Source organism: Ammospiza caudacuta, chromosome Z, assembly GCF_027887145.1.
Source record: "Ammospiza caudacuta isolate bAmmCau1 chromosome Z, bAmmCau1.pri, whole genome shotgun sequence".
Lineage (NCBI taxonomy): Eukaryota > Metazoa > Chordata > Aves > Passeriformes > Passerellidae > Ammospiza > Ammospiza caudacuta.
This window is the reverse complement of record NC_080632.1, coordinates 61,536,053-61,680,231: the sequence shown is the minus strand read 5'-3', so window position 1 is coordinate 61,680,231 and position 144,179 is coordinate 61,536,053.

Below are 144,179 nucleotides of genomic sequence, written 5' to 3'. Positions count from 1 at the left end.
TTCCTTCTGACACTACCTTACTTTCTTCCGATACTTCCCTCCGACACCTCCGACACTTGCTTACAACACTTCCGACTCTTCCTTCTGACACTTCCTTCCGACACTTCCTTCCTTCCTTCCTTCCTTCCTTCCTTCCTTCCTTCCTTCCTTCCTTCCTTCCTTCCTTCCTTCCTTCCTTCCTTCCTCCTTCCTTCCTTCCTTCCTTCCTTCCTTCCTTCCTTCCTTCCTTCCTTCCTTCCGACACTTCCTTCCGACACTTCCTTCCGACACTTCCTTCCGACACTTCCTTCCGACACTTCCTTCCTTCCTTCCGACTCTTCCTTCCTTCCTTCCTTCCTTCCTTCCTTCCTTCCTTCCTTCCTTCCTTCCTTCCTTCCTTCCTTCCTTCCTTCCGACACTTCCTTCCTTCCTTCCCTCCTTCCGACACTTCCTTCCGACACTTCCTTCCGACACTTCCTTCCGACACTTCCTTCTGACACTTCCTTACTTCCTTCCGACACTTCCTTCCGACACCTCCGACACTTGTTTCCAACATTTCCGACACTTCCTTCCGACACTTCCTTCCTTCCTTCCGACACTTCCTTCCTTCCTTCCTTCCTTCCTTCCTTCCTTCCTTCCTTCCTTCCTTCCTTCCTTCCTTCCTTCCTTCCTTCCTTCCTTCTTTCCTTCCTTCCTTCCGACACTTCCTTCCTTCCTTCCCTCCTTCCGACACTTCCTTCCGACACTTCCTTCCGACACTTCCTTCCGACACTTCCTTCTGACACTTCCTTACTTCCTTCCGACACTTCCTTCCGACACCTCCGACACTTGTTTCCAACATTTCCGACACTTCCTTCTGACACTTCCTTCCGACACCTCCTTCCTTCTTACACTTCCTTCCGACACTTCCTTCCGACACTTCCGACACTTCTTCTGACACTTCGACTCTTCCTTGTGATACTTCTTTCGTTCCTTTCTTCCTTGCGACACTTCCTTCGCACACGTCCTTCAGACAATTTTTCCTTCCTTGCTTCCTTCCTTCCTTCCTTCCTTCCTTCCTTCCTTCCTTCCTTCCTTTCTTCCGACACTTCCGTCAGAGACTTCCTGCCAACACTTCCTTCCGACACTTCCGACACTTCTTCTGACACTTTGACACTTCATTGTGATAATTCTTTCCTTCCTTTCTTTCTTGCGACACTTCCTTCTCACACGTCCTTCAGACAATTTTTCCTTCCTTCCTTCCTTCCTTCCTTCCTTCCTTCCTTCCTTCCTTCCTTCCTTCCTTCCGACACTTCCGACACTTCCCACACTTCCGACACTTCCGACACTTCCTTCCTTCCGACACTTCCTTCCTTCCTTCCTTCCTTCCTTCCTTCCTTCCTTCCTTCCTTCCTTCCTTCCTTCCTTCCTTCCGACACTTCCTTCCGACACTTCCTTCCGACACTTCCTTCCGACACTTCCTTCCGACACTTCCTTCCGACACTTCCTTCCGACACTTCCTTCCTTCTGACACTTCCTTCCTTCCTTCCTTCCTTCCTTCCTTCCTTCCTTCCTTCCTTCCTTCCTTCCTTCCTTCCTTCCTTCCTTCCTTCTTTCCTTCCTTCCTTCCTTCCTTCCATCCTTCCTTCCGAGACTTCCTTCCTCCCTTCCGCTCCTCTGACACATCTGACTCTTCCGACACTTCCTACACTTCCTTACGCCACTTCCTTGCGCCGCTTCCTTCCGCCGCTTCCTTTCTTTTCTTCCTCACCTTCCTTCCTTCCTTCCTTCCTTCCTTCCTTCCTTCCTTCCTTCCTTCCTTCCTTCCTTCCTTCCGACACTTCCTTCCGACACTTCCTTCCTTCCTTCCTTCCTTCCTTCCTTCCTTCCTTCCTTCCTTCCTTCCTTCCTTCCTTCCTTCCGACACTTCCTTCCCACACTTCCTTCCCACACTTCCTTCCCACACTTCCTTCCCACACTTCCTTCCTTCCTTCCCACACTTCCTTCCCACACTTCCTTCCTTCCTTCCTTCCTTCCTTCCTTCCTTCCTTCCTTCCTTCCTTCCTTCCTTCCTTCCTTCCTTCCTTCCTTCCTTCCTTCCTTCCTTCCTTCTGACACTTCCTTCCGACACTTCCTTCTGTCCTTCCTTACGAAATTTCCATCCGACACTTCCTACCGACACTTCCGACACTTGCTTCCCACACTTCCGACAGTTCCTTCTCACACTTCTTTTTTTCCTTCATTCCTTCCTTCTGACACTTCCTTCCGACACTTCCTTCCTTCTTAAACTTCCTTCCTTCCTTCCTTCCTTCCTTCCTTCCTTCCTTCCTTCCTTCCTTCCGACACTTCCTTCCTTCCGACACTTCCTTCCGACACTTCCTTCCGACACTTCCTTCCTTCCTTCCTTCCTTCCTTCCTTCCTTCCTTCCTTCCTTCCTTCCTTCCTTCCTTCCTTCCCTCCTTCCGACACTTCCTTCCGACACTTCCTTCTGACACTTCCTTACTTCCTTCCGACACTTCCTTCCGACACCTCCGACACTTGTTTCCAACATTTCCGACACATCCTTCTGACACTTCCTTCCTTTTTTCCTTCCTTCCTTCCTTCCTTCCTTCCTTCCTTCCTTCCTTCCGACCATTCCGACACTTCAGTCAGACACTTCCTGCCAACACTTCCTTCCGACACTTCCGACCCTTCTTCTGACACTTGCGACACTCCTTGTGATACTTCTTTCCTTCCTTCCTTCCTTGCGACACTTCCTTCGCACACTTCCTTCTGACATTTTTTCCTTCCTTCTTTCTTTTCTTCCTTCCTTCCTTGCTCCCTTCCTTCCTTCCTTCCTTCCTTCCTTCCTTCTGAGACTTCCTTCTGACACTTCCTTCCGACACTTCCTTCTGTCCTTCCTTACGAAATTTCCATCCGACACTTCCTTCCGACACTTCCGACACTTGCTTCCCACACTTCCGACAGTTCCTTCTCACACTTCTTTTTTTCCTTCATTCCTTCCTTCTGACCCTTCTTTCCGACACTTCCTTCCTTCTTAAACTTCCTTCCTTCCTTCCTTCCTTCCTTCCTTCCTTCCTTCCTTCCTTCCTTCCTTCCTTCCTTCCTTCCTTCTTTCTGACACTTCCTTCCGACACTTCCTTCCTTCCTTCCTTCCTTCCTTCCTTCCTTCCGACACTTCCTTCCTTCCTTCCTTCCTTCCTTCCTTCCTTCCTTCCTTCCTTCCTTCCTTCCTTCCTTCCTTCCTTCCTTCCTTCCTTCCTTCCTTCCTTCCTTCCTTTCTTCCTTCCTTCCGACACTTCCTTCCTTCCGACACTTCCTTCCTTCCGACACTTCCTTCCTTCCTTCCTTCCTTCCTTCCTTCCTTCCTTCCTTCCTTCCTTCCTTCCTTCCTTCCTTCCTTCCTTCCTTCCTTCCTTCCTTCCTTCCTTCCTTCCTTCCGACACTTCCTTCCTTCCGACACTTCCTTCCTTCCGACACTTCCTTCCTTCCTTCCTTCCTTCCCTCCTTCCGACACTTCCTTCCGACACTTCCTTCCGACACTTCCTTCCTTCTTACACTTCCTTCCTTCCTTCCTTCCTTCCTTCCTTCCTTCCTTCCTTCCTTCCTTGCGACAATTCCTTCCTTCCGACAATTCCTTCCTTCCGACAATTCCTTCCTTCCGACAATTCCTTCTGTCACTCCCTCCCTTCCTTCTGAGACTTCCTTCCTTCCTTCCTTCCTTCCTTCCTTCCTTCCTTCCTTCCTTCCTTCCTTCCTTCCTTCCTTCCTTCCTTCCGACACTTCCTTCCTTCCGACACTTCCTTCCTTCCGACACTTCCTTCCTTCCGACACTTCCTTCCTTCCGACACTTCCTTCCTTTCTTTCCTTCCTTCCCTCCTTCCGACACTTCCTTCCGACACTTCCTTCCGACACTTCCTTCTGACACTTCCTTACTTCCTTCCGACACTTCCTTCCGACACCTCCGACACTTGTTTCCAACATTTCCGACACTTCCTTCTGACACTTCCTTCCTTTTTTCCTTCCTTCCTTCCTTCCTTCCTTCCTTCCTTCCTTCCTTCCTTCCTTCCTTCCTTCCTTCCTTCCTTCCTTCCTTCCTTCCTTCCTTCTGACCCTTCCGACTCTTCCGACACTTCAGTCAGACACTTCCTGCCAACACTTCCTTCCGACACTTCCGACCCTTCTTCTGACACTTGCGACACTCCTTGTGATACTTCTTTCCTTCCTTCCTTCCTTGCGACACTTCCTTCGCACACTTCCTTCTGACATTTTTTCCTTCCTTCTTTCTTTTCTTCCTTCCTTCCTTCCTTCCTTCCTTCCTTCCTTCCTTCCTTCCTTCCTTCCTTCCTTCCTTCCTTCCTTCCTTCCTTCCTTCCTTCCTTCCTTCCGAGACATCCTTCTGACACTTACTTCCTTCCGACATTTCTTCCGACACTTCCTTCTGACACTACCTTACTTTCTTCCGATACTTCCATCCGACACCTCCGACACTTGCTTACAACACTTCCGACTCTTCCTTCTGACACTTCCTTCCGACACTTCCTTACTTCCTTCCGACACTTCCTTCCTTCCTTCCTTCCTTCCTTCCTTCCTTCCTTCCTTCCTTCCTTCCTTCCTTCTGAGACTTCCTTCTGACACCTCCTTCCGACACTTCCTTCTGTCCTTCCTTACGAAATTTCCATCCGACACTTCCTTCCGACACTTCCGACACTTGCTTCCCACACTTCCGACAGTTCCTTCTCACACTTGTTTTGTTCCTTCCTTCCTTCCTTCTGACACTTCCTTCCTACGCTTCCTTCCTTCCTTCCTTCCTTCCTTCCTTCCTTCCTTCCTTCCTTCCTTCCTTCCTTCCTTCCTTCCTTCCTTCCTTCCGAGACTTCCTTCCATCCTTCCTTCCTTCCGAGACTTCCTTCCTCCCTTCCGCTCTTCTGACACATCTGACTCTTCCGACACTTCCTACACTTCCTTACGCCACTTCCTTGCGCCGCTTCCTTCCGCCGCTTTCTTTCTTTTCTTCCTCACCTTCCTTCCTTCCTTCCTTCCTTCCTTCCTTCCTTCCTTCCTTCCTACACTTCCTTCCTTCCTTCCTTCCTTCCTTCCTTCCTTCCTTCCTTCCTTCCTTCCTTCCTTCCTTCCTTCCTTCCTTCCTTCCTTCCTGCCTTCCTGCCGACACTTCCTTCCGACACTTCCTTCCTTCCGACACTTCCTTCCTTCCTTCCGACACTTCCTTCCTTCCTTCCTTCCTTCCTTCCTTCCTTCCTTCCTTCCTTCCTTCCTTCCTTCCTTCCTTCCTTCCTTCCTTCCTTCCTTCCTTCCTTCCTTCCGACACTTCCTTCCTTCCTTCCTTCCTTCCTTCCTTCCTTCCTTCCTTCCTTCCTTCCTTCCTTCCTTCCTTCCTTCCTTCCTTCCTTCCGACACTTCCTTCTGACACTTCCTTCTGACACTTCCTTCCCACACTTCCTTCTGTCCTTCCTTACGAAATTTCCATCCGACACTTCCTTCCGACACTTCCGACACTTGCTTCCCACACTTCCGACAGTTCCTTCTCACACTTCTTTTGTTCCTTCCTTCCTTCCTTCTGACACTTCCTTTCGACACTTCCTTCCTTCTTAAACTTCCTTCCGACACTTCCTTCCGACGCTTCCTTCCTTCCTTCCTTCCTTCCTTCCTTCCTTCCTTCCTTCCTTCCTTCCTTCCTTCCTTCCTTCCTTCCTTCCTTCCTTCCTTCCTTCCTTCCTTCCTTCCTCCCTTCCGAGACTGCCTTCCTCCCTTCCGCTCTTCTGACACATCTGACTCTTCCGACACTTCCTACACTTCCTTACGCCTCTTCCTTGCGCCGCTTCCTTCCGCCGCTTCCTTTCTTTTCTTCCTCACCTTCCTTCCTTCCTTCCTTCCTTCCTTCCTTCCTTCCTTCCTTCCTTCCTTCCTTCCTTCCTTCCTTCCTTCCTTCCTTCCTTCCTTCCTTCCTTCCAACACTTCCGACACTTCCGACACTTCCGACACTTCCGACACTTCCGACACTTCCTTCCTTCCGACACTTCCTTCCGACACTTCCTTCCGACACTTCCTTCCGACACTTCCTTTCGACACTTCCTTTCGACACTTCCTTCCGACACTTCTTTCCTTCCGACACTTCCTTCCTTCCTTCCGACACTTCCTTCTTTCCGAGACTTCCTTCCTTCCGAGGCTTCCTTCCGACACTTCCTTCCTTCCTTCCGACAGTTCCTTCCGACAATTCCTTCCGACACTTCCTTCTGACACTTTCTTGCTTCTGGCACTTCCTTTACTTCCGACACTCCCTCCCTCCCTCCCTCCCTCCCTCCCTCCCTCCCTCCCTCCCTCCCTCCCTCCCTCCCTCCCTCCCTCCCTCCCTCCCTCCCTCCCTCCCTCCTATTTTCTCCTGTTACCTTTTCAGATTACATTCAATGCACTTTGCAAAATTACTGTTCCAGCCTATCTTCAGCATTTCCATCTGGCGTCATCAGTTTTAACTCCTCCGTTAAACTCTGCACTATTGCAGGGTCATGAAATTCCTGCAAGCATTTGAATCAAGATGGTGTGAGCCTGTCAACTCTCACGAAACACTGGGGCTCTGCTGCATGTTTTCAGACTGTGCCGACCTGGCTAACAGATTCTGCAAATCCTAATTAAGAGACAGAACATATCACACAGTTAGAAATAATTAAGGCTTCATCCTCTGGAATGTCTCCCAGAGAATGCTTTAGTTTTGGTCGTTCTTGGTCATAAAGTACTGCTAACTGTGAGAAGTGTAGTCTAGAAACTTTGGTGTCTTTAGTTTTGAATTTTTCTGCTTGTAACCATCTTATTAAAATAGTTCACCAACTTTTCTAGACACAAACATATACAAGCTGTAATAAAACATTTAAAGAGATGATTAATAAGCAGCTTATTAATACACAATGAATAACTAGGAAAAAAAAAAGATAAAGAAGCTATTTATTCATAAGATAGTGGTATTTACATGAAAAGACAAGCCAAACAAAAATCAGAAATGATAAGCCTGTGCTGTCTCCTCCTTCCCTTTAGGCGACAGTTGTGGCATGTGATGGATTACAGTTTAATGACAACAAAATGTTGAGAGTTTTAAAAAACATTACCAGTTGCTTTCTATCTTCATGCACAATGTTTAGTATGTGAGAGCTCTGATGCTGAATTGTCTTGTGGAAAAAGTGGAGGATGGCAACAAAATTTAATTGGGTGTATTATTGATATGTGCTCTGTGTGCACTAGGGGTGAAACAACAGAAAACATGCAGAGGGGAATGGGGAAAGTTCATAATTTTCAATTTTTAGGTTAGAGGTTTCCATGCTGAAGGTATGTGGGCACCAACAAACATGACATTTTAAGTAACCATTTTTTTCCCTGGCTTTTTAGCCCAAAACCACAGCCAATAGTCTTAACCTCTGATATCTGATATAAATAAGTTGAAAGCTCTATCCATCCAAGAGGTCCTAATTTCGATTTCTTCCACAAGCCTGCCATTCATGTTTCCCCATCAAAGTGTTTTAGTTCTACTATCTTGCTACTGCTTTTGAATTTATCAGTGTTAGTGGTTCCTTGTAGAATGTTTTTTCCTTTTGCTCTTTCTGTATTTTGAAAAATTAAATCACTATTTATACTTTTTCCTGAAAATGGAGGAACATATTCTTCTCATTTCTACCACTCCAGATGTTAGTTCATGCTGCACTGAACTTATATTGCACATTGGTGAAAGTGAAAACTTTTTTATACTAAATATTGAGTAGAAAACAATATCACCAGTCACTTTTCTTAACAGTTATAATATTGACCTCACAAAAGTCAAACAAAATAAAGCCATGAATACACACCCTGGAACAGGTTTTTAGTATTTGAACAGCATCATCATATAGAGAAATATTTTATGACACTCAGGATATTGCCTAGTAAACAGATGAATGAAGAAAAAAAAGGGAAAGAAAGGAAGAAATTATGTATGAAGAGTTAATTGAAATGGGGTTTTATTTTAGGTAGGTAACCCAAATTACTGTAGTTAGTTTCATTCTTTCCTTCAACTTTTTTTTATCTGAAGCCATGTATCTGAATTAAAACAAAACTATGAACTCATATGTACTAAAACCACAACCAGTATACAGCTAAAACTTCTCTCTCCTTAACTATGAAGGTTATTGTAACATTCCAACATTCAATCACAGCTAGAAAGCAAGAATTTTATGTAAGATTGTGAGAAATGCAAATAAAATCTGCAATCTACCTGCTTCACCCTGCAGCAGTTGAAACGGAGTTAGCCAAGGTATGAAATTTAATGGAGCCTCTCCTGTAAGAGAGATATCTTTATTTCTGCCATTTATATGTCCAGTTTAAACTAAAATGTTTACTGTGCATATATTGATTCTATCTGGGTATCTAAGTGTCCAGGGAACTAAAACATTTTTTGCAAGTCCAAAACCTTGCTACTGTCTTTCAGTTGCTTGAGTGCAATATCGTTAATTTTGTAATTGTAAATTTAATTAACCTGTTAATTACTGTAAATGAGGTCATAGGTACTAGCTTTTTTTTTTTTTCCCTGAACCTGCTCTATTTTAATGTGATTGTTGCACTTCCAAGTCTACTATTGAGGCATTAGCATTATTTTAATGTGGAAGGTGACAATGAGGCACAGGCCTCCTCTTGCTTTAATATGAGTTATAGATGAAGAATGTGTCAAAGCTTCTCAGTGTCCATTGGCCTTGATCTGTATTTGAGAGAGAGCACAGCCTGTAAGAGAATGCACAATAACTTCTCCAAGGACTTTGCCATCCTCCTTTATAGCACACGTTTTCAGAAAAAAATCCCAAACCAAAACAAAAAGAAGAAAAATCACCAATTCTGCCTGGAAATAAAGACTGTGGTGACTAATGGGTGGCAACTAGTGGAGGTGTTCACTTTTGCTCTCCTATTAAGACTTACTATTAAGAGCTCTGAATAACAATTCTCCAAGTGTGAACCCACACATCTCATAATTATCAGCTGATTGATATCCTGCCTATATCAAAAAACATTAGCTCAGAACATTTTCAGCCTCTGCACCATATCAGCAACACCTTGCCCAACGGACTTAACAGAAATCTTCCAAAGGCTTTTCTGTTTAAGTTGCTTATTAATTTAGGTCCTGTTAAAAGGTAACTCACATCTATTCCTGTTGCATGCAATGTCCTCTACTTATGATAAATTCCATCTGTATTAATACACCTGTGTGAGAGAAACAGCATGCAGAGGTCCACAGATGTTAGACAAAAATTAATAGGAAATGTTTTCTGTAAGAGAGGTCAGTTTTTGTTATATATACATATATATATATACCCCCACATTCTTTATTTGACCTTTTGGTTGTCATTGTGGAATCTCAAGGAATTTTTTTCAGAAAGAAGTATTTTAATTTTTTTCCTGAGGAAGTTATGTATCTGATTCTGCTTCCTATCTCAGGCAGGGAGCAGAAGAGAGTATTGAACTCCCAGTTTTTTTAGGAAACAAGATCCAGAATTTCTGTAAATCATCTGATCAGCATAAGAAATATTTGGTAAAGACTCTTGGTCCCCATAATCAAACTAAATCCTGATTAGATCAAAGCGAATAGCTCTCAGAGAAGCTAGGCATATAAACATGAAATGTATATGCTATAGTGGAGTAGTTGTCTGTGAAGACCCATATGTAAATCTCACACTCAAGGTATAAGAATTGACAAGGACTTAGTTTAATTTAAGAGGTTTCCAATATAGACCTTAACTTGAATTTTGTGTCAAGACACTGCATTTTAACTCTATAGCAACCTTGTTATTTTACTTTATTTCTTCAGGATCATGTCTGGATAGTCTATCTTCAAGATTTTTTTCAAAAATTAGCAAGGCTGCAAAAGTTTTTCCTTCTAGTAAAGTTCAGGTAGTGAATGCTGTATCTTTCTACTAATGAACAGAATCATAATCAGTTAGCTTAAAAATCTTACAGGTACAGAAGACTGCAGTTCTCCCATGGCCATTGTAAGTCCTTGAGAACGTGAATTTGTCCTATGAATGATACATAATATCCTGAATAAAATTGTATTATGAACCTTGGCAACTTCTCTTTAGATAGTGCACTGTCACTGATGACACAAAAAAATTGTGTTTGAGAAGGTCTGTTCCTGTCTAGGCAAGGAAAAATGTTCATGGAAAAAAGTAAACCTTTGTAAACAGGAAAATAAGAAATAAACAAAAGTCAAGAAACCAAGGGAATTCTTTTCCTGTTTCTGAGTGTAATGTTTAGAAATAACTGCATATTTTTCATGATTTGGCAACCAAAAAAAAAAAAAATTAGTGTAATACCTATTTTGTAGAAATAATTTTTCCTATTTGGCATTAATGAACTATTGTGCATATGCAAGTAAGATCTGGAAAAAGATTTACTGTAGGAAATTCGTTTTGAGTGGACTCGCATAATTTGGGAGTTTGAGTTTTCATAAAATTTTAGTAATTATTGGTCTCAGACTTTAGGTAAAAGTGAATAATTCTAGGAAAATTGATATTCAGCTTTTCTGTGAGGGCCTTGATATTCAGAAATGCAATATTCTCCAGTGAATGTTAAAAAAAAAAATAACTATAAGGTCAAACTTTTAATTTGTCTATTAAACCATGAAATTAGAATTTTGGAGTGGACATATTCTGCTCATATGCAAGTCTTCTCTAAAAAATTTCCTCCAATGTGAGGAAAATCACCAAAAAGAAAATCTGAAGTGGTTCTGAGCAAGAAGAGGCAAAGGTATTATACCACATTAGACAGATGATGTTTCCTCAGAAGGATGGGAAATGGATCTTCATTACTCATCTCCAGTTCCCATGTTTATCATCAATGTGCAGCTTACATGGGAAAGCTAATAATGCAAAGTTTAACCTTGCTTGCTTCTCTAACATGAAGAGTATATCTCTTTTTTCCCTTTTTCCCATCTACCTGTCTTTTTTCCTTTTTTCCCATCTACCTGTGTTCTAAATGTTGAAGTCTATGGGTCGACATAGATGTCAAGTGAATGTTAACAACTATCTTATCATTAACTATCTTATTCTTGACAGTTGTGATTCCTGTTACCAAATAAAGACATTTTAATAATTCTGAATTCCTGTTACCATGTAAAGAATCACCAAACCAGGACTAGGGAGGATTTCCTTCACCACATTTTCATATGGGGAAAATACAGGAAAAAGGTGGGAGGAGAAATTTCCTGAATGCTGTGTGTGAGACCATGATGTGAATGCTTTATGATGATGAAAATAGCTCTTCACCTCCAGTAAAAACATCTGCTTTTTCAGAGTTGATGAATACTCAGATTTTTAAACTAATCTCAGTAGGAGCTGAAACAATCCAGGCCTTTTCAAAGTCAGTACCATAAGGGTACAATACCCTCTAGAGGAATGGAAAGCAACATGCATAAGTACAGTATTCTTGTGTATTTCATGTCTAGCACAAGTTTTGTTCTGAATATATATTTCTTTTATTTTTTTATATTTCTGAACTAAAGTAATAACTAGCAGTGATCCAAATACATTATATTGCACTATATTGCACTAAATACCATACCCATGCCTCTTTTCTACTTCATTTGCTAAAAATGGCAAATATTCTTTTGCACTGGAAATATGAGATGGTGATTTTCTAAACTACTTATGACTCCTTCTTTATTCTTCTAGCATTTAGTTCATTCCTTTTTGATGGGCTTAACTTTTTTGCTGCTACTCAAACTCTATATAATCAGCTTGAACTTCTAAGATTAGTATCCTCCTCTCCTGTGGAAAAAAATAACCAACACTTTCAGAATTGTAGCTTTTTACCTCCAAACTCCAACTGCCTTTTCCACTGATATTTTTCTTAACCTCAAGAGTGATTTCTCTTGAGACATGCACAACTGCACAATCACAGCCAACATAAAGCCAGAGGCACACTTTTCCCACAAAAATACTATCTGATTTCTTCAATCTTCTCCATCTTTCCATGTGGCCTATTTTTCCTGCCTTGTAATTCTTGCACTTTACATGTTTTGCAGAGCACTTAAATATCTTCTACACACCTGAGTCTGAATTCTTCCTGTCCAGAAAGTGTAAGAGAGATTTTCTGACGGCACAGATCTAACAGGAATTTTATTGAGGTTATAAGTCCTGGACGGTTTTCTGCAATACCATTAACTTGTGCTCGACACAGGTTCTGTCCCTGGCAGCAGCAGCCTTACCTGTCTAAGGATTACCTCCTCAAGGATGATTTTGAAGTTACAACACTTATAAAACAGCTGTGAAAATACACGGGGAGTTCAAACTTGACACTCTGGAGATGCAGCTCTTCTGCATCTCCTCTATGCCTCCCTTCACAGGCTTATTATCTCTGCAGACACAGCCTACTATAGTGTCTGAATTTACTGTTTAGTGTATAAAAATAAAATAAAGTCTAATATTCTCTAGTATTGAATTGTCTAAGGAAGAATTTTACTAGCTGTATCCCTGCAATAACTATCACTGCTTTTAACACAAAATGGAGAAAAAGGATTGTGTGAATCCACATTTAATCAGACTAGGCCAGACATTTAAAGAGCATAAAAGAGAAAGTCCAAGGACCTGGTGAGGCAGAACACTAATATTAATAATATTTTGTATAGGGTTGAATATATCTTAAATGAAGAATATTACACTAACTTGACAGCAGTTGCCCACCTTTGTTAAAAAAAAAAGAATGAAGGAGTTCCTTGAAAGACCAATTCAGATTCATAAATAATTTATTTTTCACAGGAAAAAAACCCACCAAAACACATTTTGTGCCTTTATGTTATTTGTCAAAATTCTTTAATTTAAATTGCTAAATTTTGAGGTGTACCAGGAGGACATTTATTTAATTGGTGACTATGAGTACCATTGACACCTTAAAATAGGTCCTTGTAATACATTTACATAAACAGCAGCAAAGGAAGTATGGCAAGCAATGTTTACAAGAGAAAAGAGCTAATGTCAGGCTGATAGGGTACATGCAAAACAGTGTTTATTGGCTTGGGATGCTTTGTCCAATTTGTGATTGGTTGTTGAGGTTAAGGTTGTATATTTGATGATGGCATAACTCTTGAGCTATTCTCAAGATTTCTTGACAGTTCAAAGCAATGGAAACACCAGCAGCATCCTCAGAAGTGAAGAACTGTGTCTTACGAAATTAATAGTGCATGAAAATACTGGTTTTGATGTTTACTCCAAAATCCTGTTTGCCAAAAAATGGCATTAATGACTGAACAATTTCAGTTCATGCAGTTTCTTAAACTTCAGTAGAATTGAACACATAAGAAAAACATCATCCAGCCTTCTTCTCAAACACAAATTAATATTTTTTGGAAATTCACCCTGAAATCTCAAGACTGTAGCAAAAACCTAATCAGTTTTGGGCAAGATTTCATTGCTGCAGCCTGCAAAGCTTCAGCAAGAGTAAATGGCTGACAGTAATAATGTACTGAAGATGTCTTTCCAGATCAGCTGAGGTACAATTAATGTTAGTTCTATTTTCCTTCCTCCTCTTGTCAAGAGAAAGGAAAGCGGGGACAACAGCCTGAATCCTCAGTCTTCCTGCCACTGCTTCCACCAGAGTGTTATAGGTGTGTGGGGAAATTAGTAGTTACAACCACAAAATTTAATAGGTGTTGTAGTTTTTCTGCTTCACATTAGTGGCCCAGCTGGTAAATCTCTGGTAGAACTGGACCATCACTGGCTGCTCTCTGGTAGCCTGATATGTGAATTTTATTTTCTCTTTTTCAGTGTCCAGTAGTGTTTCAGGATTTCAGGATTATGATGGGTTTAATGAATCTGAGTGAATATCTTTATGAAAGATAGCTGACAATCTCAGCCTTTTGCACATATCAAAGGCTCATCTTTGTTACTTCTCCCATCCCAATGTGCCAGAGGAAGGCTGGTCAAGACAGTAATTTCAATCTGGATTTCTTACAATGGCAGGTGTGAAAAAAAGCTGGGATTTCTGATGAGATGAGCTTCCTCTTCTGAAGGAGAAGGGCCATGGTGACCATCGGGAAATGCAAGGGGAGAAAATTTCTAGCTACTTCAATCTGTCTCATGGGTGCATTCAGTAAAGTTTAAATTCAAAATACACTCTCCTTATGGTGCCTGTGTTGCAGATACCTGTATGTTCATCCATTTTAGTTTAAAATAGAAGTCACTGTTTCCTAACAACGATTTGAGTTGTTATTTGATTTGAATAAAATGAAAACAGAAGTTAAATATTGATTAATATTTTATCATGTGATATTTTCCATATGATAGAGATTTGAAGTTTTCAGCTTAAATGCTTATAGGAGTTAAACTTGTTCCCCAAGTTTCAGCTCAGCGCAAAGAGCAAGTAAATGCTGAAAATCACAACTTGCAATGGCTAACCCAAACTACCTACACCTCTATAATGTCCTATACCAGCTATGCAACTGTAGAAATAGACTTAAAGAAGTAATCTGTCCTTTTAGCTAATAACATCAAAATGAGACCTTTTTCTTCACTTTGCCTGGACCTCTAACCTTTAAAGGTGACTTAGACAGCTGCACAAAACCTGATCTCATTTTCTGCCCCTGGCAAGATTTTTTCAAGTTCATCTTCTTTTTTTCCCCCTTCTCTCAAAATCTGATGAAAAATGAAATGTCATGAAAACAGCCTCTGAGGCTAAAAACCCTCTGTCTGTCTCTGCGACAGATGTCAGTTTGAAAGGTTTCAGGTCACCTGTCAGAACTATGTCAGTATGATCCATACAAACATCTACTCAACCTCTAACACTAACATTGAGTTCTGCTTTTTAAAATACCCCTTGAAAAAGAATCAAATGATTTCAAGTCACTGCCTTTTCCCCTTTCTTTTAACTCTGATTAATGAGCCAAACTCTCAGGCAAGAAAAAAAAAAAAAAAAAAAAGGAAAAATGGGTGGGGGGAAAGGAAAAAAAGAGCCCTGTAGAAAGGACAGTTTGACCTTTTTGTGCCCCTGGCAGTGAACCAATCAGCATTCTCATAATCCAAACACAGATGCCTGGAGCTAAACAAATCCTATACTTGTGAACAAGAATTCAGCTTGCTGTCAAAATATAATGATGAGCAACAAAGTGCTACTCTTAAGAAAAATATACCGAAATAAATTAAAATGTTTTTCATTAATAAAATAAGTAGCATGAGTAATGTCATACATCACTAATAGCATCACTTGGGAACAAGTATGCTGGGATATTTATTTATATTTATTCTACCTGTGTACATTTAAATCACAGTCTCTCATCTCTACATGAGACATAATCCCATAATATTTTATGACACCAAAACCACTGCTCATCTAATGCTGCAATTCAGTACTTTATAATGATTAATTAATAAGCTTGCATGTTATTTTGTTCCTTGCTCGGTGTCATAGAGTCTGCATTATTTCTCACAGGCATGATCTGCCCTTTTAAAGTTTAAGCTTCTATTTTGTTAAAAAAAATGCAGTATTAAAGAGAAGATCCCAGCTGCATGACAGTTTTCATCAGCGTGTTGTTTTAATAGCCTATGAAATAGATATGATTAGAGCTCTCTGTCAATTTCTATTTTCAAGTGTCCCACATAGATCTTATCAAGTAGGTTGTTGATGTTAATGGGCATATTTTTGGATGTTTCTTAAAAATCTGTAATGTCAATTTTAGGTTCCAGTATAGCAGCTGGGAAAAAAGATCTGGACATCACACTGATACACCACAGATGTACCAGATACACATTTAAATGTAAGCACAAAGTAATTCAGTACTGTTTTATTTTTTTTTTTTTTTTCATGGCTAAATATGTGATTTAATTAATGAATGGAACTGGTGAGAAAGAATAGGTGGTCATTTTATGCTGTGTTATTGTGGAACTCTCTCCTCACATGTAGAATCTTCTTTCTAACATTTTTTCTAATAGGTATTTGTATGCTGTTGCTCCCTACAGGACCATAATCTTTCCTTTTCTGATATGTACCTATGGGAAACAAGCTTCATCAGATTTCAATTCCTCCTTTTTTTGCTTTTAAATGCTTAATGATGGTACTCTGCTACTCACCAGCAGTTGGTTTCATTAATATTAAAATGGAGTCATTTGACAGGAAAACAGTCAGCTTGATATCAAATGTTACAGCTGTTACAAAACAACTACCATCTTCACTTTTGGGCATCCTAAAGAGACTGGGGAACAATTGGAGACAGAACTATCCGGAGAAAACTATCAGTATTGTACAGATGAAGATAGCCACAACCATCCTGAAATACTTAACTGTATCTAATCTCTTTGTGACTCATATTTATAGTTTTTTTACTTTAATGTAAGTTTCTCTGGTTTTTATTATTTAATCTTCCCGTTGAATATTATTGTTTAATATAATTATAGAATGGAAATAAAGAAATTTACATGTCATATTAGACTGCAAGGTGGACAGTATGATTATTTCAAAGCCCTGACTGGAATGGATAATTCCCCTGAAAACACACCAGCTACACTATTTTTCTGATCACAGTGGCCACGACTGGACCAGGACTGAGTACTTTAAATACTTACTATTGCAGCTCCAAGTCCACCTTGCAAATGAGGGTAAACCTCTTCAAAAAGCATTGTGTCTGCAGAATTGTAATCAATAATTACACATATTTCCTTTCCAATCTCCTCAAAACTTCAAGGTTTGCAAATAAACCTGCAAGACATTATTTTTTCTTGTGCCAAAACCCCTATCAATGCTATGGGTTAAATAGCAGAAATGTTTAACTGATGATAAACAATTTAACATAACTTCCTCCCCTGTAGTTATTTTCAGCATATTTAATTTCTGACATTCTGTTCCTCAAAATAAAACTGCGAACTAAAAGGTATACACAGTCCTTATCCCATAGTAAGGACTTTTATAACCAACAAATTAAGTACATCTGTAAAGAAGTCTTTCACTTGCTTCCCTCCTTTAGCATAGACTTCTGTATCTGGCCAGTCAGCCAGATATTGAGAGGGCATTATTGCAGATAACAATCAGGAACGTCGAAGCACACTGGAATAGCATATTAGCATTGCCACAAACAGTCTTTCCCTTGTAAGAATCGTGCTGTGATGCTCAGACCCCTAGCAAGAGTATTTGGGAACAAGCAAAGCAGCAACAACAAAACAACACAACAAAAAAACCCCAACTAAAATGCAACCAACCAACCAACAAACCAACCAAAAAAAACCAGAAGGGAGGGTAAAAACAGTAATGACTATAAAGTAGATTTCCCAGTTGAAACTAAGATTTCTGAGCAGTGCTAAAATTAATTACTCTGTAGTTGCAAGCAGGCAGCAGATTTATAGTAAATGACAGAATGTTTGCAAATTTTCCTGACTACTTGATTAGAAAATGCACCAAGGACAGGCATCAGTTGAGCCATGCATTATTTAAGTGGTTGGAGTCTGATGAAAGTTTGGAAGCCAGAGTCGCTGTGGTTGCCTCCAGGAAAATTGCACTTTCTGGGAGAAATTCTTTCACCTTTGTATGCCCACAGTACAGATCTCTCCTCATGGCAGCTTAGGATACACTGGAACTTTGTGACCTGGAAAATGTGGGACAGCATACACAAGGTGACCCCCTGAATGCTGGGGTAGGCCCAATTAATTTAAAATTTTGCTTGGCCTTGTCTCTTCCAATTTTCTAAATCCTCTGGAAAAATGATTAATGCGTACACTGCCAAAGCGAAAATATTTTTGACCCTATTAAAGGCGATCAAGGGTAAACCAAGTGTAGGCTGGCATTGTATCAAACTAGCTTTATTAAATTTGATTTGAGGTTTGTATGAGGAAGGGACAGACAAGGACATTATTTTGCACAGCAACTCCCCTTTAAATGAAAATACTGTGAGGAATACAAAGTACTGATGTACTTTGGTACAGATATGTATTTAACCTAACAGAATTTTACCAAAAAAATTTTTTTTTGAGAAAACGTAATATTTCCTCAGTGGGAAAGCATATTGTTGGCAAAGTTGATTTATTATATGATGAGCATTGTTTCCCTTGAAGTGGAGACATTCAGACCTTGCCTTACTTCTTGCCTTTTCAGATCTTTATTCCCCAAATTATTCTTGTCTTGCCAACTCCAGCAGCTGGGAAAAGGGTTTTGAGGATATGATGTACAGCAGATGTAGGCACCTCAGACATAGGAAGTGCTATTTTCAACACTTTTCCCACTTTCTACAGCACTCCTTATTGTTGTTGTTTTTTTTCAGTAAAGTGCTCCAAAGTTCTATATAAACCAAAAATCACTATATTTCTCAGCATTTACTCTGGTGCATGAATGATCTTTAAACACAAGACCCTATCCTCATCTCCCAGGAATCTTTTATGGCTGCAAAAGGAATAAAGCCCAAGTGTGATCACTCACTGCAATTACTTCAGCTAAAAAAAGCCAAACCAAACAAACAAACCAAGAAAAGAAAATGAAAAAAAAACAACAACAAAAATAAAAAGAGCCAGAGGTAGGAGGACACTGCAATTTTTTGAATTGGAGAGAGATAGTTGCTCTGTTTTTCAGACTCCTAAAACCCCACGGAGGACTTCAGATGCCATTCTGTCCTTTATTCTTTTTGGCCTGTTTATGGATCCTGTTGGCAAGTTTGGCTAATTTAACACAATTTCTCACAAATTTGTCAGCTCTCAGTCCACTCTTGCCTAGTTCCAGCTTGGAAACTGGAACTCCATTAATTTAATTTTTTGTGACTTGTTTGGAGGGAGGGCCTGCTTGGTCTGAGGCAGGATCTCTAAGCTGACTCTTGCTTGCCCAGCAACTGGATGGAGATATGTGCAGGAGCCACTGAGCACCTTGGGCTGCTGATTATGGGGTACAGATTTAAGGCTAAGATAACATATTAAACAGTCCATCAGAGGATTTTTCTGCTTTGTGTCAGTTGACAATAAAATGCCTTTGAATATTGTGGTACAGCTAATGCAGAGGAGAAAATTCAAAGCTTTTAGAGCTTTTGAGCAATAAAAGACTCATAATTGCAAACATGACAACATTAAATAGTTCTTCAGCCATTCAAGAAAGAACTAAAATGGAAATTGCACAGCCTCGGCAGCCTTACTTAGAGTAAAACTACAACTACAGCGAAAAAATAACCAAATTACTGTCTTTGAGGAGATGGACAAACTGATGAACATGTATGACAGTCTAATGTTGGTAAAATGTGAGCTCATTGGCGAGGAGCAAGAAGTTGTCACCAGGTAAACATTAAACAGTTTTGATGAAATTACTGACATTTTGCTTTCATTAAGCTTGATACACTAAAATGAAGAGTCCCTGAATGTCCTTATTGAACTTCCTCCAAATGCAAGTTTGGCATCCTCAGAAAGCATTCCATCATATCTAGATGTAGTACAAATGTGTGTGTGTGTACATATATATGTGCATAGAGTTTTAAATTTGGACAAATTTTTTTGTGTACCCTAGTTTTAACCTACTAATATAGAGATTTCTCTTCCTCCAGGCCTGTCAATTCCTCCAGATGTGTCAGTAAAAGATAGATAAAAATCAGGCATGATATGCAAGACTATAAAACGTTATTTTTCTAAAAGTCAGGATTTGTATACATGTATCATCCCTTTATAGCTCAAGAATCATTAATATAAGCAGATCTCTTCATGTCTTAGTGGCATAAATTTGAATTGGTTGGAGCTAAGAACATTGTAAGCTTGATATGAAAGACCTTAGACTTAGGCATGTGAAAGAGAAACTCGATGGTAACTCATCCCAATCAAAAATATGAAATGGTTGCAAGGATTGTTGAAATGAAAAATGCATACATAGAATTGCATCACTGCTATACTTGAATTATTTCATAGTTTTCCTGTGAGTAGACTTGGTAACTTCTCCAGTAAGTTAGTTTTTCTAGAACATAATGGACTACCTAAAGCATTTTTGAGAATGGCATCAGATCCAAGTATTAAAAAACCCTCCTTCATGACTTTTTAATGAGCTAATTTTAATACTGAAACTTCAAAGATAGGTTCATCAAAGGGGTAGAGGAATCATAAAGTGAGCAAGTATGATTTGCTGAACAGATGCAGATAGTTTCCAAAATTACTAAACAAATCACAATTATTTTTTCCAGTTCCATTTCACCTCCATGCTTTATCTATTTATAAGACATATACAATATATAATTTCATACTTAACTATAAAGCATTTTGAATCAAATTCTCATTAAATTTCTCCCTTAGTAAATAAAAAGAGAAACACAGAAATACCTGTAAAGTGGTTCAACAAAACATTTTACTTATCTGTAATATAAACTGATTGAAGGGCAATGTCTGTGGTTGAAGTTTTGCAAATAGTGCCCTGTATATACATCAAAAGGACATTGTGTTAGGTTCTTTGTTTGGATTGCTTCTGAGGCTCCCACACCTGTGGTGTTTGCCACCACCTTGATATTTTACTCTTCCTTTCAGCCTTTTCTGGAGAAGTCAGCTCTTCAGTGACAATTACTCATACAAAAAAGAACTGTGCTTTTCTGCCAGCATGTTTGGGTGTTGTTGAACTACATGCTTCATGATTACCTGTCCACTGTCAAAGACTGTCGGACAAATAAGTAATGGAGGGATCTAATATACTGTAAGGGGAATATGAACAATACCTGCGTAGAGAGCAGGTACATTTGAAAGCTCATATATTTTCATTTGAAAGCTATGTATTGTTGAACATCAGAGAAGGAGACTTTGTGTTTGACTGACAAGACACCATAGGAGCTGCAAACGTAACAAGCCAACTGTTTTCTGGTGTAAATGGAAAATGAAGGATCAGGTTTGAGATTTGTTATATTACTGAACCTACTTGTTTCACTGATTAAATCCTAGTCTGCTGATAATTAGAGACTCCACATTATTATCCTTAGGGAGAAAATGTGGATGTGCTCTGTCAAAGTCATTTTAATGCCCACTTTGTGGGAGGACTGCTTATGATTTGTGTAGATCCAAGGGTCAAAAAGTAAGTATATGTTGAGTTTATTTTAGCTGTCACTGTGAAGATTGACTTCAACAAATGGGAGAGATTGTCAGGCGTGAATAAGATGAATGCATACAAAATGTGCAGCATCATGAGTTCCTTTGCTCCACATTTCTCCACAACTTCACTGGAGCTGGTACTCAAGATGTTTTGGTTTGAAGGCTTCTTTAATCTTTAGATTAGGTATTCTCCATGTTTAGTCTCTTCATAGTTCTCCATTTTCTGCAGTAGGCACCTCTGATTCTTGATTGCATTATTTTTTTTTAACCAAAACCCATGAAATTCCTATTTCCCTTAGGATGAGAGAACCAGGATCCTCTCACTTGTCAAAATAAATGTTAAGACGTAGCCTTGTGGTGACAGTGTTTATCAAAACATCCCTATCAGACTAGATTTGTACCATTAAGAGTTGTCTATATTCCCTCATGGACTGTAACTTCTGAAAGAATTTGAGCTGGCTCCACTTTGCGGTGTGTTAAGTGCAAACACTAGACTGGCAGTTTTTTGAGGAGTACAGACAGTAAGAGGTAGGGAGCAACTGAATATCAGTTTACAGAAAAAACAGAACAATTTTAATGGGAGAAAGTAATGACAGCTCGTTTGAGCACCTGGCTAAATGAAGAGGCATTATTTGCTGGATAAGATATTGGAGATGGGTCTGTGCCTGGATAGCTAACTATATCCATTGCCTAAGTGGGAATGCTTTCACTGTTCATGCTGACAGCTGCTGTGGGGCTAGATGAGATCTACAGGAGAGATAATGAGGAGTAGATTGGTAGTGCCTCTATGTTGAAAGGCCTGACAAAGACTAGTACAATCTTGAGTTCAGTTCAGTCTAGCTATTTTATTAATTTTCAATAAGGACCAGTTTTCCAAGAAAACTGAGTCTTTAGGGTAGATGAGTGGAATAACTGCAAATAATTTTAACTTTCATGACTAAAGACACTTATATTTCTATATTAAATAGAACAGCAATACTGTAGCTAGAATGGTAGATTTTGTATTTTATCCTGTGTAATGTTGAAAAGTTTTCTAGCTAAGAAGAAAAGAAATCTAGCTAAGGATTTTGCAGAAGCAAAACCTGCACAAACTGGTACCCAATTAGTACATAATTCCAATATCTCCAAAATAAGTATAAAAGTTGAAGTGATTAGTAGTTATTTCCTGTACTAGGCACAGTAGAAATTAAGCCTTTCATAACACCACAGTTCCTAAGTGATTCAGGATTACCTTTTACACAACATTTGCTCCCAGGCCTTTGCTATTGAAGTTGCATGGCTCAGTCAAGACAGGAATTAGATTCTCTGCATCCCAGAGATCCAATTGCAAGTACAGCATCATTATAAGCCTCACCACAGTAATGTATATGGTTGGTTCTTGCTCTGTACAAGTTGTTGCGGGAGACATTATCTGGGATAGAAAGTTATTTAGGACAAGTGTCTACATTAACTCTGATGGAAGACAGCTGATAGGAGTTCTTTTCATGTCTATATTTCTCTCTTTCTCTATTTATGTGTCATGACCCTTCCAATTTAGTATTTTGTGTATTGTGTGGTCAAGCAGGTATTCTGATCATTATTAACATGTACATTTTTTTGGTGTTTTCATTTCATAGCAGAAGTGTGACAACTTCAGGGTCAACAGTTTTACCCTCAGTTATTGTTTAAAACCTTTCTCACTAAACTATTATCTACACATGTTAATCATCCATAGACACCTCAAAAGATCAGCAGAGTTTAATATCCTAAAATTTTATATTAATTTTTGAGATACTGCACCACACCAGCACAATTCCATAACATCATATTTTGTTACATAAACTTACTGTGAGAAGAAATTTAACAGGAAGTGACATGGTTTAAGTGATGCACTGACACGTATAATTCAAAGACTGTAATCTTATTGGAAGTAGACACCTGCAATCAATTCAGATGCTGGGAATTCAAAATGAAACATGTTAAAGCCAGAAGGACCTTATGATGCCCATTAAGTTCATGAGCTGGTGTATTTATCTGTTTATCTAGAAGAGCAGCACAATTGGAGCTACAAAATCTCACACTCCTTTGTGGAGTACCATTGTTGTTGCTTTGATGAATCTATAAAACACTTAGAAATTATTGTTTCTTCAGCTCCTACCCTATCCACAAAGGCAGAGCTTGACTTGAAAGCAGTTTTAAAGGGACATGTCTTTGTTTTCCTTTCTCTTAATATTTTCTAATAACTCAAAATCCATATTGGTGACTAAATTAATGAAGGAAATTACACTTATTATGTATGGTGGTGTGTTGGTGAGTGTATTGGATACCAAACAGAGATAGAGTTTCATGGATATGACCACAAGTCATAAATCTGTATGAGCAATTTTGCAAGCATATGATGTTACATCTTATACATACCTCTTCAAAAACAATTTTAATACAGCAAAACATGCAGGCCTTAACATATGCCTACCTATTTTCTAGATTTTTTTTTTCTGTAGTAACATAAATGTAATCTGAAATTCAGTATTTTGATCATCTCTTGCTTTGTTTACGTGTGGCCTATTATGAAAGCCCTAAATAAGCCAGCAGCTTGAGTCCTGCATACTGGTAGTAATGAACACAGTGGTTGTAAGGTTGAAAGAATTTTTATTTTCTGTCTATTCAAATGATTCAACATATGGTGGATATAGATACCTGTTTGCTTCAAAGAAAGTAAGAAAAGCTACTGGAACAGCTTAGAAACATACATACTATGAAAAACCTAAATGAAGGGCAGCAGTAACATAATTCATCCTACTAGAGCACCAATAGTTTCCTCTATAAGTTTATATTAACTAATTTTATGGATAATTTGTAAGTGATTAAATGTTAGCCTTTATTTATAGTTTGTGTATTATTTTCCACTGACAGACAATTAATCAAAAAGGGTCTATTCACAGACAATTTAGGTCTATTGACCTAAATAAGTAAAGCAGAGATTAGGAACTTTATTTAAATCTAATCATCATGTGGATGTTAATGCTTAAGGTTCTGTAAAAATTTTGGCATTTTCCTCTGAGTGTAAACCCTTCTTTTCCCAAGACCATGAATGTTGACAGAAAGAGTAAGAAAAGTAAGACTTGGAGAGTGCTCTGACAATTACTACAGCATCAAGTTACCACATGTATTAAGGAAGCCCAACAATTAAATAATAGTGTACGTATATAAAAGGCTTAGTAAACTCTGATATATCTCAGGTGGACTGAGTGGGTCAAGAACAGAAATTCAGGTAAGCATTGTACTGCAGAGTGGATGTACCATTGCCAAGATCTGCCCTTCTGAGTCTGAGACAGACTCATGTACAAAATTGCTGGAAAATGTCTTTCCCTGAGATTGGAAAGATATATATATATATATCTGTATTTTTAAAACAGCACTTCAGCATAAGCTGTCTGTCTGATTCTCCCCAGACTGAAAATTATTCATTTTTCTTCATCCTCTGATGTCTGGGACTGTTTGATTAGGCAACCTTTTTTTTTTTTTTTTTTCTGGTTAGACTACTTCTATCATCCAATAATGGGGTTTGAATTGTGAGGCTGGCAAACCTACTACAACATACTTGCTTAATTTTCCCTGAAGAGTTTGGCAGTCCTGAAAGACATGCTCAGTGTAAACGAACAACTGAGAATCTAATTAAGAGGCATGTTAAACTATAAAAAAGGGGTAGTAACCACAGTATGCTTTCATCAATTAAAGCACTTTCTAATATCAGCCAATTACATCAACGTCCTCTGGCCCTTATATTTCTTAGGCTTTGTGTAACTGCTCCCTTTATCTCTAATGGGATCCTTATAATGCTGACCATGTGGCTTTAGAAGAACACCAAAATGCTAATCTAATCCCCAGTGTTGCCCAAAGGCATTACATGGGCCCTGACATGGATCCAGGATTGGTGGCACCCTAATTCAAATAAAAGCAAGAATTAGGGTTGATCAGGTGTCTCGATGACAACAGCACAATGAGCGATTGGGGGAAGGTGGGGGCAGGTTGGGGAGAGGGACATGGCAGCAGCAAACGATCAGGCACATTTCAAAAGTAATTGGTCTCCAGGGAGGGTGCGGGTTGCTTCCTAGACTACTTCTACAGAGCCCTTTGCACCTTGCCAGCTGGAGGGAAAGTGCAGCCACTTCCAGAGAATAGCAGTGGGGCTAATGGAACTGCACACAGAAAATGAAGGGCTGGCAGCCTGAAACCAAAGGAGTAAATTCAAATGGGACTTCCTTCCAGATTTTCCTTTTTCCTTTTTATTTTTTTTTTTTTAGATTTAAATTTGGTCTTATCATTATGCTGACTTCACACAGAACTAGGTAAAATGCAAAAACTTAGGATCCCTAAAATAACTAGTTTAAAATCAAAGAGGTACATGTCCATCCCTAACTTGCTGTGCATGTAACATGAAATGAAATAAATTGGAAGGAAATGAAAAATTTTCAGAGTTTTTTGTATGTGTGTTTTCCCCCCCCTAAACACTGACATTTATAAAAAGCTTTTGTACTGTAGATTTTGAGGCATTCTCCAGTTGTAGGACAGCACCATCAACCCTACTTTGCACAAAGGGGAAATATACCAAAAACTGGTGTTTTTTGTTCAAAGACATTGGAAGCAACCTCCAAAAATTACACCTTGCTTGTTCACCCCACTAGAATGCATCTAGATGTTAATAAATAAATTTCATCTTCGCTGCAGTTCTAAACTGAGAAAATAAACATGCAGCGGAATAAGAAACCAAATAACCCAGGAAAGATTTCTGTTTGTTTTGGAACTCCCCAGTAATTCTCTTTATCAGACTTGCCCTGGCTTCTTGCTCTGCCAAATCAGGTGCTGGCAGGTCTCTAGATTTAGCTTGTAACCACTATTAATTAAGCTTTCCAATATGGCTAAAACACAGTGTTTCAGTCTGAAAATACAGGTGTCTGCTAAGGAAGGCAGGAGCCTCCCTTGAAATAGAAAATGTAAACCCTCTCCCTCTGAATTATTATAATTTTGAAATTAAGAGGCTCTTGTGCAAAGACGTGGGAGAAGAAATAATAGTCTTTTATTACCGAAAAAAAAAAATGCAGTAATACAAAACAACACTGACAGAGTCAGAAAATGACCTGACACCCTGTGTGTCAGGGTGTTGGTAGCAGTCTGATTAAATGGTGGCTGCAGTCCTCCTGGAGTGACAGCTGTGGTTCTGTTGGAGCAGTGATGCTGTAGAAGGGTGTAGTTTTCCTCTGAAGGTCCAGTGGTGGTGTAGATGGGCCTGGTCTTCTTCTGGGAATCCAGGAGCAAAAGGCTGCCCTGGGAATCCAGAGGGAAAAGGCTGCCTGCGGTGTTCTAAATCTCAGATTCTATCCGAGTAGGAATGCTTGGCTGATTATATTTTTAGCTGCTTTATGGATCACACAGCAGACTATAACACGTTCTCAAAAAGACAACTAATTTTCATTTTCAATCAGCTTCTCCACAAGATTTTTCACATAGCCAACCTTCACACTACTAATTTCATCGCAGACCTGCAATCATATCACACATCCATTTGCCTGCTGTGCTGACATGCTTTCACATGTTTATCCTTTATTTATTCTGCAAGAGAGGCAAGGCTCCTAACAGCTATCCCTCTTGTGTTTTGCAAAAGGTTTGAGGCAGGACATTGGTTCTACATTAAAAATGGTAGAGAGAAAAAGGGTTTGAGGGAAAAGGAGCAGAAAAGAAAACAAGTGAGAGTAAATAGAAGCTCTATCCTAAGTGCACTAGAGGTGACTTCAGCAGCACTTTGCTAATAAGGAGAGGAAACAGGCACAGGAAATCTTCAAAAGACCCTGTTTAAATAGGTTTTCAAAGAGAGTAAGGTTTTAGCTGATATTCAAGCAACTTCAGTGCAGGCAAGATTCCCTTGTTTGAGTCTGTAAACGTTCTGCATTTCAGCTGTTTTATATTAAAGTATGGAGGCAGCTTTCCACATTCCAGATGCAGCGGATGGTTCTTGCCCTAGCTTGCTGACCACTTTGCCTGTGCAGTGAAAATGACTGGTGAAGGGGAAGGGTTATGCATTGAGGCAGCTTCATTGCACAGATGTAAGATGCAATTATCACCAGTGACAAGGTGAATCTGTATTCCCATTTTTTTCCCAAAAGGGCAAAGCTGAGGTTTTTGTGCTTTATGGGAACTGATAGTGCTGTGGTGATGTCCTAAGGCATCTCCTTTCTCTCAGCAGAGCTAGATTTTACATATGTCCCTGGCTTTCCATTTGTAAGAGCAAATGGAGCGCTTGGAGATCAAAGGGCCAGTGTGCAGAGGAAGCAGTTTGCACGCCGGCACAGTGCTCCTGCTCCCACCCTGATGCATCATCACCAGCTTTGCAATCACCTGCTCTAGGTCTGTCACTCTAACAAGCTATTATTTGCGGAGGCCATCCACTCTAATTATACTTGTGCCAGCAGCAGTGACACCTCTGCTGATGGCCACTGTCTCTGGTATGTGCCTTGCTGAAATGCCTGTCTTGTTCTTTTGCGTTAAAGCGTCTCAGAGCAATTGAAAACAGATCAAAATATTAGGCTACTGAAGTAAGATAAAGATATAAACATATTATGGACAGAAAATTGAAAATAATTGACCAACCGTTTTTGCAGGGTCATGGATATTAGCTCAAGTGAAGACCCTCTTCTGGTCCTTGTCTTGAACTGAAAATTCTCCTGTGTGTTGCCACCTTTCTCAGCTGAAAGAAAATTAATTCAGAAGGAAGTGGTAATGACAAGAATTTTATTTTTTTCCCAAGTTTTATTGTTAATTAAAAAAAACAATTACCATAAATTTCTAACTACTTTATAAGTACAATTTAGTCTGTACGAGCAAATTAGAGAGAAAATACTTGAAAAATCTTATTTATCTGCTTTATTATTTATTCTTCCTCCACATCCATTCATGCTTCTGGTTAATATGCTTTCTGTGTATAACCTCTGTGAAATGTTTTTTAAGGTGTTTTATAGCAATTGATGTTGTTCAAGGTTTTCCATTTTTTTTTGTTAAAGATGCAATAAAGTGTCAGGATTGGGCTAAGGAGCAGTATTGGAAAGAACTTCAAATATGCTTATAACAGATGACTCAAGAAAAGTGTCTGCATAACATGTTGAAAACATTCAGCAAGAAGGAGACAATCACTTCAGAAATTCAATTGACAGCCTTGAGAGACAAACAACAAACACCATGGATACAGAAACGAGAGGATGGGTGAAAGATTTTGCGAGGAAGTTAGAGTAAATCTGTGATTCGAGGCAGAGTGAACAGAAAATCACCCAGGAATTAACTGGGTTAAAAAAAAACCAAACCAGCAGAGAATTGCTGATTTTGGGCAGAAAATACATAAGCATAAGGCTTTTGCCCCCGATGGTGCTGAGTTTTTTGCAAAATACTTGGAATTAATTCCAAACAATCAGAAGCAAACAGAAAAAGCAGTGAACTTATTAGAGGAATTCAGCAACAAAATACTAGAACAAAAGAGAGATTAATGGTGATTTTCAGTGATTAATATGGAATTCAGAAAAAAGAAAAAGATAACTGCTCTCAAATATTTAAAGGAAATGAACAGAGAATATGTGCCAAAGCAAACTTTAATGTGACCTTAAGAATCTATACTAATATTTAGACATGATTTTAAATAAAAAAGGGAAAAACACCCCAAAGAAACAAACAGAAGGAAGTTTCTTTACCAAGGTGTTTTAGAGTCTGGAGTGCTTTTCAAAGAGAAGTACAATAGTCCCATTGATTTAGGTACTGGACTTTAGCTAAAGGGCAAAGCAATAGCTAGTAAGGCATATAGGCCACCCTGCTCAGGACTTCTAATGATCTCATATTCTTTCCCAAATGTCAATGGTGTAATTCTTTGTTTCATAGCCTGAAATCATTGGACTACTCTCAACTATAATGAAGACAATCGAAGTGAAATAAGAAAAAAGTAAAAAATTTAACAATGGTATTGGGTGTGGGGGTGGGAGTGGGGATATTACCATTTTTGACTCAGCTTAATGCATTTTAAGATCTACTTCCTTTTTTCAGTCTAATTAATTGGTCATTTCCTGACATACACAGATTCCATAAACATTAATTAGTTGAGGTAATACTTGAGCTGCTCTCCCACTCTCTAGGTGCAAGTGTGGAACCAAGAATTTTCTGCGTTTGGAACATGCAGCTCAGTGGCTTTACATTTTACTTTTAGAGAAAACTTTCACATTTTTTAAAATTTTATTTTTTAAAAATTTTATTTATTTTTTATTTATTTTAGCATTGGCTCAGTTACTGTTTGATGTCAAGACCCTGGCTGAAACTTTGAATATTGAACTATTGTTTAGTTATTATTTACTGTCAGTATCTATACATTATATTGTAGCTAAAGCGTGGCAATGTCAAGATGTAACATCCATTTCACATTTTATCAGCAAATACTTTTTAAAAATCAAAACAACAGGGGGTAAAAAAAGCTCACTTATCTTGGAATACCTAGAATTGAAATTTTTCTCACCTGAATTCTTAGTTACCATATTGTTCAAGATTCTAAAAAATGTGCTATGATTTTTTTTCTGAGTATTTAAAACCCCTTTTCTATTTCTCTGCCCCCCCTCCCTATACAGATTTCCATATACTATGGGAGCAGAAGAAGTCTTTGAAAACTGAAAAGTCATCTTTGGCTTGTAAAGCACATAGTTTGATTACCCCAATTTGTTGTTTGCTTAAGAATTTCATTTAACCATTTGTATTGTGCTTGGCTTTGTATTTACATTCAGCACATGGAAACAGTTATGCTACTTATGTAAAATACAATAGAAAAAAACTTCTCCTGAAATCACCAGTTTAGTCTTAGAGTTTCTGTGCAATTCCCTTCTTGAGTAGCTAATAAGAAAAAAATCACATATTGAATGATATTCTTAGAAAAGTATGTTTTAATTGGTTCCTGTGCACCATCATGTTTTCCAAGATGGCAGTACCACAAAACAATATTAGTATCTATTCAAAGCAAAGCAGATCACAGCTGGCAGGTAGATTTTATTAGAGAAGAAGTAAATTAAGCCACAAGGGATAAAACTGAATAGGTTGAAGGCTGACTGAACCCTGAGTGTTATCCACCTTCCTATGTTAAATTTGTCTGGCTTGCAACTTTAACTAAGTTGTCCTTGAAAACAGTAAAATGAGGCACTGTGTATATTGCAGAGGACCTCACCTCCAGAAAGCATTAATGACACCAGAATTCACGTGGATTTCTGTTTCTGCAAGGATCCCACTTCACTGATTCACCTTTCTTTGTTGCACGGAAAGTGTTTTCATTTCCGTAAGTAACATAAGTAAAATGAACTCCTTGAAGTTTACAGGTCTACCTTGACTGTATGTGTGCCTCGATCTTTTCTTTTCCCTACACTATCAGCTGGCTTAATAGAAGCATGGCTTTTCCCTAAAAACCTTTATCCATCTTGCCTTATACATAGGGACTGAAGTTGAGTCATTCAAATTTAGTTTAAAGCAGTACTGATGAGAAAACATTTTCATCTGATAAGCAGTGGTCTATGGGTTTTGCTAAAAAGAATAACTTATAACCTATGAGATGGAACTAAGCTTTGATGACACATATATTTTGAGAAGGATCCAGTGTCCTTCTGTGCCTACTGCATTGTGATGCCCCAGGTCAGGTCCTCTGCTAGTGAGAAACCAGACAAAGGAGCTGGGTCAGAAGAAAGCTTAATCTCCTGTAGATTCTGATTAATTTGCTCATATAGACTTCTGCATGTGCCTCTCCTTCTCAGTTACAGTCCTCAGCAAGCTTAGGAAGAAATAATTAAAAATTTGGTGGTGCAGTATCTGTTGATTTAATGAAAATGAAACATTTCCATGAAAGTGCATGGACTTAATTGATATTTTTCAAGACGACATATATCCCTTCTGTAAAATCAGTTTTTTGTTTAATCTCAGTAGAATTTAAGAAAAATATTTAATGCATAGTCAAGTAGCAAATATAAAACTCTTGTGATCTCTGCAAGTGAGATTACAATTATTTTTATTTTTTGCTTGGCCTTGCTGAATGCAGATACCTAAGAGTAGTCTGAGACTTAATGAGTTTAAAAGCTTGATTTAATTTCAATTCCTGTAGATAAACTGAAAGTTGCTCCTTTACAGGTGAAAAAAAAAGCATAATGTTGTAGAAATAAGCATTTTTTGGAACACCTTTTTTCTGTTCTTTTTCACGTGTTTTTGCACATCTGACTTGAATACAAATAGAATTATGGGGCGGAAATCTTTCTTCTTGCTTTTTTAATCTTTGTTGTGGCATAATACCAGTTAGTTGTAAAACTTAGGGAAAGGTCATGGAATACTTGCATCTAAAAAGCAGTATTTGTTTAAATATTTAATAATTTATTTTTGAAGTAAATTCTTGAGGTTATCATAATCAGGATTATTAAATGATATCTATTTACATTTTCCTTTTCTTTAAGCTGAAAGCACTTTGTGTGCTTATTTCATTATTTCTCTGCAGAAAAAGCCCTCATTTTAAAGTTTCATCTTCTGGTTATGCAGGTCTCCCTCAATGGAGAAGTGGAAAGAGAAGTACTTATCAAAAATAGAAAAAGTGTATATAAATAAGTGGAAATTGGTGAGCAGCTTAAGGGGCATATCTAATTTCCTTTAGAACATTTAAATTAATCTTGGCAATTAATTGACTGCATTTAAAGCTTTCACTGTCCCCTTAACTTTCAGGTTTTGTGATGCTGAAAGTGCTTTATGCAGAAACTGACCTATTTTATTTCCTTTTTCATGCATATTTTAGGACAGGAAAGTTAGAGCCATCCTAATGTATTATATATACTGTAATTATTTTGTGGTTGTATTTGTGTAGTTTCAATGCAGATAAACTTTTTTTTTCATGCTCTTCTTGAACCAGTTACCTTCAATAAGAATTTAAGTGACCTCTTTCTTTCAGAAATTATTACAGTTGCAAGACCTACATATTCTATTTCCATATGCACTGCTGGTAGTTATTGAAATATGCTGGTTTCCTTTAGCTCTGGTACAGTCAAATACAAAAACTAACACTGCTATAAATTCATTGAATCAGCAAACAAGCTTTAATAAAACTGGACTGTAAGGGTGTACTTTGACTTAAAGCTATGGAAGAAACCAATGAAGATATAACAATGTTCTAGATGCAATGGTATGAGAATACAAAGAAATCAAACATGAATGCACAAGGTAACAAGAAGTGATATTTTTATTATTCAACTTAATAAAGTTGGAACAAACACTTCTGAAAGGCTTGTGGCCACCAAAACATGTTCAGTTTATCTGCACATCTACCTAATACGTCTAGCTTTCTGCATCTGAAAGTTTCCTAATGTTTTACAAGAGCATGGTTTGTCCTGAGAAGAAATATTTTGTCTCTTTCAAAACTTTTTCTTTTCTGGACCCTTTAAAAAGTTTAAAAGGGTAAATGTAAAATGATGTGAATTAAGGTGATATAGCAAGTACACACCTGAAAAACAGTCTATGAGTTTCTTACCTCAGCTTTTATTTTCCACACAACTAAGCAAGCTTCAATTTGAGTTTCTGCTCAAACTGAATCTTGGCTGCAAGCATCATTCTGGAAATGATTATCTAATCTATTTAGATTAGATGTTAGGAAGAAATTCTTCCCTGTGAGGTTGGTAATTGGCACAAGTTACATGAGTAGCTTTGGATGCCCCATTCCTGAATATATTCAAGGCCAGGTTTGACAAGGCTCTGAGAAAACTGGTCTAATGAAAGGTGTCTGGAATTAGCTGATCTTTAGGGCCCTTTTAACTCAAGTCACTCTATGATTCTGTGTCAGAATTTTCTGTCTGAATGTCTCTGAAGCACTAGAACCTGAGAAATTATTCAACTTGTCTACATTAAAAAGGTCCACTATTGATCTAACTCTTTTGTCAATCTCTACTCTTTCTGCTATGCCATTTTCATGTGGCACTAAACAGATATTGGCAGAGGTTCTAGGAAAGCAGCCAAGATAGAAAAAAAATGGCTTGATTTACTTAAGAAAAAATTCTTCTTGTAATACAGGTTTGACAATAGCATTTTTTTTTTCTTCCCTATACATTCTGCTGAAATCTCTTGACACATATGCAACAGTTTGCTGGGGTTTGGAATTGGTTTGGTTTATCTAATCTAATTTAATCTAATCTAATCTAATTTAATCTAATCTAATCTAATCTGTTTTTCATTGATGTGAAACTCATTAAATTGCTGTCTCTTTCACAGAATTCAGTGCTACTCTTCTAAGTCTCTGACTGGTTTGAGAATTGAATATGACTGTATTTGGTCTGCAATGTTTTACTGTAGAAGTTATGGCTACAATATGTCATAAGGAAAACGTGTCCACAGCACAATGTTGACATGACAGAAACTCTTCTGTGTCCCACAGACTTGGACTTCTACAAAGGAGACTGGGGAGGTGTTTCCTCTAAATTTTGCCTAAACACTTGCCAAACGGTTATAAAGTCAACATATAGAGGTGCTAAAAATCAGAAGAATTGCATCTGTTTTTTTTCTCCTTGCACATTTTTTCTGTTAATGAAATCTTAGTGCCTCATAGAAAATTTCAGTTAGAACTAAGAGAAAAGTTGAGTGAAAGAAGTTATGTGTTGGTATATTAGATTTCTCCAGGAAAAAGATGATGGATATATAAATTTTTGTAGGCATTATGTTGCATTTTCTGGATCTGTTTTTTGCAATATATTCCAAGTTTGTGCTTCAGCAGTGGCCACCTCAGGCTGGTCTTTCAATATGTCTTGTTTGTAATTTTTCTTGTTGTTTTCCAAACTTTATATCTGCACCATCAGCTTCCTGGTTGGGCTGAGGAAGCTGCTTAGATGAGGAAAATTGTCCTGCGAGAGGATTAAATCTGGTCCAGGTGTAAGGGATATTCTTCTTGCAGAATGACAGTGTGGTAGTTTTGTAGGACTAGGAAGGACAGCTAACCAGATATTGTAAATTATTTTCCATGAAATTAGAATTATGATTGCTTTTGCTTTGGTTAGAAGAATGGGAATATTCTACCCTTATTCACTTGTTAAGAAATACTGAGAAAAACCCTGGTCTATGGTTATATAGCTAGAACAGGTAACTCTTCTGTCTGCACTGCTTTTGAAAACTTTAAAACATTCTGTTCCACTCGTCTTTGTAGATATTTCTACCAAACCTTGAATGGCCAGCCATCTACTGCTTGTACAAATAATGCAATAAAATTATTTAGTATATTCTCAGAAACTCAAAAATTGTAAGCAAAATATTTCTATGGCACTACACTGAATTTACCAGCCTTTCAAACAATTCCCATAGTTTTAAATTTTTTAATCAGAAATTCTGTTCTAAATATGGAAGTGAGAAACTGGAAAGTTGTATGATAATGCTAATATTTGGTATGAACTTAGTTAGCTTTATTTTTCCTCTGAAACCAAGGTTTATAAAAAAATCAGCCATAGCAAGATTTACATTTTGTAGCTGATTATATATTCTTACTATCTGGAAGTTGGAGTGCAATAATTATTTTCACAGTGGGTCTGTCTATTCAAATTATGGCTCTTGCAACCTTGGATTAAATACCTTCCAAAGTGGTTTTTGACATAAAATGTTATGCCTCTATAAAATTATCTGTGTTATTTGCCTGGTGTGCTTTTGGTTTTATATAAACTTTGAAATTATATGGGTGTCATGTTGCTTTAATTGCTGTAGTCCTCTAGTAGGAGGGAGAGGCTTCCCCAAAAAACTTTGCAGGGCAAAAATAATTGTGAGGGACAATAAATATTGGAAAGATGGTGCTTATATCTTGCACATGTAGTCGAGTTTGCTGGCATTTATAAGGATTTTTGGTGCCTCTAATTAAATTAAATATTATTAAAGTAGAAAAAAATCAATTAAATAGAGGGATTATAAAAATTGAGAATTCTAAAAACTGTGAAAATAATATGCAAAATGTAGGAGGATAAGCTGAAGTAAAAACATTTAATCTCTGCACTGTATTATCACTTTCTTTCTCAGGTCTTTCTGGAGCAAGTGTACCTATAAGAAAAGCAATAGTCACAGATAATAATCATGTTGCCAGTAAGTTGAGGTATCACACCTAGGATTAGCTGGGGTTTAGCAGAAGGACAAGGTCATTGCCAGGGCTCTCCAATTACTACTGGTATCGCTACCTTTTCTAAAGTGTCAAATGACAACAAGCTTTTGAAGGCTAAATCCAGCAACAGCAGCTTCTAGATGGGCTGGTGGTAAATGAGTGACACTGAGTCTGAGAGATTTTGGTGTGATAAGTTCACAATGAAGATGACTTTCATTTCCAACATAAGCTATTTATTATTAGAATTGCACCTATAAACTGCTGCAAAATGCCTGACCCTGATGAGAGAGAGGTTTTAATAAACATAATGACAATTCCCAGGGATATGAGGGATAATTAATAATTGCTATTATGATATATTTTCAGTAGCTTTTGTTTCACTTGTTAGACTCAGCTAAATTTATAGTGTTCCTTTAATTAATGGGGATTTGGTGGGCTAACCTGTCAAAGGGCTGTAAGGTTTGATTCCTAGAATTGAGATGCAGTGGGTTCCTGTAACCAGAGGGCTAACAAGATGAATGTTATTTTTTTACTCTTTAAGACAATTTTATTCCTGCTTCCCTGATAAACAAAAAATGACTTGATAACACCCTTTTTTGGGAGCAGTGAAGGTGGAACAGGAGAAAAAGGAGAGTTTGCATGTAGTATGGCAGTTTCACAAGTAAAATTTACATGATTCCCTAGAATTTCGCTTAAAACACTTAAGGAGGTTTCAGGGTGTTCTACCAGTAAGCCACAGAACAATTAATTTCTACAGGAAATTGTATTTATTTCCTGTTGCTCTTTAAGCTGATGGATTACTTTTTCTTACTACCCTTAATTTTTAGGACCTGGAAAGAGGTTAATGAAATTCAGCCCATCCTTAAGGTCATTCTTTTATCCTGGTAACATTTTGTGCCCTGTACTCCTGTTTGGTGTGGCTGGTTATCATCCCAGGGAACATGCCATTGGATGGGTGTACTGGTTTGAAGGCAAACCACTGGGAGGAATTAACTCCACACAAATATGTTGTGAGAAATTTCAAGTCAGAACTACACTTTATTGGAAAAATTACAATAAAGGCAACAGCATAGAAACACTGGCTTATACCAACAAAATCAGAATATAACCTGACACCCTGCTGATCAAGGTGGTGGCAGCAGTCTGATTGGAGTGATGGATGTAGTCCTGTTGAAGTGGTGATCCTCTAGAAAGGTCTGGTCTGTCTCTGGAGGTCCAGTGGTGGTTATCAAGAGCTCTTTGCTGGGAATCCAGTCATGGATATCATGCTGTTCCGAGCTCCAGATTACATACAGGTGGGAACCTTCGGTTCCTCCCATAGGGCTGGTCATGTCACAACGTGATCCTGTAATTCTAAGAGTCAGTCTGGGAGACTTTGATGGCCTGTTAGAAGAGATGGCATCCCAGAGGGTGGCTGCTGTTTCCCTGGAAGAATGGAGAAGATAATGGACACTGCTCCAGCCATTTTAACAGCTCATGTAGATGGTAGTAGAATATGTACTTTTGGCTACATCTTCCATTGTAACCCAAGACAATGGTTGAGATACCCCAGTCCATGTGAGATGCTGCTAGGCTGTAGCGATCACTGTGAAGTGCAGCCTTGGAAACTAAATTCACTTTCTGAATGGTGTGGCCTGAAAATTTTGAAGGAATTTTTCCTTCAGGAATTTTTTGGAGGGAAATGCAAAAGTGCAGCTCTGGGGATTCGGCAGTGTCATGGTTTAAGAGTGGTGAAACATCCCAGGCCATGTGCTGCTCACTCTCTTTACCCCCTCTCCCATTGTGTCACGATGGAGAGGAGAACTGGAGATGTTAAAAGTAAAGATAAGAAGATAAGATAAGATAAGATAAGATAAGATAAGATAAGATAAGATAAGATAAGATAAGATAAGATAAGATAAGGTAAGATAAGAGTTTATACTGATAAGCAATAATGTTTACTACTAAACAGCAACAAGATAAGAAAAACTATCAGTAACATCATTGGTAATAGCAGAAATGAGCAAGATAAGCAAATTATTCACCTGCAATTGCTCACTATGCCTGGTGCCACCCAATCTCAAATCGCAAACAGGGAAAATGCTCCTATCACCTATTTCATGGTGTGAGGTGGTATAGAATAACTTCAGGGACTGTCTGAGTCCCTCCTGGCTGCTGCAAAAATTAACCTTGTCCTGGCTAGAACCAGGAGATGCAGCAAATTCAGCAATCTCTGTCCGTAACTTGCAAATATTTGAAGAAAAAAGCAAAACAGAAAAAAACAGCATTTGAAGCTGCTATTTATAGAGAAATCTGAAGTTTGTGAAAGCAATATAATGAATTCATAGCTCCCAAAAATTTTAAAATGAGGTAATTTCCTTGCAGTCCTTCAGAAAAACATCTCAGCATTGGTCACCATTCCTATTCTCAAGCCATTGCCTTTTTACATTGTCATAAACTTCCCTGCATTTAACCAAATCTCAGGCTGCATTTCTTGCAAAGACTTAAACTCAAGGGTAAAACAGCTTTCTCATCCTCTGCTCAGCCCTTTGATGTTAATAGCTTTTGACAAATTTACCTTGTTTTTCTTATTTCTCATGTGAATAATTTTCTTTTAAAAGGACCTCATATGAGTACAATATTGGAGAAGATGCATGGAGAATACTAGAAAAAAGGCTGTTGTCAAACAGTCTTTCAAACATGCCTTGACTTATTTAATAGAATTGGTTGGTTGTGATTTAAATTTTAAAAAATCTATGTACCTAACTAACCTAAATGCTGATTTATTTCTGTTCTGTTCCAGAAGGTGATTTTACAAGCGAGTCTTATGGTGCCCTATAAGGGCTTTTGAAGAGAAATCTTGATGCTGAAGTTGATAGAAGTTTTATTTTGGTATTTCTAACTGTGAACAAGAGAAATACCCAATATCCAGCAAGAAATAACAACATGCCAGTTCTATTAATCATACTGTTATTACTATCTGTTAACTTAGACACAGTGAAGTAGTATCAATAGTAGTTTTATGTATGAGGACTCCTGTCACTTCTGTCACCAGAAAATTAATGTCTCAGGCAGGGCAGTGGGTTTACACTCTCATGTGATACTCAAATGCTGCACCTGTAAATCTCTGTTGAAGAAGGTCAATGAAGAAAATTGAAATTATGTTTTGCTATGTTGTTCAATGTCCTTGTTATCAAAAATCCAACTCTTTTGAGATTGGGTTTTCACACAGCTTTTCAGTTGAACAATTTTGGTGAATGACTCAGCACTCAAGCCTGGACAAACACTTGCAGCAAAACAGCAACAACAAAAAGTCTCTGAACCAGAGTTTCAGTCTGAATTTCTGCTCTCTTGAAAGTGACTATGTGTGACTCAGGTTCCTTTTGTTTTTGGGAACTCACAGTTTTTCTCTTTCCAGGGGAGTTTTCATACTCATGAGCTGGGCTGAGATGTAGCTGAGAGCAAAAATATTTCCCAAACACAGACACAGAGAGGAAAATGTAGGGGGTTTAGTTCAATATTTTGCTTCTCTACTTTCAGATAGTTTATTAATCATACGTATAGTGAATTTACTGTTCTAATAACAGATTCCTCGCGGGACAGTGTTTTGTTTCTCATCAAATATGTTATTCCTTTTTCACAACACAAGGTTGAGTTTTTCTATCTTTCTTCAAGGGAAGAGAGTGTGCTTTGCATTTATGCTCTCCACACCACTGCCCCCCCTCCAAGGGCTCCCATGGGCTCTAATATTAAGGCAGTCCTGACTAAAGTGGTTCTAGGGGTAGCTCTGGGTCTAAGTCTGTTCTAGGTCTGTACTCATCTCAAACCAAACAGGACTGTGTTGGCAGGAGACTGGTGATGTGGAGGCACTCAGTTTGAAGACACCTGCTTTCTGCCTTTTTTGGAAATATTCTGACTTCTGGGAAAGTATTGTATTGAAACTTCTTCTCCGGGAAGTACTGTATTCTGACGTTGTTGATACCATTCTAGCTTGTCATGAAAATAGATGTCTGATGCAATAGATTCAAGAAGATTCATCTGCCCTCAGTTCTCCCTAGTTCTTGCCTTTTTTCTCTTTCCTTTGAGCACATGCAGATTGTGTGTGATTTATTGTACAATTCATTAGATTTGATCCTCTAACATCAGTTTCTACTCCCGCAGAAATTTGCATGTTGAACTTTGCACGAGTTGTGCAAATTAGCAAACTAGATGAGAATATCATATATCAATCAGAAAAAATATCAACAGATTCTGAATATTTGTCCTCAACACCAGTAGCCTTCAACCCCACCCAGCTGTGCTTCAGTGGCACTGGTGTTTATTTAATGTCCCTGCAAGTACTCAAGCTAATAATGTGCTAGGTAAAAGCTGTTGTAGGTTGACATCTAAGTGAAACTCAACAACACATATAAATGATTAAAATATTTATATTAATTCCACTGTGTTTAAGAACCTTTTAAAATGTCTTTATAGGATTTATGCGCAGTCTCTCTGTTGTGCAGGTTAGAAAAACATCAATTTCTGACTACAGCATGATAATTAATTTAACAGTTCATTGAGCACCACTGCTTCTGTAAAATCTGAACTGCTACCCTCCTTCTTACATTAAACCATAAATAGATTCTGCTGTTCAGTCTTCATGATGGTGAAAGTGGATCACCATGATTCAAAATTCGAACTACCCTCTTAGGCTGTGTTGCAAAAGTTTTGACCAGGAATGAACAAGCTCTTGGATTTTTAGCTTAGGGTGCAAGCTTAGATTTTAAAGGTCAAATTTAATCCAAAACCACCTTGAATGAATTTCTTATGAGTTTTTGCATTTTTTTTTCCTTTTCAATAGCTTGGATATCACACTGCTGCAATTATTGAATGGTGAGGAGGAACTGAATAGCACTAGGAACCAAATAGCACCAGAGACAGATAAATTACATTCCCTTCATTCAAGTTGTGCTTTAAAGTTCAAAGCAAATTTAAAAGTAGTTTGAATTAACAAGATGAAACTTACAGATGACAGATACTTTTCTATCCAAAGTGTGCAACCACCACATTATGAAAAGTCAGGCTAGGATATATACTGGGACACAACAATAGAAGTGTAATATGCAAACTTTTGTTATTTTTGGAGTGTGTTTTGTTTTCTTATACTTTTTTAAAAAATGATTTTAGAGTGGTTAGATTCTGTCCTTGTGGAAAGGGCACAATTTTCTCATCTTTTCCCATTTGGATTTATGTAAGCTGACATTTGCCGTGTCATTTGTCTCACTCTTAGCTATTCAGAGGCGCTTGCCCAAAGAATCCTTTTGGGAGCTGGCTTTCTAGACTCAGGGCTGATGTTGCTTTCTGGGTGAAACCTTCTAACCTCTTCAAAGATTTGACCCCAAAGCCCTTATTTATAACAACCAGTCACAAGGTGATCATCCTGCATGACCTATGGAATATACTGCACACTCTTTTTAGACAGCACAGATTGCTTCTCAAAGAATTCTTGCAGAATTATTATTCAATGTTAAACCACATAAACTGTCCCAAAGAAAAGAAAATCAAGACAGAGTAGATAGAGGTTTGACTAATATCTCTGCTGTTCTTGGCCATCTTGAGTTAGTGACTTTTTCACTTTAAAAAAGAGCAATTTTAATTTAAAGGTTAAATGAAATGTCTTGGTATTATGCTTACAAAGAAGTGCGCATTCACGTATAAACTTACATATTCTGTCATGTAATACTGTAATTTTATACAAATATGCTTTGTCATTCTTTAATTTCCACAGAAAGTGGTTATTCATAACCATGAAATGAATAGTAACATGATTTAAGCAAAAAAATACCTACCACAAATCAGCGATCTAAACGTGAATTGAACACAAATGTACAAATAAATGCACACTGAATATAAGGAGTGAAAAAAAAAAGTTTTTTACTTTGGCAGACAATTGAAAAGATTCTTTGTAAATAGTTCATAAGAACATGTGTAACAGAAAAAGACTTAGGGGTCAGTGAAAGGGACAGGGATTTGGAACCAATTTCAATCCTTAAACATGGCCTACTCCTGAGTTTAGCAAATCACCTAATGAAATTCAAATACCTAAATAATTGAATAAGTGCTGAATAAGAGTTATAGAAGAATTTAAGCATTCCAAGTTGTTTATGAATTTTTTTTTTACTGTGATTTAAAAAATTACACTATGTATTTAGCTGTTAGGGGTATTAAGAAATAATTTGATGGGCAAATTGTAGTGCAAATTGTAGTGCCGGTCATTTCATGCAACAAAAAGAAACTGTAGTCATTAATTAAATTTTTTTCAGTGAATTATTACAGTAGGACTTGAAAAATTTTCACTCTTATTCCCCATGGTTAATAATTTATTATATAACTCTCCAGTTGAGCTCTGCCACACTATGCGTTTTCACAGTCTTGTGAAACTGGAAAATTTTTGGTTTTTTATCTCACTTTCAAACATTTGTTTAGATCTTGAGAAAATCTGAAATGCTGAGCAGACAGGTAAATACTTTTTTCATAATAACCCTTTGTGTTTATTTGAGAGTTTTAATATTTCTATCAACTTTCAAGAATTTAAAGTCAGTAATAGAATGCATTCATTTTACTTAAATTTGGCATCAGCTTTGCCAAAAAAGAAACTTTTTATATAAGGAGATATATATGCACTCTTTGTACAAATGATACATAATATACACATAATGTCATAGGTGAAAAGTGTTATTTTTAAGTAGAAGAAACTCCCAAAATAAAAGTACACTTTAAAGGTCTACCTAAAAGTTTTTAAAGTACTTTTTTTCAAATATCTCTTTCCACATACATACTTCCAATTTCTGACTGTTATCAGCTATTCTTGCCTTCACTGTAAAAGTTTTTTATAGAAATGTTCAGTTGTATTGTGCTATGCCTTCAACAGACCTCACCAGTCAAATATGGTCAGCTCCGTTCTTCGTACAAAGGAAAAACAATAGTGCTGATCCAAATTTGTTCCAAGTATTAAGCTCAGTGGTGTGAAGATATTCTTTAAAAAGGAGGTCAAACAAGATCCTGATTACTCCTGCCTTAAGAAAACCTTGATACATTTAGTAAATTGAAGACTCCTGGTTAAAATTTGGAGATAGGTTTCTGCTATTTTAAATTATTCTTATGATATAATTTAGCCCTGATCCTCTGTCCTAAAGCTTTGATAATGCAGTGTTCATAAGAATGTTATGATTCAGTCTAAGAGAAATCTTTAAAGCTGTTTTTGGGTACTCTCAGCACTGGGGCTTTTTGTGTTTTGTTGGTTTGTTTGTTTAGGATTTTTGTTGTTCTCCTTTTATTTGAATTGTGACATACTGAAATATAACTAAGCACCATCTTGAAAATGTAAAGGAAGTGACACATTTTTAGAAGCTTTTTTTTTTTTTTGAATGGTTTCAACTCTTACAGTTTAATCCCTTTATATAGGCAGCCCTCCAGAAAACAAGTACCTTTGAAAAGCTAGCAATATCTAGAGATACTGAGATTAAAACAAATAGTGTTGTTCCATATTCTGTATTTTTTTATAGTTTCCAAAAAGCTATTTAATTCTTACTACCACAAGCTATTCCATACATCAGTGATGCAGTATGATTAGTAGTGTCTTATATAGTCTCAAAAAAGGATTAACAGTGAGAAAACATTAATGCAGGAGGTAAGAAAGCTTTAGAAGTGTTCAGAAAAGCTTAGTAAGGGAATTAAATTTTAATTATTTTATTAAAGGGAAGGTAACTTAGGATCTTTTGTTTCTATCTGTTTGCAAGAAAACACAGCAGAATTTAGTGAAACCAACAAAATTTGAAACCACTTAATGGAGGAAAAATCTATCTATCTGAGCATCAAAATTAGCCAAAGCAAACATTAAAAAGCCTGAATGTGTTTTAAAAATCTGGAATTTTTTACACTCAAGTCAGGGACCAGCACTAAAGGTGAATGTTTCTCTGTAGGTAAGCTCTTGAATCTTCTTCACTTAAATTGTTCAATAAGCGATTCACTTTAAGGGACAGAAAACAGGGCTAAATAAACCTCTTGTGTAATCTGGTATGACAATATCTACATTATTTAACTGGAAATTCTGTGTAATGACAAACCGACTTTTCCAAAATTACACTTTAGCCTGATGGTTTCCTTGAGATATTAGGAGTAGAAGAAATTATTCAAATGCTACTTGAAGCTAGAACTTTACTTTATATGATCAATACATATAAACTCAATTAAAATCAGTTTTCTGTTATTATTTCACTGGTCTCCATATATAAGCATTTTTTTACAAAATATTAATTAGCCCATATCACTTCTTAAAAAGTAGTGAGACAGAAAATTCTCCATCAAAGTTATAAGAAATAGTTAAATGATTCTGTTTACATTCAGAAACAGGAAACAGTAGTGGCACAAATTTAATGAAACCGAGTAATTTCTGAAAATAATTTTGTTCAATGTTTTTGGAGGGATGAGGAATAAGAAATGACAGTTTCTTAACAGATCATTCCAAATGCCCAAAGTGAAAGAGAAATATCGCTATTTTATGTAAAAGATGCTCTACATTTCTTGGAAAATAGTTAATCCATACAAAAAGATGTCCCCTGGAAGAGGGCCAAGGTTTTGGTGCAATGTGTGTCTTGGTAGCACGTAGTGTGAATCTAAGCTGAAAAGGAAAGTTTTAACTTGTGCTTTTCCTCTAGCCAACTTGGGAATAAGAAACGTCTGCTATGTGTAGACGGATAGTACCTCATATGAGGTCTTAGATGAATTCAAAGAGAAATTAAGTCCTACCATAGAACAAATCATAGGCTTATTTTTGCATTGCACTGACCTGCTCATTTTTAAATTTTATTGCGTTAATGCTACTGAATACCTTACAACTCTCAAGTTCTTGAAAGATCAGACTCTGAGCACTGAAAACTTATCTTTACAGGACTTCTTACAATAAATCTTTGAGTCACATTGAAGTAGAAAAAAAAAGAAATTACGGCCAAAAATTTTATATGATTATTGCATATGATTCAAAGGAACTGCTAATGAGCTACAATGTATTTTCAGAAGAAGAAGAAGAAGAAGAAGAAGCAGGGAATAAAATGACAAGATATCTTTGCCAGCTTCCTCAAATTATTTTAAAAAAATGCAGGCAAAAGTCAAAGGCCGTAAAATTTTTGACATTTGCCCTTTTATCCCACGGAAATTTTTCCAACAGTTTTTTTTTGTTTTAAACTCAGGTGTCAAACATGCAACAGAAGAAAAGCCCTATGATGAACTTGAGATATGGCAAAGCCTTAGTAACTAGAGTATGTGCTATTTTTAAGAGTTTGTGGACTCAGAGCCCTTGCTGTTGTTTTCAGCTATAAGCTGGCTGTTTTACTCTATGTTTTCTTTAAGTGTGATTTCATCGAGCTCTGCGCTCTGTCTGGGTGATGTATCTCAGTGCAAACAGCTCACTGTTAGCCATTATGTACCTATTAGCACTGATTGCTTTCTGATAGCACTTCACCACTTGGTTTCACTCACTTTGACAGGTTTGCTGCTTTGTTTAACCTTTAAACTGGTGGGGCAATAACATTGCTGACAGAATCGGAGAAATAATTAAGGAAAACTTAGTCAAGGCATAAGAAAACAATTGTAGCAAGGGAGATCTTTCTGGTGGGTTTGAGTTGTCAGTTAAAACAGGAAAAAGATGGAGCAGACATGTGGCCAGAACACAATACAGCATAGCTATTTTCCATTTAATCTGAAAGAATCCAGAGATTATTACTGTTTTGCTAATTTGAATTTTTCTCTCTGTTGGTACATACTGCTCTAGGCCAGGAAAATTTTTTTTCTCTGTTTTGAATACTTGCAATTTAGCGAACATCTCTGGTTTGATTTATAAGAGAAAAAGAATAAGTAAAATTTTTTTAAAATTGTCTGTAGAAAAAAAAGAAGTCATAGAATCACAGAATAAACTAAGTTAGAAGGCACCTACAAGGATCATTGAGTCCATCTTCAAGCCCTGAACAGTACCATCCATAAGAGTCACACTGTGTACCAAAGAGCATCGTCCAAATGCATCCCAAACTCTGTCAGGCTTGGTGCTGTGACCACTTCCCTGGGGATCCTGTTCCAGTGCCCAATAGCCTCCAGGTGGAGAACCTTTTTCTAATATTCAGCCTAAACACCGCACCCCTCCACCTCCCCCAACACAACTTCAAGCCATTCCCTTGGGTCTGGTCACTGGTCACCAGAGAGAAGAGATCACTGTCTGCTCCTGCTCTCCCCCACGTGAGGAAGATGCAACCACAATGTGGTCTCTCCTCAGTCTCTTTTTCTCCAGGCTGAGCACAGCAAGTGATCTCAACTACTCCTCCTATGGCTTCCCCTCAAGGTGATTCACCATCTTTGTTGCCTTTCTCTGGACACTCATTAATAGTTTAATGACTTTTTTGTATTGTGGTGCCCAAAACTGCCCCCAGCACTGGAGGTGAGGCTGCCCCAGAGCAGAGCAGAGCAGAGCAGGACAATCCCCTCCCTTGCCTGGCTGGCAATGCTGGGCCTGATGCCCCCCAGGACACGCTCGGCCCTCCTGGCTGCCAGGGCACTGCTGGCCCATGTTCAACTTGTCACTGACCAGGACCCTCAGATCCCTTTCCATGGTGCTGCTTTCCAGCATCTCATTCCCCAGTCTGACCATCCATCCAGGGTTGCCCCATTCCAGGAGCAGAATCTGGCACTTTGTCTTGCTGGACTTCACAGGGTTGATGATTGCCCATTCCTGTGATTTGGTGAGGTCTCTCTGCAGGGTCTCCCTGCTTTTGAGGGAGCCAACAGCTTCTCCCAAATTTGTATAATCTGTGAATTTGCTTAGTGTCCCTTCTAGTCCTACATCCATGTTCATAAAGATGTTGGAGAGCACAGGGCCAAGAATGGAGCCCTGTGGAACCCCACTGGAGAGAGGTCAGCAGTCTGATGTCACACCATTCACCATTTGTGCCAAATCCCTGAGCCAGCTGCCCACTCATTATGTGTTTACTCAGCTGTGTGCTGCACATTTTATCCATAAGGATACTAAGAGAGAGAACATTGAAAGATTTTCTGAAATCCAAAAGAATTACCCTGATCAGGTAGGTTAGTTACCTTGTTATGAAAAGAAGTCAGCTTTGATAAGTAGGACTTCCATGAAGCTGGCTCTGAATGAAGGACTGCATTGTCTTTCAGGTGTTTTTTAATACCTCTCTAAATAATCTTCTCCATAAATTTACCAGGCACTGAATTGAGACTGACGGGCCTGTAGTTTCCAGGGCCCTCCTTCTCGGACTTCTTGAAAACTGGGACAATGTTTGCCAGCTTCGAGTCAGCTGGGACATCTCCAGAATGCCAAGACCTCTCAAAGAGCATCTAGAGACGTTTTGCTATGACACCAGGTAGCTCTGAGGATAATTGGGTGAATCCTATCGGGTCCCATATTTTGTAGGGATCCAGGTGGAGCAGCAGATCCCACACAATTTCAGGGTCAGCTGGGAGTGGATCATTCTCACAGTCATGGTCCTCCAGCTCAGGGCACTGAGACCTCCTTGGTCCATCATCCGTGTTGAAGACAGAGACCAAAGAATGCATTAAACACCTCTGCCTTACCCATACCCCTTTGTGAGGTGACCATCCTCATCCTGTAATGGGCCAACGTTGTTATTATATTCCCTATTGTTATTATTATATTTGAAAAAACTGTTTTTATCCTTCCTAACCATTTTGTCCAGCTTCAAATCCTGTTGAGTTTTGGCCACATAAATGTTCTCCCTACAGTGGCAGCAGCATCTCTGTATTCCTCCTGCGTCATGTGACCTTCCTTCCACTGGTCATACAACTTCCTTCTTTTGCCTTATTTCCAAGAGAAGAGTCCTGTTCAGCTAAGCCAGTCTTCTGTCTCACCTGCTTGACTTCTGGTGTCTGTGAAATGCTGCTCCTATGTCCCTAGAAAGTGGTGTTTAAAAAATGACCAGCACTAATGGACTCCAGCACCTGCAAAAACATTTTTCCAGAGGACCTTACTAATTCCCTGAACAACTTGATCTCTGCTCTCCTCATGTCCAGAGTTGAGGTTTTCCTCGCACTTTACTTTCCCTCAACAGATTTTAAACTCAATCACCTTGTGGTCACTGTGGCCAAGACAGCTGTCAATCCCACATTGCTTATGAGATTCTCTCTTTAGATGAGCAATAGGTCAAGGAGGGCATTTTCCTGAGCCAGGTCCCTTAGGACCTATTCCATAAAGTTGTCATCTAGGTTTCTTAGGTATCATTTGGCCTGGGTTGTACGAGCTGTGTGATGCTCCCAGTTAAGTTTTGGCCAGTTGAAGTCACCCATAAGGACAAGGAGAGTTGGCTTGCAAGTGTCCCTTAATTCCTCAAAGAACAGTTTGTCAGCATTATCGTCCTGCCTGGGAAGTCTGTAGTAGACTCCCATGATGACATCATCATTATTTGTTTGCCCCTTGGTTCTTACTCAGAGGCTCTCACTGGTGCCATTGCCAACTGTGAGCTGCATACATCCTAATCCTTCTGTTACATACAGTGCCACTCCCCAGTCTCTTCTGCCCTGCCTATCCCTTCTGCAGAGCCTGGAACCCTCCAACAGGGCACTCCAGCCACAGGACTCGTTCCAACAGGGTTCATTTATGCCAGTGATGTCAAATCTCTGGGATGCAGCAAAGGCCTTGAGCTCCTCTTGTGTGTTCCTCATGCTCTGTGTGTTATTGTAGAAACATTTCAGGTGTGGTACATTGCAGCCAACACCTCTTGAAGCAGATTGAGGGATCCCATTAGTGCCCATTTCCTAAAGTATTGACACAGCATCCCATTGTCTTCACTGCTGAGGGTGGCTTTGTCCCTTTCCTCCTGCCAAGCTAGTTAAAAGCACTGTCAACAAGCTCCTGTGCTAGAGCTCTTTTTCTCTGCTGAGATAGGTGCATCCTGCCACATGTCAGAGGACCAGATGTGCAGTAGAATGTCCCATGGTCAACAAGTCTCATTTTTTTTATTTTTTTCCGCTGATACCAGTTTGGAGCCATGTATTGACCTGATGGATCTGCCTATTCCTTTTGCTATTATTTGTTGTTATTGAAAAAATTGATGAAATCACCACTTGTGCTCCTGATCCCTCTACAAATCATCCCAGAGCCCTGATGTCTGCTCTGATTCCCTTTCAACTTCTATTTTTTTGTTTATGCCACTTTGAATAACAAAGAGCAGACAGTAATCAGAGTACCTTACTAGCCTAGACAGTTTTTCAGTAATGTCCCTTATCTCATCCCTTGGAGACAGCAGACTTCCTTGTGGGTTGGGTCCAGTCTGCAGAGCAGGCCCTTCCTTCCCCTCAGGTGGGAATTTCCTGCTACAATTACCTTTCTCTTCCCCTTCACAGAGGAGGTATTGTGGGCTCCTGGCACTCCACGTTGCTTGTGCTCCTTGGAGCTGTTGAAATCACCCTGGCTTGCTCCTGGAACTGCCCCCTCCTTGCCTGGTTGGCTGCTGAAGACTTCCAGGTTCTGTTGAGGCTCAGTGCTGAACTCAGGAACCATCATGTACAGCTCAGTCTTACCCCAGGACTTTCCTTCAGTCCCGGCTGGGTAAGCAGAGTGCTTTACCACAAAACTTTCTACCTACCCAGTTTATGTTTGACAGTGCTTTGGTCACTACTACTGAGCTTATACAGGAAACCAAGGTATGAAATCTCAAATAGGAATGAATTAAAGTAGAATGGCTATTGATAGATAACACATAAGATAAATCTGGTCATTAATAGACAACACAGAAGAAGCATTTTCTAAATTTCTGCAGCTAGTAGGTTGCTGCATAATCATAAACATGCTCACTTTGCATAATTGCACCAATCTGCAAATTGCATCAGCTGCAAAGTAGCATCCTAAGTAAATGGGAGAGTTGGAGCTCTTGAAAGGAAAGCAAGCTGGGAGAATCTGATATGTTAGTTTTCTAGGAGCTGCTTTAACACCTAGCTTCAATTTATTGCTGCTTGGGGGAGCAACACTCTCCCAGGTTTGGAAGAGGCCATCTTGCCATGAGATAATTGTGCTGATGGGGCAGGAAAACCCTTGTGGTCCTCTGGCTCTTGAGATATAGCATGTCAGACCCTCAGTGGGGCTTCCCTACTTTACCTGGTCCTTGTCAGGTTCCCAGATTTGCTCACTCTCTCTCAGCCCTTCATGAACAAGCAGGACTACAATCATGGCTCAGATCTTGGGTAGCATGAAAAGTAATTACACTGACCATCTCTCAGACTTTTCACAATGTTGGTGTTTTTCTCTATTAAAGTCAGGAACTTTACTTTTTTGTTTGCTAGTTTGTATTGTTTGCTGAAGTATTCAGCACTGCCACAGCACAGCAAAAAAAAAAACAAAAAAAAAAAATTGCAGGGGAAAATAGGCTTTTAACCCACAGAATCAGTGAGGATGTTCACAGCCACTGCTGTACGCATCCATCTACTTTAAGGATGGCCCTCTTCCATAAATCTAGCCCAGTTTTGAAAATGAGGTTTCATGTTTCCTCTCTTCTATTTTACTGACAGTGATTCAACATTTTTGGAAGAAATACGGTGCTTCATTTTATGATCAGTAAAATTTTCACAAAAGTGAAAAGGCAGAGTGAAGAGACAGACTGCTTGAAAGGCAGCCTGGTGTTCTACAGCTATTACAACTTTGGAAATATATTGTTTTTGTAGCTGGCACAAGATAGACAGCATCCAGGAAAAGCTTTTCTGGATTTTTTTTGTGATTTTTTTTTTAAACTTACTTGAATTTGAATAAGTCATTTAAGAATAGAATTGATCATAATCTCTCTGTTTCTCTATAAGGCAAAACTGGTGTGCAAATTGTGGATCTCTGGAAACATGCTTCATTGCTGCATACAGATAATTAAAATCAAAATAATATTTCAATAGAGTAGCCACAATAGTCTTTATGACCATTAATAATTGAAGAGTTTGTAAGTCATTAAAATATAATGAATTCATTATTTTTCTCAGGTTGACTAGTGCATTACATGATGTGATGTATTTATTTATTTACTTCCTTTGGCCATGATAATAACAATAATAGGCTACTTGTCCTTTTTTGTCACATGTACAATACTGACATCAAGTAAGTAGCACAGTTGTCCCTTAATTAAGTGTGATAATCAGTCTAATTTAGTGTCCTTTTGTCATTCCTTTATCATCATTCTCAGTGCTCATAGTATTATTACTTATCCTAATTGCCAACAACAATTCTCCTAAACTATGTAAATGGTTGAATACTTCCTAGCAAAACAGGTCAGCATTTCTTAAGTTTATTTTAAAAATACCTTGATGAGTGCATGGGTAACAAATGACTAAAATAATATGAATTTATCTCTGGCGAGGTAAAGAGTGCATTTCATGGGTTCTGCACTTTAATAGCTTCAGTAGTCAGAAAGGTAAAGAGAAAGCAGACCTTACCCCAAAAGAGAGATATTCTGAGCTCTCCCCTCATTGTTTTACTACATACAATTATTTTTTATAGAGTATGTGGAAACTGGATAATCTTTTGACACTACATTTTTTCACCCCTGTGCATAAAGGTCCCTTGAGAAATACAACATCACATAAAGGAAATGACAATGATGTTTCCCCTACTACAGTATGTGAATTCAAAATAATTTTATTGTAAATTGTACAATATGATCAACACCTCAAGAGGGTGTGCTAACAATGTGGGTAGGGATAAAGATATCAAGATTTGTGTTAATTAGAGGATTATATACAGTTCTTGTCATAAAAAGGTGGAATATGGAGAAACTCTGTATTAGACTGTTCTAAAGAAAGCCTTATTATTAGAGATGCAGGTGTCATTGATTGTGGTGAAAATAAAAGTATTTATTTTGAGCAGATCAGCAGTAGAGCAGGAATAAATGGAATTGGGTCATTATATGTAAATTGAAATCTAACTGCATGGATAGAGCACTTATACATGAATTCATAAACCCCAGACCAAATGAATTGGTTAGGGATCAGCAGCCATATGAATTTCTCACTAAATGTCTCTCACCCCATTGACACTTTTTTCAGTACTCCATATGCTAGATTGCAAACTACAGATTTAGCCTTTTTGCCCAAAGGCATCCGAACCTGTGAAAAGCCTAGCTGAAGCAGTGTCTATTGTTCATTGACAACTTGTCAATTTACTTCCAGGCAAAATAACTCATAAACATGATAAGTAAGGCAGATAAAACAAGAATTCTTTCACACTTTGTAACTTTACTGCAAAAATGCCTTGTTTTTCATAAACGTGTGAAATCTCCCCTCAGAATTGTGACTGTGCATTGAACTTTAAAACTGTGTGGAAACCACGCATGCATCTCACGCTCTCTGTCTATAATAAGATGAATGTTAAATATTAAAGATGCACTAAAAGTGGTAAAATGAAAGATATTCAAAGGCTGAACAACATTCTCATATCAGTAGCTGATAATAATATCACTAGCTGAGTTAATAAAAGTTCATTTTAGGGGGAAAACCATCAAAAGACAAATGTTTGAATTCCAGTCTCTAAACTGATATTTGTATATTCCTTTAATGGTTATTACGTAAATCTTTCCACTTCTGGAACCATATAGAACTTCCTTACTTCATAGACAGTGGCAAAGAGCATTAAATAGACATCAATGACATACCAATTTAAAACATGGTCATACAAATAGCTTCCTAGTGCTCAGTAACAATCACGATATTTTTCACAAAAGATATTTAAATGATTAATTTTTTATACATTGCCATACAGACAATTTTGCAATCACACACTCAGGGTTTAGTTGACTGCACACTCACACACAAATTATTCATGAGGAAAACTTTGTAACAAGTTGCCAAAAAGAAGCTATAGAAATGATACTATTGCACATGCCATTAGGCTGAGACCATGTTTACAGTGCTAAAAATATTACTTTTTTCCCTCCAAGATAATTGGCAGTTGCTTCTTCTCTCTTTGTTAATTTCCTTACTCTTTCTTGACATGTGCTAAGTTTGTAATTCCATTGTTAGATGATATTTTTGCTAGCAGGGTTACTTCCTCTGGTGCATTAGTTTTGACCTCTTATGATGTGGTGTTTCCACAACATGAACAGTAGGTGCTGTGAGACAGTGGGACTAAAAATTGAAAAATAATGCTTAATTTTGCAGTAGATTGCTGTTGGACCATTGGTGCGCCCAACCAGGCGCACTGGGGCATTGACTTGGCTGAGGAGGCCCAGAGCCCTCAAAAGCCTCTAAAAGTCTTGATGAGTCAAGCCTAGAAGAAAGGTGGTTATCCTCCAGTTGCTGGTGACATGGCCCATGTCTACTCCAAGACTTATGGCTGTCCTCATTAATTAGTTATGCTGTGAAATGGAGCTACTGGGGAGTGCTTACCTTCTAAATTTGTTTGCTCTTAGAAATATTGAGTGGATCTTTGAACAAGGGGAAAGAAGTTAGGACATGTTTTGTGGTGAATTACTGTTTTATGAGTAGCCAGAGCCCATGAATAAAAATGTGATTTTTTTTCTTGTTTTCCAGTTATATTTGCCTGTGACAATGAAGAATGCCAAGCCTTAAACTTTTGAGTAAGGAATTGGAGTTAGCAAACATTAAAATTGAAAACAAATATTAGTGAGACATTTTCTCTTAACCCAATCATAAAAAAGATTCCAACTTTAAAAAAAATTGCATTATTTATATTTTATTAATATTAAATGATTCTTTGCTATGTATAATTACAAGAAAAAAGGGAAAGAGAATTATAAATGCATCATCGGTATTGACTCAAAACTGAAACTCACTTTCTGTTTACCCATCCTTTCAGATTTTTATTACACATTCATTTTAACCAATTAAAACTATAATTATAATTTACACAGCACAGTTGCTAATTTGTTTTCAATTTTATATGTGGGTGCTATAAATAATTTGTCATGTTTTTTCAATGAACTTCACTACTACAGGAATAATGGAAGAGAGATGTGCTGTACAGATGCATGGCCACCACTACACTAAGGAGAGAAAATTACAGTCCAAGACTATTTGGGTTTAATTTATCTATGGCATACAACTTAGTTTTGGTCCCTAAACAGTACTGTTATAGACAAACCACAGTAATGAAATAGCTATTTTCTTACTCCATCTTTTCCCAGTAGCTTTCTACGCATATTATTAGTTCACTAATTGAACTGCTGCATTATAAGACACTTTTCAGAGTGCAAAGTGCTTAACATATTATGTGTGAGACTTAATATATTAGTGCTTAATATATTATGTGTGAGACATTTTAGTCAGTCTATCAGTTAAAATAGTTTAAATAGGTATGTAGCCATACCTTTACTTATTTAGTTTGGAATTTTAGTTTTTTCCCCTGCTCTATTAACCTTCCTTTCAGTTATGGTAATTTACAGAGCCTCTGGAGCTGTATCCCCTGTTTTCAAACTAAAGGCAGTCTTCATGGGTGCAAAGAAGTGAATCCCTGAAGGTGTACCTGAAGCAGAGTGTATTTACAGAGTTATAAACTGTTTTGAAATGGTTAATGAGGAAGAGAAGCTGGCATTTACAGTTGCAAGAAATCCTTAATGCAATGACTGGGTTCACAGCTGTGACGTTATAAACACCATACAGGTAGGAAAGGGATGTGTGATCCTCCCTCTGAGCAGCTGGTGCTCAGCTGATATTCACCAGCTGATGTTAACCTCTGCTGATTCCCATCTTGTAGAGAGCCAGTAACAAGTATGGGGAATGCTTTGCAGGCTCTCCCACGTACCAAAAGCCCCATTCCAGCTGATATAAATCCTCTAGACCCTTTGAAGCCAATGCAATTCTGAGACATTACAAAAGTAAAGAATAACACCTCTCTGATTCTGGAGGACAAACAGTGAAAGTGCATGGTGCAGGGGAAGATTGTACAGTAGAGATAGCAGTAAAATAGCTACTGCAGCATTCCAGGTGTTTGGTGAGTTTTTTTGTGCTTCTTTTACTGGCATCCTGGCAAGAACTAATGTAAATAACAAAGCAATTCTGATACAATTTCATGAATCTTTCACAACACAGGCCGTCTCTCATGACACTCTCAAGCCTATCCTATCTCATAGATGTGGTAGAATTGGGAATCTGGAAAAAATATTCACCTACTGAAGAAATAGCAATTTAGCATTGCTACTCTCCAATGCATGAAAAAATAGGGAAAATTCTTTCTTCATGAACATGTAGTCCATCATTGCTACAGGTAAAACTTGGTGGAGTTAAATAGCCCAACCATTGCCTAACACCTCAAGGCTTGTGGTTTGGTATTGGAATCAGGGATCAAGTCTAATTTCACAATATTTGCTATGTCTTTATTTTCTACTAAGGTATATTTTTATATTGAATTTAAAAATGAAAATTGTCTACTTGTGGCTCCTTCCCTTTTATGAAATATTTTTTATACAGCACATGGCAGATTAAAAGGGCTTAGCTGTGTTGATTATCTATCCAAATGTTTAATCAATACCTAGATGCAGTCTATCTGCGAAAGACCTTGGAGAAGTCCCACTTGCCTTATTTCCCACCCCCAGTGAGACACCAGTGAATGACTACATGGTCCATGCATATCAATGCAGAGGGGTTTAGACAAACACAGCATTAATGGAAAATTGTGGGTCACCTAGTCAAAATATTTTAAATGCCCCTTAATTTTTTTTTTAATTTATTTTTTATTAAGGAAAATGTGACAGTAAACCGACCTTGTGATATCATACTGCCTTTCAGAAAGCAAATAGTACTCAGCCTGCAACCTGCTCATTGGTGCATGGGTCAAAAATCTATTCCAAGCAAATTATAAAATACACATCCTCATGTGTTGATACAACCCTTGGTAACTGCCTGACAAAGTGTTAAACAATTGTACTCTTTAGTACAGAACATGTTTGCTGACACTTATTTGGAAAATATATGTAGGGCCTCCGAGTGATTCATAAGCAAGGGTTGCGAATGCCAGGGTGTGCTGGATGTTAATGCATTGCAAAGTCAGGGAAAGTTCATCTTGTGACCATGGCTCCTGGACTAACTCCAAGAATATGCCATTTGCAGAGATGGCATTAACTGCAAGAGGGCTGTTGTGGGATTTGGATTCCTGCCCTTGTATTTATCTACTCACAATGTCATTAACACCCACATTGATCCTGAACTGCTGCTGGTGCCAAGGTTGTTTTGTTTGCTGGTGTCACAAATCACAAACAAGAGAAAATGGTTCTGATAAAGATAACAGCTCTGCAGCTTTACATTGTTATAAATGAGCCATAGGAGCCCTCCATACCTGCTAGTAATATGCTATAATGTTTTTGCTTAGCTATTATTAAGAATCATTATCTTTGCTTTAGCAAAATTAGTGTTAGGATGACTGTAATATGATTTTTGTGAGGATTGTCACAATGCATCTGTCAAATCTTCCTGGTCTGGATATACTGCTGAAGACAATGCTGTAGGTTAAAACTGGCAACAAGGACAAACCACCATTAATTAGCTAAGTATTGCCTTCATCATGAGTCTTGTTTTGAATGGGAAAGAGAACTACACAGAGTAGTAGGCTATTTGCTTTAATTTCTGATGTATATACAATGAATTGAATATCCAATTTAGTGCCCCTAATTGCATGTATATAGCTACATAAATAGGTTGATATATTTACATATACATAAATGTTGAGAGTTTTTTTAAAATATTCATATGCAATCATGGATACGATATTTGCAAACAACCTGTTATTCTGTAGTCACAATTGCATCAAACGCACTAAGAAATCTTGCAAGATTTACTCACTTGGTGGTTTCACAACCAAGGGGTTGGAGAATCTAAAACAATACCTAGCAAAGTATGGTGCAGCTGTTACAGCAGATTTCTAGTTTAGATTGGTGTGGCACATACAAGACCAAAGTGGCTAGAAGAGGACCATGCAGCATATCAGTAGCAGAGAAACAACATTCCATTTAACCTTTCACAATCCAGTGTACAGTGGTGCTTATGAGTAGAAGTGGGTGTTCTGTGCCAGCTTCCTACACCGGGAAACACTTATCTGTGGAAGTTCTATGAGTAATAATTAAACAGCCAATTGAATCTTCAAAGAACCTGAGCCACAGGTAATATTAGTAGGCACTAAGAATCCTATTCATGTACGGCATATTACCCCTTTAAAACACTCTGTTTGTAAGGAATTGAGGGAGACCATGACCAGTGTATTTACACCCTTGATGAAAACTCTTGAAAGCATGAAAAATCTTACCTCCATGCTAATTAAAAGAGAAGGGTGAAGTATTTCTTTGGACCTGAAGTGCAGCAATCCCCAAAACACTGATCTTTAAACACCAAAAAGAATATTAAAAGTACAGTTTTCCTCCAAGTCTGATATTTTGACATCTCCATTAATCTTGGAATATTCTTGCTAGTTCAAAGAAGAATTTTGATCTGAATGATGATTCCAGTTTACATTTTTGAAGCGAGAACATGTCTTGATACAATTCTGTATTTTAGACTTACTGAGGCTTAACAGCTGTGAACCTTCTGATTTCTCTCAAAAAAGAAGGGTTGTTTTTAAAATATATCTCATAGTAGCATGTTATTTCAACTTGATGGCTACACCTGCTAATCTCTCTGGTGTCTTCATGAGTTCAGGAAATGCATTTAGCTTTCTCTGAGGAACTCCTGGAGCTCAGCCCATTCAAAGCGATCAGGGCTTGACTCTGCTGGATACCTGTATAGTACAAATTGGTTACTGTCAGAAGATAAAAATCTGTAAGCACAAATGCAAAGAGGACAAGCTTTAATGTCCTCTCAGTGATATCCAGAAGTTACTGTTTTGAGTGTACTGAAATACACACTCATGTTCTCTCTATTTAAATGAAGTGCATTTGACCCTGTGAGGTTAAATGTATACTTGCAGATGAAATGGAAGTTTCTCCCATGCTTCAATTATCTATGCCATCAGTAACAATATTCACCATGTAGGAAGGTGGTCCCGTATTGGAGATCAAGCTAATAAAAGTTTTTCTTGGAAAAAAATCTTTTTTGTGAGTATTTGACTGGTGAAAATCATAAAAGAAGACTTGAGTGTTTTCTGTATAGGTGGTAAGTGTTCTCAAGGAAAAGAAAAAGTGTTCTCATTTCAAATATTGTGATTACATCGAGTTTGTCACCCACCCCAGACCCAACTGCTTTGCCAGAGGCATATTCATCATCTATTTGCAGTTTTGCTGACTTCTTTGCAGACCCTCATGCTGGTCTGACACATAGCAGGAAAGTGTAAAACCCATCACTGATTTATAAAACACTCATACATTTAGAGACTTTTTATTTTGTAGCTTTTATTTGATTCCCAGTGACCAAGAACCTCCAGGGTACAGAACTTTATTAAAGTATCACACAGAGGTGCAAAAGTAGTATTTAAAATATTGTGTGAATTGTAACCATATCCTGTATTGCACTGTTACTCATAGGACTATTATGCACACACACACACAAATATTTGTAGTTGATGCGAGAGAGGTCTATTCACTTTTTAACAGAAAGAAGGCAAGGTGATTGTCTTACTTAATATGCATTAGTAAAGCAATATTGCTTTTTAAATACCTTTATTGAATGCAAGATAACAATATCAATGGAGAAAATTTCAAACAAATATCTTTGCTAGATTATTCACAAAATTCAGGCCCTAGTTATTCTCATATTCTGGCTGTTTCTTGCCTACAGCACTGAACAAGCAGCTAGAGGATTCATAAACAATTTAGAGACACACAAACATATTCTTACACAGGAGGACATGAAAAAGGCCTTTTTTATTCAGAATTCTGATTCACCACCATTGAAGCAGGGGTTTGTTCAGCATGTGACAAATGCTAGACTCTGGATAGCTGATTATATGGAAGTTTTGCTTCACTCAAGTAGATGTGGTACTGGAAAAGCTGTGAAAAACTGTGAAGTTCATCTGTTCGCTGTGTCATGCTTCCCATAGCATAATGCTGCCAACATCTTGTGTGATCTCTGCTGTAAGCCACCACTGTTCTGCTGAGCAGAAGCTCCCATCTGTGGCTTCTATCTTTCTCAAATTCTTTGAACAAGTCAGGGAGGGCAAAAAGTGCAAGGTGAGATCTCACCACTGGGCTGGAAGTCATCTACGCCAATAGAATTGAGAGCAACTGAATGAACAAAGAGGGATCACTTGATTTAATTGGGACACCATATTATATTAAAAATACTATCTCTCAGTCTTCCAGAGACAGGAGCCTTCTAATCTAAGGGGATTGGTGTATCTACTCTTTAACCGCTGTATAAGCACACAGTGTCTATGTTTACCCTTCCATGGGATTTTGCACAAAAAGGGAATATGTGGCCTATAATAGACTTGAAAAATAACCTTTAAAAGTTAAAGCATATCAACAGTTCTGTTTTTCTGATATTTTTCTGTTTCAAATCTGCAGTTGCAACTTTAGTGTCCTTGGTAAGACAGTCTTCCACAAGACTGCACTGAGTACAGAATTTACTCTGGAAGATTCCTGCATTTGTACTCAAACTCACATGGATTTTAATGTGATAACTAGTTTTGGTGGTTTTTCATTATACATTGCCCTACTGTGTAGGGAACATCAATCATTCTTGGTAACCACTCTTCAAAATCTAGTCTACCTTGGTTTCAGCCTGACACCAATTTGCCTTTCGGATGTGAATTGCCATTTCAGTGCCATTCCTGTTTAAGCAAGAAACTTTGCTCCCTTTGGTAGGATTTACCCAATTTTTCTTTTGATATTTCAGAAAAAAGTGCCCATGATAACTGAGTTCTTCTTCTAATATTTACTCTTCCCTGTACACCTCTGCCATGGATGCAAGAGTTTTTCTGGTATTTGGAATTCTCCTGGTTTCACATAAATATCAAATTACAAAATTAAATGATTTTGTAAGGACTTCTGTAGTTGATTAAATTTCTTTATTCTTTACAATGTGCCAAAGAATGAGAACAACTTTGCATGTGAATTTCAGTTACTTTCCAGGCTTGATTAAGTCACAAGCACAAAGCGCACTTGTTTTCTGATATTTTGTCACTTCTGTGTGACTGTTCTAGCAAAAATTAAAATGTAGAGAAATATTAGAAAAAGTGTATGCAGTTTTTTGAATCTTAAAAAATTCAGGCTACAGCTTTCCGTAGAAACTGTTTACTTCTTGATACTATTACATGTGAATTCTTAGGAAAAGATGCAGAGCCTTTTAATTAAATACAGCAGCTGACATTGCATAGAATCAACAAATATCAACAGGTTATTTTGATGCAGGGAAGTAGCTAGTATTCTTATCAACCAAAATAGATATAAATAGATGTGCTCACAGATGTAATTCTTTTCCCCCTCACAATCAGGACAAACTAGTAATGGAGGACATGCACCAGCAGCATTAGGGAGAAAAAGACAAATCAAGGGGACTATTGTATCTCCAAAGCACAGCATATGACCATTGAATCACAGATCAACCACAATACATCTCAGAAGAATGTCACATATCATTGGAAAAGAAATGTAACTTCTGCAAGCAAAAGACACTAAAGGCAGACAAACTTCACCAGAGTGCAGAGGAACATGGATGCAAAGTCTAATTTGGCACATGTTTTTTTGCACCATGCTGTGCAAAAAAATTCTGATTTTACTTAAGAGCATGAAAAACTATACCAGTAGAAGTGATGTCAGTACTAAGCAAACAGAACATGAGTCAGGTGACACATGCAAAAAGGTTAAGTGTCCACAAACATAGTGAGGTTACTAGAAAAGAAAATATTTAGCCCTAATTGCGCCATAGTGTGTGTGATAACACTTCACTTGCTACTCTAAAAAGCTGTAATGTTGACAAAAGTACCGTTAATTTTGATGTGGACTATTAACATGCATCAAGGAAGGCTCTTAATTTTTAAGCAGGAAGTGAAAATGTCCTTATATGGCAATTTTTAAAATAATTAATGTATTTAGCTATGTACTGTGGTAGTTTTGATGTTTATACATTAATCAATGATGTTATAATTGTATATTGACCCAAAATATGTAAACAGTTATGAGGTAAACTTTTGTTTCTTATTTAGGTCAGTGTCTGCCACACAGGTAAAATAGCAACTTGCCATGGAAATGGCTCCATATACTTCAGCAAAATGAATCCTGAACTTTAGATAGTTGAAGAAAAATTTAAATCTTTCTACATTCAGAAAGCTGTCCAGTGGCAAGAGTGGTAATTTTCACTTTCATTTCTGTTTTCATGTGAAAGCATACAATAAGCATTTTGTTTGGTAGGTATTTTTTAATTTATGGTAACTGATTTTTCTGCAAAATATCCCATTCATTAGATACCCCATAAAATGCATGCTGTATTATAAAGTTTTTAAAGTAACTCCCCCTTCCCTCAACCAGCAACAAAAACGCCTCGTAAAAGAAAAGAAAAAAAGAAACAAAGGTAAGTAATGAGCCCAAAAGAAATCAAGTCTTGATTTTCTGTAGTACAATTTCATAGACCAGTTGTGTGTGATCACTTTTTTCTCAGACACTGTTCACAAGTATAAATGATACTGTTTGTAACTCACGGTGATGAAATATTTATTTAGAAAAATAATTTGGGCCACTGCTATAGAAAATGAATGGTACATTCTTTGCATGGAGAAAGAGCATGGGATATGATTTCTCACACAAGGCATGCTCTTCTGCAATATATAAAATAATTTTTCTCCTATGTGTGCAAATACAGTCCTTTGTTATATTACAAGGGGGTGCATAAAAAGAGCCATCCAAACTGATTAAAATAAATGCGCTCATAAAGGATACAGGAGAACTGCATCTCCAGAACAGCAGTAACTTACATGCAAACAAGTTATTTTCAAGTTTGACAGAGGAAGTAATCGGCTATCAACAAGGGGTAATTGCCTGAGCAAACTAGTCTTTACATCTCATACGTGCTGTCACCTTGGTAAGAAAGAAATACACCACTATCAATTCATGAGAGGAAAAAAAAAAGAAACATTCCTTTAGAGACTGCTTTTCTCAGCTCTTTGAGAGAACATACACACAGCTTGGAACATATCTAATCTCTACTCTTTTCTTATCACTGAAGAGTATCCTAACACACCACAAAATTCATAAGCTAAGCAGCTTCAGGCTATATTAGAAAGGATCCATTTTAGATTGGAACATAAATTTTAATCTGAGATTTACCTGTGGCTGTCATAGGTGAAAGCAGGTTAGTGACAAAATCCTTCAAGAATAAATGAAGGGACTCTTAAGTAAAAGAGACAAAATTATCTGAATTTTATACCAGTATGGGCTAGATGAATATGCATAGACACACATCCTCTCTTATATTAATGTTACACAAATATTCATTTGACTGAAATGCTCTTGCCCCAGGTGTTGACAGAGTTTGGAGCATGTGCATTGGTGGCTTTTTTACAAAAGCAACATGCAAGGTGCTAAATAATTTTGTAAATTTGTCTATATGTACGTATTTTACTGCACTTTAACATGTAACACAGGTAGAAACAGGTATCATAGAAAAGATTTCTTTTTTTCATGAGAAAACAAATCCTTTCTTTAAAGCCATGTACTAAAAAGGCATGTTAATTAAGAAAAGCCACAAGTGGTGGAAAACTATTAATATCCTGTAAAGTAATGGACGGGCTAGCTGTAATGGGTAAACAGTAATTTTCGGCTAAGGAGAAAAGAACGTCTTCTTTCTAGGGACCATTGTCCACTCTTTCTTTTAGCATTATTTTATCTGCATTTAGGTATTAAATAGAATTTTATTACCTGAAGCAACACATTGGCTTCTCTTTCTGTTCTGCAAAAGAAACAAATCTTATTTTTCCCTATCTCTTCAACTTCTATTTAAACAAATTAGCTCCCTTATGCTACGTGTAGCACTATCGGTTGGAGGCCAAATAGCTAAAAATGAATAAAAAGAACCTTCTCCAAACTGATTCCTCCTGAATAATGATATGGTATGTTCATATTAGGATCCTGATAGGATTGCTTCATCAAGACAGCAAACATTGAAAAAATAGAGTCAGAACTTGAATTTTCCTAAATTAAATACTATAAGGCATATGGGAAGATTGCTTTTTTGTATCCAACATTTATGATCTCTTCCAACAATGAAAAGTGGAAAGGTCTTAAAAGAATTTTGGCAGCAGTCTGGCAAAAGATATAAACTACTGTCAAGCATAATATGGAAGAAAAACCATCTCAGTTGACAGAAACAATATGCCACAATTTTTCTCTTGGTTATGATTTTGTATTCCATTGGTATTTTGAATTAAAATTTAATTAATGTGGTTATTAAATACAAAAGAAACTTCTCTTAAGCACAGGAAAGTAATGAATGCAATCTATCAGCATAGTCAGCAATCAATTTTTTGGTTTCCCTGCGTGTCTGCCTGTACATAGTGACTTGTGGTTGGTAAGGTATGAAGCTTGGTCTGTACCCTAGCATGATTCTATTTCTAAAGTACAGATTTAATCTGGACAGGATCTGGCCACACAGCCACTACAAAGTAAATGGAATTCACAAGATTTAAATTAAAACAAACCAGTTAAAAGCAGAGTACATAGGCTGACTTTTTCATTCAAAAATTTCAGTGCCAGTTCTTGTGAATTTTGTGCATTTTATCAATGGTAATTCCTGACACAGGAAAAACATCCCCTATAACATATTGCTGCGTGGAAAAAAGAAATATATCATCAACACCTGTCCCTAGTAGAGTAATAAAATGTTACAGATTTCAGAGATAAAAACTTCATAATAAAATATGCTCTGTATGAAAATAATAAGACTACTTTTTGAATTGAACCTAAGATGGAAACAGTTTTCTGAAGGGGAAAACTGGAAGATTAAAATTGAATTATTGCTTCTATGCCTTGACTGAAAGAAAATAAGGTATTACAAATATCATTCAACTTTTATTAGTGTCTGATAGTAAATGAAAAATGTGACTGTTCACCCTAGGAGCAAAACAGGTGAAATTTATTAGGAGTGAACAGTCTCATTTGTTGTACAACAATCTTGAGACCAAAACAAGAACTGAGCTACCAGGACATCCTTATCTTGGCTTGAAGAAAGAAATCAGACTGTGTAGACTTCCCTGATGAAATAAAATGTCAGTGGTGAGGTCTTCCTATCTCCTCCCATGTCTGTTAAATTCATCCCTGACAATTATAGTTTTTTCCATGTTACTTCTCATCAATCACATCTCATGTCTCCCAAGAAGAATATTTTTCCATGCCTAAATTTTTGGCAGAGGTCTTTAAATAATACAAAAGACATATGGTCTTATAGCATCAGATTTGTTTAAAAAGCAGCCAATTATTGCAGAAGGATGTAAGTTTTACATCTAATAATAGCTTTTGTTCATAAACCTATGTCCAATAATAGATCAGTTTCCACTCTTGTCAGCAGCTTTTGGAACATAAAGGGATCTTTCCTAATTGCAAAGTGTGTTGGAAGCTCACAAAAGTGTGAGAGAGAAGACATATTTTCTGTGCCACATTCTCAGAGATAGGCTTGCTGTGTTGATTTAGCATGGCCTGATTTTTTGGTAGCAGGGGAGGGCCACGGGGAGAAGCTACCCCTTCTGTGAGATGCTGCTGGACCATTCAGAGAAGTTGGTAATGCCTCTGCGATGACATATTTAAGAAGAAAATCAAGCCAGCGCAGGCTCAGTTTTTCCCCAGGGGTGGGGAGCTGCTGCAGCCTGGGTTGTGGCTGCTCCATGCCAAGCTCTGCCTGCCTGGCTGCCCCTGGCCAAGTGTGCTGCAGGCAGAAGGGCAGGGCTGGTGGGGCTTCCCTTCTCTCCCTGTGCCCGTGCCCTGCATGAAGAGAGGGTCAAACAGCGCCAGCACCAGCGCGGCTGCCCGCGCCAGGGTCAGGGGACACCGGGCCAGCAGCAAAAGCAGGATGAATGACTCCCCGACACAGAACCAGGACAGGATTAATTCTCAGTGCTGCAGGATCGTGAAATAATTTGAATTAGTAGAACTTGTTGACAATAGTATCCACAAGTAACAATTTTTCTGCTAGTCAGAGAAGAGGAGAAAGTGAGGATGTGTGAGAGAAAACAACAGGGAAGCACCGAGGTTTGTGGAAAAGAAAGTGGGGAGGAGGTGCTCCACGTGTTGAGCCAAGATTCCTCTGCAAGCTGTGGTGAGGACTATGGTGACAAAAACTGTCCCCTTGTCACGCATGAAGTCCATGGGGGAATGCAAAGATCCATTTGCAGCCCATGGGAAAAGTGCTCATGCCCAAGTGGGTAGATACCAATGACAGCTGTGATCTGGTGGAAGACCTGAATAGAGAGAAAGGGTCTCTGCTTCCAGAGATAGAAAGAGAGCCCTTGCTTCCAAACTAGAGCAGCCTAGATTACAAGCTGTGGACAAGTGACCCATGCCACAACAATTTTGGGAAGACTGTTTGCCTGTGGGAGGGACCTGATGGCATAGCAAAGACTCCTCTCTCTGAGTGAACAGAAGATCTCGAGTGACAAACTGACCAAAATCCCCACACCCTGTTCTCCCTGCACTGTCAGTGGGAAGGAAGGAGGAGCTGGGGGGAGAAAAGGTGTTTTAAGGGCTTATTTTACTTCTCATTATCCTCCTCTAGCTCTGTTAGTAATGACTTTATTTTACACCTTTAAGTTTGAACCTGTTTTGCCCTTAGAGTGGATTTTTTCCCTCCCAGTCGTTAGGGCTCGACTCATGTGCCCTTTGTTAAATTTCTTCCCTCTCCTCTGCCCAACTGTAGCAGAGGAGGGTAAACAAACCACTTTCACAGGTGCCTGGCATTTGGCCAGTGTCAAACCAGGACACTTGCAGAAACAGAATAGTTACAATTTCGTGCCGTATATAATTTGTACTTTAAGTTCTCCACATTTGTTTAAGCTTTTCATATTAGTTTCTAGAAAAGTGCATGAAATGTAATTAAATAATTTTCTAACAGTTATAGCTCTTTCTGAAAGACTGGGACTTTCAAAACATCAGAGTACATACTAAATATTCCAGGGAATTTAGAATAAGAACCTTTTCCAAAAATGGGGAAGCCAGAACAGGGGATATAGATCAGCTCAAACCTGTGCCAGTGAGATTCACAAACCAGTTTTATTTTTGATTGTCTCATGGTTTAAAATATGACACCCAGTGCTTATAAAATATATATGCGTGTGTATGGATATTTTTCTGCAACTCTGTCTTGTATTTCTGCTTGTTTCACAGCTGAACCTCTCAATTCAGGTGCTCCTTTTTTTTCACTTCTGGATTCCTCTTTCCTCTGTTTGCAGCTTAATTGAGCTTCCTTTGGCAATAAGAAGAATGCTCAAGGACAGAGTCTGTGGAGATGCTGCAAGGGGCAAGGTCTAGGCTGGCATCATGCTTGCATGGAAAGGTTTGTGCTGTTGGGACTGGAATGAGCTGACACAAGCAGGAATTATAACATTCCTCCTCCTGATAGGGCACCAGCAATAGGAACTCCCTTCCTCTGCCACATACAAGGATTGGGTTATTGTTCATCCCCTGCTCACCAGAGCTGAGATTCATGGCTGTGTTGGTATTCCCATGCTACTCCATAAAAGACGTAGGCACCATTACATGATTTTGTACTTCTGCCCTTCTCACACATTTTGTCAGTAGGAAAGCAGAGTACATGACACAAAACGATAAATGAAGATGGTTCTTTATTATGTCAGTTGATTAGGAATTTATTTTTGAGTACTGACTTAAAATTTACTGACTAGTCAAAAATTCTAGTTACCCATGCAACCTGTTCCTTGCAGACAGGTTGCTGGTAAAGTAGCGCTGAACCTTTGTTTCAATAGTGATGAAAAATGCTGTCTTTTGGCAAAAAACAGCTAACTCAAAGGAAGTCACACTAAGGTACAGCACATTCAATACTTGTAAGCATGTGTTTGGTTGGGTCAGTGATGAGAAGAGGTGTGAACTGTGAATCAAGTCGTAGCTTGTGGAACTGTGAAACAAAATTTTTCAACACTAATTTTGGCCTTCCTCCAGGCCTGAGACTGCAAAGATGCCTTTGGACATCTGCAAAGGCAAAGGCCTGATTCCCATCTCCATGCTAGAGGACCTGGTCTGACTACTGCTACTGAGCCTTACTTCAAATATGCAATGAATTGATTTGATCTCTTGCAACTTTCAATTCTTTCAGAACAATAACAACAACAAAAAATTATGGACAGAGCTTTTATTAGCCATTTATATTGGTCATAAATTACCATGTTTTAGCACTTTTATTTGGAAAATATCTCAAGATTATAAATATTTTATGGTAGAAGCAAGAAAAAAATGTGGTTTTTTAATAGGGGAATGCAGTAGTCTTGCGTTAGCACTTTCATTTATTACAATTCTTTAAAATACTAAGCATATCTCTTGGAAAATTATATTTAAAAAAGAAACAAGGCACCCAAAATTCTACTCTGCTCAAAACTGCTTTGAATATTCAAGTGAGAGAATGTGAAACTGAATATGGACAGGCTCTTTATGTGTGAATTTAAATAAAATATAGAGACCATATAAGAATAAATAGCTAGAATAAATTTTATAACCTTAGGGACATTGATAAATAAATTCCTTCTGGATGAGGATTATAGAGTTCTATGTAGTCATGCCATATTCAGTGAATTCTGAAGGCTGTGTCACCTTAGCATTTCACATCATGCTGTTGAGGAAAGCCCAGTGTTGTGCTTGGGAAAGTGCTGAGGATGCAGCAGACCCATCACATTACAGGGTTAAGTCCCAGTACCAAACTTTCATGTACCTACACACAATCAAATTTTTCATGTGAAAAACTGATTAAGTTACAAATTCTTTTCTCAATTAACCCTGGCCTAATGCAATCAAACCCTGCATGATCTTTCCTGTTAAATACTAGATGCAAACCCAACTGAGGAGCACAGCAAACCAGCCAGAAAACCAGACTGAGGGTGGTTTTTAGCTACATGACAATCTGTGAACAGAACTTGGAGGAAAAGCAAAATCCACTGTAATGTACTGAGTCGTTATTGTTAACAGCAGCATTACTCTTCTGTAACAGCAGTAACATTGGTCTCAACTGGGGAAATACGGCAGGAGGTTCATGGAGTGCTCTTCCAGCATGCTGGGGAAATGATCCCTGGTGAACGCCCAAATGTGTCTTGAAACATCAGAAGTGCTGGTACTCAGCTCATGTGAAGTATGAGTTACAAATATATTACAAAGATGTATATGCTCAAAGCTGCGGTTATATGAGGCATGTCATCTGTATAGCCCAGAGGAGAAGAATTAAATTGTGCAATCCTAGTTAGAAGCTGAATAGATGCACTAACACTTGGAGATGAAAGGGATAAAGTGCCACAGCAAGCAGTGGCAAAGGAAACAAGGTTTGGCCTCTCCTGGGCCATTACTATACCCAGAATAACATTACGAATGGTGATATATAAACCTAATACTACAGGGGAAGCAGAAGCTCCATCTTTCCACTTTAAAGGATTCTTGTAGCACTAAACCCTTCATGGCTTGAGCTGGCAGAGGCTCCTGGGTGGGAGAAGTGCTCTTTCATTTGTCCCATGGAATTCTATTCAGGTGCTGCTGTCATATGAATAGCTGATAATTGGCATTTCCTTTCACTCACATATATTTCCCAGGAAATTACAGCAGTCTGCCAACCTGCCTAAAGCAAGTGGTGTGGAGAGAGGTGTGGTGGCAGCTGCAGGCAGCACAGCTGCCCCATGACAGTCTAGGAGCCAGATTACCTGTATGGGGTGCAAACCTCCTCAGGAATGGGCTGAAATGAGGTACCTCAATGCCACTGACCAGCTCAATGTATGGTTACATTTTCTATTCATTTTCTTTCAAATGCAGTGTTCACCAGCTGGTGACTGCAGCAAAATTTCAGGACTAACAAAGCCCAAGGGCACTTGTTGATGTATAAAATAAAGATTTTTGTAATAGTGAAGAGAAGTTCTTATTCTGGGGGTAAGAATGGGATTTTTTTTTGTTTTGTTTTGTTTTTTTTTACAGTTAAGATAATACAACTTTTCCTGATTTTTCTCTTGAAGAAAATACCTTCGTGAGAATATGATTAAAAAGAAATTATTAGAAGCAATATTTCAATGAAAGCTGAGCACTTTGAACTTGGCAAACTGCTGCTTACTACTGTCCATAAAATTTCATAGTCTGTTGTGCCTGTGAGAGGAAAAAAGAAGATTGAAGTACTTCAGCATAGAACTTAAAAAGTTTTCCCTTCATGAGTAAGTAGATACACTGCACCTCCATAAGTCCAAATTAAATTACATGGGAAGCAAGATGTCTGATGGATTATATGAATTTGAAGGGCCAGAACTGTGGGGACAATATAAAGGTCTTTTTGATCACATTAATTGCAAAAGGTAGTGGAGGATGAGGATTGTCACCTCACAAATGGGGACACAGAAAAGGTGGAGGTGCTCAGTACTTTCTTTGCTCTGTCTTCAAAATTGATAATTAACGGTGTCTCAGCGCTCTGAGCTAGAGAACCATGGCAGTGAGAAAGATTAAGCTCACAGTTAAACTTGAAATTGTAAGGGATCTGCTGATCCAGCTGCATTGCTATAAATCTATAAGGCTTGATAGGAATGATTAAGAAAGTTGCACAGATGTGGTAGGGAGACAGTGCATGCATAGGGCTTGGTTGCTCCCTGGGGTAAGCACATGACAGCCACTAGTTGATAAAAGGAAGCCAGTGAAAGTAATGCTTTTAGATGTCAGTAAAGCTTTTTGTTATATCTCTTCCAGTATCCTTCTGGAGAAAATGTGCATCACAGAGCTGAATGTACACGTCAGGGCATGGGTGAGCAACTGGCTCCCAGGTGAGGCACAAAGGGTGATAGTGAATGGGGTGACATCAGACTGGTGACCTGTCACCTGTGGGGTTCCACAGGGCTCCATTCTTGGCCCTGTGCTCTTCAGTGTCAACATTAACAACCTGAATGCAGGACTGGAAGGGATACTAAGCAAGTTCACAAATGATATAAAAATGGGAGAAGCTGTGGAATCCCTCAAAGGCAAGGAAGCCTCAGCAAATTAAAGCGCTGAGCAATCACCCACCATATAAAAATCAATAAGGGAAAGTGCCAGATTCTGCTCCTGGAATGGGGCAACCCTGGATGTATGGTCAGACAGGGAATGAGATGCTGGAAAGCAGCACCGTGGAAAGGGACCTGGGGGTCCTGGTCAGTGACAAGTTGAACATGAGCCAGCAGTGCCCTGGCAGCCAGGAGGGCCAAGCATGTCCTGGGGGGCATCAGGCCCAGCATTGCCAGCCAGGCAAGGGAGGGGATTGTCCTGCTCTGCTCTGCTCTGCTCTGGGGCAGCCTCACCTCAAGTGCTGGGGGCAGTTTTGGGCAGTATAAGAAAGATATAAAGCATTTAAAGGACACCCACAGAAGGCAAACAAAGATGATGAAGGTCCTTGAGGGGAGGCTCTGGGAGTGGCTGAGTCACTTTGTCTGTTCAGCCTACTGAGCAGGAGACTGAGGGGACAGAGTCTGGAACTCCCTTGAGAGGGGAAGAGGAGGAGAAGATGCTGATCTCTTCTCTCTGGTGACCAGTGACAGGAGCAGAGAAAATGGGCTGAACTTGTATTGGGGAAGATTTAGGCTGGATATCAGGAAAAGGTTTTTCACCCAGAGTGTGGTTGGGCACTGGAACAGGCTCCCCATGGAAGTGGTCACAGCACCAAGCTTGACAGAGTTTGGGAAGCATTTGGCAGTACTTTCAGGTATATGGTGTGATTGTGGTTGTCCTGAAGGGCTAGAAGATGGACTTTGATGATGCTAGCAGGTCCATTACAACCCAGAATGTTTTCTAATTTTGTGATTCTGTGATTTCACACATCACAGCTTTCAAACACTTAGCTGATCATGGTGTGTTTTGCAAGACTATCCTAGGGAAACTCATAATTAATACATGTATTTCAACACATCCATATTCAGGCATGTATAGATGCAAATAGGGTGATCTTAGACAAATCTGCCATGTAAAGCAGTGGAAACAGGTTTTTCAGTTGACTGGGGCTGTTTATAAGGTAGCTTAACATCAGTGAACATCAATGGTATAATTTCATTCCAGCATGAGCACGGCATGATGGAAAGATGTACAGAAAGCAACTGACTCACAAAAGCCTAGTGCTGTAGTTTCTGTTGAAGCAAAATTTCTACTAATGCTTCCAAAAGCAGAGGGAGACATCAACCTATTACGACTTAACATTAGCACAGCTTTCAGGAACAGGACTTGGCCATTAGACAGCACTTTTCATCCCATGAAATCCCATGCTGCTTTCCAAATTACATCAATTTGCAGGTAGATAGATAAAACTTTATCCATGATAGACCTGGTGACCTACATGGTAAAATGCAGCAGAAACCCTGCACATCAGTTTTGAAGGGTAGCACTTATCCTGGATCAAACTGTCACTGTCTGCTGAGGACTGTGGAGTTTAATAACTTATTTCTAAAAAATATATAAGAGCAGAATTCTAGGGAACATAAGCATCATCTACTTTTATCCTAAGCCTAGACATGGCATCACCGCACAATGTTGTTTACCCATTTCTGCTCCAGATCAGTTGTGGGAGGTAGGTTTTGTCATCCAGGTAGGACAGATATGGTGTTTGTGAGGTCTGACATGTTATCAACACAAGGTGACTTAGCAGTGAAACAGAGTTCTTATGCAGGCAGTGCACTCAGGGCAAGATCATGATAAACTCTTGCACTTAACCTTTTGCACAGGAAAGAATTTTTATGAAATAAAGAACAAAACCAGTGGCATTAAGGAACTTTTTGATATGGGCAAGAATATCACCACTGGGTTTTAATGTCATTTGTGTTAAATACAAAGAATTTAGTGGATGAAAAAGAGCAAACAAACCCTGGGATCATATTCACTGTAAGCTGCAAATATTAAATGAAGTTTTTACAAGCAGCAGTATCTTTCCTGGCTAAGTTTGCTTATGGCACATTTGATGAACTCCATGAATAGAGCTCCAGTTCTGAGCTGAGGCCATATATATTTCTGGGTTACTGAAAAACCTTAAGCCTGGCTCCACTATGAAAATGCGGAGAGGTACTTCACCATGGCAGCCTTGGCTGTTCCAACTGAAATGAGAAATCACAAAGCATTTAAATGCTCTTACTGACAAATACAGGTCTATAGTATTTGGATGCAGAAATGAATTTTTTGAATTTTCTCATTATCTCAGGAGAGATTTCTGGTGTGACAAGGGTAATTATAGAAGGAATAAAAAATAAATAGCATTCAAAACCATGAAAAAAAGCCTTGATGGCCATTAACTACTAATGAAAAATGTTCCGCAGGGGTATGATACAGCCAACAACTTGTATTTTAACATACTGATAATGAATCCCAGCATAGCCATTCAAATGCTTTCTTTTGTCCCTATGTAAATTTAAATCAATAATATCCGTACTATACCTATATGTACATCTATGAATATATATTTCGGAATTACAAAATACCATTGCATTGTTTTACTCTCATTTAATTCAGTTTTTTGACACAATGATGTGCATCTCTATTTTCCAATCAATTTATTCTGTTAGTATTTTTCATCATATTAAATCCCTACATTAAGTCAATAATGTTGATTACTTACTGTAAGGACTGTGGTTGCCATTCTAATACAGGTTATTTGCAATTTGACATCCTCATCCTAATGTATTATTCCACTTGGAAAATTGAATTAAACCCTTGATTCAGAATCTGAAACACTTAGAAGTAATGATCCTGTTTACTGATTTACTGAAGTTGTAGGTTTTTAAGCACTATTTAATAGAAGAAACAAAAAGCACTATCAGGCAAAAAGGAAGCATCCAAGTTGTTTTAAGAAGCATTCATACTAAATGAATCATAGGAATTTTTTGTGATTTTTGTTGTTTCAGATCTCAGAGGCAGTTGCCTAACACTGTTAACCTTATTAGTGCTTCAGCTTTCTTACAATTCAGAATACGAATCTAATAAACTCAAAGTAAGAGAAAATGTAACTCTCAACAACTAAATTATTTTGTCAGAATCCCATTTCAGTATTATTTGCTTACTATTGTGCAGCTGATAATGGCTATAATTTATTTGGAATTATTAAAATAAATTAGAAATTGAACTGAAAGTGCTTGTGTCCTATGTGAACTCTATGCCCAAAGAAAGGCACAAAGTTATTGCTTACAGCCCTTCACTGGTAATGATGCCTTTCACAACAGCAGTAGCATGGTGATTGAGCATCGTGAGCATCTGAAAGAGAGTTTAACAAGATGTCTATGCCCAAAGAGGGCTCTGCTGAGAGCCATTCAAGAGAGGGATCAACTCACAGGACTGTAAGGGTATGAAGATAGAACCACCTGGAGGCACTGATTTGGACCATGAATAAGAGGTTTAGTTTTCATTTCAGAGGTAGCAAAAATAGTTATAACATTGTGTTTTGGGTGACAGCGTGAGGGAGACAGGCTGTCAACAACACAAAGTGCATTTTGATGTTACTCAGTAAACAGTAATGAATAAAAACAAAACAAATGTAGATTTTGGTGGGCAGATGATTAGGGGTTTTTTTTTATTTGTTTCCCACTTCTACTAGAATTGAATTTGAAGTCTTGGTGAATGTAGTGCCTTTAAGTGACGCATCTCTATTCAGATATATTATTTCAAATTCAAATTTATAAGCATAAATTAGGGAAAATTCATCCTCACATATCCACAATGTTTCAAAGATTTTCTTAGCCATTACTACACCACAGATACTCAGTTACTTCCTGATCTAAGCCTTTCACTTGAGATTTTAAACATACTATTTATCTCTGAAACATCATGAATTTACGACTCATTAGCATAGAATTAGAATAAATCTGAGAAAAACAACTGAGAGAATTAGAAATACATTACATACTTACTTTATACAGTTTAATAAGCAGATGCTGAGAGCTTGTTTGATGCCATATTTTTATTCAGAATTATTTTAGGGATTATCTAAGAGCTGTACTATGGATTATAGAAAAAGAGTAATTTCAGTTTAATTTAGCCCTATGAACATGTGAAAGTGTTTCAGACAGGTGAAATATACCAAGGGATGTCTTAAGCTACCACTCCAGGGACTATGAACAAAAAAAAGTCAGTTGCCAAGTGGAGTTGGCATTTTACTAAGTCTGGATATAATTGTACTAGAAATCTTGAGGATACTTTGAAGCAGTCTTAAGATATTGCCTATTGGAATTCCTTCTTAGTGCAAATTCCACTGTAATTTATTTTAGCTCAAATATTCTTGTGACATAAGATTATAGTCTGGCTCTGGATATGTATATTCATATCACCAACAGAAATTGTTGAAAGCTAAGTATCCTTGCTTCTTTGCCAGCTGACTTACGTTCTGGTTCATGTCTTGCAATTGGAAATAGTCACAAAAGCCAAACAAATCTTTTTGATGCACAGGCACTAAGCTGTCGGTCCATTTGAGCTGTCTGACCATCTGCTCATCTGTTTTTGCTGTTTCTGTTTGACTTCTGCAGTGCTGTTCTGTGGTTTGTTGCTCATTTTCTGTACCCTGATCCTAACCCATGCAAAACAGTCAGCCCCAGGACTTGCATTAATGTTTCACAGTACCCCAGGAATACACCTGTGGGCACTGAGAAAAACAGTAAGGTGCTGCCAGAGCATGCAGATTGTCACAGTTACCTTCTACAAAATAAGGATAAAACATGGAACTTTTATTACTTTCCGGAAAAAATCCAGTATCTACTATCACCCTCTTTTTTTTCCCCCACAGTCTTTCTATTTCTGACGTCTTTCTTTTTTAAGTAGTCAATAGGTTACACCACCCTTTATGAAGTCCCTTTTGTCAAGTATGCCTCCCTAATGTTGAAGACTCTTGTCACTTAGTTGTCATCATACTTGAGGCGACTGAGTTTCCTGCTATCACCAACTTCTTTATTCTGACACACTATCTGAATCAGTTCTAATGATGCTCTCTTATTGACTGTTGATCTTCCACTGTCTATCAGTGCCATAAAGCCAGATACCATAAAGTGACAATGTTTTGTCAGATGCTTAGCAGACACTATCCAGGTTTACTGTTTATAAATGAAGTGTTTGTTAAATTGCAGTATGCAGCTGTACACTCCACTTACTCCACATGCTTTAGAGAGATTGACACAGCGAATTATGAAGTCAAACCTTAAGACAGAAGAAGCCTATAAAGATTAAGTAATTTTATTCTTTTGCAAGCAATTAGTTGCATTACACTGCTAAGTGGAGATCAATCATAACTGAGGAATTGAGAGAGGGCAATAAACAAATTACTACTGTTTTCTCTGAAACCTCTTGGTCTACAGACTGACTGTAATTTAATCCAGCAAACCCAGTAGATTGTAAATTATCCATTAGAGTTGTCACTGCCCACTTGAAAAGGATTTGCTTTACAATGAGGGTACAAGAAAGGAAATCTACCTGGTCGTTTTAAATTAAATGAGACATTTGCACCTGATTCATGATAATAACAGCTGTATTGTCTATGTCTTGAGGATGGTCTAGTGGTTTAGAGGTTTTAGTTGGCAAGCACCAATATTTAACTTTCTAAGTTTAACTGTTTGGCACCTGGCAGCCTCTTTGTGTTTCAGCACCTGTTGTGAAATTCATTGCAAAATAGAATGAAAAGTGACCAATGGACTTGGCAACTCAACAGAAAGGTGAATTAGGTGACTAGTTACAGTACTAGAAAAATTATATATTTTCTTAACCAAACCTGGGGCTTTAAGAATCTCCATAATGAGCACTTCAGTATACCTTGGAAGGACTTCAGTATACCTAGGAAGTCGGTGTGCCAGCCACATTAGATGACATTACCAGAGTTGAAAGGTTTTATAATGCATCTGGCAGAGTTAACTGCAGCCTCTGAAAAAAATTTACAAGTGTCTTCCTTCCTTCCTTCCTTCCTTCCTTCCTTCCTTCCTTCCTTCCTTCCTTCCTTCCTTCCTTCCTTCCTTCCTTCCTTCCTTCCTTCCTTCCTTCCTTCCTTCCTTCCTTCCTTCCTTCCTTCCTTCCTTCCTTCCTTCCTTCCTTCCTTCCTTCCTTCCTTCCTTCCTTCCTTCCTTCCTTCCTTCCTTCCTTCCTTCCTTCCTTCCTTCCTTCCTTCCTTCCTTCCTTCCTTCCTTCCTTCCTTCCTTCCTTCCTTCCTTCCTTCCTTCCTTCCTTCCTTCCTTCCTTCCTTCCTTCCTTCCTTCCTTCCTTCCTTCCTTCCTTCCTTCCTTCCTTCCTTCCTTCCTTCCTTCCTTCCTTCCTTCCTTCCTTCCTTCCTTCCTTCCCTCCTTCCGACTATTCCTTCCGACACTTCCTTCCGACACTTCCTTCCTTCCTTTCGACACTTCCTTCCGACACTTCCTTCTGACACTTCCTTCCGACACTTCCTTCCGACACTTCCTTCCTTCCGACACTTCCTTCCTTCCTTCCGACACTTCCTTCCTTCCTTCCGACACTTCCTTCCCTCCGACACTTCCTTCCGACACTTCCTTCCGACACTTCCTTCCTTCCTTCCGACACTTCCTTCCGACACTTCCTTCCGACACTTCCTTCCTTCCGACACTTCCTTCCTTCCTTCCGACACTTCCTTTCTTCCTTCCGACACTTCCTTCCGGCACTTCCTTTCTTCCGACACTTCCTTCCTTCCTTCCCTCCGCCACTTCCTTCCTTCCTCTTCCTTCCTTCCGCCACTTCCCCCACCCCACCTCTTTATTGTTACTATTATTTTTTGTTTTGTTTTTTTCTTTTTGTTTTATTTTTTTTCCCTCATCTATTCTGGGTACTAAGGAACAGAAGTACAGTTTTTGCAGTTTTACAGTTTTTGCTCATGTGTAGTATACCAGGATACCTTCATACTGGAATGAAGTGTAACCATGCACAAAAATATATTTCTTTAAATGAAAGAGACTTTATTTTTTGCCTCGCCACTATCCCAGTGCAGTAGCTGGGATAAAGCAGAGGAATTAATGTTTTGGTTCTCTTCTAAAACCCCTCACTCAATGAATGAAAAATGCTAAAAAGACTGTTTTGCTTTCAGTTCTTTTTATTTCCTTTGTATGTCTAGGCAGCTGACAGAGCCCGAAATCATGTCATTCCCATTGTGCTAGGCAAAGAAGTGTAAAGAAGATGTATACAATTGCTGGTCAGAAGAGCCTAAAGACAAAAATCTAAAGGACAAGGTATCAATATCATAAGTCACAAAGCTCTTGCACTCCCAGAAAAAAAAAAAAAAATGAGAAGCACTACAAACACTGCAATATTTAAAACACTTCATGTATATTACAGTTTTTGTGTTAAATTTTCCAAAATGTCTCCAGCAAACATAATGCCAAACCCTCCCTCCTCTTAGAAAACTCCACCTTTCTTTCAATAAAGAGTAGAAATCTTATCTTGACCGTGGGTTTCCTCTGTGTTTGTGTAGCCTTAAGAAAAGCACTAAAAAAAAAAAAATAGAATTCCAAGTAATGAAAAAGTTTATTGTCCATAAACACTGCCACAATACCCAAGAAGAAGTAGAATGGGGGAAAAAGAAATATGACACATCACAGGATATAAAGGAAAAAACCTGCAAATGCATTTACATAGTTGTTTTCTTTTTGGAGTCTGCCAAAATCTCTTCATTGTCAGAATTTGTAGTGGTCCAGAGTGACATAGCTACAAAAAAAGCTGCTACAGAAAAGAACTGTAATAATATGTTACCACCATTAATTTTTCTGCTTTGTCTAAAACTCATACAAATTACCTTGTCCTAGAAGTCATATGGCTGTTTGGATCTTCATTAACTGACCCTTAAAATTCTGTACTTTAGTAAGCATCACAGAGCACGGTCTGTGAAATCACAAAAGCCAATGATAGAAAGATATCATGCATTGTTGTAACCAAAACCAGGAAAAACCCATCCAGTTTGCAGAAGGGAAAAAATATGCCTTTCCTGAATTTTTTTTTAGTTGTACCTGTTATCTGTAATTTCCCTCCTTGGCTGGTAGACCACATACAGTAATAGATAAACAAGAGTAAGAAAAAACCCCGCATTTCAAAGTGTTAATTTAGTCTACTTTTCTCACTGTTTGCTTAATAACAGTTGCAAAAAGTGGCCAAATTACAAAGACTTGGTGATGAAAAACTCAATGCTGCCCTATTCCACTTCATCCACCCCCCAAAAATATAATGATATCTTCATGCTAAATCTAACTATTTTTAATAATAATAAAAACCTCGTGGCACTGCAATCTGTGTTCAGTACGATATCAGTAAAGAAAGGAAAGAATCCTGAGGCAATATTTTCACATACATTAAAAACCTTTATGTGGGGCATGATATCCCCTTAAAGATATCATATGCCTCCTCTGGAGATGTTAATTCCTAATCTCATCAGGGAAATAAATGCACTTGTGTACTGTTTGTGTGTTCATTGGTAATGCTTTAGAAATTGTCTATCTCTAGTTGGGAGTTTATATACATCTGAAAAGTTACACTGCTTTTAGTATGAAACTTAACAAAAAATCTGGTTGTTCCAAAGTTTAGTATATTTTTCTATATCATGATGTAGCAGCAATTTGTGAGCAATGAGAAGCAGCATTACTTTTAAAGAGAGTAAGGAAGCTCTGGGCTTAGTCTGACATCTAGTCTAGTGAATCTCAAACTGAAAATAATAAGATTTTTCAATTCATAAATTTAGCACTGTGTCTGCTTACAGTCTTGGTGAAAATGTTTTCATCGAAAAAAGATATTTGAGCATAACATTTTTATTAATAAATATAAAGAGCTTTCTTACTGTGCCTAGGAACTGTCAATCCACATTAAAATTGATGCAAACTATAAAGAACAGTTCTACCTTCAAAAGCTGATTATTGTAAAATTTTTCCTCAATGAACACTTTATTAAGTTTCCACTGTGAGTTTAGCTTTACAGTTATACATTTCTAATCTATGCAGACAAATATATGCAATTTCTTGTGAGGTCTTTTTATTTCATTGGGTAAGAAAATTAAAACTAATGGGAATTTAAAATGAATCAGGTAATGTTCAAGTAAAAATTCTTTCACAGAGGATTTATAACCTTTTTTTATGAATGTCTTACAGTGGAATGACTTGATCTTCATTTCCTTGCAGATTTCTTTTAACTTTTGTACGTGAAAACTGGCGCTTTGATTTGATTTGATTTGATTGAGAATTTGGTAGTAAATCGCTATAGTTCTTGACAATAAAAATTTTCCACTATATGCACTCTTCACCGATTTTTTATTGTTATCCGAATCACCCAAGAACAGTGAAAATTTGGAACTTTAGGATCTTTCATAACAGAATTAACTGAATGTAGCTATTTAGGAGCTGTGTCAGGAAAAGGACTTTTGGTGATCTAAGCATCAAGTGCCAGGGTGGAAATTGTTTGCTTTGTATGTTATAGCTGTGAATTCTAAGGCGAGGAAATAGATGTGCAAAGAATAGAAGCTCTGATGATTTTATAAAATCCTGAAGTACTACTGAGTATATTTATATATCCGCACAAGTCGTCCTGCAAGGTTTGTAAAACAGCAGGAATTCCTATGAGGTTGTAAGACCTCTCAGATGCCTGAGGGTTTGTCAAATCCATGTGCAATCTTGTGGAACTTGTAAAATATCAGTTGTAGAATTTGAAAATTTCGGCTGGACCTTAGACAAAGTCTGGAGTTCCTGTGGCAGCTAAAGCCTACCAGGACTTTTGAATTGTTCACAGCATTAATCTTCACCAAAAAAATTGCAGTTAGCCTTCTCAAAACAGCAAGGTGCTCTCTAATGTCACACAGATGTTTGTAGAAGCAGGTTAGGATATGAAGAATCATCAAATTACAGAGTATCAAGCTGTTGAAGATGAAGAAGTCTCTTAAGAGTTTAATGACTGCAATTATTATTCTAGTTCTCCAGACAAACTTAATTGTACACATTGGCAAACAAAACCTCCACAATTTAAAATCAATGGATACTCTGGAAATAAAATGTACTCCTCTCAAGAAGTAGAGGTGAAGATAATGTGTTCCCAGGAGCAACTTGTTTGAAAATTAGTTCAGCTGTGGTTTATCAGTAACATAACCTGGAAAAAAAATGGGGGTTTGCATCAGTGCATTGGTTGAAAAAGACATTGAGTCTTTTGCTACATGAGGTCCTTTAAAAATTGCTCAAAAAAAGTTTTTATCTTCAGCTAATATTAAGTCCTTTATAAGTGACTCAGTTTTTGTTTCTCTGAACTATTGTAAATGCAGAATGTGAATGCCACACTGAACCAAACAAGTTCAAGCCTTTCCTTAGCCTTTGTCCCAACTAGTAGAAAAGCTATGTATTTCAGTCAGCAGACAAAACATGAGGACAGGGAGAAAGAGCCATCACACAGTGTTGGTACACTACTGAGTAACTTAAACAGGATGAGTCCTCACACAAGAGTTCTCTTCTTCTATAACTGTGTCTGCTTCTGATATAATCTACTGTATCAACTTCAGAAGATCTCTGGTAACTATTAAATTCCATTTTCCACAAATGGAGTTTCAATTTGGTTTCAACCCATTACACACAGGCTCCAGGAAAAAAAAAATCAATTAAATATTAGTTATGGTGTAATGTCCCCTCTTGAAGCTATCAGCATGTGATAAATAGAAACCTACATTTCTGTTACTGAGCTATTAAATATTTGAATTTCACTGGTAGGAAGGTAAAACACGGGTGTACAGGAAAGTTTTGGCACAAATGGAAATTCAATTTAAATAAGAATCTTGCAATCTCCTCCGGTGCTTGGTCATGTTTAACATTGACTATACTTTAAAGCACATCATATTAAGGATACAGTTTTGGCTTTCATCCTTTTGTATGTCTCAGCTGATGCACCTTAGAACATTGCTTTAGGAAAAGTAGGATGTTTGAATGCTGTGTGTGGAGAGCAGAGCAGTTCTTTGTAAACATCTGCCATTTCTTCTTATATGGACAAATGCATAATGCTTCCAAGTACACAAATCACATTTTAGATTTAGATCTCATTTAGATAATAAATAAGAATTCAGAAAATGTTCCAGAGGGCAAGCAAACACTTTGAATATAAAATTGAAAGAAATTTTGAGAACTGTTTCCTTGTTGGTTTCTTTAGTGTGGTTTAAACCTAAGAGATGGTTATTTCAAAAAACAATATTGTTCTCAGTCTATGTGCATGTAAAGCTGGAGACTGATGGAAACCAGAAGAAAGACCATGTTAAGATTAAATTCTCAAGCAAGTAGTGACAAACTCCTTGTCCTTGAAGCTTGTATAAATAACTTTCCTGTGTTTTTTTAACCTGTTTCCACTGCTCTCCAGCCAGCCCAGCAGCGAGGCATGTCACTCTGATGGTTCACATCCATCTCCTTTTATTGATGTCCACTTTGGTATCTGTACAGGTCATCAATATTGCTGCCTCTCTGGCAGCTGCTGGGAATGGCAGGGCAGCCTTGCGGGACTTGGCATGTGGGGGGAGGCTGCGCTCGCTGCCGAGCTCACGGTTCCAGCCAGATGCCGGTACCAGGCTGTCATAAATCTTTAGGTGACCCAGGTGAACTCTGAGGCTCAAAGCTCACTGAAAACTGATCAGGCCTCTGTTTAGTTTAACAGGCCCTTTTCAGTGACAAGTGAAGGGTTCAACAAATGCTCAAACCAGATATATATTAGTTGAAAAACTAATGGCTTTTAAAAGAATGTTTGACAATTGTTTAGGGCTGTCTGTAGATCCATTATACTGATAAATGACCAACTTGGTCTATGCCAAACTGGAGATGGCCAGCAAAAAGAAACTTTGGTTAGTATTTTTCCCCCTGCCCTACTTCCCCATGCACTCTCTACATCTTTGGGGGCTCCATAAGGGCCTCATGTGCTGTGGTGGTCAGAAAGACTTAAGGCAGCAAAGGATACCTGTGCAGTTTACAGTTAAGCTTGCAATCAAACTGAAATTAAGCAAGACTGCAGATACCCCCAGTGACCTGCTATTGACCGCCTGAACTTCTAAGTTAGGGTCAGCTGGGGCCCAGAGTAGGAGGTCAAAAGCTGGTCAGTGCTCTTCAGCTTCAGCATGTTGAATAGAGAGACTTTATTGCCGTGATTTATGCAATTTGCACAGACAGGTTAAGGAGGTCTTAAAACATGCCACAGTGCTCACTTACACTGGTTACACCATCCGCTGGGAAAATAAATTCAGATTGTCCATATGAAATCTCTTGTGGATATGCCTTGAAGTATTTTACTCCCTGTACTATAAAGATTCATACCCACACTCGACCCTTGAACATGGCAAGGTTAGTGTTTCCACATTTATTTAAATAGTGTGAAGGCACCAAGTGAAGCACTTTACAAAGCTGAGTAATTGCAAAGGCAGAATAACAACCAGGTGTGTGGGGTTTTTTTTTGGTGGTGCTTTTTTTTTTTTTGTTGGTGTGGAAAACTGGGAAGGCACAGCTGAATTTAAGACTGGAGGATTAGAGTGGCAATTTGAACATAGTGAAACCTGATTTTTAAACAGTCCACAGAAAACAATCTTTGGTTTTTCCTTCTCAGCTTTTACACACCTTCTTTTATTTTTTTATCAGAAAATATGATTGTTGGAAACTTACCAGATCAATCATAAGAAAGAATTAAGAAATTTAAGAGCTCTTACCACTTTATAATCAGAAGGCCTTTTTTTCCTGCTGAAGCTTAATACAGACTACATGAATTTTAACTTTCACACCCAAAACAGTTTCAAGGACTGTCCTAGGTGCTACTCAATCTCTAGATCTTTGTAGAGCAGAAACTGCCAGAGTGGTGTGGATTTTCTGACAGACTCATCTCTGACCACCAGGCTTGTCTTTGCTGGTGATCAAAGCAAGAAACTGAAACCTAGTCATCAAAGGTGAAAGGATAGGGTGTTTAAGCCTTTTAGAGCTACCTCTTTTTCATTGTAGTACATATTTCTTTGGTGTCTGTTCCCCCTAATTTAATATACCTAATTTAGCAACATATTAGTCCATTATAGGATATAATTGTATTTGACATAACAAGGGGGATGAAGGGGTAAAATTTACCAAGCTCTACTGAAAAAAATGGCCTTAGCAGATGTGTAGCTGCTTATTTTCAGAAATATTTTAAGTATGCAGTTTGACAAGTATATTCTATGACTTAAGGTGTATTTGCATTGAGTTCAAGGACGGCTGAGCATGAGCCATTTTAATCTGTTAGGTAATTGCATCACTTTTAATAAATATATTTACAAACAACTATAGAACAGAACAGTCCTGGTGGTTAAATAATAATTTGTTCTTATAAGGACTTATACATATTATTTTAAGTTATATACTATCCTGTCATAAGTAAAATGAATATTTTTAAGGCTGCCAAATATGTGTTTATCTGAAAGCCTGAAACAGATACAAGATAGTCTTTACAAGTGTCAAGTCAGTAAGTTAATAAGACACATTGCAACTGTGTATAGAAATATTTTTGACTCTTAGTGAAAAATAGGAAAAGCTATCAGCTTCTTATTCTGCGAACTCAGAGATTCAGGTAGACAATGCCATCCACTGATTTACACATACAAGGCTCTGCAAACTAGTAACAGAAGTAGGATATGATCTCTCACCAGTCTTCAGAGCCAGTGTTGGTAGCTCTGGTCCAGTATTAGCCTGCTGTGCGCGTACACAAATAAAGACGACCAGTATTCCCAAAGCACAGGAGTGAATTCTTTTACTAGAAGGTTCCTCAGATGATTCTAAAATTTTCTGAGACTGAACAACAGAAGCTGGCCACATATATTGTAGTTGAACAACTGGTATGTTGTCATGAATCAGCTGGTGGTTTCATGCTTTGCTCACTGCTTAACAGAGAGTGTCCAGAGACAGGGATAAAACTAGACAGAGACTAGTTACCAAACTACAATAATATAGATTCTGGTAATATGAAGGTAATGAGTGAGAGACCTAATGACCCATTTCTTTGATTATATTATACAGTAGAAATTTAATGTAACAAAGTACAGCAAATAGTAACCCTGACTATTAATTTCTTTATGAAAAGGAAACTTCCTGATAGACTGTCTGTGCACCTCAAATTCCCGCTGTATTTTCAAGGTTGCTCTTAGTCTTCTGAGGTGGTCAGCCGGAAGGAGATCCCATTGTCCACATCTCATGTTCCAAAGCTATATGTGTTGTTTTATCATTGTGGTTTTTGGGTGATGTTGTTTAGGATTTATAGTCCCCAATTTACTACTCCCAAATTAAAAAAGCAAGAAATAAAAAAAAGAAAAAAAAAGAATGAAAAGAAAAAAGGACATTGGTCCACTTCCTCCCATTTCCCCACTTCAGCTGGAGGCACAAAAGGTAAAGTTGAGAAAAGAAAAATTTACTGGGAATAGAAATGACATAAGAAAAATGAACAGCAACAATATTGATAATGGAAGTGTAAAAGAGAGAGAGTGATTTCACATGCAAAAATTCTCACGGCAGAGCTCTTGACAATAGGCAGTACCAGTCAGCTCCCCCTCCATGTTTTCTTGACTGGCAGGAGCCCTTTCACCCTGGAAGGGAGTCCCTTTACCCTGCCCCCAACAATGACATGAGGTGGTATAAAATAATCTCCAGCTCCTATCCATACTTTCTCCTGGCTGATGCAAAAATCAACCCTGTCCTGGTCAGAGTCTGGACAAGTGAGAAGTCTGTCCCATATTCTTAAAAAGTCTGTTACAGAGACCAAAGAAAAGAGAAAATAATTTCCAAAAGGTCTAAATTTTTTTAGACATTTCTGCAAACTAAGGAAGTTTATACCACCAGTAGAAGAGAAAATGATTTTTGGAGGTTCAGTACAGGGAAAGCTTCAAAGCTAGTTTGAATCCTGTCAGAGTTTAACCTAAAATTTGAGCTGTATTTTTCAGAAGAACACTCTCTTTCAATGTGTTCCTAAAGCTTGACTCCAGATAGAATTGCAAATATTGCAATAAAGCTGAATGAACAAACATGATAATGAAAAAAATCACAGAATCACAGAATAAGCTGAGTTTGAAGGGACCCACAAGGATCATTGAATCCAATTCCAGGCCTTGCACAGGACCATCTCCGACACACAATGTGCCTGAGAGTTTTGTCCAAACATTTCTTAAACTCTGTCAAGCTTGGTGCTGTGACCACTTCCATGGGGAGCCTGTTCCAGTGCCCAACCACACTCTGGGTGAAAAACCTTTTCCTGATACCCAACCTAAACCTTCCCCAATACAAGTTCAGCCCATTTTCTCTGCTCCTGTCACTGGTCACCAGAGAGAAGAGATCAGCATCTTCTCCTCCTCTTCCCCTCTCAAGGGAGTTCCAGACTCTGTCCCCTCAGTCTCCTGCTCAGTAGGCTGAACAGACAAAGTGACTCAGCCACCCCCAGAGCCTCCCCTCAAGGACCTTCATCATCTTTGTTTGCCTTCTGTGGGTGTCCTTTAAATGCTTTATATCTTTCTTATACTGCCCAAAACTGCCCCCAGCACTTGAGGTGAGGCTGCCCCAGAGCAGAGCAGAGCAGAGCAGAGCAGAGCAGAGCAGGACAATCCCCTCCCTTGCCTGGCTGGCAATGCTGGGCCTGATGCCCCCCAGGACACGCTTGGCCCTCCTGGCTGCCAGGGCACTGCTGGCCCATGTTCAACTTGTCACTGACCAGGACCCCCAGGTCCCTTTCCACGGTGCTGCTTTCCAGCATCTCATTCCCTGTCTGACCATACATCCAGGGTTGCCTCACCCCAGTGCAGAATCTGGCACTTTCCCTTATTGATTTTTATATGGTGGGTGATTGCTCAGCGCTCTAATTTGCTGAGGCTTCCTTGCCTTTGAGGGATTCCACAGCTTCTCCCATTTTTATATAATTGAGTAGTTTCCCTTCCAGTCCTGCATTCAGGTTGTTAATGTTGACACTGAAGAGCACAGGGCCAAGAATGGAGCCCTGTGGAACCCCACAGGTGACAGGTCACCAGTCTGATGTCACCCCATTCACTATCACCCTTTGTGCCTCACCTGGGAGCCAGTTGCTCACCCATGCCCTGACGTGTACATTCAGCTCTGTGATGCACATTTTCTCCAGAAGGATACTGGTAGAGACACTATTGATAGTTTTCTGAAACCCATCCACTGGCTTCCTTGATCAAGGGAACCCATTAAGGTAGTTACTTTGTCAGAAAAAGAAATCAGGTTTGATAAGCAGGACTTTCCACTCATAAAGCTGTGCTGGCTCTGACTGAAAGACTGCATTGTCTTTCTGGTGTATTTCAATATCTCCCTAAATACCCTTCTTCATAACTTTACCAGGCATTGAAGTGAGACTGACAGGCCTGTAGTTTCTGGGGTCCTTGCCTGTCCTGGAAGTTGGGACAATGACCAGCAGCTTCAGCTGGGACTTCTTGCCAAGGCCCCTCAAAATCATCTAGAGTGGTTTTGCGATGCCCGTCAGGCAGCCCTGATTATTTTTAGATGAATCTCAACAGCCTCCACAGACTTATAGGAATTTTAGGGAAAGAATTATCTTGGATGATGTCAGTTTGGGATCAATATAATTTTCAAATATCAAAAATATGCATGATTTAGAAAGTGACAATATATTCACAGCTTCAGTACAATTAGACATATATTATTTTCTATACTGCATCATCCTTTCCAGGTGAAGCTAATGGATTTTGATGATCCTTATCACAGGCAATGCAAAAGCCTGACTGTTTGTAGACCAAGCAGGAAAACCTAAGGTAGTCCTAAAATATAGGTTTTAGTCCTAAAATATAGGTTGAGAAAGATTTTTAACATATTGAGCTGAGTTTTGCTGCATCTGAATTCCAAGCTGGTGAAGAGTCAATCAAAATTTGGAAGAATATGTTATGATACTTATGATTTGTATATGAAATAAAATAAAAATTGTTACCAAATGACAGGATTTAGTCCAAATGAAAAAATCTCTTTACAAGAAGAAATAAAAACTAACACTGCATGTGCATGAAGCAGGTCCAAACTGAAGTTTAATACAGTTGTCAGTAATACAGCAGTTAATGTTGTTATCATAGCACAACTTTTATCTTTGTGTGAGGAAAGGTCGAGATCAAAAGTTATTTTGGTACTTAATGATCACTCAAGAGCAACATTTAGACTTCAGCTACCTGGTGCCTAACCCTCAAATCCAAAACTGTATGTGAAATTCCTTTTTGGATCTATCTGCACACTCTACAAAGAAATCCCAAACCTAACTTGCTGACATGTTTTCTCACCTTTGAACAGACCATGAAGATAGACTGTTAAGTATTTTGATTATACTTTCGCTTACTTTCTTTGAGAAATAAATTCTAATTCTGCAAATTCCTAAGCAGTTTGGACTTCTGAGTGTTGAACACTCTGTATACAATGAGAAAAAAAAATTCAGTCAATTTTATGAGACAGCCATTACCTAGCCTGGCATTTGAATAGGGTCAACTTTCCTGTCCTTTACCAAGAAACCTGGAAACTGATTTATTCGCCATTATACTACAAAATGGAGAATATTCCTATCTTAGTGTGTTTGTTACCAGGCCAAGATTAGAGAGTTACTGAGATTGATGAGCACAAGGAATTTTAGAATAATCCTAAAACACTAGCAATGTGAACCATGTTCTTGACTGGCTTCTGTAGGACTCTCTAAGTAACTCATTTGTAGCTAGGATTTACATTCTAATTGGAAAGCAGATAGTTTAGTTTTATCATCTGGAAAAATATTTGGAACAGTCAAGCACCAGCTTCTGGCTTCGTAATTGCAAGAAAAGTCATTGCATGGACTTCATATAAGATGGCCTTATTTTCCCACAAATGGAGAAATCTGTAATATCAGATTCAGGTATTTAGCTTATTTCCATGAGGCCAACTAACTGTTGCATTCAAAAGAACCTCATGAGAAGTCAAGTTAGAAAGGAAAATAATACCTTCTTTTAAATGGTGCAAGAAACTTTGTTTAAGGTCAAAACTGAGGTCATAAAGAGGCTAATATGATCTTAACCTGCAGTACAGCTGTGATATACTGTATTTTGCCTGTGAATAAAAAGGAAGCTTTTGTTTCCACTGCTTTTACTCCCCACATGTTCCCAAGTAATTTCTTCACTCTGGTACTTAAACTTATATTTATACATATATATATATACACACACCTATTTGGCAGCTAGATATCTACTTTAAAATATATCACTTTAGAAATTAACAGTATCACGCAGGTTTAATAGGAGGAATCTCTTGGAAAATTATAATTCTGAATTCATGTGTTCTTACAGTGGCAAACCTATTTCTTTTTGGGGGCTGAAATCAATGTCTTCTGTCATGCACTGTAATGGTAATATATTCTTTATAGAGAAGGACTCAAAACCAGGGCAAGTTCTGAATTTTAAAACAGAGGAAGGAAATAAAATTTTTTTAAAGGAGCTAAATTGACAAGAAGTCAAATAAATAAGCCCTCCTCAGTGCTATGCTGCTTTCTGATTCCACAGTGACCAGAGAACAAGGCAATTGAGGCTTTTTCTGCAATGAACTCCAGAAAAAAAATTGAAAAAGGCACATTCTAGAGATTAATTGATAGGACTGCCCAGATTAAATACACCAAACAAAACCATGGAAAAAAAATCTAATTTCATAATTCAGAGTCTACCAAGAGGATTTACCTTAGGGAACTGCCCTTCTACTCATTTTCAGTAACTCTGCAGCCTATTTCAGCCTCTCTGCTTGAAAAGTAACAGCATTTTAATACGACTATTGCCTGTGAACATGGAACTGTTTGTTTGAAATTAGGCCAATAAATATCGATGGGGATAATTGTTCATGCACTTAACTGAAGATGGATAGAATGGCACGTACTATCTGATGCTTACATTTGTGCTTGGTTTGGAAGCCCTGAACATCTAGTATTGCCTTCTGCACTATTCACATTGCAAAGTGCCACTGATCACAAAGATCCGTTCGGGAAAATATTGTAGCAAAGGTTAAATCAAAACATTCAGCAGAAATATAGCACATCCAAATAAATAAATACATTTACAATGCTTAATAGAATACATATAATTGTTCTTTGGCAATTATATTTTTTTTGAAACCTCATCTGTCATAATTTCTTATTATTCTAATATTAAATGTCACCTTTTGTCTCCACAAACTTTTCAAATTGTCATCTTGAACAACAAGATTTTGAAAGCCATGTATGCGCTGTATAAGAAATGTCTTTTCATTATTTTCCTTAATTTTATTTTTATACTTTTTTTTGTGAATCAAAATGTTTGTGAATTCTTCTGTGTGTTTTACATCTCCAGGAGAAAATTGTTTGTTCACACCCAGACTGCTAATTCATTAGGTGAGACAATCTGGTTGATCAGATAAGGAGGACCTTATGCAATGATCATATAGTGTGCTGCATCATTTCACTCAGACTTACTCTTTGCAAACTTGATTTGCCCAAGATGCATCAAGGTAAAAAGTCAGACAGTCACACAGTCAGGCCCAAGAAGGCCTTTTAAGTGAAATGTGCAGCACACTTAAAGGAAATGCAATCCTCATGGGGCAACATTCAGGGTGGATTAAAGAAAAAAAGTCAATGGACTTAGTCTCTGCAAGCAGCTGTATGCCTGACATTCTCTGTGACTTGTATAGGTAAATGATGCATAAAACACACATTCAATTCCATAATTTGAATTATCTCTAGCTTAATAAATGACTGCTAAAGATGCTGTGCTTCTCCCTGTGGGAGCAACACTTAAAATGCCTGGAAGTCACATCAATTAAAAAACATGCTGCAGCAGTTAAAAAGGGTCTCCTCCACGGGCTCTGAATATGATGTCCATATATCAAAGACCTCTGACATTGCCTATCACTCAATCTGGACACAGGCAATATGGGATTCCAGGCAGATGGGAGCTGAAACTGAAGATCCAAAGCCCTTCCTTACGCAAGTGGTTACGTCCAGCTGTTTTTCTTCTCATTTTGGAACACTTGAACTATGGAATCTGACACGTTTTTACTGGGCTGCATGTGTAGAGGGTAAAAAAAGGTGTCACGCCCTGGCTAAACAGCAGATGTGGGGATAAAGAAAAGTCTCCATTAAGAGAAAAAATAAGGGAGAAAAAGATTTGAAAAAAGCACAAATTGAGAGGCAAGAGGAAGAAATTAGAGGGAGGCTATCAGAACAATCAGAAGATATTAGTCTGTTTTTTTAAGATATATGCAGTTAATTCTACAAAGGTTTTCCTGAAATGTTATGAAACCAATAAATTTACTCTTTAAAAATCTTTACACTTCTAAATCTGCCCAAAGTTAAGAAGTTTTTAGAAATTCAAATGCCACCTCTACATTTTCACATTTTGTAAAATATCTTAATCAACAATATTTCAGGAGGAAAATTCCTTCAGCTCAAATCAACAATACATAAGTGCTAGCCTACAGAGGATAAATGATATGAAAAAGCCAGGCCTAACATTTTTGTGAACTTAATGGCCTTAATTTTCCTAGCTCCAAGCCTGTATTTTAAAAGGATTTTCTCAGAGAAGCCTCTTTTATAAATTGATTAAACCTTTATATTCTACATCTTTGGTCATGTATTAGCTATTTAAAACCTAATCCTACTGCCCAGAAGTCTATGAGGCATTTTCCATTGGTTCCCATAAGACCAGGATCAGTGTTTTCAGTGACAACTTCTTACTGATGCTGCCAAAGAAATTATGGCAGCATGATTTATTAAAAAAAAAAAGTATTAAATGAGAAGGATACTCAATGGAGGAATATAGCAATTCAATTTAAAAGAAGTCTGAAATGTAGTTAGGAAAACCCCTGTATTTGCAAACACATATGTAAGAGGAATTTGTATGAAGGAATTAAAGAAAAGTTTACTGTCTCTACTGTTCACAGCAGAGAGTCTTAGTTGACAAGAACTCTTTGGGTTCTTTCTGTTGCCTGTTTATGACATCAAAATGTTTGAGTAGAGGTGCTTGTCTGATTCGCTGTGCAATGTGGAGAAAAAATTTTATTGGGCACTTAGACTGTCCTGGATGTCCTGATCAAGAGGCATTCCTGGATGTCCATTTCCAGAAGCAGGAGCCCCTGCCTCCTGGGTTGGCAAACTATCTGAGAAACAGTCATTCTTTGACTGAGGTGATTTCCCTCCATCATGAGAGCTGCAGGGTGGTTGGAAATAGAATTTGTTTAAATGAGCTTCACGTCACCAGAAAAGCTTTACTGGCAATTAAAACCTGAATGTTTTATTGGTCTAGGTGCCAGACGAGGACATTCATCTCCACTGCTGCAAAGGTGTGGGACTTTTTCACCCTTCAGAATAGCAGATGCTGTCTGTATCTGTAAGTAATAACAAGAGTCACACATTTTTTTACCTAAAGTAAGAATTGTGTGTGGGAGACGATAGATTTCATCTGCTGTGGTTTAAAAGTTGTGATCACTGAGCCCTCCTTCCACTCACACATTTTGCTACTTGAAAAGAAAGCCCTAAGGGTTTCCTACATCAGAAAGGAAAGCTGACCTCTCTTTTACTTCCAAATAAAAAAATGTGTTTTCTTATTCCCCAATTATAACAAGGTTTCAAAACAGGTTAACACCTACTGCTGGCTATGGGAGAAATACAAAAAGGGCAAGGAGCAAGTGTGATATGAGTAAAGTTCTTGTCCTGTGAAGAAAAAGTGTTTTATCTCTCTTCTCATAATTTCGAAGGCTCATTTGGGAGGGAGATGTTCTAAAAAATATTATTATACTTAGTACCCTTCTTGAAAACCTATATCTAAGTATATAATTAGAGCAACACATCCTCTGATGTCAGGACCATGATAGGTTCAAAAATAATCTGAAATTGTGATTGAAGAAATCAAAAAAACAATTGTGGAGATTTTAAAATGGTTTTTTTCCCATGTGATCCCCCTGCTTTTAAATGAAGCTTGATTTTAAGGGATGGGGAGATGAAAAAAAAGGAGGAAAGGGAAGAGAAAGAGAAATACAAAGAGAAGGGGAAGGGAGGGGGGAAGGGGAAGGGAAAATGAAAAGAAAAGGGGAAGGGAAAGAAGTCCACAGGTAGGGCAAAGCAGAATAACCTTAATTGGTTGTAGGCCTAAAGAGTAGCAGCATAGAAAAGAGGTCCTGTAAAACCCAATCCTATAAGGTCAGACCTAGGAATAATTCTATGGAATTTTTATCTCCATTGAGAAATAATAATTGAGAAAGAGAGTATTCAAATAATCCAGAATTGGCAAGAAAGTTTCAATTCAGCATAGAACATCTTAATTAAAGAAAATTATACCCTAAAACTGGTAAGCCATTTCATCAGTTTCATATTGCACTGAAATTTCTCAGGGTGAAGAGAAGAAATCGTGTTCTTTCAGATACTCAGTAGGAGAGGAAAGAGATTATATACTGACAGTATCAAGCCAAATATTGTCTTGGAAGGAGGTAAAAATGGTGAAAACTGATCTGTTGATGGAGAGGAAATAAGAAAAAACGAGGAGAAATATTTCAATATAAAGATGACAACAAAGGGTCTAGAAATTGAAATTTTGATGTTGACAAAACAAATATGGAAAACTTATGGGTGGCTGCAGACCTTTGACCATGTGACACTGCAGAAGTCTGAGGTAGCTGCAAGGCAAATTTCTTAAGATCTTTGAGGAATGAGAGCTTGTTCCTGGCATTGTATATGGCTTTCCTGGAAAGGCACTGTAGATCTATGATTCATATCAAAAAAATGCAAGAATAGAACAGAAACACAAAAAGACTTATTAAATAATTGGAAGGCACAAAGACATCTGATCTCTGCTGAGGTTAATCTCTCACGCACTTTGTGGAATCAGCTGTTACTTGAACTCTGGATCGGGGAATTTCTCGGACAGAGCCCTTTAAGTAGAGTAACAGAAGATTGTGAAAGCTGCAAAAGAGCTCTGCTCATGGAAGAAAGTACAGTGACAAGGCAGTAAGGAGGGAGATGAATTATGGGTACGAAATGTTCACCATTGTGGTGTGGGATGCTCTAAAATGGTGACTCAGGCCCCAGCAGAGCCTTGAATTGGGGTTGTCAGTGCTGCAGGGCTTGTTTAACTTCAGGATTTGCTATAAAGTATCACACTGAAGTTTGCTTTCCGATGGATGCAAAAATCTCAGTGTTGATTTGGAAAAGTCATTTTAACATTTCTACCTCTTCTAATTCAACTGAAAATTGGAGATGCATGAAGACAGACAGAGAGGAGAAGGGTGTCTAAGTTAGAAACAAATGCTCCACTTTTTTTCAAAACTTCTTAAACTCATCTTTCTTTTATTACAAGACCTTCTTTCTTTCATCTGTTCTTAATTTTTTATTTTTCTGAACTTCATCTTAATTTTTAATTTTTCTTCATCTTTTCTAGTGTTTCTTTTTATTTGTACTAGCAAACCTCATTTTAAAACTAATTTTTCCCACTATTAAACTTTCCCACTATCTTGTTCTTAGCCCTACATTAGTAGATACATTTCTACTTCGTTCTTATTCTTCTCCAGCTTCTCTCTCATCACACATTTTTCCTTTATTTCTATTTTATTTTCTTCACTTTTCCAATTCATTATCTATGCCAGAACTTCAGCAAAATATCAAAGGGAAAATCCATTACCTAAATTAGAGATTAAAATAAAATAAAATAAAATAAAATAAAATAAAATAAAATAAAATAAAATAAAATAAAATAAAATAAAATAAAATAAAATGAAATGCTTTAAAAATGTTTTTGCAATACCCACAGTTACTAAGACCATTTAATAATTGGCAATCTGTAGGTTTTACTAGGTGAAAAACTTATATAGTCACCACAGACAGCATAGTAAAAATTGCTTTTCTTAGTACAAGCTTATTCAAAGTAGCACATCTCCTGTAGGCATTTTTTTTATTGATATGAAATGAAAACTTAAAACTTTTTGCATCTTTACTGGAAAATATGGCTTCAGACACAAGTTAACTGAATTAGTATTATTTTTTTCCTAGCCTTGGAATATAATAGCTTTTCCCTTTCTGTTGTGAAAAGGCAAAAGTGAGAACATTTATGGTTATGGTTAGATAGTTAATACTATTCCATACAGCTTGGTTCAAAGGATGTAATCACTCACATGTTGCTGCTGTCACTAGAACTGCAACACTGTGCAAGTTCACAATCCAGTATGTGATATACCACAGAGATATAGTATGTCTGCAGGGAAATATTATTCTAACATTCCTTAATTGCGTTCAGTAATCACATTGTATAACCTTTTAATTGATTAGTATTTAGTGTTTGACAATTAAATGATTGTAGCCAACCATCCCTTCAAGTTAATTATCTGTAGATTGTGCTGGTCAGTTTTGGTAAGTTTTTACTATGATCAGGACATGGCATTTTCAAATTTCTTTATGGGCTACACTTATAAATGGAACTATGACAAACCTGTTATTGTGTGTATTACAGAAGAATAATTTATATGACAGCAATCTTATTAGACGTTGTTATGAACAACATTGTGTGGGCTACATTTGAGATGTCAGTGTAGTTACTCTCATTTACACTAGTTTAGGATTAGGATGTATATTTGATCATGAGGAATGGTAACTCCTTTAGATACTTAGACTTTTAAGGTATAGATGTGTATCTGATTTAAGAAACAATGTTGCTGGGAACAGTAAGATAAGGATAACTGAAGATAACACTATTTCCCCTGTACTCACATTCATGTAGAACTCAGTTTGATCCTGTACAGAAGGACTAGCTGTGAGGTCTTAAAGGTATTCCATTAGTGCAAAATGAAGTTTGAGAATTAAATGAAATTTAAAATTAATTAGTCTTGTCAAGTAGCTTTCTCTGTGTTCTCTTTGTCCAATGAATGTAACAGAAAATTTGAAAATATTTCCTGAAAAAGTGTAATTCCATCTATAATTGACTATTTTCCTCTGCTGGGCCAGCATGGTTTACAAACACTGGCCCTTTGGCAATATGTTATATGAGGCATTCACAGAAATAGGATGATAATAGAAGCTGAATCTACAAATTGTTCAAGGTCAGCTAGGAAGAAGCTGCTCTGATTTCATGTACTAGAGCTGACCAAATTACAGGTTTTGATGCATACGTGGTTTTGAACCAGCATATGGGCAATCCATGACATCATTGCACTGCTCTCTTGGCAACAGCCTGGTGTTTGACTGGGAGCAGACACTGGTCCTTTCTTGTGATAGAGCCGTAATGTCTCTTGGAAATGTCTCACTGCTGTGAGCACTTTTGCATGTTCCCCTCTCCAGAAGTCATCTGATACAGAACATTCAGGTTTTATGCTTCTTAACTTTCAATAGGTGCTGCAGGAATAAATGTGTTTGGTTTTTTAAATGAATATATGCCTTTGAAAGTAAAGTAATTAAGAACCTCTATGCATCTTAAGGAGTTTTTTACTGTGCTATGTAGTTCTTTACAATGGTAATGTCAAAATTTCACTCATTAGTTTGATCCAAAATTGCAATGTGTGAGTCCGTATACATATGTCTGTTGAAGCAAAGATGTTGAATAGAACAGGTACAACATATCAGTGAAAACAGTAGCTGCAGAACTGGTATTATTATTTGTGGTTTTGAAAAATGCAGCATGGAAGCATGTCTTCACTTTCCTCTCTTGTAGCTGAGTCTTGAACTAGGTGCAGTCATGTGTGATGTCTTGTTGAGTGTTGCTTAGAAAACAATCACTCAGTTTCTTACATAACCCTTTTCAAGCTGTCAGTAGGAGCTCATTCAAATGCAAGTTCTGCACAGGTACCCAACCAAGCAGGACCAGAGATGGTATTGGTATGGAAACAGAAGCTTTGCCTACTGGTTGCAGAGGTCCCGAAACAGAGTCAGAGTCATATATTAGATAGTCAGATGTACACCAATTACTCATCCTATGTTTTTATCTGTATGTATGATAAATTTTGAGTCTTAACCTCTCAATATGAACATATCTTCATCAGTAATATCTCCTGTCTCATCAGCACAGGGAAAACTATATCTTATCATGTATTCTGCTGAGCCATGATCACTGGGCTTGTCAGAGTAAGCTCAGGTGAAGACTTTCCACTATGATAAACAGAAAAGTATCTGATTTGGGTGGTACAGAAAACTTACCCTGAAAGAACAAAGAAAGGCAAAGTGTGTAATGTGCTCAACTTCTCTAGGCTGAAGCATTTCTATTAATTTTATTAAAGCAGGGTTGAAACAGAAACAGGTTTTTGGTGCCAAGAACTATTGCTGTTGGTAGAAACAGGTACTTGCAGAGTTGGATTTTGTGATTAGACGTGAAGAAAATTATGGTGACCACAGGCTGGGTCAACCCACTTTAGGAATATAAACATCTTCTCTATGATTTACTAAAATCCAGAGGCAAAAAAAAAAATAAACTTTGTTAAAAGTTTGTCAGTCTTTGTTAAAATTTAAAAATGTTTACACAAGGAATTTATGAAGAAAACATGCCTAAAATTTAATTTTCTAATAGCATTTTGTCTGCAAACATGAGGTGTTTTCATGTACAGTGTTAAAATATTTTTTAATATTTGCTAATGGATAGACCTAACATGTCTTGAATGGTTTTGTTGCTTTTATACAAGTAGCATTGGCTTATGGCTTCAGGTTATTGTTGTCTTGCATGGAGTGACTACATCAGTGGACAAAAGAATTGCTACAGATTGCATTTATCTGGATTCCTGTAAAGTCTTTTTCACAGGCCCCCACAACATTGGTTTGTTTAAATTGAAGAGAAATAGATTTGATGTGGACTATTAGATGAGAAATCTGTTGGATGATCGCATCCAGGAAGTAGTGATTTACAGCTCAGATCAGTGACAAGTGGATCAGGACTCCATACTGGGATCGGTGCTGTTTAACATCTTTATCAGTGACATTGACAGAGGGATGAGTGCACTCTCATCAAGTTTGCGGATAACACCAAGCTGAGAGGTGCACGTGACACTCCTGAAAGGTGTTCAGAGGGACCTTGATAAGCTTGAGAAGTGGCCTTCTCAAGCTTGAAGATAATGAAGATTAATAAGACCAAGTGCAGGGTGATGCACCAAGTGCAGGTTTGCAGATATCAACTGCAGATATCAACACAGGCTGGAGAATGAAGAGATGGAGAGCAGCCCTGCCCAGAAGGGCTTGGGGATACTGGTGAGTGGAGGCTGGCAATGTGCCCTCGCAGCCCAGAAAGCCAAATGTGTCCTAGGCTGAGTCTAGAGTAATGTGGCCTGCAGGTTAAGGGAGGGGACTCTAACATGTTAATCCACTCTCATGAGACCTCACCCAGAGTACTGTACCCACCTCTGGCATTCCCAGCACAGGAAGACAACTCTCCAATAGGGAGTGAGTCCAGATGAGGCCACCAAGGTGATTAGAGAGATGGAGCATATCTCCTAAGAGCAAAGTCTAAGAGAGTAAGGCATGTTCACCCTGAAAAAGAGGCTTCAGGTATAACCTATTGTGGCCTTCCAGTATCAAAAGGAGGTCTGCACAACAGATAAAGAGAGACTCTTTACACTGAAGTGACAGGACAAGAGGTAATGGCTTCAAAATGAAAGAGATTAAATTTAGATTAAATATTGGGGTAAATTTTTTACAATGAGGATGGTGAGGCACTGGAACAGGTTGCCCAGAGGGGTTGTAGGTGCCCCAGCTGTGGAATCATTCAGGTCAGGTTAAATTCAGACTGCTTGTTCTGAGCAGTCTGAACAAGTGAATGACGTCTACACCCACAGCAGAGAGGGTGGAATTAGATGATCTTTAAGATTCCTTGACAAAAATCCCTCTCCAGCTCTCTCACAAACCCTCTTTATTACTTGAAGCTGCTTTAAGATCTCTCCAGAGCCCCTAGTATCTCAGTCTGTCTTCAGAGCAGAAATAGTCCAGCCCTCTGACCATCTTCATGGCCTCCTCCAGACTACAATGGTTCCACCTTCTTCTTATGTTGGCCTTCCCATAGCTACACATAGTACTCAAGATGCATATTTACAAAAGCAGATTAGAGGGAGAATTTCCTTCCTCACCCTTCTGGCCATGTTCATTTTGATACTGACATACTAGGACACACTTTGTTTTGGGCCGCAATATCACATTGCTGGATTGTGTTAATGTTCTTAACACTCCCAAGACCTTCTCCTCAGAACAGCTTTTAATTCATTCTACATTCAACCTGTATTGTGCTTGGGATTTCCTTGAGCCATAGGTAGGATCTTATGCTTGGCCTCGTTGAACTTCATAAGGTTCACACAGGCCCACCTCTCAAGATTGTCAAGTTTCCTTTGTAGCGAGATCATACAGCTGCTCCTTACACTTGGAATGATCTATCCATCTGTATCGGGTCTGACCAAGGTGAAGTTCACAGACCTGACAATGCTGTGCTTTGCACAGCTGGACCAGGCCAGCTGACCCAAATTATCCAAAGGGATGTTCCATGCCATATGATGACAGCTCAGATGCATAAGCTAAGGTAGAGACTAAGCTGGCAGGGTGGGGGGCACTCATGACTTTTCTGTGTTTGCTTTTTGGAAGACATGTTATGCATGCTGAAGCCCTGCTTCTTAGGAAGTTTCTGAACATCACTGCTGATGGGAAGTAGAGACTGACTTTTTTTTCTCTTAAGCCCATGTATGCTCAGATCTCTGCTTATTTCTTTCCTTTACTGGAATAAAACTGCCTTATCTCACCCTGCTGGTTTTCTCCATCTTACTGTCTCCTGTGCCCCAGAGGGAAAGGGCAACTTAGTGGGCACCTGGCCCCCAGCCAGGTTAACCTGCTACACCATCAAATCTATTCCTCACCATTTTAGAGACAAAGATGTAATGCAGGACAGTGTCAAGTGCTTTGTGCAACTCTGGGCAGAGGACAGCTGTTGCTTTCCTCATCCACCAGTGCTGACTCCTTGCATGATAATTTAGAATGCATCATGCTTATTACACGAGAATCAATACATTTAGCAATAGATATTCTACGATTCTCTTCTTTTGACAGTAGTCAGAATACTCAGTCCTTTTTTTGTCAGGACAGTCTCTGATGGGCCTTTTATTTTTTGCTTAATCGCACTACTTTATGACCAGTTCATGGTTTATTCTTAATGAAAGCCACAAAAATATTTGCAAATGGACATTTGAGACCTTAAAAATGGCAATGAATACATTCAAAATATAAGTCGGAAACTAAGAGAAAAGGTAAAGGTAAGTATTGGTAAGTCCCACAAACCAAGATCCTGTAGATTCAAGAGAGCTAGTGGAAGACACATAGAGAACATCTCCTGAAAACATGAACTGTGGTATTTCACAGAAACTCCTAGGAAGGTCCCAGTTTGCATCTAACTGAGTTCAGTAGGTGAAGACAGATCAAGATCCTCATAACAGAGTGACACTTTTTCTGAGAAAGGAGTGTGGATGTGGCTGTGCTGCTTTTCAGCATTAGATGTGCAATGGTTGGTTTGGCCTGGTTATCTGCTTCAGCAATGCTGTACTAGCTCACTGTTTCCCAGACAGGTTTCCATGGTTTCCTACCCCATCCCACCCCACTAGTGAATACATTCACATTTATTGGAAAGGAAGTGTGAGCTGGAATGTGTGCTGCTTCCAGCCCTGGGGCTGTGTTATTTCACACACAGAAGTCTCTTCAGTCCAGCACATTAACAAAGGAAACTTAAGAGAATCTTTCCTTTCTCATGTCAAGTTAATGGAATTTTTTTTAGTTAATAGTAGGGTTCCCAAATTAATAGAACTTTTTCAGTTAATAGTGGGTTGATTCCAAAATAATTACATTATGGATTTCTCTACATGATGCACAATGGAAATAAGAAGGGAGACTTCGGTCTCTTGAAGGCCAGCATTTCTAGGTGCAATTGTTTTCCCCATATTGTTCATACTTCAGAGAAAATACACCTCAAATGCATCTAACCTACCCTATTATCAGAGCTTCAGATGCAATGTCCTCAGGCACATGGTGTGATTCTTGGGGTGTCTTACACAGGGTGAGCAATTGGACTTGATGATCCCAATGGATCATTTTCAACTTGTATATTCTGTGATTATATAGTTATAAGCAGTACACCCCAGCTCTCTTGTTTCTTGAGGAACAAGTAGTGTCCTGAGATAGCACAAAATTAAATATTCAGAAGATATGTGTATTTGTCATGCTCTTTTTGCAAGTTTTGGAGAGAAGGGGCATATGTCATCCACAGAACTTTGAGGGTAACTTTGTTGGTTTATTAATCTTATTATAGTATCACAACATAACAATAATTTTAATGACTTGATAATATGATTTGGTAATTTTCCAATTAATGCTTTACCATGAACAGAAGAAACAGATTAACTGTACCATAAATTGTAATAAACTAATTCCTCACTGCAGCTTTAGAAACCAAATCACATGCAGTTTCAATTATTTCATGTTTGGCAGTCATTCTTTTCAATGGATCAACAAGCATTAACACAATAATCTGAAAGAAGCTTATAAAAACACGGTTGACAGAAGTTCTTTCTATTAAGAAATATTTGACATTGCAATGGCATTTTTGTTTTAACCATACCAAATTCTGCAATTAAAGGTCTTGATTTGAATGCCTTAAAAATACTTTCATAGTTTTCATGCCCTACTAATATATTAAATCATTGTTAGTCCAATAAGGTAGTGTTATTTTGATATAAATATATGAAAAATAATGGGCTGAAGGGATTAACAAGCACTGATGAGAATGAGTTCTTCTGAATTAAGCAGTGCTTTAAATTGGACACATCTATTAGAAGAATGATGCTATAACTGGTGCTGCTTCCAATAATGTCTTGGCTCCATACAGAGCTCTTCACTTGGAGGTTCCCAAAAACTTTAAAGAATCTGTAAATATCATACTTATATTTTGCAGGTCATGTGTGGCTAGACTGAAGCTGAGAAACAAATCAATCAAAGAGAAAGAATAATCTGTGTAAGTGTTGGAATTAAAAGTTCCTCTCTTTTCTGTCCATCCTACAAAACCCAGAAACATTAGATAAATGGAAGTAGTATGCTTTTTTCTTAATTTCTACCATGTATATTTTAGTTCATCTTGGTCTGCTGTTCCATCCATTATACTGTTATACATGCAACATTGTCCTGTGCATGCTTATGAATGGAGTGTCTGGATAACTTGTTAAACTCTTTTTCATTGATTGAATGAAAAGCTATATAAAATCAATAAAAATCAATAAAATCACTGTGCAGGTTTTGCAGTGGAAGATATGTGTCTCACACTCCCTCTTGCCCCCCAAAGCTTAAAGTGGGTAGTTGTCCTTGCAAAGGAACTTCCTCCTACAGTGGGACTATAGCTTGTTGGTAAGGGTAGCCATTTATCACAGTCCTAAATGAAAGCATTCCTTGGACACAAATGTCTTTTTCTTCCTTTGTCTGATTACTGAGGGGAAAAGTGAGAAGGAAATGTCAAAACAGTGAAACAGTGGTGTCTAGAGAGCAGTCACTTTGGAGCTCAACCAGCTTTTGTGAAGGCCTGGATGATTTGTCAAATGGTTGTGGCATAAGTCAAGCCCTGAGGTTGAAAGGTCTTGACCTAAGGAGTGTTGAAATCAGGCAGTATAAGCAAGAGGGCTGCTAGAAGTTTCAGCTGTAGCGGAGATGAACAATGATGGGTGCTGGACACAACAAAACCTAATCTGCATAATTCAGGTAAGGAATTTTATTGAATCTGACAAGTATGTGACAGGCTGAGAAAGAGAAAAGAACATGCTCTTGCTGGGAACCTTCAAAGCTCTTGTTAAGGTATGTGGAAATAAATGACAGCTAATCTCTTACTAAAAAAACTGTAAACAATACCATTTTACACAGGGCTCACCCATGACCTTTTCATAGATCAGGCTATCCACTTTCAGGCCAGGCCACGGAACTTATCACAAACAATGCAGTGAATTCGTATTGTGCAAGAAGAGCTTTACTTCTCCCAGCTGCTTCACATAGAGTTGCTACTGGCTTTGGCAGGTATGGTTCAGCAGAAAGACTATCACTTAAATCTGGTACATAACCCCTCCCAGCAAACAGAATAATAACATGGAGACTTTTCAACAGAAGTGGTTTGTTTTGTTTTGGTTTTGGTTGATTGCTTGTTCTGTTTCAGATTTTTTGGCTTTTTTTGCAGTTTTGGCTTGCGCAGATCATACTGCACTACAAGCTAAAATGCCCTAAGGTGACAAGACAACTTTCATGTACTGAGACCTGCTGATGTGATTGAAGTGACCAAGACTACCAAAATCCTTCATTAAACTTGACATGTTAAATTTCCCTGATTTAAAAAAAAAGGTTATGTTAACCTTTCGCCTCTCTTTTAATTCTTCTCTAAGTAAACAGTAGTGTTTAAAGAAAATATATGGTTTGTTCTTTCAAAATACCTATAAAATCCTGATTGCCAGCTTTAAAGAATAAAATTTTTGTATTCAACTTTATTTCAAAAGCACTAAGACAAATACAACCTTAATGCACATATAACCCAGAAGCAATGGTTGAAAATTGATCTAGCCTTTGTATAATGTTTAACATCATCCAGTAGAATAAAAAAATGACCTTGCAGGCAAGCATGAGCTTTCTTTTTGTGGATATCTGTATTCTTGAGAGATCTGTCTTAATACTGAATTCTTTACAAAAGGTAGAATTCAATATTTATATAAAGAGGTTTCTTGCCAGATGCAGATCTCTAAGCCTGACAAAAAACCAATTTATTGTACAAGCTGCTGAATGATTGGAAGGAAAGCTCAAAATCTAGACAAACATTGTGCATATGTGACTTTCAAGAGCAGAAATTCAACTCTAAAACTCTTCAAATAAAAACAAAAACAAAGATTAGACCAACTTTGTTGAGCATGAGGCACAAAATCCCCAAGCACTTCTCTGGATTACTGGCACAGCCACTTCTGCAGTGCATAGCACACGTGTATACCTTTTACCAATGTGTGCATCTTTCAATCTAATGGAAAGAGTCCTTGCTGGATCAGTCGTGGATCTTGATTTTATAAGCAGTCAATGCATAATTCACAAGGCTTAATGAAGATTCCAATTCATGACAGCCAACTGCCTCCATAGGTCGCACCTCCCGGTCTCATATAAATAAAGAATGAGATACTGGAAAGCATACCAGCTGAACCTTACTGAGTGCCAAAACTATGCATATTAATGAAGTACAATAAAAGATATATTTGACTTTCAGGAAGTGTTTCTACTGTTTTCTAGCTTTAGAGACAGATGAAAGGTTTTGTATGCACCTTTCAATATACGACACCAAATACCGTGTGATGCTTCCCCTCAAGGCAAAGGGGAAATCAGATTTTGGCAATGGCATTTCATATGTAGCCTCATCAGATCTATGAAATCCTCTGTCATTCCCACCCCAACAGTGAAATCCATGCTGGAAATATCCCCACCTTCCTCTCCCATGTTCCTCTGCAAGTCCCCATTTGGTAACTAGGAAGTGCTTCAGCAGTGCTGTTCTTTTATGTGCTCTATTTAGTCCTTGGAACAGGATGAATGGTAGCTTAGATGAATGCATTTGTGCCATTTTACTTGGCCCCAGACGATGTTTCCTCACTACCATGACATCTGAACAGAAGGAGAAAACATCTCCCTTTTGTGGCAAGCTAATTTAATTTGTACCTTCCACCTAGGGGTAAATATGTTTGTCTGTCTTTTTAAGCTGTCTTTGCCCACTTTCTTTTCTCACGGGAAACCCTGCTGAGTCAAAAGCAGGATATTGCTTATTGCTCTAACTTTATTTTAAAGTAATTTAATTTTAAGCATGCTTACACCCACCCTAAATTGATGCAACTGTAGGAGCTTCACTGGGACAGCGTTAATGACTTTTGCAGGTTTCTTGCACCAGAGACATCAAGGGCTGGTTGTTATGGAGGTAATTGTCTTTTACAATAAATGCTTTAAAACAAGAAATCTCTTTTGCAGTTTCCTCAGAGATGTGTTTTTTTATTTTCAAAAATCCCACAGTTTTGCACATTGACCTACCACCTTTAAAAACCAGCATGATGAACGTTGACCTTTGCTTTTTGTTGATCTGGTGCTATATGTGATTTGACTTCTTTCTGTCTGAAAACATTGTAAAAAGGATTTAAAATAAACAATGGATGCATTTCTTTATGACAAATGGCAGTGAAATATGACTCAGATGGCTCAGAATTTGCATCTTTACTATTTATTCGTGACTCTTTAAATGGGAAACATGTTAAGTTAAGGGCATTATTTAATACAGTATTGAAAATTTTCTATAATTAAAAAGAATCATTAAAACCCCATTTTGCTTATAGTAACATCACAACTTCTTTTATTTAAACTTTGTTATTGCATACTAATTTGGCAGTGGCACATGCAAGAACTTATGAATTAAGCACATTCTTGTAATTTCTTTCCTTAAAAAAAATTTTTTAGTTATTTTCAGGTAAATATTATTTATCCTGTCAGATAAGAAAGAGAAAATATATAACACTTTAACTGAAAAAGTATATTTTTAATATACGCAGTAAAAAAATCACAATACTGACTTTATCTGCAGTTGCTATTTGCAAATATATAATATTGTATCAATTTTTTGGACAATAATTTGGCACTATGTGTTCTGATCAGAAGTGTGCATTTCTGTCATATTCAAAATCCAAAGTGTTCAACACTTATATCTATAAAGTGCATTTCTATAATCTGCAGTCATGAATATCAGAGAAAGTGTGACTTTGTCTGCCAATTACCAGTTATTTGTTCTTTGCATAATATTTTATCAGAGCCTTTCTGCAATGATTTGCCCTCTGTATTCTGGTCAGAATTATGCATTTATCATCAGCAAATCACAGACAGTCAGGTTTGGAATCAGTCACAACATTCATAAAGATCATCATGATGGTATTGCAGTTTTGCTAATAAAAGTTCCTCCATTCTGTTTATATTGCCTTGACGGTTTGTTTTCCAAACAAGCTGCATTTTTTTAGGAAAAGGAAGTAGCACTCTTTTTCAAAATTAGGGTTTAGAGTTTAAATATGCAATGTCGTGACAAGCAAATAGCAACCTATTTGTGCTCCAGAGAAAAAGGAGGAAGTGCAACCCTGTTGCCCCCCCCAGTGTACTCAGTGTTGATATAAAGATATAAAATGGACAAAATGGCTTCTTTTGCCTCTGTAGAGGTTTGTTCAGTCAGAATCCAGCACTCCTGTTAGTACTGCAAGATTTTACATCGGCTTTGAGGATAAAGGGGATAATTCCTGGTGTGGGACTTTAGAATGGATTAGTATGGAACTTAAAGATCGTCTGCTTCAAACCCCTCTGCCCCAGGCAGCGACATCCCTGGGCAGATGTGGCTCAGAATGCAAAGTTGAAGGGCTGTTGCTGAGCAGGTGCCTGTGACAGTGCATGCCTTACTTGGCTCTGCCTCTCAGCCAGGGTTTGGACCTCAAAAACTTTGCCTGGAAGGGTGTGCAAGTTGGATGGTGACAAATACATGGAAGTTGTGTAGCCAATGGTAGGGCCATCTGGCCTTTGTACCACGCCAGAAAACCAGATCCAAGGTGCAAAGTGAGAAAATGTTAAGAAAAAAGGGATTCCATAGTACTTAGAATTTTACCTACTGACCTCTGCAGTTCACAATACTTCAAACAAGTTGCTTTGAGGTCTGGAACTTTCACTTTAAACTCGGAAAGTTGGCTCTCAAGACCTTACCTCTGATAAGGGTGGAAAACTTTGTTGGCAAAATCCCTTAAACATCTGCTTTGTTTTCTTTTTTGAACAGTAAATTTGCCTCTTTAAAGGTTATGAAGTGCTTGCAAACTGCCTGGTGCTAAAAGATAGTATCTTTAGGGCTATGAAAAGGTATTTCCAGCCTTATTGCCAAACTGTGTAAATCAAGGCCATCCACCTTTCCATTAGAAGCTAAGCTCTTAAGGCATCTATGGACAAAGGGCTTGGTTGTTTATGGAGCAGCAACATCTGCTTACACTCAGCCTCATTGTCAGGGAGCTGTTTGTTAAAAGAGTAGGATCTCCTTTCTCTCCACTTCATGCTGTATTATGTTCCATGCAGGAATATCTAGTCTCTAAGACCTGACCACTGCTTTTATCCGCTGGAGTTTAAAGACTTAGCTGCTCGAAGTGAGAGTCCGGTCACCAACTCCCTAGCAGTTTGGAGGGTGTTTCAATGGACACTTGAAAAATTTCATTTGATTTCCAGACACCTTTCTGCAAAGTATTATCTTTCCTGTGCTGCTCTGAAGCTAAAGCTCCTATGTAAATACCTCTCTGGTTCACTTTAAGGTGAAATGGTCTGAATTGGGTCTGAATTTCTCAAACACTAGATGGTCACAAGGAGACACTATTAGCGTCTTAAGCCACAAAATACCAGTACATTCTCCAGACTCCATGAGTAGTATAACTATCTAATAAAATTTTTTCTGAGCTTTGTTTGTTGACATGTTGGGTTTTTTTGCACCTGCATCACTAATGCAGCCAAAAGAGAGAACATCGTGTTGTAGCTGGTCAGTTTTTGTGATGAGAAGACAACTGAAATATAGAAACTGCCCTGCAAATTAGTAAAGTTTCATTTTGCTGGTCCCTATCTGCTGTCAGCAGGCATTCATAGATAGAAAATGCTTAATGTATAAATTTGAATAGATAATATTTGTAAATGTTCCTGAACAATGGTGAATGTTGTTGTCCCTAAATTGCAGGGTATTGTGGATTCAGACATCGTGCTGTACAGCCAGAAAAGAAAACAGAATTAACCCAAGACATATTTGCAACATATATAAGAAAGCCATGGTACAGCTTAGAGTCATGACTGATTTTCTTGGAAATGGTATCTTCATGGTATTATACCAGTTAAATTTACTGCAGCACCACAATGCATATTTTAATAATATTTTTGAAACCACAGTGCAATGCATGAAAATATGTCACATTTTGCATAGGAAAATGGTGATGTGGCATGTATTTAGGTATGCATATATATAATATATATACATACATATATGTATACATACATACATACATGCATACATATATGTGTGTGTGTATATATATATATATATATATATATATGAATGACATGAATGTGGCCTAAAACTTTAAAAGAGAATACAAGTACAAAACTAATTTCATGGCAGGGAGGTGGGGCCAAAGTGTAGGCAAAATAAAATAACAGCTCAATGGGCAGGAATCTGAAAAGCATCTTGGGGAAAAAAATGCCCTGGGCCAACAACCTTCTAAATGGGAGCAGTGGGTGACATAATGATCTTTGACTCAAAGGCTGGTTGGTCCAGCCTCCAGATATTGCCATTACTTGCATCGTGAAATGCCGTTTTAAAAGTAAACAGCCATTTTAAAAGTAAACAAGTCATGCTAAAATAGTTTTGCTATTTCAGACCATTTCTCCTGACTTGAAAGCTTTTGGCTTTGATAATTAGAAGCTTTCAATTGTTGCTGTAAAGTGCTCAAGTACAGTGGAAAGAAATGTGCTTCTGTTCTGGTACTTTAACTTAAGCAGTTTTTCTCTCCCCTGGTATTGACATATACAGTTATTTGTAAGGAGAAATTATAGCCCCGCTGGGCTCCTTTGCATAGGCAAATGCACCACTAAACTGTCCAGCTTCCTCAGTACCCCTTCCTGTCCCATCCATTTCCCTCACTAACTTAATACTCATTTTCAGCAGTTTTGTTTACTCCTTCTCAGAGATACACTACCAATATATTACAGAGTGCTCTAGGTACTTAAACCAATGCCCTGGATGAATTTATCAATACTCTTTCCTAGCACAATTGATGTTACACTTGTGTCTTCAGATCTATGTCAATGAGGTCTTTCTTGGCTGCTTTCTATTCTCATTCTCCTCTGTATACTCACAAATTCCTGTAATTTATATGCCTAGGCTTGCATTATGTGCTATGAAATTTCAATCCACTTCTATGAATTTAATTCAGAAACCCACAGATCTCTTGTCATTAAGAAAAAGGAAGCACCTGTCTCTTTGGAAGATCATATGCCACTTCCAAGTGATTTACACCCACGCTTTATGTTGAGAATCTGGCGCAAGGATTTTACCTTGCTGGCTGCACACTGAATTTCTTTCTCCTTTTCCCTTATTGTGTATCTTTTATGACTTAATTTTCATGTTCCACAGAATCCAACTAAAAGGTTAGATAATAATACTACTACTTAGTATTTTTTACCTGCAGTAGCAGCTTCCATAAACCTCATTTGCATAATGGCTGGTACATGCTTTATCAGCTCTACAAGTATTTTGAAGCTTTAAGAATTTTAAGTGTTTAAAAAATTAGTAGTGATTAAGTTTTGAATCCAATGAAGTGATTCAGGCGTTTCCTTTCTGAGGACGTGTTGCTGATACAAGATCTTGAAAAAATACTTCCCTAATATTTTCTTGCAATACATTCTGGTGAAGAACATTCTGGATAGACCATTTTGTGGTGTCTGTTGAGATACACTGACATCTCTTTCTGTCTACATCAGGAGTAACTCTTAGATAAATGAAAAAACCTAAGCTGATGCAATACCAAGATATTCAAGAGGGTGGGTTTTTAAAACTTCTGCTTTGCTTTGCATACAGAGGATTTGTGGTGTTTGACAGAATGAGCAGACTTAAGCATTTCAGCCAGTAAAACAGTCAAGAAATGGAGTCCTCTGCTTCCACATGGGATATGTATAGTTCAGTACTTGCACCCCTAACAGAAGTTTTATATCATTAATCTACTTGTCTGCATGTGGATAAACACATAGTGCTGTCCATCTGTGGCTAGGAATAGAGTACAGGGGTTAAAGATGGAAGAAAGTAGCAAAGGATCAGATTCAGGGCAGGAATAAAGTATGGCAGGACTTCTGCAGGATGTAAAGAAGTATTTGCATGTGCTAATTCCTTCACTTGGACAGACAGCAGATCTGTCTTTATTGGAAATTTCCTCCAACATGAGGTCTCCATTGTGAATGAGATATGATATTTTTTCCTTGAATTCAAACCCAGTGCATTATCACCCAGTAGTTTATTGCTCCTTTGGATATTTTCATACAGTCCACCTTCATTTATGTCTTCCATGGATAGCAGCTCTTCTCTATTTTTTCTTTTCTTTTCTTCTCCTCCTTGATCACCTCTCCAACATATTTTAATTAAGTGGAAAGTAAAAATAAAAAAGATGGATTAGATGGTATATTTAAAATTGTTCCTCACAAATAGCCAAGTGTACCTCTACATTTTCCCACTGTGACCTTGCTATTTATGGTTTTGGGTTGATGATGATGATGATGGGACAAAGCTATCTCCTTCTACAAGAAGAAGACACAGTCTTTCAGAAATTTTGGCTCAGAAAGTTGAGTAGATGACATTCTCATTCTTATCACAATCCTCTGGTACCTTTGTATGGTATTAATCTCAAATCTGTAGATATTTTTTTAGAGATATTCAAGACTGAATGTTATTCCTGTCCAGGGCTGCCAGTTCCAGGAGTCCAAGTTGGGCAGTTTGAGAATGTTGCAAACACGTGACTTTGGTTGTGGCTAGAAATAGCCATGGAGATATTAATTCTGCTTTCCTTTTATGTGAGAAATATCTGGAAACCTTTCTTGAAAATGGAGAGTAGGCCCTGGCTCAGAGTAGTGGTCTTTCCCCCAGTTTAAAAGCTTCACCCCCAAATTAGAAGCCTCCAGGGATAGGCTGAATGCTAGGACCTCACTGAGGTCAGCATACCTGTGACACCTGGAGTATACCAGCTTCAGTTTGTAGTGCAGTTGCACTGTGATGCAAAGATTAATACTATATGTATTAATATATAATATTAATATATAAACAATATATAAACATAGTTTAGTCCAAGTGGTTTGGTCTCTACATATGCATTACTCTTTCCTCTTGTTAATGGCAGTGTGTATGCACCTTAATTTAATCTTTCTTGCTCAGAAGGAGTAATTCATGGCTTATTCATGGATTCAGGCCTGAGAACCCCATGAGAGATCCCAACAAAAGGCTGGAGTTAGCAAGAGATTTACAGTGTTTACTACTGTGGGGGAGCTTCCACTAACATCTTTAGACATAGAGAGATTTTTCATCTGTATCATGACTTGGAGCAAAATTTGGATGTTTGCAAGCTTGGGGCATGAATTGTGAGGATAACGCAGGAATAGGATTAAGACGTTTAGGAAGATAACAATGACTATTTGGAACATCATTATGTTTCATTGTCAGTAGTTCATGTTGAAGAAGTTACGGAAGAAAATGCAATCCATTAATATTTCCTCTGACAGATAAAAATTTGGTAACCATCACTGGTGACATCATTAGCTTTACTCAAGTCCACTGGTTCATAGAGGGGGAAGGTATCCCAAATGCATTAGGATTTGTTAGACTGGAATAAATAAAATTCACCAATAGCCCTCAAAATATTCTACCTATGGTTTTATTACAATAACTAAAGTGGGTCTTTTTTTGTTGCCTTGTTTTGTTTTGTTTTAAGGAAGTTTTTTTTCACATATTCTGTAAATAAAGGAATTTGTGCAATATAGTTAAGAACATAATATAGAAATGAAAAGAGAATTTTGCTAGAGCAAAATGGGAACACCTAAATAAGAGATACTGTCCTCTGACCCTGCATGGAATGAAAAAATAAATACTACAGACACTGTCTTAATTTAGTAATTGGTATTGTAAAGAATCAGTATTGGCAAAGATTAATGATATATTAATTTGATGCAACTTTCACAGTACAGTGTATTTTCTTTCCTCCCTTACAGTGTTTCTGTTTCTTTTGTTCATCATAACTTCTTTCAGGGATGGTTTATAAAGAAGTAGTCGGTGTGCTTCTGGGATTTTAGCTTGTTTAGGATCAGAATATTCATCCTGTGATTCTGTCTGTTCTGTCTTTTCCCCTTCCCCCTTTCCCCCTCCCCTTTCTCCCTTCCTTTTTCCTGCTTTCCCTTTCCTCTTTCCCTGTGCCCTTGCTTTTTCCCCTTTGACCTTTCCCCTTTCCTTTTGCTCTTTTGTTTCAACAGCTAATGGCACAAAACCTAAGAACAAAGCTTGATATTAGTTTCAGATCAGCGAGCTCTGTGCTGAAGCCTGCACCCAAAATAAACTAAGTTCAATCTTATAAAAAATTCTTGCAAAACTTAGAGTGAAGATGACATGAAGCATTGCCAAATTATATTCCAAAAATATTTCCTATTTACACTCTACTTTAATGAACAGAACCTCCTCTCTGATACCTTTCACACATTTTTGTCTCAGATTATGTAGTATGTGAATTATTCATGGTCTACTGGGCATAACTCTTGCTTATTACAGTTTTTGACAAGATGTGCTTCTATGCCCAGCCAATGTGCCATCTCTGTCCATGTGCCCTGCTCATGTCTGGTACTTCTCAGGCAGGCCATTGTGAATAAAAACATTGTGAACAGCAAAGGATCTGTCAGGATCCTGGAAACATTTGGTTCAGCTCCCCTCTGGAGCCCTTGGACAGGGTAACACCAAAGCTAGAAAAGTTAAAGCCTCTGGCTGTTGTATGATCTCTTGCATCTCTGGGGAACAGATTCAAAGGAAACCAGAAGGCTTGTCACAGGTATTATTCTGCATAGGTGTAAACAAATATTAAAAATGCATGTAATTATTCAACTAGAATTAAAACATTCTCTTTTGGGTTTGTATAAGCATTTTAAGTATGATCTGGGACTCCTTCTTTTTCTAATATGCATGAAAAAGAAAAAACCAGTAACAACCACTGCCACACATCAAAATAGATACCACTCTCCAACTAAGAATGCATAATAAAGTGCCCCAGCCTGGTCTACCAAAGATGAAATTCAGCCATGACTCATTAAACCCCTCCATCTTTCAAAACTGTTAAGGTATTTTATTAGTACTGTCTGATTTTCCACAGTGTACAGCACTGGATTTCTGAGATTTGCTCCCAAGTATTCATAGACTTTGCGGCTCCAAATGAGCTTGCAGCATGGGATTTGCAGCCATTAACAGTAAAACACAAGTTAGCCCATGTATTGCAGCCTATATACAGGTCAGGTTTGGGAAGAAACTTCTCTGCAGCCTGGGCTCATGAATAAGAATTTCATATCTTAAATATTTTCAAGTCTAAATAGGAAATAGTTCCATCTTTGCCCATGAAAGGGCATATGTATAAATGAATATACAATTTCATTAAAAATAGATGTGCCTCCTAATCTTCCTGCTTACAGAAAATATGCTCAGAGGCAGTCACCGTTTTGGAAGCAAGCCATCAAAAAATCCGGCATATATTTCAGTATCAACATGCAGATATTCACATCCATTCTGAATTGTATGACAGCATTGTTTGTTTGTGCAAGGAAAATATCTTATATAGCACAAATCACCATGAAATTACTGAGTAGTTACTTGATCATTTAATTAATGTGTGGTTACATAATAACTCCATGACTATTGAAGCCCTTCAGATTGCATTAATTATAGTCAGAGTAATTATTCCCATCTGCTGACATGAATCTACGTCATATAGTTTTCTAGACAAGATAAATTTTTCAGAAACTCATGACTGAAGAGAAGATTTTAAAATCAAACTGGTCAGCACAGTCTTAATTACAGCACTTGGCGGTGTGAATTTATTTCATCTAACATTGCATAATGTAATTATGGTATCTCAATAGAAAAGCATATGAATTGTACTTTGTAACTGATAAATCCCTAAGGACAAGATACAAATATATAAATAACAATTAAATGAAAATTTGCGCTCCAAAATAGGTCAGTCCTCTGTGCTACAGTGGCATGGGCCCAAAATCTGGGCTCTATCTGGGTTGTATTGTCTGCAGAAGTGCGTGTAGCTCATCTGAGAACCTCTGCTTCCTCTGCATGCTACACCTGCTCTGTTTCTCAATGTCTACAAAGTGCAAGGAGCTGGTGGGGAAGAGCTATGCATGCCTTTCCCACCCATAGACAGGAATGGAGGGTAACTCAGAACCTAGTTAATGGGAGAGAAGCTGAGTGTCTCTGCTCCAGCAAACTGAGAAGAGGTAATTCCCCACTGTCCTTTATAACCTGAATCCCTTCTGAAATTATTCCTGTGAAACAGGTAGTGTTGCTTTCACTTAAGTTTCTTTCACTAGGATTCAGAGTGCGCGTCAGCTCTTGCTAAACACAACAATTTGCACATGACAAAAAGGAGGCAATCTGGCCTTTCTTTTTGGCCCAGGATCTCTCTGCTGCTCCCCAACTTCCTGTAGCTCATGCCCTGACCCACCCTGTGCTATCACCTCACAATGGATGGGGTCTCCAAAACAGCTTCCCAGCAGCTGCTTTCTCTTCTGCATGGGTTGTCTGCATCCAGCTTGTGGGGTAGTGGGCAGGATTGCTTTTTAATTAAGACTAGCACTTGAAAAAAATATTTATTCCCCCCCTCTGCCCCCCCAAAGCTTAAAAATCTAAATTGCTTCCACCTGAAGTCAGACTCAAGAACTAAAACCAGTAGTATTCCAGCGTTAATATGATGACAAATGAGAAATAAGGAAGTTTTGAGGAAATGGATCAGTATAACTACATGAATTTAAATCAGCACATTCTCTGAAAGTGCTGCATCAAACACTTTATTTTCCACAGTTTCAGCTTTTAAATATAGTGTTAAAATGTCAAGATCTGACTGAGTGAAAGGAAATTATTTTACGGGGATTCTAGAGGCTACATGGAAACTAAAGGTCAATATCCATAAGAATGGGGGTAAGGCATTTGTACTGGGGTGGCTGGTGCATTACTTCAGTACATTTTGCCTATGAATTGCCTTCATGATTATGCCTGTCACTATCATTTAGGATGTTTATTGATGTTTTACCATTACCTTTGTCGAGAAGCGGTGTCCTGGAACAGAAAACTCAATAGGGCTTTCCCATAAAGTCAAAGAAACCAAACGAATCAACTTAAAAGTTGTTCTCTATCTCTCATTGCCAGATTCTTCTTGAATAAAAGTGCTTAGGATGGAAGGTGTTGAGAATTGATATCAAGGTATGTAGCTAATGGCTTTATTCAATGTCTTCACTGCATAGGTATCTGGTCTTGAATAAGGTCCCAAACTACTGTGCCAGTATACTTTGGGATCATTTTTATAATGTGCATTTTTTTTTCCCCATCAAGGGCAATCTTCTTTGCTGCTCCAGAGTCTAAATTAATGCATCAGACTATAATTTTTAAGGCTCTCAACTGGAGTGTTTTGGTCTAGTTTGCTAAGAGATTTTCATGACCATCCCCCCTGTCCTCATCACTGATAGATACCACGAACATAAAGCTTCAAATTGTCATGAGACATGAAGCAGAATGAACAGACTCTGTTCTTTCAGCTGGCATTAACAGCGTGTGTTGTGTATACTTATAAACATTCTCTCAGGATATAGGTGACTTGAGATACACCTTGTGCTTACAACAAGAGAAAACTCATATGTCTCGTATTTTTTGATATACATTCCTTTGATTTGTTTTTGAGATAAAATAAACATGCTGTATGAGTATATTAGTCAGTTTATTTGCATATATTATGCTTTGGAAAAAGACTTGACACTGCTTAAAATAGCAATAATAAAAGACAAAAAATTTGCAGGTAATGTCAGACAATTTAAATTGTATTTAGATTGAATATATGTTCTTTTTAACTTGACTTTTGAAAGCAGGTTGAGAAAATAGTAATTTTGCATCCTATTAATTTGCCCTATCTTTCTGATATCAGTTGTGAAAAAAAGAAATCACTGCAATTTATTATACTTTATCAAAAACTTAAGATCTTAAGATATTAAAAAAGTAAGTCACATTGAGGAATGTAAGATCCCATTGATTTTAGGAAGCAGAATCCCCTCAAATGGTGAAATAATTGGCATGGTACATTTGGAAACTTAGATGGTGTCTTGATAACCCTGCGACTCAAACTTTTTTTTTGCATCTACATGCAAGCCAAAAATGCTCTGTTTTCTGTGGTGACTGTACTACCTGAGGGCCAACGCTTGTATATTAATATTGCAAAGGTCTGTAAGCAAACATATAAAACCTGCTTTCTAACCATGTGCAAATGAGCCCTTCTGTAATTTGGGAAGTACTGGGTGTTGTAGGTACAAAAGGTTTTCATAAAACCTCTGTTGTTTTACTTTCAGGCATATGAAAAATGATGAGGTTTCTTTCAAGAAAAATACAGATTCAGTTCAGAAATCAAGAAGTAAATGCTGCTGATTTCTTGGCAGTGCTGTAGGTACAGTACTGCCAAATCACTTAGTGTACAGTGTGAGGCTGAACCAAGCAGCATAAAGGAGAGCTCACTGTGCTAGTCACATGCATCAATTATCTATGGCAACAGAATTGTTTTTAAACCAGGATTTGGACTTCATTTAAATCAAACTTGCCTTGAATTTACATGTTACAAATCACTCTGCCTGGAAAGAAAGTGTGCTGAGACTCTGTAATTGGATTTTAATTTCAGGCAACAAGGCAGGGATGAATTTGGGGTTAAAATATACTCCGTGGTTGTAAAAAACATATTAATTCTTTAGATAAATAAAGATTCACCCTTCCCACCCCTGCCAAATAATTACTCAACCATTTTTTAAAAAGCTATATTGTTAAATAGTTCTCTTCAGTCTCAAGCTGAAAACCAATATACCTTGATTAAGATGAGATTAATATTACTTGGTGAGAAGCTAAGCTGTCATATAATAGTCTGGAGGATCCTCAAAAAGTCTAAAAGATATTACAACACAGCATGAGCTACTCTCTGATCTTCTAAATATCTGGACTGTATTTGCTCCTACAATTTCTGTCTTATCTATCCTTCTTTATGTTCACCTGTAAGTTTCTATTAAAACCCCAATAAGTAGTATGGCTTCTAACGCTGAGGATTTAATACTGTACAGAAATTAACCACCTCAAGTACATGCATTTGCACTTTAAAATCCTTCCTGTTACTGCAGAGCATTTCCAAGATAGGAAAGTCTGGACAGATCTATCAATGCAAGCATATAGATATTAGAGCATGGAGATATAGACATACCCATGTGCATAGCTGTTTTGTTTTTTTCTTTTAAATCCAAATATTACAATGCACTAAAAGCTATTAATATGAAGAATAAAAACATCAGAAATTATAATAAATATCTATATTGGAGTAGTGCAATGACCAATGGTTTTTCAGACATGTTTACACCAGGTGTGGTAGGAATATCTTTAGCATCCAGTACAGAATATCTTTACAAAAGAGATCTTTATCAAAGTACAAAATTCTCTGTGGAGAAAAAATGTAATAATTCAATTCAGCTTCTAAAAACTGGCAAAACCAGCACAAACACCGTGTGTCAGTAAGATCGCGACAGGCGTGTGGCTGTCAAAGATGGCTGTGGAAGGTGCTCGCTCACTGCCCATGCGGCAGACCTGAAGATGAAGGGCAAAGGGAGAAGCTTCCTTTCCTGTAGGGTATAGGGAAATCAGTGGCTGGATTAGTAGGAGACTCACTCTCCCAGCTCCCAAGTTTAGCCACTTGACCATGCCACTCTTGATGGGGGAGAAATTAATTGTCAAACTCATCTGTTGCACAAATCACCTTAATTTGCTGTGACTTCACCAGCAGCAGTGCTGGCTGAGCAATCTGAGACACATCATACTCATTATCATATGCTCAGACTGTCACCAGCTCTTGTGCAAAAGCAGAGGAGCAGGGTGTAGTGTGTTGAGGTGGTCCAGGCATGTGAGTCAAGAACAGACCTTGTTCCTACTTTGAAAAACCAGAGGGCAGGGTGAGGACCTGTATTCTGCAGCCCCCTGGCCTGCTTTTGATTCTGGGAGCAGGGATCAGGACGCACATCCAGAAGCCAGTGACTTAAGGGTCACACTAGCTGCTTACTGCCCAGTGAGGTTTGAGCTGGTTTGAGTAAAAACAGGAATAAATTCCTTGTGTCTCATTTGCTAAAATAAAGCATCCCTCCATTGAGCTGCTGCAGTCCTTTGGTGAGACACAAACTCTGAGCTGGCCAAATGAAGTACAGGCTCTTCTGCTGAATCTGCCTGAAACATTTTTCTTATATCCCAGCTGTTACAGCACCCAGTCAACGGAGCTGTGAGATGAGGAACATATGCCCGTAACACTTCATTTCAACAGGCTCACTTAGTGTTTCTTACTTTGATCTTTCACTGTATACTTCCTGTAGCTGGAGTTAGTTACAGGCTGAAACAAAGCCCAGAGCTACCAAAGAGGGTTCCCCACCCCCTCCCCCCAAAAATCCTTTTGTACCAGGTTCTGTTATCAAGTGTGTCAAACAAACCAGCTGGAAGACAGTGTCTCTGTGAAAATGCTGCTAAGTTTTGAGCTCTTTCTAGCTTTCTTTGTGGCCACTGGACTTGTACCATTATGGTTACTCTGAACTGGCCTACAATTTTTCAGACCTGGTAATGCCCTTTATGTTCCCCTTTTGCTAGAAACAGCCCAAGATAAATGCAATAAAAATCTGCATAGAGTTCTCTCTCTGAGTCAAAGAGTTAGTGCCTTTCCACTAGACCTATATCTTTCCTTGTCCTTAATAAAACCCAGTGAATTTTCAATCCTAAGCTTAGGCTTTTATATTTTCTATTAGCCTTTCAGGCAGGGCTAAAGGATTTCTTGAAATAGGAGCTCCCACATGCAGCAGTAATGTTCTCTTTGTACAGTATATGGGAAAAGAATAAGTTCTCATTAAACTTATTGTAATCCTCCCCCAGAGAAGCGGTTGAAATGTCATAAACTAGTTTTGGCGACAATGTAGACAAAATATTGCTAAAAATACATCAGTGAACAAAGAAGGCTGCAGTAGAACACAGTCTCTGGAAAAATTTCATTTTCACAATCACATTTCTTTTTTTCCTATTTTCATCCTTGTAGCATAGCAATCAGATGAAAACAAACCACTGGCACTGGCCTATAATTAAATTATTTTCTAACACCACCATCTGAGTCTGTGTACACAGAATATCTTTCATTGTCAGGTCCAGTTCTGTGATGTCAATGATCCTTGTTAAAGCAGAAACAACTTTTACATATACATGAGAGCAACACACAGGAATAAATCTTTGCTAGAATACTGTGGGTTTTAAAAATTAAGTATGTAAATGTTGTACTGCATAAGCATGAGGTACATTTCAAATATATGGGGAATAGAAATTTAACTGGAATTCAAATACTTTGGATTTTCACTCCCATGCTCATTTCATTACAATATGGAATTGCAGAAGGAGTCCTGTCTTCCTCAGATGTCAAATCTTCTCAGACTTTCTCATATGCACATCAGGTTGCATGTTTTTTACTATTCTTATATGTGAAGGTGACTGCTTCATACTTCACAACAGCATAAGCAATCTTTTTGATAAAGTTCATAAAGTTCATGGGAAAAAGATAGTCAGTTCCATTACATTTCCCAAAATTCTAAACTTGTTTATTTTTCTGTTGTAGAACTCATGAGCCTTAATTGAAGTCACTGAGTTTCTCAGCACTTGCTCTTAAGCAAAGAAAACTTGAAGAAGAATTCCCTTGTGAACATGAAAAAAAAAAATAAACATCTGAGAATTAAGGAAGAAGTTTTCTTCTGTGTCCTCTAGCCTACAAGGTCAGTCTAAGCAGAGTAATTTAAATTTTGAGTGTGTGTTTTCTTTGGGGAGCTATTCTAACACTGCATGCTCACCATCCTCCTCCATATTTAACAGTTAATGTTTGCAGAGATGGGACCATGCCCAGATTTTTTAGCTATGTTAGCTACCTAAAAATGTGAACAGCAGCTAGAGGCTCTTCAAAAGCCTGATTTTTTTTGAAAATAACTGATAGAGAGGGTCTTGGTACTGCTAGGACCTTAAAAGTATCATGTAGAAATCTTACCTAGATTAAACACAACCAATATGCAGAAAGAAATACATGACATGGAATCTGAATATGGTCAATAAGAAGAGACAGTACAAGCTCTTCTGGGAGAAAAACCAAAAAAACAATTGTAAAATTTGATTTTGTAAAATCAAACCTGGAAGAATATCACCTCTAAATTTAATTTTAGGAAGAAATACTGAGAAAAGGATAAGAAGAAGACTCAGTAATAGAGATCAGAAGAATTTTTAATAAGATTAATGAATAATAAAGCTAATATATATGTATGTATGTATGTATGTATGCATGCATGTATCAAAATAAGGTTGCAACCCAGAAATTACCACCAGTTTGAATGATAAACCTCAAGCATATGGGAAAGGATGTATTCCCAGAAATAATTTGCCCTGTGAAAAAGGGTTAAGGGGGTAAAAAAACTTGAGAAAGGAACAAATAAGAATGAGACAAATGTATTAGACATATGGCATGTTTTCATGTCTTGCTACTAATTAGACAGCTTTAAAAAAGTAATTTGTGAATTTTACATCTAAGACATTGCTGACCCTATAGTGTGTTGCAAGTGTCCATCAGGGCTACCCTGAAGTCTATGGCAGACAGTGTTAGGATACTGTCACAATATTGTCAGAAAATTCTGATATAGCAGAATAGACATTCTTACTGACTTGTTGGTGACTAACATTAACCAGGGTCAGTTGAAATATAGTGATTAACTCAGTGATTCCTTAGGCTTGATCCAAGAGGACACAGCACCATCTGCTTGGCTGGAGGATTGCAGCCTCATCTCAGTCTGAGTCCAGAGGAGGCAGTTTATCAGGATTTCTGTTTCTGTTTGTAAACTGCCATTTCTACTCTCTGTCCTCTCCATGAAAGCTGGTGTTTTGCAGATGTGGTGAAAAAACATCAAAAAATCCATCTCCATCAATGGATGGACACCTGCAAAGAGACCCAAAATATTTCAACATTGGAGTGCCTGGAAAAAAATAATTCTCACCCAGAAGAAGGAAGGTTTCTTAAAAAAATGCTAATATATCTTTGACTGTGTGGTCTATCACGTTGATGGACCTGCCCTCCATGATAGCCTCAAAAATCTTTGGGAACTGGTCAGAATGAGAAAAATTACAAAGTAGGGAGACAACATGAACTGAGAAGAAAGGAGTACAAGAGGCAGGGCAAACCATGGCATCTCACTTAGGTATCATTAAGGTCTCCCTACTGTCTGATATTTGAGGGCAAAACAATAGAACCCCGTTTTTCCTTCTCCAGATGAGAAAAGAGGGATGATCTCTAGAAAACTCAGGCTAATTCAAAGTCCCATCATTACAGAAAGTTTGTGATTCTGAAAATAGTTTTCAAATGTAATTATGCTGAATTTATGTAAAATATAATTATGTCAAATGCAAAACATCTTTTAAAAAGTGCTGCTCAACAATGAAATGTTTCTGTCCTCTTCAAACTGCTAGGCCTGAAATTATGCCAACAATACCCGTTTGCAGCTGTTTTTATTGGTTCAATTTCCTTTCTGCTATCCATTTATTAATTCTGTGCTTGTTGGCTTTTTGTGCTAGTTGTAATTTCCTCTCCCTATCTAATCTACGTAGTTGACTCAGTTCAGCTGTCAGATTCCTCTTTTCTTCATATCAAGGTTCACATATTGTTTTAACCCCTCTTATGAAAAGCCATATATCTCTGTGTTAAATACTGACAATATAAGCTACATTTGCTAGGAAAACAAGGCCAAGCTTTTATTTTCCTACAAGTGTGTGAGAAGCCTTTGGGTTTGCAATGCCCACTAGCAGGAATGGGAACTGTGTAAAATCAATCCATTTTACCTATAGTCCCCATTGATTCATTTAGTGTCTAACATATAAGCAAATTAATCAGGTGAAACTTTCAGTGCCTAGATTTCAGTAAAAAATTATATCATTCTATCTCAATTTTATATTACATTTTAGGGTCAAAATATTTGACATTTAAAACTCATCAATGTGTACCTAAAGATTTTCTCACATTCTTGCTCCACTGTTACTCAGGCGAAACTAGAACACAGTTCAGTAAGAGTTCAGCCTAAATTGAGTTGCATAAATCTGCTTAAAGAACCCAAGATTTGTCAAAGCATTTTTAATATATTTGAAAATTATAGAAAATTCCATTGATTCATTCTGACTCCGTAACCAATGACTCATTGGTTTTCTCAGGAAAGAGGGAAGAGTACACAGAGGTGTTAATTATAGAGAAGTGACACCACAAGTGCTCATAACTTTGGTACCAACCCATAGTCCATTTTGACCAACATCCTTAGCTTCGTTCACCAAGAACGTGATCCAGAGCTCACAGGAGTCAATGGCAATGACCCAGCCCAGTGAAGTGAGTTCTGGAGCCAGCACCAGAGGAGTCCGGTTCTGAAAACCCTGAGAGGGCTTGGTAAAACTGAAGCTTTTGGTGATGAAAGTGCTTTGGTCAAAGAACAGAGTCAGCCCTTTGTTTTCCAGCACAGCCTTTTGCAAAAGTAAAGACTGTTGATGGCAAAATAGGCTTCAGCAATTTAAAGGAAAGTAAATCAGTGCATGACACTTGCAATGAAACTGGTTCAATTTCTATTTCTATTTCTATCATGTCAAGCAGTTGAAGTGAACTTAGTGATACCCTGGACTTCATTATGAAGGGACATACGAAGCACAAATGTTTAAATTTTTTTGTTTATCTAGGAAGACAAGCATTACAGAACTCTACCTGAAACTGAAATCTTAACATGATTTATGAATTAAAAGCAGATCTTATCAGCAATGAACCCCATAAAATTTTTCTGTTCCACAGTGAATCAAAAGACATAATGTGTAACAGCACTCTTTTAGTGATGACATTGATGTCTTCAAGTGTGATTCAAATCCCCAAATAAAGGTCTTTTTTTCTTAATTTAGTGAATCCCCCTAAAAATTAGAGAGTCACTAGGGAGAATAGGCCTCTGCATATCACAGACCCAAATGAAAATGAAGGATGAAAGCTCTGAGTAGTACGGAATTAAGGAAAATTCCTGAAAGTCAGTCTAGAACAGTGGGTTTGCAACCCTGAAAGCTGTGACATAAAAAGGCTGTCCATGAACTTAGTTGAGAGCAGGACCCTTAGAGTAAGCTCAAAGATGTGACTTGCTGGGCACAGATCTGATTGCAGCATAGGTGTAGGAGATCTTTGTTGGGAAAGTGCCCTTTGATGCTCATTACAAGTGTGGAAAGAACACATGCAGACGTGCTTTGAAAATTAGCAGGATCACGCTAAACATATATGGCTCAGAACATCCACTTCTAATGGTTTATTTAATGATTTATTTACATGGTAATTTCCTGCATTATTCTGTGTTTACTTTGCAGGTAGTGAGTCAGACCAGCAAAATGAAATGCATGATCTCAAGACTCTCTCAGTTGCACTCCAAAAGTGACATTTTGCTGCTTTCTGAAGGGAGCAAGCATGCATTCAGTGCTCACATCATCATTTTGAAAAGTCAAATGAAAGTAGTGGCAAAGAAAAGGAAATGAAACGTGGCATTAGGATCCAGGCTTGGCTGAGCTCTTACCAAAATGATTGCTCACAGTTCAGCTCACAATAAAATATGCAGGAATTGGTATAATTGCTGCAAATACTATGAAGCAGCTAGGTCAAAATTGTGATAGGCAGCTGATGTTCAGATTACCACTGAAATTGTGTGCAATGTTCTTTACTGTCTTCTCACTGCTTGTGGGAGAGCATGAGAACATATGGCTTCTCTGGAGCAGCCTGTGTGGGGAATTAACAGTGTATAATCTTGGAGAGATATATGTTGATTTGGTCTATGTTGACTCTGGATGCTGAGATTGACTGACCTCCACATGACCAGGACACCTTACACTCCTTGTGGTCCCTGAAAATCTTGTTTTTCTCATTTTCTATGCTTTCAAAACTTATTTTTCTTGAAGAGGACAGAGTTGTATGGCTTATGACACAGCAGACTTATAGAAGCAGGGATGTCTGTTCTTGGGTAGCTGAACCAGGCTGAAATTTTTTGCAGGCACTGTAAGGCTCTATGCCAGTAATCTCTCACATGTCATCAATCTTCTTAAAATGGGAAGCCTTGACAGATCTTGCTTCAAGGAAATCTCCCCAGGTGTGGAAGGCGGTGAAGGAGTCCCTCAGGATACAAGCCATTTATTGAACATGCACTTTGAAGAGTTGTATTTCAGTGGCAACATAGGTTTATAACTAGTTTCACAAGAGATAGTGAGCCCTATGATTAAATAATGAAAATATCCAAATGTTCTGGTTGGAACAGAATTTTGTATTTGTGACTATTTGTGAGATTTTATATTCTGAGTGGTGGACCATTATTAAGATCCATGCTGCATGTTACCTACTGTGTTCTATGTTAGACACAGAACAATCTCTTCTATTTAAGGTGAACCACAGGTCAAAGAAAATGGGTTTAAAAATTATGATACCTTTTATAATCCATGTTTTTTTCATATTCAAAATGGCTCTTTTCAAATATTTGTAAAACTTTGAGCAGACCATTGTCATGGGTCTTGACTCTACACATAAGGCATGAACTATTTCACCATCCTCTTGATTAACTTTTCCTGGCCCACCAAAATCTGGGTGATCTCATTTGAATAGTTAAGATATCTCAGGAGTTTTTGAATATGTGTGTCTCAAATTGAGCAATGAACATGCTAGCCAAAGATTGTATTACTTTGTCCATTCTCTCTCTGGTTAACACTTGGCATGGAGAAATATTTAGTCTGCAGGCTTATGGCGCTTCAGCAGCTTGATACAAATGGAAATATGTCCAAGAGTCTTTATGCCATTGTCTGGGAATACTCCAGTGATAGTTTTATCACTTGAACCAGTAAACTCCTTTGTGACATTTGTTTTGGCATTTTTCATTAGCTGAAATTGTTTCAGGCACAGTGAATACAAAGGTCTGAGCACCTTTCTTCAGCCTAATTAAATAAGATTCCCTCTGTTTTCATAGTCTCTAGAACAGCTTTGGGAATAGTTATCTCAGTTAATTTGATCTCATCCAAGATTTGGAACTGATTTATTTCTTTGCTTGACTGACAGATTCACATCAGGCTTCAAAGCAATTTCCAGCTCAAGTGTATTTGTGCTATGCAGAAGATCCATCTCTTTTTGCATTCTAATTATCTGCAAGAAGTTTTTCCAGGAAGCAAGGGAAAGGGGGAGAGATTCAGGTGAGCCAGGACAGACCTGTGGATAGGTCCAAAAGCAGATGTGGTGTGGATCGCTCTGTCAAATCCAAGACGGCAGATGTTAGAGCACAGCGCTCACACCCCACATGCTTTGATGCTGATTTTGTATTAACAAGCAGTTAATCTTCAGGAGACTCGCTCCTTTTGAGCAGCACTTACAGAGTGCTGACCCTTCTTATGACAGCTGATTTGTGGTGCTATTAGCAGCATGTTCATCACATGGATGACTCAGGATGGAAAGGACCCTTGCAATGTCCTCGCTGCTGGCATGCGTTGCTTTTACCCTTCTATATGTGCCACAGCTTCTGAAAAGGTAGAAAGAAACCCTTTCCACAATCCAAAGTTATTGCAACTCATTCTCCAATGCTTATTAGTGTCACTTATTTAAATATTAGGTACTTTTTGCCTACTGAGGTAACATGCTGCAGAGAGTGGTTGAGATTGGACCAGCCAAAGAAGCACTCAGCAGGGGGAAATGCTGAGTATGTTTCTCATGTGCAAACCCAAACATACCATTGTTGAGCAGTGCTGTAGTTGTCTTCTTACTTTTGTAACTTCTGATGAATCTTTACTTTCCTGTAATAACATTACACATGGATTTGGTGGACAACACAAAACACAGAGTGTATAGAAAAAAAATATAAACAATTTAAGTAATTTATGTGTAAAATCCTAGAGGTGAAAAGAGGTAAGACTATGTAATTTTCACTAACATGCAGTGCCATGTGAATATAGTAAAAAAAATAAATGAAATGCAGGATGAAATTTTCTTTTCAAATAAACATATGGATTACATTTTCAATCAAGAACAGAAAATCAAATTGTTTGTTTTGAATTTTTTCTGTAGACAAAACTAGGCTGACAAAAGAAGCAGTAACTACTGCAAATCTTTCAATTTCTCAACAAAACATGAGTATTTCTAATCCTTATGATCCAACTACTAATAAATGATGACGTTTTGGCAAAAATTATCTAACATATCCATTTAAGGCAACCCATTATAAATGTAAACAATAGTACAACTCTACAAAATACTTGTTTTTTCTTCCTACAGAATTTATAAATTCTGTTAAATAAATTCTAACAGACATCACTATAACCATCTATTATTTATAATATCGTAAATTTTAATGCATAAGGATATAAAAAATGTAAAAAATTGAAATATAGAAAATGTCTCATTATTTTGTTGATGAATCTGACCTGTGAGTTCAAATCCACAAGTGGAAATGGGTTGGCTGCCATAGACTATTTGTCAACTAAATAGGTTGAAGAATTAACTCTTCACAGCCAGCAAAAGGATATCTTGAAAAAAATAATGTATTCCAGACTCAATACTGTGAAATATATTAATTGTGAGAAAAAAGTAGTTTAAAAATGAACAAATTTGAACCTTTGCCTATAATTCTATGAAAAATGAATTAACGTTGAACAAAATAAAATGAGGCCTTTTATCTGTGTATTTCTGTGTAGTTCTGTATCTCATTGCTTATGTGGATAGTATGAGTCAGTGGAAAATAAGGTTTGAAAAAGCAAAATACCTCATATTTCCTATGTGGTCAAAGCTGTGATTTTTAAAAGAGTTTATGCTCTCCTCTTCTAAGAATTGATGGAAGATTTCAAGTGCAACACAAGTCAAGTAATCTTTGGAAGTTTTCTTTTCAAACTTAATTTTGACAGAATGTTGTGAGGACATTTTGTATGAATGAAGTTTATTTGGCTGATCAAAGCAGAATTTCAAGACAAATTTAAGCTGTAGTCTTCCAATAAGTCTTTTCAAAATATGTTAGGAGAGAAGATAATTTGAAAAATCTGGCTGAATTTTTATTTTCTCCCATGGACCTGGTGACAGGATAGGTTAGTTTTATTTTAAACAAATATATCTGTGAAATGGTCTTGCAGCTTTGGATAGTGCCAGACCACAGGAGAGAAAACAACCATAGGAAGCTACAAGAAGCTCAAATCACTGCATACAAGAATAAAGAAGCAGATAATTGTAGAAGAATGAAAATTACTCTAACATGAAAGTGTTGAAAAATATAAGGCAAAGTACAGTTTACAGTTCTTGTTAGGAAACTATCTATCAGGGAGCTACTAAAGAGGTTTAATTTTGGGAAGTTTGACAACGGGACCTGATGATATGTCAAAATAAGTGTCTTAAAATTAGGACAAAAAAATAAAGGCTCAGACACTCCAATAGCTCCAACACTCCTCAATGGAAGCTTAATAACAAAACTGTGCTCCTAGGAGAGGGAGTTATCCTTCTTTCCCTTGGCAGAGGATACAGGAAGAACAGAAGGATACAGCACATATATACTAATCAGTGTAAAAACAGATCAGAGCAGCATTAACCCTGAACCACTGTCTTTGAAAGGGTTGTCACTGGGATGCTAAAAAAATGTAGAGAAACCTCTTCAAATGTAATGAAATATCATTCACCTTTGTGGTGTCTTTGTGATTATGCTAATGAGGTCCTGAGTTCACAACCTACACCTACAGGTCTGTGTCTCAAAAGCTTGGGCTATGCTGGGTAGCCAGGTGGTTGCCTTCTGTGGTTTGATCTGGTTTTCCAGCTCAAATCATCACATCACAGCTTCTTTCTGTTCTCTGTGTGTAAGTGAGAGCTGGGAGGAGCAGTGTGCATGCCTGAATCCCACCATCTTCTGAGCTGATGTGTGGCCATGAGCTACCAGACCTACAGGGAGGCTCTCCTGTCTCCTCTTGTGTAAACATTTCCTCAGGTCTCGGAATAAGGAAATTTTCCAACTTTGCCAGTGTGCTAAGATATTTGTAAGTCCCTCATATGCTACAGCAATAGGTCTTAAAAATAGACAAATGTAAGATTTATAAGCTGCTCATCAAAGAAAGTGTCATATATTTTTTCAAATTATTTTACTTGTCCTTGTACAGTAATAATTTTTAGCAGTACTGATTGGAAAAAAGTCTTAGCCAGTTGTGATTTTTGCTGATTTGTTTTACTGTGGAATGGGCTATATTACCTATGAATAATTGAATATCCACTTCATATTCAGTACAGTGAAGTGAAGTGAAGTAATTCACAAGATGACATAAGTAGTCTAGGACAAATTCAAATTTGCTCAGAGATCCCTCTATGCTCCTTGCACTCTCACATTTTCAAAGCACCTGTCTATTTGCTTGGAAATAGTGCATTACAGCTCTTTTAGTGCATAAGGTTACAGATTTTGATTAATTCACCAGTCTCTGTGCTTTACCTTTTCTAAAAAGGTAGGTGACTGTCTACTACAATCATTATTATAAATTTAGAGTAATGGTGGCATATTGCTTTGGTCTCTGCCCAAATGCAGCATGTTTTAATATCAAGACTCCATAATTAAAAGGATATTTAGTGACAAGCAAACTAACAGCACTTCACAATAATCTGAATTATAATACCCAAACATTATTGTATTTCCGCCCATTCCAGTAACTCTGTAATTGCATCCACATTCTGACATGCTTCTGCTGTTATCACAAATGCATTGTGGCATGTGAGTCTGCAACACACCCCTCATTTTACTAAGTTGTAAAGAAAAGGACAGTATATGAAGAAAATATTGGCTGCAAATGCCAAGTAAATAGTGCTGATAAAACACCACTGTGCAAGAGCACACGCACGAACACCACTCATCCCGCCTGTAAGACGAACTCTGAACACATGAGGATGTTGATGGTTCTTAACCAGCTTCACACTTCCACATAAAAATTTGCAGCCTTGTCCTCATTCTATAATCTTTTAGGTCAAATCCCTTGCCTTCTGGCTTGCCTCCTTTTCCTCCTGCACCACACCCCTCAACTCCCATCTGTCCTCTGGCTGCAATGGATGATATCTAAAATCTGGCTGCCGGTGTTCTGCCTCTTGGGGGGAATATGGTTGTCCTGGTCTTCTCCCTTGGCAGGGGGAATTGCCTGCAGTGCCAGCTCACCACCTGTAAGACCATGCAGGACTCATTCTCTCTGAAATTTCTGTGAAAGATGCCTGGACACCTGGAGAGGTCTCCAGACCTCCTTCTAGCATTTGCAGTTGGCTGCCGTTTTCTGCTTTTCTTCACTTTATTTTTGACTCTTTTCCTGAAATAGCTTTTTTTCTTTTAAACAACAGCAGTAGTTGGATAGTTAATGATAGTTTTAGCAGCTCAAGAGGAGGCTGGGGAGAAAGACTGGAGGGCAAAAGAAACACTGACAGCATAGCCATGGAAAATTACTATTAAGAAGTGTTGGATTAGACCTGCAGATCAGGTGTACTGAGAACTTTTCCTTAGAGAAATAGTTACTTACCAAAATTCCATCAATGGTTTCTTATGTCGGGTATAAAAGCACTGATGCAAAGAAAGAGCACTTATTTTTTACTCAGAACATTCCAAAAAAGAAATGCCAGCTAGCAAGAATACCTTTTCAGTTTTTACTGCTAGCTGGATCAGCCTCATAAATGCCTAAACTCATATATAAAAATGTTAATGTTTTCCAATTGCTACTCTGAATTTATATTTATTGCAATACAATGTATCCATTAGCTCATCTATCACCGGTAAATTTGTTACTGCTTCAAATATACAGTACATAACTTTGCAGCAATTTCATTTTACAAGCTAATAATGTACTGTAATGTAGCTTACAATATCATGTAGATGTATTTGATTAGGGAGGTTCAGCAGTCAGTCAGGTTGAGTAGCGGATTACATGAGAATGAAATTTTTAACTTATTTACTGTAGAAATGAACAGCTTTGTTGCACATTAAACATGTTAATTTAACAGGTGTGTCATTTTATTCCCTCAAATATTCATTGAAGAGGAAAAAATGGTATTTTAACTCAAACGGAAGCATAGTAGACCTGGAATGGTTTCTTGATGCTTGACATGTTTATTCTTTAAAAAGAGTAATAATTGTATTTAAATTGTATCTAAATTAATTGTGTGCATATTTATGTATTTATATATTGCATGCTGTATTACGGTGTCTGCAGGAACTTCCCAGAAACAAGAGAGATGGCTAAAATATTTTCCTGAAATGTAATTAAAATAGGTTTTTTTTTTTCCTTTTATTCAAGCAAAACAAAGTTTCAAAAATATACTATGCAGGAGGTGATTTTTTAGAAAATTTTGGAAAATGTTACCATTTTTCACTAACTACATGGATGTGCCAAAACTCATATCTGTGTTCTGTATGGAGAGGCAGCGTCCCTGTGCCCTCTGCAAGCTAGGGGAAAGGCAGGGATGACCTCACAGAACATCCTTCCTCTTCCTTCACGTGCTCCAGGTGGGAGTATGTTATCTCAGGTGGGTCCAAAGATGTTCCAGCTCATGGGGTAGGAGTAATATGGATTAATATTTGGCTTCCTATTCAGGTGATCATTGCAGAGGAGGAAAAAATCAGGATTCTATTTTAAGAACAGTGGTTATCAGGATTTCAAAAATGTGGAAGTCCTAGAGAAGCTGTTTCTGGTCTTGCTCCAACAGCTCCATGTCCTTCCTGTGCTGAGGAGCCCAGAGCTGGAGGCAGCTCTGCAGGTGGGGTCTCACCAGAGTGGGGCAGAGGGGCAGAATCTCCTCCCTCCAAAGCTGCCCACAGGGCTTTGCATGCAGCCCAGGACGCATTTGGCTTTCTGGGCTGCAAGTGCCCATGGCTGGCTCATGTCCAGCCCCTCACCAGCACCCCATGTCCTTCGGGGCAGGGCAGCTCTCCATCTGTTCACCCCCAGCCCGTACTGGGGGCTGCTCTGACCCAGGCGCAGCACTTTGCACTTGGTCTTGTTAAACCTCATGAGATTCCCTAGGGCCACTTCATGAGCCTGTCCTGGTGCCTCTGGATGGCATCTCATCCTTCAGGAGTGTCAACCACACCCCTCAGCTTGGTGTCATCTGCAAATTTCCTAAGGGTGCACCCGATCCCTTCGTCTATGCCATTAATGAAGGCAGTAAATAACACTGGTCCCAATACAGATCCCTGAGGGACACCACTTGTCACTGACAGTCTGAGGCACTGACTACGGCCCTCTGGATGTGACCATCCAACCACTTTGTTATCCATCAAATAACAGTCCATTCAAACACAACATAAAACCCATCTCTCTCCAATTTTGAGAGTAGGATGTTTTTCAGGGACTGTGTCAAAGGCTTTACAGAAGTCCAGATAAATGGCATCTGCAGCCTGTCCCTTGTACTCTGATATAGTCACCCCATCATAGAAGCCCACTAGGCTGGCCAGGCAGCACTTGCCCTTGGTAAGATTGTGCTGGATCTCTCTGAGTTCCTCCCTGTCCTTCACAGGAGCTCCCCCAGGGATTACTGTACTCTCCTGGTTGTTACCACCCAGGCCAGAACAGACTGCATCACACAGAACAGTAATGCAGATAACTGCAAGAACCAGAGACTGACTTGCTGTGGGTGAGAAGGAAATATCTCTTTTGGTTACTAACTCATGCCAGTAACATGTTTCTCTTTTGCAGGCATTCAGATAAAGCATGGAAAACACATTAATGAGAACATATTTGCAGAACTGCAGAGAGGCAATAGTTCTTAAAAATCAAAGACATTGTCTTTGTTATACATATTTATGTTGTGTTTCTACTGCTGGGGGAACTACATTCAATTAAGAAGTCAGAAGTTATGAAGCTAAATTAATCATGGGCAAAATTCCGTGCTCCATGTTATATTTGTATATCAATGAAAGAAATGAAGAATTGTTTTATCTCCCTAATATTCCTGCTCCTTTCAGCATGTTCCAGCTGAGAAATGGGACACAACATGAAATAGTTTATAGTTTTTTATGTGAAAGGTGACCGTAACTGTCACTTCTATTTATCTTATAGTTTCTTGAGTTTTGCCAGTCTTTTACTCCATTCAGACAGCATAGCTTTTAATTTACCTGTCATCATTCATATACTACCCACATGAGCATTGCAGCAGGGAAAAATTATGTGAATTTCTGGAAATGCTGACTTCCTAAGAGCTATTTTGAAAAGTCATATTACACAATATTTGCAGTAATCTTTTGTATAAAAGATCAGTGGAGAGCTAAGGGAAAGAGTTTGAAACATACAGCAGTTACTGGAAAAGGAAACTGACTTATACAGTGTTAATGAAGGGAAGTATTTTTCCCTTGTGATAAATTGAAGTGACATGTGAGGGTGGCCCTTAAAAATCCTCCATTTACTTCCTTAGGGCAAAGTCTCTTAATGGGCTAGGTCCAACTTCACTAAAGATGATAGAGATTCTTAATTGGCTTCAATAGGCCTTGGATCAAGGCCACAGGAGTCATATAGATCAAAATATTTTCAGCTATCTAGCTGGATGGCGAGGAATGACTGCGGTGATAATATTTGTAGGAGCGGCTTATGTTTTTGCTTTGCTGTTTCACTGTGGGGAAAACATATTTGTTGTTTATTTCTTTGTCCAATGCACATCTATAGCTTTCTAATGTCATGCAGAGAACACTAATGCAATATATTATGCATGCTATCTATGTTCTGTTATGTCATTGGCTTTCACCTCACCTCATTTTTCTGTTGAGTCTGGAAGGTGGCTGAGGGCTGATGAGAAGGGAAATATCCTAAATCTGTCAGAATTATTTAGACATGTTGATGTGTTTTGAAAAAATGAGTACTCATTGCTGTGCATTGTTTTTCTAGAGTAAATTTCTGAACTGGCACAAGCTAGATTCTTTATATGTGCACAATTGCATTGATCAGCCTCTGTTTTATTATTTTCCTATGTATGATATAATTTGTTAAAGATGGACTCTAACAGTCACAGGATAAAAAAATATTGTGTCTACCCTGAAATAATTTTTCTGTTTCTGATTTTTGTTAACATTTTTATTTTATATTCCATCTTTCCTTTTTGTGCTTTATTAATTTACTTTCATCATGCAGTAAAACAAATACAGTAGAAATACTCTACACAAGTCTCTGTAACAAAAGAGCACACTGTTCTGGAGTCCTGTCCACTGTGGTATTTTCAGTACCCACATGGTAAGCACACATGAACATAAAACATGTACATAATCCCAAATTAAGACAAGATTTAAAATGAAAATGTACAGTCTATTATGGATCTTATTTAGGCAATTTGCTGAATGATATCATAGTGACTTTTCCTATCCTGGTTTACTAATTTTTATGGGGGAACTAAAGGGAAAGGATTTACTAGAAAAAAAATTAACCATTTCAATTAAGGTGTTAAAAAGAAAGTGAGCTGCTGACTATTAGCATGAACAATTAATAGCCTATACAATTTAAGATGACAGAAACAACATTTTCTGAAATCATTGAGTGCTTAAAGGTCTTAGACCTTTTCTATACAATTGTTTTTAACAACAATTCAGAACATGAACCAACATAACACAGCTTCCATCTTACCATTACACCTCAGTGTGCTGAACATCCGTGCTTGTGTGTAAAGAAAAAGACATTTTTATACAGCATTTTTGAAATGTTTCCATTTATTTATTCATGAGACCCCTAAAACTGCTCATGAAATTCCTAAAACTGTTCAGGTTTGCAAATCAAAGAAAAATAGTGTCACTACTGAAATAAACATCTTTTGAACATTCTGTTATAATTTCAGGAAATAAAATTAATAGTAAATTCAGAGGTATCTTGGCTAATTTGAAATGGGAAGATGTCACTAGACATCGAGTTTTCAAATTACTTGTTTTCAGCAACTCTTTACAGGAGCAGCAGTTTTTCATGTGCTGTAGACACTGTTTTTCTTGCTTCCAAACTTTTACTTAAATACATAAATCAGAATTAACTTCTTTTCTCAGTAAAACACAAACCAAAAATAAACTCTCCAAAGGATCCCTATACTGTGGTCTGAAATAATAGGGAGAAAAAACACTTTAATTAGGACTTGGCATAAAATCAGATCAATATCCTCTAAAAAGTAGTCCAAAGGATAAAGCACAGAAAAACAAAGAACACAATACTGACAACTTTTTTTCTTCCCCTCTACATGTGCCTTTTGTTTTCTTTTTATGTAAAAACAAATTATGTACTCTAGCCTATTTTTTTCCACTTTTTCCTGAGACTCCGTCTTATCCCCTGCTTCCTTTGAAATTAACCGGATGCCACAAATAGTACTAATCCAAGCCAACACCATACTATTTCTTTGGAGGGGGACTGAGAAACAGATAGAGACAAACCAACACACAGTTAAAAGTACAGAAAAAACCGTAAGAGGATGGGTAGTGCATCTGATTGAAGAAATTCTTTCTTTCCCTAGTTGTCTCTCTTGCATGCACACACACACATGCATCTACACACTTGATTTATTTGTGAAACAGTGTCTTCTAAACTTAGATTTCTGCAAAGTGCAAAGGCAATTAAACAGAACAGCTTGAAGCTGCCAATCACTCCCACTACCAACAAAAGCATCTACTATCACATCTACTATCAAAGGAAATAATGTAATGTAAAAAACCCCCCACATTCTACCAAAGCAAACAATGTAAACATGCAAGTAAAAAATAAGCTTGTTTATCATCTGTCATATTATAGCATACATTTTTTAACCCTCCCCCCTAAGGATATGTGTTTTTGTATCCCATTATGTTAATTTGGCCATGCATGTGACATGGAAGTTAAGGAACAATGGGAGAAGTTAGCTTTTATGCATGCTTTTCTGTTGGGGAAGCACACTATTGCTCTTGCAGGTTGGGGTGTTGGGTTTTTAAAAAAATTTTTGGCTTCTGGTGTACAAATAAATCGACAATCACAGCTTATCATCACTTAAAGATGCATGTGCACGCTAGAGTTTACTGAAACATGATTGGCTGCTACATAAATCAATCTGATAGAGATCAGTCCCATGAAAAAAAAATAAAGCATTAGCCTCTTCTTTTGGAATGTAATTCATTTTAGATAGTGGTTATTGATGATTTCATTCCACTGGTACATGTACATGTCTAGACCATGTTTTTGTATAAAATATTTAAACAGTACAATGTGTTCATTTCAAGAATGACCATGCAGAAACAATGATTAAAAATTTGTTTTTGCAACATTCCAGATATAACATTTTCATGCAGAAAACTTTGTTTCCCTTAAAATGAAATTCATCTTTTACAGCAATTATTTTTTATTTCTCTACCTGGCATGCAACATTTACTTGTTTATTACTGTAATATTTTCTCCAACAGATTTTTTTTCCCACAGTTTTCTGTGAATCCTTTCAATTAGCCTATTATAGTTACACCAGATTTTGCTGATGTGCAGTATGTGAGATTAAGCCATTCACTCAAACATACTCAAATTGTCCTTGCTAACTCATCTTGACTTTGGATTAACCCTTGTTACCAAGGGATGGTTCTTTGCTTTTGATTTCATATTAATTGCCAGCTAAACATATAACTATTTCATTTGATCCATGAATTATGATGGTGGTAAGAAATGGACTTTGAAAACATCCTATGTAAATACCTAGTGGTTCCCCACAGCACTGTGATAAAGGAGATGAGCATCCTAATGCGTAAAGAATAGTAGTGATTTGTCAAAAACTCGTAGCAAATCACTAGTAGCAGGGTGTTTGTGAAACATTACCCTGACCTTCTCCTTCCTTTCAACATGTTTTAAATACTCATACGCAATCACATACAAGTTCTGTGCAAGATGAAATTCAGCCTCTCAGCAAGGAAAATGATATATTCTTAATATATTCTCTGAAATTTTTACTTGGGGTTAGCTTCCTTTCTCTGTTCTCCACCTCTTTTCAAACTGAATAAAGCATTCCTTCCAGAAAGCAATCTCTTCTAAAATACACCAGTTTTGACATTATCTAAGCCAGAAAATAAAGCAACCTGGGAAAAAAAAAATCTTAAAGTATGAATAACATTTTAGCATGTGCCCGGCTAGTTGAAAACCAGACAAAGAGAATCTTACTAAACTTTCCAGAAGAATTTACCTTTAGGCTGAGAACAAGCATGGAAAATTCAGGGCTCTTCCGCAAATGTTTACTTTTACTAATCTCGCCTCCCTCTTGAAAGCACGGAGGGGCAAATGAAAGAGCACTGTGCTCTTGGAGTGAAGGACACCTCTGTCTACTGAGGAACATTCTCGGTGGAGGGAATAAGTAGCACTCAGCTGGGTAATACTCCTAAGTTCGCTGTAAGAATATGTCTGAAACTATTTTCTCCAGAGACCAGGGATTTTGGAGTCTGCACCTTATCTACAGACAAAGGTTTTGGGAAGATTTTCTGAGCTTGTGTGTGTGTCTGTCTCTGTCTGTCTGTCTTTCCCTCCCTCTCTTTTTCTAGTAGAAACCTTTTGCATCCCGGTGACCTGATGGCTGCTAGCAGGTTTCTCTGCTCTGTCTCTGTAAATGGCATGCAGAAGGCTTATAAAGCAAACTCTCAAGCAGCAGCATTTTTCACTCACTCACGGAAATCCTCTGGTTTTGCTGCAGATGTTTTTCTGTCATTCTTTGTATCCCCACTTTCTGCTTATGCTGCAGAGCATCACTCCCATTGGTTTTCAATGAATAGAGAGCTGGAAGAAAGAGAAAAGGAAGGGAAAGGAAAGGAAAAAGGAAATTACAGAGGGAAAATCTGCAATTGTCTGCAATTCCCAGCAGTGTCATTTTCAATGTGGTCTTGGGGATACTTGTGTTTGAGCAATTACCTTCTTTGTGAAAATCTTCTGAGGTTGTTTAAATTAGCTTTTTTAAAATTAATATAAATTCAGCATCACTTACAAAATGTCTGGTATTAGCCCAAGGAAACACTGTTTTTGTATCATTAGTTCTGTCATGTTCTGACTTTCTGAAAATTACAGGACTGTTTGCTGTTTTGACAGAAAGCTGACACAACAATCATTTATTTCCAATAAAATCCCCCAAAGGAATAAATACACCTCTGCTATAGTTATGTAAAAATAAGGTTATCCTAGGAACTAATTGATCATACAGTATGCCTAATTTCATTATATTTGACAACGATGCAAAAGATTATGCTAACTACTGGTAGGTGGCTACTGTGTTTAGGCTGGAACACTTATCAATATTCTTGGAAAATGCATTTCTGTAGGCAAGTTTTGCAGGGAGAAGGAAAATCAATCTTAATTGTTCTGAGTTCTGCAAGAATTAACAGTTACTCTATGCTGAGCACTAGGTTTATGAAAGTTGTTGAATGCTACAAACTTTTTCCAAGTGATGTTTTATAGAAGTGCTTTTAAAAATCCCAGAGGGTAAATAGTATTCTCAGAATAAACAGAAAAATGCTGACCTTGTCAGATTTAGCTGCTGAAAGCCAAGCTGTTTTAAAACTTGGAGGATCAAGGGTCATGGTTATAAACAACACAGATAAAAAGAAAGAAAGGAAGGAAGAAAAAAAGAAAGAAAACTGGAAACAAAAAAGGACTACACAGTGAATATAAGTAATAAATACGTTGACCTTGATAAGAAGAATATGAGATATTTATGCAAAAGCCAAGCAGGGGTGAAGAGATCGCAAAGCGGGAAAGAAAAGAAAGTGCACAAATTGCACTTGGGAAAAAATATTTCTTAGACCTTGTTTTGAAACCGGAAATGAGTCACTTTATCTTCATGTGGTTTTGGTTTTGAAAGGGGAGAAAGGTCAAAGCTTCTTTGTTTTAAATAAACTGATCACTACTTCTGAAGTGTAACGTGATAGGATTCAAGAATCCTAATGAAACTGGTATTTTCCTGACATCCCGGGCTGCAGCACCTCAGCAGTTTTATGGTCGTGTATTGTAAGCCCAGGGAGTCTGAAAAACAAAGGCGTGACAGAGCCTGCCTTTGCTCATGACCTTCATACCCTGGTGCTCCTGTATCAGCCATATGGGCAGTGTGATGGCTAAATTTGCCACCACTTAAATCCTTTCCCAAATTGCAGCTGCACACATGGCCCTCCACCATTATGTTCAAATACATGAACTGAAGTTATTACCATGGGCCCTGTATGAAACCTCTTTCCAAAATGATTCTATTGAGGTAAATTTTCATAGAAAAAAAAGTGCTGGAGACACCAGAAATTAAAAATATCATTGCAAAAAAAGGTAGCAGGAATGCTACAGCCAAACCCCCGTCAATTCATCAACCCAACTCCAGAAGAACAATGCAGGTTTTAACAAGGCTTTTGGTATAAGTGGGTTTGCTGAGATCCAGAGTGTACTAGAGACCTCACAGCTGTGTCTATTGGGAGTTTGTTGTGTTTATCAGATTCTACACCTACTAAGGTACTCAGCTTCACCCAGTTCTAACTGCAGGACAAGAAACACTTGCAGAGGGAATGACATAATAGCAAAGAAACTATATAGTTGAATTTCAGCACTGCCTTGCACTGGAAGGCCTGATGGTAAAGGTCTTCAGGCTGTGCAAACAGAAAAGGAAATAAATAGTTCTGTATAAGATTAGAAGTCAAAAGAGCATACCACAAGCAAGACAGGAGATTAAAAACTCACCTGAAAAATAAATAGAACAATCTCTTTGTTTCCTACTGTTATGCTTATAGAGTCATAGAATGATTTGGTTTTGAAGGGACTTTTAAGATCATCTAGTTCCAACCCGCCAGTCATGAACAGGGACAACTGCCAAATCAAGAGCAGGTTGCTCAAAGCCCCATTCTGGCCTGGCCTTGAACACTTTTAGGTATGGGGCAGCCACAACATGTCTGGGCCACCGGGGCCAGTGCATCACCACCCTCACAGTAAAGAATTCCTTTCTGATTTCATATCTAAACCTGGCCTCTTTCAGTTCAAACCCTTATCCTTTGTTCTATCATTACAAAGCCTTGTAATAAGAATGTGTGTAGTGCTTTCATACATGTCTTCACATCAGGCTTGTGTGAACAGCAATCTCTTAATAGTTAAACCCCCATGTTCTTTATTCTGCACAAATGCAAGGTTTTTATATTTGTCTTGACTCATAGCACCTCTCTGTTCATCCTCAGATGCTTTCCTGACATGCTCCTGGCAACATCTCTCTTCCAGACTGAGAATTCCTCTCAATCTTGTTTGCTGATTCATGCTGCCACTTATGGTTAAATGTGAGATATCAAGCTGTATCTGTTATACATTGCTCCTTTTTCTTTTCTTGACCACATTCCAAGCTTTACCCATTGGATAATATCCTAGAGAATATATATAGAATAAATTCCATCTAAAAATTCTTTCCTACATTGCTTCTGTAATTACTTCAGTATTAGACTAAATGTTCTTTAGGAGTCTCATTTCTTCTTCTGGTGTTCATAATATATCTGCTGTAAAAGGCCATCTGTTCCCAGACCACTAGAAACAGCAATAGAAGAGCACACTTATACAATAACATGGGGATATGTATCACTGGCCACAAAATTGAAAGGCAATTATGGTAATGAAAATTGTGAACTTTCAAAATGACCTACTTCATTATTCTTGGAGGCATCAATCCCCAAACTGGGACAACTATTCAGTTTACAACAAAACTCAATAAAAGGTGACTGATTTATTTGACATTAGCTGTTTCAGAGCTAGCATCATGCTTGCTGATGAAGTAGCACCTGAAATGACATATTATGCAGAAGCACCCCAAAAGCCTGCATTTTCTACTTGAACCTTGCTTCAACATTCCACCCTCTATTGTTCCTACTCCTACTTCTTTCTCTCTAGCCTTGAATCAGTCTGTCAATCATTCAAAATGGACCAACAATTGGACGTAACAATTCCTTTCCAGCTCATTTCACTTTCCCCTTTACCTTTCTACCTGCCCATGCCTGCCATACGATTTTGTACCTGAGATAAACCAATCATGACTGTCATGATACTGATACATCTGAATTTCTGAGGATGCACTGACAACATACGTGTCATGAAAGTGAAGTAATTTAACAGAGCAGAATTAGGGTTCTCAAGCTGTACCCTATAAACAAAGACTATGCCTATAGCTTGGCAGAAGCCAGGAGGACTAAATAAAAACCAAAGCAGAAAATATATGATAATTTCAATCTCCTTCTTGAGTATGGTGCAGACAAATCAAACCCCAGCATTTCATTGTTTGGTTTAGGTTTCTAACACACCAAACATATTCTTCATCAGAAAGCACCCATCAGTAAGTACTATGTTGTGTTGGAGGTACAGGGGAAGGTACTGGTCCTTATTGTGCTCAGTGAAACAGGTTGAAATATTGCTTTCTTATCTAGAAACACTTTATGATTGTCTCAAATAAATTGATGTTCACAAAGCATCACTAAGTCATGTGTTTTCCTGCTTATCCACCTGTTGGAAAGAAAAATGAACAAAATGAGAAAATATTTTTGCCAAGCTTTTCTAGAAGTTGAATTAATCTGCAGTCCTTCTCTTTTATTTTGTATCCCTCCAGAGGGAGATTCATTGTAAAATACTAGTTTGCTTTTCCTCTCAATCTGGAAAACAATGCAATTATAACAGGTTCAGTAGAACTTCAGATATGTCATTGATCCATGCAAATTTCTAAACCTTTAGAAAGTTTCTTATTGAGAAGTCATCAGATTAGGGCCTAAATTGAAGAAGGATGTTCCTGTGAGCTAAAGTGTTTAACTGGGAATCAGAGACTTACTTACTCCTGGAATGGCTATAGACTTATTTTGTGATTTTGGTTGTGATCCAGCAATGCACTTAATACTCTGGAATGGTCCCATGAAAGTTAAGCACAGAGTTAAACAGGAGAGTTAGTCTGTCTGAACTCTTTTCTCTAGCTATAAGATGTGTTAGTACTTATATTCTCCTACAGTTTACTTTTACAGAAAACCTTCTGGTGCAAAAAACTTTATCTTTTGATCTATGCAACATCCAAGATCAACTGATGTCAGCTGGACCCATAAAAATCATTCTGTTGCGAAAGCAGTGATAGTCAATGAATTATCCTCTGGAAGCAAGTTACTGCTATGAAAATACTATTTTCATGGAGGCTTAATGAGAGGGGGTAAGGGACATTTACCAGCTTCACATCACTCACATCCTTCTGGTTTAAGGGTCCCTCTCTGGCTGGCTACAGTCCCACCTTCTCCTGCTGCTGGCTGGGAGAAGATTCAAGGTGCTCCTTCAGAGGCTAGCAGTAATTGCTGTGATACAAGTAAGCAAGCAGACTAATGTGTCTGCACTAAAGCCTGCAGTTTGGAAATGAAATTGAATGAATCTGCAATACTTAGTCTTATTTGTTAATATTTTACAATTTATTTTGATAAATATCTTTTCTCATGCTGCGCTGTAAGGGAGCTCCCAAAGCCTCATCTATTTGATAGGTCTATGCATGCATCCCACAATGGATTGTGAAGTTTCTGTACTTGTCCAAATACAGTTAGACATTTTTTTCACAGAGTGAGAAAGAGTGCTCACAAGTAAGAAGGATGATTAATTTCTACTGAGAGTATGTAAGCAATACAAATCATCAATATTTTACTTTAATTTAAAGCTTAATTGAATACTCACAGATCCTTTGAATACATTCTGGCTACACATATAACATGGCTACACATTACATTGCATGAGGGAGAGTGTGTGTATCTTTTCTCCTTAGAATTTTTTACTTTTTCAAAACCACAGAGAAAAATCCATTTTGTTCTTGTGTGTCAGACAGTCTATATGTAATTTCTGAGACAGGCCTGAGATCTCTAAGACCAATAACCCCTCTCTTGAGCTCATTCATCAAAGAGCCCATGATCTACCTTATGCATTTGGATGACAAGCAGAAGATTGCCAATTGTCTTGGAAATGTAAAATAAACACTTTTTCTACATATGTTAATGCCATTGTTTATTGACTTCTTACTCAGGTTGGATGTAATTGGGGCCACTTGGGAAACATAAACAGCTCAGTGCCTGTCAATACCTGACCTTTAAAATATTCAGTACAATCAGTGTTACATGGTGTTTAACAAGCTGGCCTTTTCATGTGGACACAGCTGTAGTTGCCATGCAGGAAGGAATGAAGATTCTGTTCTTCCCTACAAACTTTTAAAAATGATTTTTAATTTCATCTGTGGTGTTGAAGCAACTCAGAACAAAATAAATCCTACCAAAATTTAGTTTGCAGACACAACCTTTGGAAAAAGTCAGAACCACTTTCATGTGAAAGGCAGGGAAAAAAACAGCTCTGAAGCAGGAAAGTGAAAAGGGGCCAGGATGTTAAACAGTTTAACTAAGAGTATTTTCATGCATTATGACATGTGGCAAATGTAAATTAAGCCACCTTTAGGATGTCACAAGCAAGATTTTCAACAGTGGTTCTGATGACTGAGAGGGTCTTGAAGAATCTCTCATCAGCAGGCCATAAAGACTAAAGCACAAGTTATCACAAACATGCAGATGTTATCAGGATGTGACTTCAGCACAGATATAGATCCCGATGGGAAAACAAAACTGCAGATGTTTAATGGATTATTGTGGAAACTAATTGCAAACTATTATATTTTAATGATTTAAATTTTTCACAAAAGACCTATTCCATGTCTTCAGCCTCTATTGCCAATGGGTAAGTAAACAGTTCCTGTAAATAAAAGCAAATAACTTTTTCACTGAGCTAATTAAATCTGTTAATATTTCTGAGCAGACTGATAGACAAATGTTTCCATTTCAAATTATTCTTTGAAACAAATAAACAAACAAAAAGAAAAGCCCAGACATACTGTCTCAAAGAATGAAATAAATAACATTATTCTATTTTAATAGAAGATAACAAGGAATCAGAACCTGTTCATACAATGGTGACTTATTTTACCATCAAAACAAAAGAAAAAAAGACAAACAAAAGAGAAAGACACTGTGACAAAATGGGTTTAGAAGACGAAAGTTAAGGCCAGTAATTTCACGTCAACATTTCTCGCAAAGTACAAAAGACTGTAAGAAACCAGTTGTACAAACTTTAGTCCTTGTAACTGTTTTTATTTACTGAGCATGATTTTGGTGGATGGCGCTTTCCACAGTTTTTACCAGCCTCAGAAAGTTCTGGGAATGGGGGAGTAAGGAAAAGCTTTGTGGAAGAACTGTGAGCACGAGGCAATATTATGAGACCACAAGTTCTCTACAGTGAATACAAATTCCCACATTCTTTTGGTGACTTTTCAGTTCCACAGGCTGTACTTGCCATTTAAAAATCTGAAAATCAAATGCTTTAATAACATTCTTTGCAGTGAGCACTGCTTTTTTTTCCTTCTTAATAAAAAAAAAAATAGTTTCTTAATAAACTAAAACCCACGAAGAAACCTAAATTAAATTTAGATTAACTAAATAAAACATTGAAATAAAACAAAACAATGGTATAAAATAAAACATCTTTGGTGTTACTCCCTCACCAAGTGGCTTTCAATATTCAGTCAGTTGGTGTTTTCTGCTCAGAGTGTAGAGCTGTGGTTGAAATAGGTCAGTTTACTAGTGCCCTCTTCTGCTTTACACTGGTCTCTGCTGCCCTCTCCTAACCTCTGCTCTCCCTCCAGCAGTGTCTGTTCTTCCACACACTGATCCAGCAGGACCTTGGCCCCCTCAGGTCCCTCATGTCAAACAAGCAGGCATCTACTACATTACATGGCCTGAAGGTGACCGCACAGGCAGAGACGGGGGGAGAGGAGGGGTGGGAGTGCGGGGGGGTAAAGAGAGAGAGAGGGGGAGAGAGCAGGAGTGAGTCCTTGGAAAGGCAGGATGGCATCCCTGAGCAAAAATACATCAATCACACCAGTCCAGCCATCTCAATTAACCCTTAGTTAAGCGGGGACCTTCTGGAGAAACTGAAAAGGATTTGAAGGAATAAGAGATGCTATCTGCCACAAGGATTACCAATCTACATGTGGATCAAAGACAATTCCACATTTTACCCTAGTGATTAGCTGTAATTAAATAAAGTAAGTCTGTTTAAACTTCATTAGCAGCAAGATATTTGCTACAGCAGAGTGGGCACAAATCATCCATTCTTAATTAATAGATAATCCACAGGATGACCATAGTCTTGTTCTAAAAGTACACTCTTTCCCCTTGAAAGATTTCTTCATCAAATAAGGATAAATAACAGTTTCTCTCTGTTAAAGCTATGAAGGAAGGGATGCTCCTTCCCATTTGCTTGAATGAGTGCTGAATGTGCCTGATAACATCACTTTGGCATGCTATTATCTAAAATGGTAGAATACCTCACTTCAGCAAAGTCTGACATAAATCTTTGAAAACAAAGAAATTGCATATGTATGAGCTGAAATAGATATGACAGTGTTGGCACATTAATATTCCTGTCACTGGGGGTTTCAAACTTTTAAGGAGATGATATCAATGAATTCAGGCTGTTGCTGGTAGAAGAGGACAACGTACTGCAAGATAATTATTAATTATATAGAGCAAAACATATTAAAAAAAACATACAATACAGTCCAAAATATATCATGGTACAGACCAGTGCTAAAGATCCCTCTGAGACCTACTGCAGCTCCATTGTGGGAGGATCAGTCCTTATCAACAGCAAAAAGACATTTCCCTTTCTACTTCTACAGTTGTGGTAGTGGTGGTGCATGGATGACATATGTTTTCAATTGTCACATTACAAACCTCATTAACAGCAACTGCAGTGACCAGCTGAACTCTGCCCAGTTGCATATGGCCTGAAATTGATCATTATATATGAAATGAGTAAGATATGAGGATATTTAGTAGGGATCTTTTATTGTTTGATGCTAGAGCATGTTCAAGAAGATGTTAAGAAAAAAAGCAATATGTCAGTGTCTTCTAAGCAACAGCAAAGCTGAAAATCCCCTATTTTATTCTGAGGAGGAGGGAAAAAAATGTGCAAAACCTTTTTGTTTATGGTCCTTTGGCTTAGTATATACACTGCTTACTCAGCTCTGTCCCTTGTGATGGGAATACCTGGACAAACTGCAGGAATTAGAGATCACAGACATAAAGATTACATTGTAAGGTCTGTGGGGCAGAGATTCTTAGCTCAACGAGGTACCTTGATGTCTTTTGATCCTGAAAAGTAAGTGAGAAACATGAAAGCCGCTTAATCAGCAGAAGAAAATTCATGCTAAAATCAAACCCAGGATCAAAACTCATGATTGAATCTGCATATAATTCTACAAGTAGCTTTTTAAATTTTTCATTTAAATTTTTTATGGAAAGACTTGCTGGCAGTGACTATACAGCATGTACTTGTCCAGTGACATGCTGACCTTCAGAGATAGGCTAGAAGGGCTGCTTAAAACCTTTAACAGCTTTTACTTTTTAACTCTTTAGCTGTTTCTATTTCTTGTTCTTTTCTTCTTTCTTTTCTCCCCCCAACTCTGCACTGTTTTTCACCTATGACATGAAACTCCATATAGCTCCATATAAAAGCATCTCAAACACACTTTGAGCTGACAAGTCAGCTCTTTTAGGCTACTACAAAAGAGCACTAGTCATCTCCAAATATTTTTAAACTTTATCAATAAAATTCTGGAGAGGTGCTTAGATCAGTGCTTGCAAACAACAAAAAATGTCTGTGCTTTGGTTTTGATTTAACTCTTTTATTACACTATTGCTATCTGAATTTCCTGCACATGTCAGAATCGCAAAAACGTCATGGGTACACCATGCAAAAAAGAAGGAATTTTATACCCTGCCATGATAAGCAGCATTCCTTAGAAGAGAAAAAAATACAAATTGATAGATTATCTGGCAACTGCAAGATATTATACTTGCCGTGGTCCTACACCAGTGCAGTGGAAGTTGACAGCAGCCTCAGTATTCTCAAATCCCACCCATCCCTTCAGCTAGTTCCAAATTCCTTTGCACCTCTAGAATCTGGTTTTGAAATTAGGCTAATTTTATGTTTGAAATTTTGGAATTACTCCTGTATATCAATGGATCAGATTTTACCTCTTTCTTTTATCTGAAGCAGCATTTTATGTCCC